General features: G+C 43.8%; 3 protein-coding genes across 4 annotated transcripts; 1 reads left to right on the top strand and 2 right to left on the bottom strand.

Annotated features, from left to right (window-relative positions):
* Positions 1-15,469: 15,469 nt before the first annotated feature.
* Positions 15,470-79,143, bottom strand: VPS36 (vacuolar protein sorting 36 homolog). The gene is made up of 14 exons (XM_085885104.1): positions 78,931-79,143; positions 67,745-67,813; positions 58,717-58,790; positions 55,040-55,157; positions 52,972-53,061; positions 44,513-44,596; positions 42,885-42,917; positions 31,197-31,274; positions 29,294-29,428; positions 28,964-29,029; positions 23,368-23,432; positions 23,027-23,111; positions 15,856-15,932; positions 15,470-15,756 (listed from the first exon to the last, which is right to left on the bottom strand). The coding sequence occupies exons 1-14, from the start codon at positions 79,024-79,026 to the stop codon at positions 15,663-15,665; spliced, it is 1,164 nt and encodes a 387-aa protein (XP_085741230.1). The 5' UTR covers positions 79,027-79,143; the 3' UTR covers positions 15,470-15,662.
* Positions 79,144-90,969: 11,826 nt separating this feature from the next.
* Positions 90,970-113,130, bottom strand: LOC147024808 (uncharacterized). Of its 2 annotated transcripts, XM_085885097.1 has the most exons (4): positions 112,992-113,130; positions 93,613-93,886; positions 93,305-93,517; positions 90,974-93,208 (listed from the first exon to the last, which is right to left on the bottom strand). In XM_085885097.1, exons 2-4 carry the CDS (start codon positions 93,703-93,705, stop codon positions 92,501-92,503), a joined length of 1,014 nt encoding a protein of 337 aa, XP_085741223.1. In that variant the 5' UTR covers positions 93,706-93,886; positions 112,992-113,130; the 3' UTR covers positions 90,974-92,500. The 2 variants fall into 2 exon arrangements, with proteins under 2 accessions (XP_085741222.1, XP_085741223.1); XM_085885096.1 differs by lacking the exon at positions 93,613-93,886 and having other exon boundaries at positions 90,970-93,208; positions 112,992-113,123.
* A 71-nt stretch (positions 113,131-113,201) lies between these two features.
* LOC147024807 (cytochrome c oxidase subunit 7B, mitochondrial-like) lies at positions 113,202-123,657 on the top strand. Its single transcript, XM_085885098.1, has 3 exons — positions 113,202-113,498; positions 120,537-120,658; positions 123,498-123,657. Exons 1-3 carry the CDS (start codon positions 113,462-113,464, stop codon positions 123,570-123,572), a joined length of 234 nt encoding a protein of 77 aa, XP_085741224.1. The 5' UTR covers positions 113,202-113,461; the 3' UTR covers positions 123,573-123,657.
* Positions 123,658-133,472: the final 9,815 nt, after the last annotated feature.

Below are 133,472 nucleotides of genomic sequence, written 5' to 3'. Positions count from 1 at the left end.
TTGTCGAATTGGTTTTCATGTTGTTCAAGGCCTACTCCTCGGACAGCCACCATAAAAATGCTGCGTCCCTCTTGTAGCCCTGTTCCTCGTTTTGCTTCTTTTCCCCCTAAATATTGCACTTACCATTTCCTCAATGTTATCCGATTTCCCCTCCTGCTTCAAAAAAAAAACCCCAAACTTTATTTTTCACTCAAACTATCCCATTCCACTTGAATTTCATTCTGCCTGTACTCTATTCTCTATTTCTCAAATTTCTCCAAATAGAATCTTCTTTTTCCTTCTTACTTTAACCCTTAGATGCATGAGTGCAAAAAGATATTGCAAGAAAACAGCCAAACTGGGTCATTTTTGACCCACTTATGCATCGAAGGGTTAAAAGCATTTTGAAATGGCTCACTTTCCTTATTTCTCCAGCAGGAGTACCACCACATTCTTCTTATTCTTCACAGAGATTATTTCCCAAAACTATCAGATCAGTACTTGGTCCACCAACTCTCCCACACAAACAACATCACCTTTTTCCATGCCTTCAACAAAAACTCTTACCACTGGGAATCGCAGAAGTTGTCTGCTTATGACAATAAAATCCCCTTCACGTCCTTTTACGGTGTCAGTACCCACTTCATCCCCCACATCTCCTACAGGCTCATGTCATTCAAACCACACCCCTTCTACGTGTCCCCTCTTCAGAATCCCTCTACTTCATGTCCCCCTCTTTATGCATCCCCATCACCCTACCCACTCAAAGCTTCATGTACCCCCTTTCTGCAACCCTCCTCACCCCATCAAACTCAACCAATGCTGTCTTCCTCATATGTCACTATGCAAATTGGCTGGGTGTTGGTTCCTCCATTACTAGCCATGGCACTTCAGCAAGGGACTTCGGTAACTCCATGGGACTGACGCAATTTGTGAACTTCCCGACACCTGAATTTCTCCCAATTGCAAATCCCTCCCTTCTAGTCTTGTGACAAACTTCCCCGCCAATGTCTCCTGCTCTAACTCTGCTCTAATGAGTTCATCTGATCATATACTTGTGAGAGTCAACATATCTTTGGCTATTCTCAGAGAGCTGCCTCAGTGCTGACGAGTCTGGCATTTCACTCAGGAAAATTGACAGGGACTGTAAGCAGCCATCTCATTTCAGAACTGGTCTCCTATATCGACTACCCCTGATGTTAACTCATCTTGGGAATTCTTCCATAGAAACATACTCTCTCTTGTACATAGATCTATCCCGTTTCATTTTCATTTATCCTACCCTTCTTCCTACCCATGGTACGCTGAATCCTGTGGTGAGGCAGTTGTCTTAAAACAACTTGCATTCTCCTCTTGGAAGGCAAATCCAAACGAAGGCAATCTCAGATCATTCCAAAAAGTCCGCAACAAGTGTGTGTCTACCCTCAGGAAAGTCAAAAAAACAATATCTCCAACATCTGTCCAACTTCAAGATTGAATTTTCAAACTCATTTTCCTCCACTAAAACATGGTGGCATCTTGTCAAGTCTGTCTCGAGAGTCTAGAGTATACCCCCCCCCCACCCTCTCAACCCTTCCCTCATTTCAAATGGCATCACAGACGACTCCGCTCATTGAATTCTGTGTTTGTTTCCAAATATTTTGTCCTCAACCCTTCACTCTGGAGTCTCAACCCACACTACCCAGTCATACCAAACTGCTCCTGGACTCTGTATTTTGCACCTGAGAAAGTGGAGAAGTTTCTGGCAACCCTCAACTCTGATTCTGCAACTGGACCAGACGGCATCAGCTCTCGTGTCCTAAAAGCTGCCCTGCTGCTCTTGCACATCCTCTTTCTGGTATTTTACCCGATACTATCATTTGCCCAATAGGTAATGTAACATCTGCTTGGAAATGAGCCAACATCACTGCATTAAATTAAAATGTGCAAAAACCAATCCCCTTAATTACAGAACGATTAGCTTCCAATCATCAGCCAGATCATGGAATCCATCATCACAGTTGACATAAAATCATTCCTTTTCTCCAAAGGCCTCATCTCAGATGATCAATTCGGATTCAGACAAGGCCACTCTCCATTAGGCATTCTGCTCCTATTCTCCCAACAATGGACGGAGGCCCTCAGTGTCAGACATGAGATCAGGGCCATCTCTCTCGACATTATCTTGAGCTTTCAATGCTGTCTGGCATCCCACCTTGCTCTCCAAATTCTTCCGAAGGCATCCAAGGCCGACTCCATTCTTGGCTTATTGACTTCTATTCTCATAGTCAACATGTGGCACTTAATGGAATCCTTTAATCTCCTCTCTCTGACAAGGCTGGAGTGCCCCAAGGCAGTGTTCTGCACCCAGTCCTATTCCTAATCTTCATCAATGATCTCTCTGACTCTCTAAAATCCCCTTTATCTATTTGCTGATGACAGCACAAGCCGGTGGTTCATGTTCGTTGTGCACATGAAGAAAAGGAGGGAAATTAAGAGCAGGGGTTAGAAGATAATTCGGTGGTGGAAGGACAGGGACAACATTGCCATGGAGTACAAGCAGAGGTTGAGGGCCAGGTATGAGGAACGTAGCGAAGAAGCCGAGGAGTGGAAGAAACACAGAGAGGCATTTAGGGGAATTGCAGAAGTTTTGTGTGCAAGGACATCAGCAAAGGGTGCATCATCTGGGAATAGAAACCAGGAGCTTTGGAAGAGGAGGAAAAGTGAAAAAGGAGGAGCTTTGGAAGAGGTTATAGAGAATCAAGAATAGTGGTGGACAACCAGATGCAGGGTTGCTGCACCTGTATTGGCAAAATAAGAATGCAGCAAGGATAGTTGTGGATAAGGTGAGGAATGATGTGGAAGTGGAGGTGCACACCAAGTTAGAAGATGGTGGGAAGAAGATTATTTATAAATAGGCTCATGACCGGGATGAGGATAGGACATGAAGGGGGTAAGGGTGAGCAAGGATGGTGGTGGGAGGCTCATGATAGAGAGGGGAGGGGGCAGTATTTAAGGTATGGGAAAGCTATTTCAAGGAGTGTTGACTTGGTAAGGAAGAAACGATGATCTGGAACTTCTGTTTTATGTGGAGGGGTAAGTGGAGATCATGGAGGAGGTGTGGCTAGCATAAAAAAGAATGAAGAAGGTAAGAGTGCCAGGCATTGCTGAGGTGTGTACAGAGATGCTAATTTCAGTGGAAGAAGTCAGAGTCATTTGGACGAAGAGGCTGTTGAATGTATGTATGAGTGAGGGTTCAATTCCAGAAGATTGAGGACAGGGCTAATTGTGCCGATATGGAAGAGGAAGGACGATGTTCAAGATCTGGGGAAGTACAGGACAATTACGCTCAAGTCATGTAATGAAGGTGCTAGAGAGGATTCTGGACGGGAGGATGAGGAAGAGTGTGGAGATGGAGATTGGTGAAGAGCAAAAGGGGTCAAGAAATGGTCGGGGGATGACGGATGGGATGTTCATGCTTAGATTGCTGGTGGAGAAAGGGTTGGAGATGTAAAATGAAATGCCATTGGGATTTGTGTACCTGGAGAAAACCTATGGCACTGTTCCAAATGATAGGGTGATAGAAACACTGAGATAGATGGGAGTGCCAGAATCAGAAGTTAGGTTGGTGGAAGGGATGCACAAGGGAACGAAGGGAAGACTTTTGGTTGGTCTTCGGATGCCAGAAAAGTTCAGCGTGAACATTGGTTTGAGGCAAGGAAGCTCTCTCTCTCAGCCCAGCCATGTTTATCATAGTGATGGAGCTGTTAAGCAGGAGGTAGAAATGAAAGGGATTTTGGGGAGGATGTTGTAAGCAGATGATCTGGCTGTTGTGGCGGAGAGTAAGCAGAAGATTCAGGAGGCACTGAGGGAGTTTAAGGAAGCATTCAGGAAGTATGGACTAAAAACGTGTATGGAGAAGATGGAGATGATATGGGTCGGGCAGCAGAGAAAACAAATGAATATCAGGTAAGAGGGGAAGAAGATCAGATGGAGAGAGGACTGATGGTGGTCGTATGGCAGCTTAGCTGCCGAGGTAGCTATCATTTCTTGAAGCGCGACTGTGTCGCTAATGCAGTGCCCCTCTACCAGTACACACACTGGAACTGGTACTCATTTCGCCGACCTCGGAAGGATGACAGGCTGAGTCAACCCCCTGGTGTATTAATTCAGCGGCCGACAGGGCTTGAACTCAGGACCCTAGGATCCCAAGCCGTCACCCCAACCACTGAGCCAACACCAGGCTTGAGAAAGGACCGAGTAGCTGGGGGGAACAGTGATGGGGGAAGGGAGGTCAGAGGCAGAGGTGCAGAGGAGGATCCAGGTGGATGCGAATATGTGGAGGAAATTATAGCAGATATAAAACTAGAATGGCACTTGGTGGAGCGCATACCTCCACCAAGCCGAACAGTTTAAATTTTGAATCCCACTGATAGGTCGAATCTGCATCTGGACTTTAACCAAAATCTAATAGGCTTGTTCTCGTCACCTTCTCAACTCATCCACCAAGTTTTGTCACAATCCATCCACAACTTTTTGAAATATCATGCTGTATATTGTTTTTGGCCCTATCACTCAATGGTGAAGAATCACTTAAAAAATTATCGGATCCAGATCTTCACCAAAACCGAATCAATTCGCCCTCGTCACACACCCAACCTGGACACCAAATTTCGTCGGAATCCATCCATAACTTTTTGATATATCCTGCTCACAGACAAAGAAAGACACGAGTGAAAATGTAACCTCCATCCACCTTTGGTGGTGGAGATAAATAACAAGGAAAGGACAGAGATAAATATCAAGAAAAATTGAAAGGGAAGTTTCTGGTGTCTTGTATGGTCTGGTGGATGGTTTATGGTCTGGAAATGGCAGCATTGACAGAGAGACAACAACAGAGGTTGCAGGTCTGCGAGAAAAACTGGGTCAGGGGGAATGCAGGAGTGAAGAGGGTCAATAGGAGGATGTATGAACTGAGGGAAGAGATTGATGGGGAGATTGGTAAAAAAGCTGACTGAAGTGTGTGTGGATATAGGAAAAGAGAAAGGCAAAGAGAGTGGATAGGTTGAGGTCGAAGGAAAAGAGGTAGACTGCCGTTGAGATGGGAAGATTGTGTGAGGAGGGATATTAATAAGGTGGGGGTAGATGGAGAGTGGAGAGAGTTGACTTCGGACAGGAGGAAGTGGAGGGATATTGTGGTCTCGGCAGGGCAGAATATTGGTACCATTGGACCTCATCCCTTATAAAAGAGAGAGAAGAAGATCTTCATAAACGATTAAACGAACCCCGGTTAAGGCTACACACAGCAGGCCGTGAAAAGTCCCAGGCTGTTCTTTGCAGAGCTCACTCTTGGCAGAAAGTCAAGGAGAGTGGGCTCCACAAGGGATCAGGCAGGCCCACCAGGGCAGATCATCCAAGCAGACAGATCGCACGAGTCGGCTAGTATATCTTAGTGTGCAGAACTGGAGAATGAATTAAGCACGAGCACAGGCTTTTGTGGCAGTTCCCCTCTCCCCACCATGCATACCAGAACCACCGCCACCCAACCAATCACAAACTTTGGGGGGGGGGGGGTTGCTTTGTGTCCAAAATCACAAGTTTGACAGGAAGAGAGGGTGAGGGGACCTTCCTATTTTCACAGGATCTAAGGCTTGCAGTGGAGCGACACACACACACACACACACACACACACACACACACACACACACACACACACACACACACACACACACACACACACACACACACACCCACTGAGCTTGGGGGAAGTGCTGTCAGTTCCCAGGGCACTCTGGGTACCAGCGGCATCACAACAATAATGCCACCTTTTTCAGCACACTCAGTGGGGCATTTCCTCATAAGGACTTTCCTCTTCCCCATGGATACCAACCAATGGCGATTGTCCATGCTCTTATCCTTTATATATTGTTACGAATTTGCAATCGGCCGCGCAACTCCAATCGCAACCGCGTGGCCCACCGGACGGACAATTCAGTGGTGACCCTCCTGGAATTACTGCCAGGAGCCAGTCACGGGTGGGGGTTTAACCTCACCACAACCCAGTCCGCATTCCATCCGCGTGAAATAGGGTGAATCGCCGAATGTTGATATACCTAAATACCCGTGCAGGTAACCTACCGAGGGGTTGCACCACGCCGCAGGTCGGCTTAGGACACGAACCGCTTAAGTGGTTCGTTCCGTGCTACAGGGATAACCGAGCGGTGTTATCGCCGACCCCGACGGTTCCGATTTTTCTTTACTCGGGTGTTCAAAACCCACTACTCATACCACGATGCAAGATGGCACTTTCAATGTGGTGAAAGGACGCGACGAACGGGATACGTTGCACACAAGGACATTTATTATAAAGCACATATTGCACACACAACACAAGCAAGGAATCATGCACGTATTTACAAGCAAGGCAAATAAAAAAGCAATACAACCGACTACAATAAGAATGTACATGCACTTAACAGTTGTTACTTAACAGGACACGGCACCACAGCATGCATACAAAAACAACAGGAAAACCTCCCCATAGGCAGGGAGGTAGACGGGGTTCGTAAACCTTTATGGTCATGGGTCGTGGATGACAAAGGCCCGCAAGACCGTGCTGGTTACCTGCCCCCTCGAGGTGTGACGGTGGGCAGGTCGCGACGCCTTGTTCCAATGGCAGCTAGCGTAGCCGCGCCTGCTCTCGGGCCTTTGCGATGATGTGGTCGGCGAGTTCTCTCCGGCGTCCCTCGCCAGACGCGCAGATTCGCACCACACAGCCGGCAGGGCTGCGCCTCCCGTCTGCGTCTGAGGCGTCGACCGGACTCGCCACCGGCCCGTGCCTTCAACGACAGGTCGCCCAACGCCAAGACGAGAGCCCGACCTCGACCACCAAGAGAGAGCTCGAAGATGAAGCGAGAGGATGATGTCCACCAAGAGAGCGAGTAGAATCCAACACGACCCCGACAGAGAGGATGACGTCGATAACCCAGACAAAAAAAGGACTTGACCTCAACCACCAAGAGAGAGAGAGAGCTTGACCCCGCCCACCAAGAGAAGAGAGCTCGACCCCGACCACCAAGAGAGCGAGTAGAATCCAACACGACCCCGACAGAGAGAGTGAGCCTCGCGCGTGGTCCGCCTTATATAGTGCGGGGCTCCGCCCTTCGCTCCTCCCCGTTTTCAGCTCCACCTTCCTTCGAGAAGGTTCCCGAAAAGGGGCGTTCCCTCACCCCGACCGCCTCACGCTGTGCATCCACCAATCAGCGGCGAGCTGCCCTCCCCCTTTCCTTCACACCAAGCGCGGGGAAAATAGGTGGGAAAAAACCCCACAGGCCTCACAAGAGCTTTTGTTCTGCCAATCCTTCTCGGACGGTTTCCGACGCGGAAACCGTCTTACCGTGGTCCGCACAGGATGGCATTCGTAAGGGGGCGTAGTGGCGAAGATGGTGGTGATTGTTGTAGGGGTGGTGTGAGCATGGTGGACGTCGTGGCGTGGTTGGTGGCGGTTGTTGTTTGCGTGGAGGTTTGTTGCAATGGTGTCTCAAAATAACGATAGATAAAGAAAAACGGCCATCTCAAAGAGTCGCAGCCTGGTGAACACGAATAATACCCTTTAAACAACAGTGGGGACCTATCTGCACATAAACTTAGCGTCATAACTGATCTAAGGACCCTTTACGGTGTATTGCGAATTTCCACAGCCGTAACACGACCCCCTCCCCTTTTTACAGACTCGTCCCGAGTCGTCGAATTTTCGTGTGCCATCATGTGTAAGTTCTCCCCTAGTACGATTTACCTTCGGATCCCTGAGTGCGACATTCAGTGTATTCATGTCCCCAAAATAAATAACCTACGGGCTGAGTAACTAAACAAACCCACTCATACAGACGACTTAAATAAATTGCCGGCACGAAGACTCACATGCCGGGGGCGCAAAACACATTTACAATTACATCTTATCCTTACAAATTTTACACTAAACCATGGCCCAGGATCTATGGACTCTGTGGAGAAAAGAGCAAAAGTCACAACCGGTGTACAGGCCGCCAGTGCAGTCCCTGCGGCTTGCGCGATGATCCTGGCGCACATGGTAATGAACAGGGGGGGAATGCAAAACAAAACGGGGGCTGGTGGGCATGGATCATGGCAAAGGTGGGCAGGCAAGGCATGGCATGACAAGGCCGCTGTAGCAAACACAGCCGGCAGATGAAGTGACCGGCACAGGCCTTGAAGCAAAAACAGCCGGCAGACGATCGACCGGCACAGGCCTCGTAGCAAACACAGCCTGCAGATGAAGTGGCCTGCCTCTTGCCTTGAAATGGAGGTTGGTGGACGGAGTGCGGTGGTGCTGGCCACTCGGAAGGCAGGCTCGGACCTACCCTACTGTCTCCCTCCCAACCTATCGCCTTTGCCTGTCTCGGTCCATACCCACCCCCTGAATTTGTCAAAAACCAATTTAGCCCCCACTTATTTTTTTGTTTTTATTTTTACTTCCCCCACTATAAATCGTCCCCTAACCCCCTTTATCGTCCTTGTTCGGCTAACCTATCCTGTCCTAGCCTACTCCCAACCCCTACGTTCCCTTCCCGGAGGGGAATAAAGGAGAGCTAACGTCCTGTGTCGAGGCCCAATCAAGCCTCAGAATGGCCTCCTCAGATTTTAGCGATCTTTTACCCAAAGTGAGTCCAGCGGCCCACAACGAGAGTGAAGGGATGGATGGTGCGGAGGGGTACACTTCCGATCTACCCTAATTCTTATTCCTTAAACTACCTCGGGGCTTTCAACAAGCGCCTCTCGCTTAAACTATCGGTTCTAACAACCCAGATTCCCGTCGCCTGTGTTGGTGTCCTCACAAATTTCGGGCCATACCTTCGAATTTTCCTCCCGTGCCCTCATAAGGTTTCGTGGCTGGGACGCGTGGCTCCCTTGGCAGGAAATACCCTCTGCCGATTCCCCAACAATGGCACCCCCGGGCACTACAATGCCTCTGTGCCAACCAGCTCCCTAAAACTGGGGAGTGCCCTCTCTGGCGACTCCCCCTCAATGCCCACGTGGCGTGTTGGCACCCCAGGTCCCTTTCCGAGGGTTGCCCGTGCCCAGCACACTGCCCCCGTGGCATATGGCGCACGGGCCCCTGCATCATGCGGGCGCACCCGTGCCCACTCCACTATCGCGGTCCCCCATGGGCCCTTGGCCAACCGCGGCCGACTAGCCCGGTGCCCGGGGTACCCACTCAGCGATACTCAACGTTCGCAGCCACGCTCCCAGCCTGTCAACAGGGCTCCTGCACCCCTCCAAACGGGTTTCGAGCCTACTTCCCCACCAACAGCAAAACGACCTCCATTTTGTCAATTTGACTAACCCCCTAACTCGCATTACTCTGACCCCGGGGTCCCTTGGGCGGGAGCCACTCCTCCCCCCAATCACTCATCGCACCATGCATTCCATATCACTCCCTACACACAGACCCGCTGGCCTCACTCACTCATCAAGTTCATTTCCGCTCTTCAACACTCCATCGCTGAACTCAGTCATCCTTCTGACTACATCCCCTAACTACCTCGTGCTCCCTCGTCGGCCCTTAAACTACAGCACGTTCCATTTAATTTACGTAGCTAAGCTACGTCCCCACTACACACTCAGTCTGTCTCTGTCTCCAAATCCTCAAAATAATTCCCCCTCCTAAATCTGAACTGAATCCCTCTACCTAATCCATTCCACGAGCTCCATGAGGACTTACCCCTGCCCCATGAAGCCGGTCTAACTATCGCTAACCCATCCCCCAAACTAGTACCATCCTGTGCCCGGGACAGGGGGGTCTTCCACCCCTTGCCCAGGGAATCCTGTTCACCCGAAGCAAGGCTTGCTTTATTTTTTTTTTTTCCTCTGCGCGCACCAGCGTGGCAACTTGCAACCTGTGCTCTTTCCCCGTGACGTCATGGCAGCTGTTCGCGCACCTCGTCCCTCCTCGGACGGTACCATCCGGCAGGGATCTCCCCTCCTGCCGGATTCCAACCATACCTGCAGCCATGACGTCACCCTGCGCATCAAAAAAACAAGCCTCACGTTTCGAGGGGTTCTCCACACGAACACATGTTTTCTACTCGTCGGAGCTTCACACACACGCCCGCGTGGAGAACCCATCCAGTCCGAATCCATTACCAGCCTACCTTTTGTCCGTCAAGGGACCGGCAACATCCACCGCGGGCGTTTCCGGACCGGGTTTCACTCCCGCAAGCGCGCACGTGGCGGTCTCGTGCGAAACACAGCACGGACCTCGCGCTCGCTGCTGGGTAAACCCGGCGCGGTCCCCATTAGAGCTACGGCCGCTACTCGGCCTTTGTCTTTTATCTGTCGCCGTCTCCGTCGCCATTCCACGCACACACTCCTGCGTGTTACGACGCTTACATACCTCACCATTACACTCACACTCAGACGCGGCTGCGTGGTCCCGCATGCCGACCGTCATCTCCCTTCAATACCGCCCTCTCTCACACACACGGTCTTTCTTGCACTCGGCTGTTCAAACACACACAACATTTCACTTGCAGAGGGGGGTGTCACTCACACCATGCGTGCTGGAAAGCACGCATCTCCGCACACTCGCAAACACGCACACCTGCACAACCACACTGGGGATTCGCGCCACCACTACGGGTCCCAGGGTCTCCATACCCCCCAAGCTGCACGTGCACCTGTCCACAGCACTCGCCCCCTCTAACCCGCTTGACACGACCAAACCCACCTGGTCGAGATCAGCTTCAAGGGAGCATAGCGTCTCCCTCCGTTCCTGAAGGAGGCTATCCGGCTGCTTGCACCGGGTCACGACACAGTCCGCCAGCTCGCCCCCATTAAGCCTCGCTACCTCTGTGTGTGTGTGTGCTCGTCTTTCACCCCGTCTTTATCATGTAATCTCTCCTCTATTTTTTCTATCTCCCGAGTCTCTATACATTTTATTTCTTTTATCTCTTCGTGTTTATTAGTTTCTTCCTGGATCTTCGTCTCTGTTTCCTCCTTCGTTCCATTTAATTCATTCTCAATTCGGTCTATCTCCCGTGTCTCTGGCAATACTTCTCCCTTCTCTAGTTTTATTTGTGTCTCCTTTATTAGGGTTGGTCCTAGTTGTTCTTTCATTCGATGAGTGGTGTCGATCAAGTCCTGCACCACTAATGTTCCTCTTTGTGGTGATGTCACACATCCCACACTATTGCGCTGTTCCATTTCCTGGCTCCTTTTGGGTCGTTCATCCTCTCGGAGCTTTTTGAGTTGTTCGTTCTCTTTCCGGAGTTTTTCGATCTCCGTGGACTCAATTTTTGCTCTCTCCTTGAGCTGGATAATTGCAAACTCATATAGTTTTTATTTTCTCTCCCACTGTTCCTCATGCTTTTCAGCCTCCAATCTCATCGTTTTTCAATTGGCTTAGTTCCTTTTCCTGTTTCGTTCGTTGTTCTTTCATTATTTCTGCGTACTTCAACCTTGCTTTCTTTTTTAATTGTTGTTGTCTTTCGTTTTCAATTTCTTTCACCCCCTGTCCCTCATTCTCCAATCTCATAGTTTCCTTCAATTGGTTAACCTCAAATTCATGTTCTTTTTGTTTTCTATCCCATTGTTCCTCTCGTTCTTCCCTCTCCAATCTCGTTGTTTCCTTCAATTGACTGATGTCTCCTTCCTGCTTCATTCCTTGCTCCTTCACTTTCTCCTCGTACTCCCACCTATTTTTTTCCTTTTGTCATTCAGTTTCAAATTCATACTCTTTCAGTTTTTTTTATTCCACCATCTCTCTTGTTCCTCATTCTGCAATCTCGTTATTTCCTTCAATTGGCTGATTTTCTCCTGTCTCATTCCTTGTTCTTTGTGTTTTTTATTCCACTGTCTCTCTTGTTCCTCATTCTGCAATCTCGTTGTTTCCTTCAATTGGCCGATTTCCTTCTCCTGTCTCATTCGTTCTTCTTTCATTACTCTTTCTTGCATCTCATTCTTTAATCTGGCCTTGGCTTCCAGCTGTTCGATCTGCACGGTGTGGTTCCTGAACGTTTCATTCTCTGTTCTTGTTCTTTCCTCTCTTAACATCCTCAGTTCTTTTTGTAGTTCCCTCTCTTTGTTTTGGTGTTCACGTAACTCAAATGTTTTTTTTTCCATTTTTCCTCTCTCTGTCTCTCTTCCTCCTCACTCATTTCATCCCTTTTCTTGCTCATCTCCTCATTCTTCAACCTTGCTTCTTCCCTTTGTTGTTTCTGATATTCCTGTTCTCTTTTTACCTTCATTTCTAGGCTTTCTCTTTCCTGATTGCCTGTTCTTACCTCTTCCTTCAGATGTTCCAATTCCAAATCGTGTTCACTTTTTTTTCTTTTCCCAGCTTTTTTTCCATTCATTCTCTCCTCTTTTTATCGTCTCTTCTCAGATTTCTATTATCTTTTTGCCTGCTTCTACCTCTCCCTTCAGTTTTTTTAATTCCAAATTGTGTTCGCATTTTTCCTTTTCTACCTTTGTTTGCCTTTGTTCTTCCTCCCTGTACATCGGCCCATCGTTGACTCCATTCGCACGTAATCCTCATGAACCCTGTCTATGTGCCGCCGTGCCTCATCCAATTCAAAGGAAAACGAATGCAATTCCCCTATACAGTTGTCACCATTCCTCCACCGCTGCAAGGACTTCGACACTTGTCTCCGAAGCCCGTCGATGCACAGCATGCTCCGGCATCCTGCCACGCCTGCCATGGTGCCTGCCGCGACCACGTGGTCTGAAGCGGTGGCTGAAAGCACTCGCCTCGTGTCGTGCCGTTCGTTGTGCAAATAATAGCAGCTCGCTCCGTGTTGCGCTGATATGCGATTGCGCCGCCATTGTGCGACTTCGAGTTCGTTTGTCGGCAAAGTTCGTACTCAGTGTATGAGGGTGAGCTCCCCCCGAAATAACCATCCTGGGCCATGGACTCTACATTAAAAGACATACCTATGCCACCCGGCACCCGTTCGCCTTGAAAAGCCATCTTATTTCGCGGAATAATTTAATTTTTAAAATCGCTCGTGTTTGGTGGGAATCGGGGGTCGCTCCTCTCACCCCTGAACCGATTCCCGTGAATTTAGTTGGAGGTGGGATGGATTTGAATCCCACTCCCGGACACCACTGTTACGAACTCGCGCCCGCCGGCGTGCGATCGGCCGCGTAACTCCAATCGCAACTGCGTCGCCCACCGGACGGACAATTCAGTCGTGACCCTCCTGGAACTACCGCCAGGAGCCAGTCACGGGTGAGGGTTTCACATCACCATAATCCAGTCCACATTCTACCCGCGCGAAATAGGGTGAATCGCCAAATGTCGATATACCTAAATACCGTTGCGGGTAACCTACCGAGGGGTTGCACCCCGCCGCAGGTCGGCTTAGGACACGAACCGCTGAAGCGGTTCGTTCCGTGCTACAGGGATAACCGAGCGGTGTTATCGCCGACCTGAACGGTTCCGATTCTTCTTTACTCGGGTGTTCAAAACCCACTACTCATTCCACAATGCAAGATGGCACTTTCAATGTGGTGAAAGGACGCGACGAACGGGATATGTTGCACACAAGGACATTCATTATAAAGCACATATTGCACACACAACACAAGCAAGGAATCATGCATGTATTTACAAGAAAGGTAAATAAAAAAAGCAATACAACCGACTACAATGAGAATGTACATGCACTTAACAGTTGTTACTTAACAGGACACGGCACCACAGTATGCATACAAAAACATGAAAACCCTCCCCAGGGGCAGGGAGGTAGACGGGGTTCGTAAGCCTTTATGGTCGTGGGCCGTGGATGACCGAAAAGGCCCGCGAGACCGTGCTGGTTACCTGGCCCCTCGAGGTGTGACGGTGGGCAGGTCGTGACGCCATGTTCCCATGGCAGCTAGCGTAGCCGCGCCTGCTCTCGGGCCTTTGCGATGATGTGGTCAGTGAGTTCTCTCCGGCATCCCTCGACAGACGCGCAGATTCGCACCACACAGCCGGCAGGGCTGCGCCTCCCGTCTGCGTCGCGCGGACTCGCCACCAGCCCGCGCCTTCACCAACAGGTCGCCCAACGCCAAGACGAGAGAGCCCGACCTCGACCACCAAGAGAGCTCAAAGATGAAGCGAGAGGATGACCTCGACCACCAAGAGAGAGAGAGAGCTCGACCCCGACCACCAAGAGAAGAGAGCTCCACCCCGACCACCAAGAGAGCGAGTAGAATCCAACACGACCCCGACATTGAGAGTGAGCCTCGCGCGCGGTCCGCCTTATATAGTGCGGGGCTCCGCCCTTCGCTCCTCCCCGTTTTTGGCTCCACCTTCCTTAGAGAAGGTTCCCAAAAAGGGGCGTTCCCTCACCCCGACCGCCTCACGCTGTGCATCCACAGATCGGCGACGAGCTGCCCTCCCCCTTTCCTTCACACCAAGTGCAGGGAAAATAGGCGGGAAAAAACCCCACAGGCCTCACAAGAGCTTTTGTTCTGCCAATCCTTCTCGGACGGTTTCCGACGCGGAAACCGTCTTACCGTGGTCCGCGGAGGATGGTGTTCGTAAGCGGGTGTAGTGGCGAAGATGGTGATGATTGTTGTGGGGGTGCTGTGAGCGTGGTGGACGTTGTGGCATAGTTGGTGGCGGTTGTTGTTTGCGTGGAGGTTTGTTGCAATGGTGGCTCAAAATAACTATAGATAAAGAAAAACTATCTGAAAGTCGCCCGGTAAACACGAATAATACCCTTTAAACAACGGTGGGGACCTATCTATACATAAACTTAGTGTCATAACTGATCTAAGGACCCTTTATGGTGTATTGCGAATTTCCACAGCCATAACAATATAAATGAGGTAGCAGTTTGACATGGCAAAGAGAGTGGATAGGTTGAGGTAGCGGCTCAGGATGCGAGGCTTCAGACAATAAGGAGGCCAAGAGAGGAACAATTATGCAGACTCCATGTGCTTGGGGAAACATTTTAAATGCTGAACATCAAGCAAGGAAGCAGCACGTACCATTTTATAAGTCTTTGGTATGACCAGGGTTTTAACGAGACCCGGAGCAGAAGCTCTCACCATAACATCAACAAGCCTTTAAAAGCAATCACAAAATAACTTTAAAACTCGCAAGCAATTGCGAAGAGACATTAGCCAACGGAAAGTTTCTTGTACAGATTATGTGGGGGTATTCGTGAGGTTTTCAGAATAATAGTCGAGGAAACGCTGTTTCTTCCAACGCATAATTATATAAAGTTATCAAGAAAAAAAAGATTTCCTCTTATGTGTACTAAAGTATTGAACAACAGAAAACCTCGGTGTGGCTTGGACTATTTTATGTTCTGATAATGTGCTGAACACTCCTCATAGTATGGTGCAAGATGCTGAGCTTACATCTGTGGGGAAAAAAACCACCGAGTAGTTTGGTTCAATTAAAATCCCGATATGAGGATAAAATATCCAACATGATTTTGTAATTCTGGGGGGAAAAAATACCTGTGACGTTTACTCAAAGTGAACTGAGTAAACAGCATCCTTTTCTGTTCTCAAACAAATTTATTGCCTTGTAATACAATCAACATATATTACAAGAAGTCTTATTTGTGTACAGTAACGAATAACTTGTCTAACGAGCAAAACACTTAAATGCAGACAGTCATCATGAATCCACCATTTAAAAAAAAACAACCCAGGCCACCAAAGCAGTCTTTCTGTGATGATCTGTGAGTTCAGTTTTGCTCGACAAAACGGTTCGGAAAGAAGCGAAGACCTTCAACAGAGTCATCCCGACACAAGCGACCAGCCTTTTCAGCCAACAACAGCCTGGGAATAGGTGAGGGTGAAGGGGATGGGGATTGGACATCAAGAATAATGACAGGCAGTGCAAAAATCCATGAGTTGTAGAACACATCAATTCATCACCTCTCCTTTGCCAGCAGAACTGAGAGTCCAACCACTTTGGAGAATTCCTCAGCCGTGACTGAGTCCGCATTTTCAACCTGAAAATACACGAATTTTAATGAGGGATCTAAAGCAATGTCTAAGCAAAAAATAGTGAAATGTAAGGTTAACTGGTCAGAGGTAAACACTTAAAAATGACATAGAATGTCATAGCTCCCATTGTTTTAGTAATTTTGCTGCATGAAGTTAAAGGGATAGCCCATATTTATGTACAACTAAAATGGCTGCCAGTGTACCAGTCGGCCATCTTTGATCAGATCACAAAATAAAGTGAGGGGCATGTGTATGCCATCATGTACTGTGCTTGTGCCAAGTTTGAACAAAATTGAGCCATGCATGTGTGTGTGAAATGGTTGAGGGCGTGTTCAACATCGAGGGGTTTTTTTTGTTTTTTTACAACTAAAATGGCCACCATTCAGCCATCTTGGCTATGATCTCGAAAAAAAATGGACTTGCTTATGTAAGCCATCATTCATTGTATATGTGCCAAGTTTAAACTACATTGATAAATGCACATCCAAGAAATGGGTTGAGAACGTGTTGGACACGGGGTTTTTTTTAACAATAAAATGGCTGCCAGTCAGCCATCTTGGATCTTATGTCAAAAAAAAATGATGCGCATATGTGTACCATCATGCGTTGTCTTTGTACCGAATACAAATAAAATCGGTCTATACATGTCCAAGATATGGTTGTGGGCGCACACACGCACGCACACGAAAAATCGAGATCAAATCCATAAGCCCCTGTTTTTGGACCAAGTCCAACGGGGGCTAATAAAACCAATGTAAAGTTAAAGTTAAGGAGAACATAGGACTTCGTCGAGTGGAATCCAATGGAGGGGCTGGCAGGATAGCTTAGAGGTTTGCACACTCACCTTTGAGTTGTCTCTCCTGGATTCAAATCTACACCCAGCTGTAAACAGTCACCCTGATTTTTTGCCTGAGGGAGATGCATCAATGTGTGCTGTCCATCGGAAAGACGTTGAATGCTGAACTCGAGGACTTGTCTGCTAACAATGGTGGATCCCAGGGTGTCTTTCACAAAGAGTAAGCAAGTTATCACTGGGCCCCTTGAACAAATTCCTGCCCTGATTGCAGGTAGTAAATTATGTGGTCTCGGTTTCCTTGACATCAGGTTACACTACGTGCTATTTCAAAATGTGGTTTTCTGTGCAGGAGCTCCTAAAGTAGTGCATAAACAAATTCCATGTACACAGGTTGTTTGCATGTCATATGTGTACAGCCATCCTCAGCTCTGAAGGGCAAACCATTACATATCATCGGAAATTTAAGGTTTTAAAAAATTGCTTGTAATTGTATACCAATAAGTTGTTTAAGAGATATATTTTTATGTGGAAGGGGATTTGGGGGGGGGGAGGTTGTCCATAGATAGATCGTGTTAAGGATAGTGTGGACTGTGTGACCACGCAAGTTACATTCTTTCTTGTATTTAGAACTTTGAGTAAATTGTCTTGTTAAATTTGTACCGAGGAGACGCAATGTTAACTTGACGAAAGCAGTAAGTTTGCTGTGTAAAACCTCCTCTTTTCATGCGAGGCCGGGTGAGGACTTGTGGCATTTAAGACGAAAGGCACAAGAGCACGATAAATGTGCCTTGCGGGACATAATGGATGCTTTGAAGGCTCCAATAGCAGGCATGGCAGTTATGATTATAGCTCACAAAGGACCATTAAATTGATGGCCTGGTGTGTTGCGTGGGGGGAAGGTCCTGGATAGGGGGGCTGGATGGACTCCTTGGGAAAACACTGCCCCATCAAGTGGAGGGGCCTATGGGGAGCAGCTGTTGGTGGTCCAACCTCTGTGGTAAGCACTTCGCCCATCCTGAGGAGTGACCAATGTGGACCAACCGTGGGTGGTTCCGGGGAACAAAAAAAACGCTGATGTGCATGTTCTCTCTCTGTTTCTTTTTGGACGAAGGAGGACTTCTTGAAAGAGACATGGAGCCTGCATAATCACTCCTCTCTTGTCCTCCTCATCATCTGCCATCTTGCTCGTCACGAACCACACTTCACTATCGACACGACCTGCACGCTACGAACTTCATGCCTGCCTCAAGCCATCGCCTGTCCATTGTTTCATATGTGAGCCTGGTAAATGGCGCCATCATAAGTTTGTGTGCCCCATCACCCCTATCAGTGTCTGTTCACCGCTTAGTTTGTTCCGGAATATTTTAGCGTCTTGTCTGCCCTTATCCCTGTATAATTTTAAGTAAACTACTTTATTTGTCAAGGAATGTCTTCCTGCCTTTTTTCATTTTGTGCGCGTTTTCCCGCCAGGTTCGGCTTCATTTGGGTGATCCTTTGGGAAAAATAATAGTTGATTGAACGCAGTATTTAATCACCGTTTCGGTCCTTTGCAGGGGTATTATACCCCCGGCAGAGACTGACAGTATTTTTTTTCTGTACACATTGTCGAGGCTCGTATGAGAGCTAACACATAACGCACAACAAGGGGGGCAGGAGACGAGGGGCGGGAGAGGGAAGGACAAAACAGAGGGAAGGACAAAACAGAGGGAAGGACAAAACAGAGGGAAGGACAAAACAGAGGGAAGGACATTAGGTGATCCGTGGAAGGGAGAGGGATAGGGCAGGGAACACGGGGTATACAAGATGGATACAACAAGGACTTTCAGGAAGAAAAGCAGGGAATTTGAAGGAGGTGGGTTTGGGGTGGCTTAACGGGGGTAGAATAGATTGTGGTTTTGGATTGGGGAAGATAAGAGGTTGGGGGGGGCGACAGCTGTTTTGAAGGCCTGGAGGGAAGAATGGGATGAAGAGAGTGTGGGAGTTTATTCCAAAGTCAGGAAAAAAAGAGGAATGCAAGAGCAAAGGTGAGCAGTGATTTGTGATTTTGGTAGTTTTACCAGAAGGGGGTTGCTGGCGGACCTTGAGCACCCTGCGGAAATATTGGGGGGGGGGGCATATCAGACAGAGCAGGGGGGCAAGACCGGAGAGGAGACGGTAGAAGACAGACCACCGACCTGCTTATGGTGAGAGAGTGAGAGGCCCAAAGACTCAGCCTCATCGTGGGAGATGCCAATGATCCTAAATGCCTTGGTTTTCACAGCGTGAAGCAGAGAAAGGTGAGAGGCAGGAGCACCAGCTCAGAGGGGAGAGCAGTACTCCATCAGGCTGTGGACGAAAGCTTTTTATGTGGTCAGGAGCTCAGGTGGGCTGAGGAAGGACTGCACGACGGAGGATTCCCAGTCGGCGACTGGCTTTGGAGGCGAGGTTTGAAATGTGGCTTTCCCAGGAAAGATCATGGCAGATAGTGAGACCCAGAAGCTTGAAAGAAAGGACTTCTTCCAGAGGATTGTTAAGAAAGTATATGGGGGTGTTTTCCAAACGGTGCTTTCGGAGAGACATTGTGAGAGTGTGAGATTGGTCAGGATTGAAAGACATGTTCCACGTGTTGGACCAGTTTGTGATTTTACCCAAATCTGCAGAGAGTGAAGAAACTGCTGCTTGCCGGTCTGATGGATGGCAGATGGTACGGCAGAGGGTGGAGTCATCAGCAAAGAGATAAAGAGGATTTTCGAGAGAGTTGGAGACTCCATCACTTGGCTAAAGACGAACAAGGCAAACATGAAGACCAAGGACCTTTGCAAAGAAGTCAGACATAAAGTGGTGGAGAAGCACCATTCAGGAGAGGTTTAAAAGATTTCAAAGTTTCTCATTATCCCTTTGAGGGATGCAGACTTGGAGTTAGGAGTGAGGGAAGGGTACGAACTTCGAGCTGGGAGGGGGAAAGGATGCGCACTTGCAGTTGGGAGGGATGCTCACTTGGAGTTGGGAGGGGGGGGGAGAGATGCACACTTGAAGTTGAGAGGGGGGAAGGGATGCACATTTGAAGTTGGAGGGGGTCGGAGGGAAGCGGACTTGGAATTGGGAGGGAGGAGGGATGTGCACTTGGAGTTGGAAGGGGGTACGGATGCACATTTGGAGTTGGAGGGGGGCGGAGGGAAGTGGACTTGGAATTGGGACGGGAGGACGGATGTGCACTTGGACTTGGGAGGAGGGAAGAGATGCACATTTGGAGTTGGAGGGGCGAGGGACTCAGCAGCCTTCAAGAAGAAAGGGGGAGCTGCAGACCTGGGATGTGGAGTGGGAGAGGGTTGAGGACTCCAAGAAGAAAGCGGGAGTGGAGGACAGAGAGTTGGAGTAGAGGGGAGGGTAGAGAAGGGGGATTGAGGCTTTGGGAGGGGGGAGGGAGGTGAGAACTTGGTGTTTGGAGGAAGGAGTTGAGGATGAGTGGAGGAGAGAGAGTTAGTGGGAGTGGGGGTTAGAGAAGGGACAAAGTTGGGAAAGTGGGGTCCAGGCTTTAAGGGGGGGTTGAGGATTTCGATAAGAAAAGGGGAGTTGCGAACCTAGGGTTGGCAGGGGTAGGGGGTTGAGGACTTGAAGAAATTGAATGGCATTCGGTAGACAGCATACCTCCACACAGGTTGAACACTTTACGTTTTGTATCCCACTGATAGGCCGGATATGCTGACCTGAACCAAAATCTAATTGGCTTGTTCTTGTCATCTAATGAACTTATCCACCAAGTTTTGCCAGAATCCATCCACAACATGTTGATATATCATGCTGTATCTTGTTTTTGGTCCCCTTTTCTAATGGTGAAGAATCACATAAAATTAAAAAGTTCTCGTATCCGAATCAGGACTCGGATCTTAACCAAAATCGAATCAATTTGTCCTTGTCAAACACCCAACCTGTCCACCAAGTTTCGTCTGAATCCGTCCATAAGTTTTTGAGAAATTCTGCTATACAGTACTGCATATACCGTATTTTCCGATGTATAATCTGCACTTTTTTAATCGGTAAAAAAGGTTAAAGTTGGGGTTGCGGTTCATACATGGGTATAGAAAAAAAAAATCAGTCTTAAAAGCCATCAATGCTGAATTTCAATTATATTCCAAATGAACACTTTTCTTTAGCAGTTAGAATTGCTGTTAAGATCAATTTTTCTGTTTAAATTTTGAAAATCGGTTCAGGTTAAGAGTTTAGACAGCATTTTGTGAACTGTGTGCGGAAATTAAATAAATAAATAAAACCAGAGACCCCAGAGTTTTGGGGGCATGGTGTATATAGAGCCTCGTGGCTCTAAAACCGGCATTAAACACAAAATAACACCTCGTCTCACATCAAAAGAAGAATTATTCTCAATAGCTAGAGTCTTTGATGAGGACACTTTCAGATCGAGTGTACAATCACTTTATTAACACTCCAAATATAGCAAACAAGAAAAATAACAACGAGAGCGTCCTTCACGTTAAGCCGTGCACCGAACCTCTCGTAACTCACTCTCAGCTCCACCCCTTTTGTCCCACCTCCATTAGAGGGTAAACACACCGGTTATGTCCGACGAGTGAATGGATGTTATCCGGTCTCTGGAGGGAAAGGACCGCTACAAGTATAATAATGGAGCACCCATCCCAAATATGTTTGCGCGCAATGTGACGATCAACACTACTGGTCACGAGAAGGACCGATTCACCATCGTGCTCTCCTGCACTGCAGACGGTGGCAAGCTTCCCCGCGTTTCCCGTGTTGAAGAGGAAGACAACGCCAAAAGAATACACGGCCGCGGTTTATACACCGGAAAATGCGACCGTTTTATCCCTGTCACTCAATGGTGAAGAATCACATAAAAACTTCTCAGATTCAGATCTTAACCAAAATCGAATAAATTCGTCCTTGTCACACACCCAACCTGTCAACAAAATCTCGTTTGAGTCCTTCCATAAGTTTTTGAGAAATCATGCTCTATAGTACTGCATATAGTTTTTAGCCCCGTCACTTCAATGGTTAAGAATCACTGTCCACCAATTTTTTTTCCGAATCCATCCACAACCTTTTGAGATATGCTGTTCACAGAGAGCCACACAAACAGACAGTGGTGAAAATACAGCCTCTGTCTTCGGTGGAGGAGGTAATAAAGGGGGAGTGGAGGACAGAGAGTTGGAGCGGGGGGTTGGGGGGGGGAGAAGGGACACAATCAGGAGGGGGGTTGGGGGGGTTAAGGACTTGTGGTTGGTAGGGGGCTTGCAGACTTGGGGTTTGGAGGGGGGTGAGTTGAGGTGTTGAAGAAGAAAGGAGGAGGGAGGACAGAGAGTTGGGTGGGTGGGGCAGAGAGGGGACAGAGAGATGGGAGACATTGTTTGAGGACATGGCGTGGGAAGTGGTTTGAAGACTTGGGGTTGAGCACTTGGCAGGGGTAGAGGAATTGAAGTCACATTTTACATTGTGCGGGATTTCCATAGGTCTCTGCTATTACGTTGTCGAGCACACTCCCGAGATATTCCACTCTCCATTGGGAACGAATTTCCCAACAACAGCTCAATGGAACTGGGTCATCTGCTGGTACATCTATGTTAATAAGAGGACAGTTCTGTCCCTTTGTCTGTTTGTGTCTTTTTAGTTTCCTTTCTTCTTTCACATAATAATCAAGCTTTGTTGGCATAATAGATAACTTTGCGTTGCAATTCTGCTCGCTGCATCTAAGGTTACTTCCAACATTTATTCCGTTCGGACCAGTCGAAAGCAGACGTTTTTTATCCAAAGCGTTCGTTATGCCGGATGATGTCACGACATTCCGGTGGGCAGCGCTTCAAGCCCGTTAAGGAATTGTTGTTGATTTTGCCTCTCCCAACATATTAAATCTTGTACCGTCCTATCACATCCTTTGATAGTTATATATGTTCATACAGAATAATAAGTCGCAAAACAAAACACAACTGAAATTGAGCGTTAAGCAAGGATGTAGTAGGTACCATTTTTAAACTTTAAAGTCTTTGCTGTGACTCAGCTGAGGTTTGAACCACTGACCTCCCAGACTTAGAGCGGATGCTCTATCCATTACTCCACTGAGTTTGGTGAAGAAAAAAAAAATAGGATAGAAAGAACAAGCAGGAGGAGGAAAGAAAGTAGAGAAGAAAGGTGGAACAGAGAAGAAAACAGAAATTCAATTGGACATCAATACATCTCGTCTTTGAGAAACAACTTAACCGACTTCACCATAACCACAGAAGTTGGTCAAATTGGAGTAACAAACAGACAAAAGAGTAGTATAATAAAGTGCGACAAGACAAACAGTGAAAGGCTCACCTGCTCTGTTGCCGATGAAATCATTTCCTCTTCATTGTGGGAATGCAGTTGCACAACAAACACTCCACTGTCAAACATCCTCAACCTAACAGGGAAACAAAAAAACAATAATGTGCACCAGTAATGTCATGAGAGCTTTCCTGTTGCTAATTTTTTTTATCCCTTGCACAGTTCCTTGGATGTTTTGACATGTTATGAAATGAAAATGCAAAAGACATTGGTGGACAGAGTACACTATTGGTGCTACAAAGGAAGATAATGAGAAATGCTTTTTGGGGGAAAAAGGTGGGCTGAATTAAAAAAAAAAACCCGTGGCCTTTGATTGCCAGGAAAATGCTTACCGCACTGGCAGATTTAGGGGCTCAAACTGCTTGCAGGCATTTAATAAATCTTCTGGAGAAAGCAACTGGAAAAGCAAAGTACATTTCAGAAATATATCAGTTCGCATGCGTAACAACCAAGTTTTTATTAATGCTTAAATCGGGAGAGAAACAATATCAAGTTGATATGTCTCAAAATGTTCATGGAAATGGCACTGACTATACTCGCCTTTGTTTCAGGATTCACAAATAGTCGGGTCAAAATACCACCTGACCCACAACAAATTGCAATAAGTTTTTCAGTGGTTTTCATTCCTACTGGATATACTGATCAACAGAAAAAAAAGTCTACCAAAATCTGACATCCGGAAATGGGTTAAAACAGTCATTTTCAAGATGGCCACCACCGGGCTTTGAAATAACTAAAACAGCTATAACTTCTTCAATAATTGTGATTAAAACATAATTGTTGGTTCTGGTCCATGGTTTTAATGGATCAGCAATCCACTGGTGTCAATAACATTTAGATCTGATCGGTATTTAACATGAAATCCAAGATGGCAGCAAAATTCAAGAGTGCAAAAATCAATAAATTTTCCATCTGAACCAAAATCACTGAATACTTGGTGCCACTGAAACATTTATTTGTGAACATTACATAATGGCAGTTTAGGTTACAATTTCAGTCCTCATCACTGTCCTCTAGTTCCACTTTGAACTTCCTGTCCAACATGGCCATCAGACATCATGACCCTCCTGTGATCACGTTTGATCAACCGCTGTGCTGAAAAGCTGCCGAGATAATCAGTGCTGCACCAGAGAATAGCCATTTGAAGGGGATCGTGCTTAGGCTGGGTACGTTTAACATGTTCATGAATCTGCTTGGAGCAATAGGCACGTTGATGGCGGGAACAGGACTCAAAAACATCCTGGAACTGGTGTACGGTGAAAACGCTGTAGTTCATATTATGTCCGGAAAATCTGTTCAGAGGGCATTCCGAGGCCATCTACTGGTGAGCAAGTGTCTACATCGAATTATTGTGGCATCTGTAGTGGAGGAAAATCCTGAGTTCATGCTCCAAGTAGAAGAGATTCAGAAAATGTATTTGTCCTTGCTATCGGGTGACATCTCTCTTGAAAGTCTTGAAGAATCAGCTGCAATTGTGAAGATCACTGATGAACTTGAAAAAAAGAAATCTGAACTTGCTGCACAATCCAAAACGAGTAAGCTGTAGCTTGGTCATCAGAAAATGCTCCATACTGCTTGGGCAATGATCAAGGCAGATCGCACTGGGTCTTGGAAGGATCACTTGCAAGCTGTTGCTGATGCCTTGCCAATATTTGCAGCAGCTGGACACTACAACTACCAGAAGTCCGCTTATCTCTACATACAAAAAATGAGTGAACTGGAGAGCAAACACCCAGATGTGTATGAGAAGTTTCAAAATGGCTTCCATGTGATCCGGCGAACAAACCAGTTTTGGGCAAGCCTCAGCTGTGATCGAGTCATCGAACAAACACTCGTGAGATCACTAAAGAGCACCGGGTGGCTTGACTCATGGCAGTAAGATGACAGAGGAACACCTGGCATTGTGGACAATGTCAGCCCCCATAACATCTGAGGTCAACATCGCCATGCAGGACTTCAATGATCTCACATACGCAACAAGCGTACAGCATAAAGAAACAACTGGTGACAAAATTGAAAGACATGCATTCGACCTCTCGAAGATAAGCACAAAGCTGAATGCATTTTCACCATTCTCCTCTGATCCTACATTGAGAAATATAAATGGTGTCGTGGCAAGCGAAGACATCAACGTGCATGAATATGAAGCTGTTAGGAACAAAATCATCGAGAGAATGATTGGACAACCTGTGTTTTCCTTCTCCATCAAGAGGACAGAGAAAGCAAAGACCCTGCGAAATTCTAATGCTCTTCAGGTTGCTCCTCACAGAACCATCGACTCCAGTGTGCTATTCCAGCAATTCCTGGTGGTATCCCAGATAGGTGATTTGTCACTTGAGGAGGTGATGAGTTTTGAGCTCAGTCCATACCCACCATCCCTCTGAGGACAACAAGATCTTGAGGAAGGCCGACAAACCAACTCGCTCAAGCCATCAATGACCACTGTACCTCGGCACTGGCATGTGAAGGAGTACCTGAAACCACACCTTCAGCACACCTTAAGACTGAAAGGTATGTTCTTGATGGTGGATCCTTGCTGCACAAACTCAAGTGGAAGAAGGGAGATACATATGGCAAAATAGCCAGAGCATATGCGGACTTCACAACAAAACACTATGGGACAGCAACTGTTGTCTTTGATGGCTATGGTGCAGGCCCCTTCGATAAAGGATAACACTCAGCAGAGACAGGGACAAGTCAACAGCTATCCGACTGTGAACTTCACCGGAGAAACTGAATTTGACGGAAAGAGAGATGAATTCCTATCTGTCGGCAGTAACAAGCAACAGCTGTTCACCTTAATAGGTGATCAGCTGAAGAAAGTGGGCTGCACAGTTATTCAGGCAGAAGGGGATGCTGATGTGGACATTGCCAAGACAGCCATAAACAGCACAATTCTGCATTCCACCACACTAATCGGAGAGGAAACAGATTTGTTGATGCTTTTGCTCATTACTGTATACCAGATGGAAAGCCACTATATTTCAGATCAGACAACCAGTCAAGAAGCAATCTGAAAGTATATGACATCAATCGGATGAAGCATCTTCTTGGGAATAAGTTGTGCACTCAACTATTATTCCTGCACGCCTTCACAGGATGTGATTCAACATCTCATGTGTATGGTATTGGGAAAAAAATCAGTCTTTCAGAAACTCGTGGAAGATGATCAAGGCCTCTAGTTGTTTGCAGATACACTCACTTCGAGAGGCATCAGCCACGCTGAAATAAAGAAACTTGGCAGCCAAGTGATGGCCGTTATATTTGGTGGGGAGAGCACAAGTTTTCTGGCAGCCATGCGTTACAAGATATTCACAAAGAAGGTCGCTGCTGCTAAGTCTTTCGTTACACCTGAACGTCTTCCCCCAACGGAATCTGCCACCAAGTTTCATTGTCTTCGAGTGTACTAGCTCACACTGGCATGTGTACTTTTATCCCCATTCCCTGATCTGTGCCTTTCCAGAATTTTATCCCAAGATCTTTGAAAGCTCCTTGGTTCTCATGGTTGAGTCTTTGCTGTGAAATACACTACCTAGCAGAGTAAACCTACAGGAACAGCTGATTTTATTCTGAATTAATCAGAATCACTACAATTTAACACAGGTGGAGGCCAATTAACTTGGTGTGTGATTTTGAAGGTGATTGGTTACACCTGAGCTAATTTACAATTGCTGTTATAAGGGGGGCGTTGGGGGGGGGGGTCATTACTTATCTGATGTCAACCAAAATTATCTAAAAGGTCATTACTTATCTGATCTCAACCAAAACTAACAGCACTTATCCAACCAAGATATTCTAGTTTTGTATTTTTAATTAATTTTCTGAAATTTGTTGAAAATTTTTTTCACTTGTAAGTTGTGGGTTACGATATGTAAATGAAGGTGGAAAAAGTCAAATTTAATGCAATTTAATTCCAGGTTATAAGGCAACAAAAGGTGAAAATTTTGAAAGGAGATGTAGACTTTATATAGGCACTGTACATTCACACAGATAATTGTCTTATTTAATACCAGCAGGGTATCTGTTGTTGCCCGGTGCTGTTCTAATCCTGCTGGCATTTTGAAGAAATCAAATTTTGTGTTTTTCCTAACTTTTGTGGGGGCCGAAAACACTTGCTGACAACGACTAAGGAATGTAGTGGATGATAATTTCATATTACCTTTCATGTAGCGAGAAAGGCTTTGGCAATATGGAGCGATTTTAAACGAAATCCCCCAAAATCCAAATTTTTCACCAAAATTTTCCAATTTGTTTTGCCTAATACACTTTCCAGCACTCACTGACGAACCACTGAAAGTTTGACGAATATTTGTTTGGCCATTTCTGAGAAAAATTGTGACAGACAGACAGACAGACAATCATCTCTTGTCGTATAAATAGTGGGATAACAAATACATTCCGAAGATGAAGTAACGTCGCACTGTACCATGCATGGCCGAAAAGACGTAACGAATTTGTGAGAAGGCCTAATCCCTCTCGTGATTTCTTTCCTTTTAATCCCTCCTCCAAATTTGATTTTATTCCTTGGACTTGTTTTTTTTTTTTGGGGGGGGGAGGTTTGCTTCCTCTGTAACCCTATAGCCTTGAAGTTAGTAATTATTGTAAGTGATTTATTATTGTGTTACATACTTGGTTTTGTCCATAATAGGTTATTCAAGATAACATGACTCGTTCATGATAATCATAAATGAAATCATTTTTAGGTTAATAGGTGCGTCTGTTCAATCTTTATGGGCATCCAAACTCACAATTATAAGAATTCCACCCTCAGGGCATTGCAAGCTGCCACCCAGAGGTGGCGGGTGGGAAGGGGAGGTAGGGTTGTGTGGGTGGTGCGTCAATGATTTGCAGTCCATTTGTCATACAAAACAAACAGAAAGTGATCATGTAATCTGATATGCAATATTTTAGTGGTAAATGTAGGAAAAACGAAAGCAACCCTTAATCGGGATTGGTTTGAATGGTGTAAGAGTATGAAATGTAAAAATATCCCCACAGACAGTGAAACATCAGGATGCCAATGAAGTCAATCATATATTTTAAAAACTAGAAACACCCACTTACTACAGGAGAAGCCTGGGGAGGGGGAGGGGGGATGTGGGGGGAGGGGAGTCATATTGTTATAACCTTACTATTGTTGCCAATTATTATTACTAATATTATTAATATTATTCTGCTGTTATTTCTTCTGCTATTATAAGTGGTCTTGGATAACGCCACTATAATGTGGAACATGCTCAAGCTGCTATCTATCCACCTTAATATGGTGTTTTAAAAAACATGGTGGAAAAGGCAAAAAAACCTGGTAATTTCTCAGGATTTTTTGCAGTAGAATTGAAAGCAACATAGACTAAATGGCTGCAAAATAAGGCAAACGCCTCTAACTCGTGATACAATTATGGCCTCTGAAGTGTCATTCGTAATACCCTCTCCCACCACCACCGGGAGCGGCGCTACACTGTACACATTTACACAGACTATTTGCATTGTCCCCACCTTTGGAATTCCTTGAGGGGGGAGAGTGGATAAGTAAAGTTACAACCTTTGTCTTATGACTCTTAGTCCCTCCAGCAATTTTGGTTGAGATCAGATAAGTAATGACCGAACACATCAGAAACAGACAGACGGACACACAGACACCAAATTGGGTATTTTAGTACGTTTATGATGTGGAGAACAATTGAAAAATAAGTACACCACAAATTTTTGATTAGTGCAATCCAATATCTTTAGAGTACTAATTTAAACATATTATTCGCCGATGAAAATGTTTTTTAAGAAAGTTGCATCACTCACGTAAACTAGAGGCAGTTTTACTTGCAAGTCAATGTTAAATGATAATAATCACAACATTGCCTTATGCTTATCTTTTTCTAAAACAGAACACTTTTTCCACTTCTTCCTACTCATCATCATCATTCATCTCACCTCCATTCCCCGTGCACGGTTCACCCTGCAGTAAACATCTGTGAGCGCCATGATGCCACCACACTCCTAAGAGGGATAGTATAATGGGGGAAAGAGGTGAGAATAGCATCCAAAGTTTAATTGTAGGACAGATATTTCTGGGTTATTGCAATATGAGATTTCTGCCAAGTGATATCTGAATCAAATTCTTTGTAACTCTATTTTGGAAATTTAGAAAAGAAAAAAAGGCAAAGATAAAACATAAAGCATTAATACAAACAGCTGGGTGACATTTATGAGGAGGGGAGTGGGGGGGGGGGGAGAAGACAAACATTGTTTAGCTTTTGTTACCTGAAGTAAGGATGCAAGAATGGTGGACAACTGTCTGGCCAATTCTTGGTGAAAAGCAGCGCCAGTACCGTGGCTTGCATGGGTCACAGGTTCAGCGACACCCAAGCTCAGCAGGTATGACTTGAACTGGACTGTCTGCTCTCTCCAAAAAGGCAGTGAGAAAGATACACATATATATATATATATATATATATATATATATATATATATATATATATATATATATATATATATATATATATATATATATATAATCTCGATAGAGATATCTGAGTGACAGATCACCCACATTGCCATGCATACTGGTAATGTCAATGTGCAGACTGTTTTCATTAACACCATTTAAAAAATAAAAAGAAACCGTTTCAAATTTATATCCACCATAATTAAGATGAAATATTTAATTCAAGCCAAATGTGGAGCACAGCCTTATCCCAAATGTAACCAAGGTAAGAAAATGCAAAAAGTCCCATTCTTTTCACAGCTAATCAAGGACCCAAGAAGACAAGAAATAGACTCCTCCACATAAATTACTGAGAAGTTCACCAAGTCTCAGCTGCTGCTTAACGGTCCATTATTATCTTGCCAAAACGAAGTATTTGCAAGATATGTTAGTCAGCTTGTATGTTTTTTTTTTTTGTTTTTTTTGTTTGTCTGTAATCACGGAGAAAAAATTCTGCAGAGCACAGTTATCATTGGAAATTTTTGTAACTTCGCATATCAGAGGCCTATAGAGGTCCCTTTCAGTGCACAAAATTTTGAAGGTCAAGGTCAAAGGTCAAGGTCACTTTGTCGCAAATCAGGGGAGTCGACGAAACCCTTATTTTTTGAGTAATTTTGATCGGATAGTCTTCAAACTTCATGGGAATATAGTTCATGGTCTGGCGCTCAGCTGATTAATTTTTGGTGGTGATTGGCCTTGACCTTCATATGTTTTTTGTTGTTGTTTTTTTTTTGTTTTTGGTCTGTAATCACGTATAAATCACTCTGCAGAGCACAGTTATCATTGGAAATTTTTGTAACTTCGCATATCAGAGGCCTATAGAGGTCCCTTTCAGCGCATAAAATTTTGAAGGTCAAGGTCAAAGGTCAAGGTCACTTTGTCGCAAATCAGGGGAGTCGACGAAACCCTTATTTTTTGAGTAATTTTGATCAGATCGTCTTCAAACTTCATGGGAATATAATTCATGGTCTGGTGCTCAGCCGATTAATTTTTGGTGGCGATTGGCCTTGACCTTCATGGTTAGCACCTCAGGTCAAACATATTTGACCCCAAGGTCAAATTTTCAAGTTTTAGGAACCATATCGTGTAGTACCTCAAATTGAACACCTAAATGAGTGCTTTCTAGATATGTCAAGCTTGAGACATTATGACGTCATTTGGTGACGTTATGAGGCAAACACATATTTTTCATGGTTACTCTGTAGAACGATTCTCATCGGAATCTCTCGTAGGCAGATATTCCTCAAGGAGTCGCTCCTGGTGGATAGCAGCTCTGTTCACCTCAGTGTGACCTTAAAGAAGTCACACGTGGTCACCTTTTGGCAAGATACGGGTCACCCTGCGGGTGACATTGGTTTATTTTTCCTTTTGATGATGTAAAAATGAAAAGCTACAGTATATTCTGATCAGATATATTAATTCTTCGTTTTTTTAAATTTAAACTTGGTTTCCCTTATTACTCGTATAATCATCAGTCAGTTCTGCCAAAGCAGTTTCTTGGCTAGGGTTACCATCCTGGATGAGTCATCACTCCGATGAGGGAGCATCCAAAAACTAGAGGGAGCATCCAAAATATTTAATAACAGTCATGTGACTCATCATGAAAAAGTAAAAATATTTATGCTTTATTATTGTGAGCAAAGTTCACGTAAGGAAAGAAGAGTTGTTAAAAGTTGTCACCTCATCATCTGTGATATCTCCTTGCTTCTCTCTTATCTTGCTGGCAATAGACTTTGATAAATCCACCATTTCCTTTGCCTGCATCAGAAATGTTTTTTTAAATTAATTTAAACTACATATATAACAAGAACGGCACTCGGTAGAGCACATAGTCTAGTCTCGCGCACTCATTCTGGACAAAAATACCATCATTAACTGAACACGCCATTATTATGGCCCACATATCTGTATCATTCATGCACCCTATTATGTCACATCCATTGCCATGTAGCTCCATAAATTATTGATTCATTATTAGGATATTTAACAACCACTTTTGAGCACATGAAGGCTAAATTGCATCAATAAAGGTGAATATGAAAAAAAAATTCTAACTATGTATATTCTCCATTGCAAGTCAATCATGTTTGAAATGCACATCAATCTGTTAAACGGTTCTGGAGAAGATTTTTTAAACGTTTTTATTTTCAATCCAATATAGCCATAAGACCACATGACCAATGACATCATAAATTTAATTCTCATAGATCACATCAGTTCATAGATCAGATACATGAAGTTTCAGATCATTCGGATTAGAATTTTAATTCAACCAATTATGGCTAGAATACTACTTCGCCAATGATGTCATCATTATCACACTATGTATCCCATGGGAAGTTTATGACATATTCCAAGTTTCAATTTTTTTAAATCAGTGGTTTCGGAGAAGAAGATTCCCAAAATCCAATATGGCTGCCATACCATGTGACCGATAAGTTAGAGTTATCAATAAAATATTATCCCTGGTGAGAACATCGATCGGCTAAGTGGTCACTGAGAATAAAAAAACCTAAAGCGAAAATATTTAGACGGACATGCGCGCGCACGCACGCACGCACGCATGCACACAGACAGCAAGAGTCTCGCAACCCCTTTGGGGTGAGACTAAAAATTAGTTTTAGAAAATATACTATAAAAACAGTGGTCTCGATTCCAAAAGCAAGTGATACAACTGAGACAGGCAGAGATAACATGTGCAGGTCGATTTTAGAATTAAAAACATCCAGACAAGAAAGTGGTGAACAGAATGGGGTATTAGTGATAGCAAGAGCAAGAAAAACATTGACATCAAGGGCAGAAAAGGAGCATACAGGTAGGTACAAGTGGACAGGAGGCCAGAAACAAGGAGCACAATGCTGTGTACTACATCAAAATTCACATTTAGTCGATGGGTCTGAAGAGATGTCGGAACCACCTGAGGTGGAAAAACATCATTGGTGCCAAATGATTTGTACCACCCCGACTACGAGGAAGAAAATACGTATATGATAACCTTTTCTGATCAGTAGCTTTATAGGCCAGTAAATAAGCACCAAAAAAGTGCCGAGGTTGGACAAAAAAAAAACAAAGCCATTTCACCTGAAATGGGTTCTTTGGAGGTATCGCTAACCACACAAAAAAGTCCACTCGAATCCATCCATGGCAAACACCCGTTTTCACTGAAAATCCAAGATGGCCACCTCCGCGGAGCGTAAAATATTGAAATAGGCATAACTTTGCTGATAATCAACATAGAAACAGAAATAGTGTCGAATCCAACTAATTTTGATGTGCTCTTTCACTTGGAAATATTTTCAAGGTCATATAAGGTGGCATTCATGTTCAAATGTCAAAATCAACGTCATTTTTGGTAAAATATTGAGGGAAAATGTGAAAATGGCATTCACATGATGGCTCAGATGGGAGCAATCACACCAGCTCGTTCACACCAATCCCCAGGAACCAGGTGTCATTAGATGACGTAAAAAATGTTGGCAAACATTCAATCGTATTTCAAAGAGACCCAAAGTCAGCATTGAAGAGTATCAAATATGAAACTATTTGCCCATATACCCAGGACATGCAGAACCTCAAGTTAGACATAATGTGGCAGGTATCGATGCATCTCTCTCAACCTCGGCCTTTGTGGTCTGGATACATGCAATCCCTTCATACGCAAATGGCCAACCTAGGGAAGAGTACACAACTCTTCTTACCAATGATTGATATATCACCAAGTAGCCCAACATGTGTTCGGTCAACGCGGGAGTACATGAGCGACTTAACTGAACAGCAGAATTGTACTCCCATCATCACCTTTGATCAGCAATTATACTGGATAGCTCTGATGGTTATCGAGGATCAACCCACATCAAGTCGTTTGCGAAAGATTGTCCTGTTACTTGGCGGATTCCACACAAGAGATGAGCATGCTTGGAGCAATTGGAGTTATCATGGCAGGTTCTGGTTTGAAGGAAATGCTGGCACAGGTCTATGCCGAGGGTTCAGTTGACAAGATGTTGAGTGGAAAGGCAGTGGCCCGCGCAGTGCGAGGTCATCTTCTCATTGACAGTGCCCTGAATATAATAACTACATCAGAAGCCCTTCACCTGCCTATTCCGGATTTGAAAGGTACGGACTCCTCTACGTCGACACCCATGCTCGAAACAAGCAGTGAAAACCAACCTTCAAACTCCAAACACCCCAGCAGCCCCAACGATATCTCTCAGCTTGTCAAATACGTACAAGACAGAAGCATGACTCTGGATGATGCACTACAGAGCGATGCATTGAGCAACATCCGCACTGCTTTTGAAGATTGGCGTGCATCAATGCAAAGCTATGGCACTGCAAGATTGTGGATACAATACCAAAAGATGGTATGCATTCTTAGTTCCTTCATTCGTTCTGCTCGTATAGGTTGCTGGCCTCTGTATTTGCAGTCACTGCGTGAAATGCACCCTTTTCTTGCTGCTGCCGGTCACAACAACTATACGAAGTCTTTGGCTCTGTTCATCCCAAGAATGATTGACCTGGAACAAACCCATCCAGATGTATATAGTGCATTTATGAATGGTCTCTTTCCAGTCAAAAGAAATGACGGTGCGTGGTCAGGAATTTTCACAGACCTCTTCATAGAGTAAGTTCTGATGGCCAGCATCAAATCAACTGGCAGCTTAACCCAAGGGCGTGGATTCAGTGACAGCACTCGACTTCTCTTCCTGCTCTCAAGACCTGTGTGTGCCAATATAAGCCAGTCCATTTTCGCAATAGCTGGTTTATCTATGGATACACCTGATGGACATCGTGAGTTAGCAGCAGCCCGGATACGTCGTGACATTAGTGATATACATAAGATTCTCCAAGTGTTCCTTGAGAGTGGCGTGTATTCAACAAACCATCATTGAAAATTGTAAGTCTATCAACTGGCTTGGTGGCAAATGATTCTGTGAATGCAGATGAGGCTCAAAGTGTTGGAAAAAAGATCCTTGATTCCATGGTCGGACAATCCGTCGCAGAATACAAGTTTTCTCAGAAGAATCAAGTTAAGACCCTGGCATCAGCTACTCATGTGAAAACATCTTCTGGTGAACAAATTGAGATGGATTCACAGCGTCTCTATCAGAGTCTTCTTCTTTCAGGTTTCAATGGTGACATACCACTTCCAGATCTCTTCCGATATGAGATGTGCTCTTTCCCACCATCTCTCTTTAACAACCATGTATGCATGAGGATTGGGGATAAATCAGAAATCATTCACCATCTCCTCAAGCTGGTTCCAGAGAGCAGTAGTGTAAAGTCCTGTGACATGAGTATGCAGTGCATCATTGATGGTGGTAGCCTGCTTCATAAATTCTTATAGCCTAAAAATGCCAGCTCTGGCATTTTTGGACTGGCAATGGACTCAGAGATCTGTGAAATGTACGTCCGACTCATCAAGCAATCATACCGTCATGCTTTGGTTGTGTTTGATGGGTATCATGGATCTAGCACAAAGGATGAAGCACATTGTCGTAGGATGGGGAATGATATAGGTGCTGCAGTTTTGGTTTCACCAGAAGTGCATGTAAACATGACCAAGAAGAGCTTTCTTGCCAATCCTTCCAACAAGCAAGCATTCATCAATCTACTTGCAGAGCAAATGACCAAAGCGGATATCGCCGTAGAACATGCAACAAGTGATGCTGACTAAAAGATATGTACTGTACGTCAGCATGTCTTCACGCCAAAGAGAAGCCAACAGCTGTCGTCGCCGAGGATTCTGATGTGTTCCAGCTGCTAACACATCATGCCAATATTGCTGACAAAGACTCATACATGGTGACGTCCAAACAAACAGTGCGTGTGACAACTTTGGCAAAGAAGCATGACCCATTACTCTCTGGCGCCCTGCTCTTTCTGCATGCTTTCAGTGGGTGTGACACTACGTCTAGACCTTATGGGATTGGCAAAGTTTCAGTACTCAAGAAATATGCAGAACTAGAGCGGTGTAGTTCAATATTCATGTCTCCATCTTCATCTAAAGCAGAAATAGAAAGAGCTGGAGAAGATGCTTTGTTGATCATCTATGGCTGCACAACATCTCTGACCCTTGACTCGGCAAGAGTGGACAAGTTTCAGCAGAAAGTGGCTACTGCCACACAGTATGTGTCGCCAGAGAAGCTTCTGCCAACATCTGATGCAGCCATTTTCCATAGTCATCGCGCATACCATCAGGTTCAGGCATGGTGTGGTAATGATCTTCCTGCAGAAGAATAGGGCTGGACGACTTCTCCTTCTGGCTTATATCCCGTCAAAATGTCTCAGCCGCCGGCACCTGATCGACTACTTAGCATAATGCGATGCAATTGTGCTGGAAATTGCAACACAAGAACGTGTACATGCCGCAAAAATGGGCTCCATTGCACTCCATCTTGTGGTCAATGCAAGGGCATTACCTGTTTGAACGGTCCACCTGTGGACATTCAAGAAAATGAGGTGGAAAACGATGATGACGAAACGGGACTATCCATAAATTAAGGTGTGTTTACTATATATGTATATAATGTCTATAAAATAATCAAATATGTGTATAAAATAAATTCGTGTTTGCATACATATGTCAAAGATTGTAGCCGGTTGTTCAGACAATTGATTTAGCTCATTTAGGGGATATTTTAGGCCAAAATTTGGATTTTTAGAGGATTTCAATGTGAACACATCTTTCAATCTCCTCCAAAGTAACATTAAATGGCAGAGCACCTCAAGAATAGTAGGATTAAACACTATTTTTGTTTCTATGTTGATTTCCAGCAAGGTTATGCCTATTTCAATATTTTACGCTCTGCAGCCATCTTGGATTTTCAATGAAAACGAGTATTTGCCATGGATGGATTCGAATGGACTTTTTTGTGTGGTTAGAGATACCTCCAAAGAACCCATTTCAGGTGAAATTACTTTGTTAACATTTTTGTCCAACCTCGGCACTTTATTGCCTGGCCTATTATCCTTTTTCCAGCGCATTACCCATTTTGTGCATAAAACGCCATAACATGTCCATGACCTATGGTACAGTTGGCTCTGGCATGGTCTTTTAAACAGAAGAAAAGACCATTAAGTAAATGTAGCATGCCCCAGAATATTTTTTTTTATGAAACGAGGGAAACTATATACACTACCGGTCAAAAGTTTTAGAACACCCCCATTTTTCAGTTTTTACTGAAATGTAAGCAGTTCAAGTCCGGTGAATAATCTGAAATGGTACAAATCTAAGCGGTACAACGTGTGGCCCTAAATGGAGTTCTTTCATCCCCTCTTCCTGTGCAGGCTGGAGTTCCTCAAGGTAGCGTTCTGGGCCCTGTTCTTTTTCTGGTTTTCATCAATGATCTCTCGGACTATCTGGAAAATCCTCTATTTCTCTTTGCCGACGACTCCACCCTCTGCCGTACCATCTGTCATCCCTCAGACCGGCAAGCAGCAGCTTCTTCACTCACTGCAGATCTGGATAAAATCACAAACTGGTCCAACACGTGGAACATGTCTTTCAATCCAGACAAATCTCACACTCTCACTATGTCTCTTCGAAAGGACCGTTTACAAAACCCCCCCATCCACTTTCTCAACAATCCTCTGGAAGAAGTCTTTTCTAAGCTTCTAGGTCTCACTATCTGCCATGACCTTTCCTGGGAAAGTCACATTTCCAACCTCGCCTCAAAAGCCAGTCGCCGACTGGGAATCCTCCGTCGTGCTAAGTCCTTCCTCGGCCCTCTTGAGCTCCTGACCACTTACAAAGCTTTTGTCCGTAGCCTGATGGAGTACTGCTCTCCCCTCTGGGCTGGTGCTCCTGCCTCCCACCTTTCTCAGCTTCACGCTGTCGAAACCAGGGCATTTAAGATCATCGGCATCTCCCGCAATGAAGCTGAGTCTTTGGGCCTCTCACTCAATCACCGCAGGTTGGTCGGTGGTCTTTCTGTCTTCTACCGACTCCTCTCCAGCCTTGCCCCCCCTGCTCTCTCTGCGATTTGTCCCCACCACATTTCCACATGGCACTCAAGGTCCGCCAACAACCCCCTTCTGGTAAAACTACCAAAATCACGAATCACTGCTCATCTTCACTCTTTCATTCCTCTTTTTTCCCGCCTTTGGAATAAACTTCCTCACTCTATTCTTTCCCATTCTTCCCTCCAGGCTTTCAAAACAGCTGTTCACCACCACCTCTTATCTTCCCCCATCCAAATCCTTGATCTTTTCTATCCCCGATAATCCACCCAAGCCCACTTCCTTCATTTCTCCTGCTTTCCTTCCTGAAAGTCCCTGAAATGTCCATCTTCTCTTCGCCATGTTCCCCGTCCCATCCCCATCCCTCTCCCTTCCACAGTTCACCTAATGTGTCTGTTCCCCACTGTTTTGTCCCTTCCACTCCCGCCCCTCTTGTCTCATGCCTCCTTGCTGTGAGTTGTGTGTGAGCTCTCATACGAGCCTCGACCAAGGTATACAAAAAAAAATAAAAAAAATAAAAAAAACTGCCAGAGGTTAAAAAAAAAATTTTAGGTTACCAAAAACTGAAAAATAATGTAAATTTCAGAGTTGTTAAAAAAAGGCCCTTTTCAGGGAACAAGTAATGGGTTAGCAACTGCAGCTGTTCTGCAGCAATGGAAGTAAATTAAGCCTTGAAAGTTGATGCAAACAATTCCTACAGGTGTCCCAACGTTTGTATATTAGTTACAAACCCTCTGTCTGTAAAAAAAAAAAACAGTGTTGGAACAGACTGTGTTGCTACACCCTCTGAAGCATTATTTGGACAATATTTCACTGCAGGAAGTAGTATATTGCTATCATAATGGCGAGAAAAAGACAATCAACAAAGAAAGACAGACAGACCATTATTACCCTTAAAAGTGTTGGTCTTTCCTTTAGAGAAATTGCAAAGTTAGCCAAGGTGTCAGTGAGCACAGTTTCCTACACCATCAAAAGGCACTTGGAAACTGGAGGAAACTCTGACAGGAAGAGGTCTGGCAGACCCAAAGCCACAACACAATCAGAAGACAAGTTTCTGAGAGTCAACAGTTTGTGTGATAGCCGGCTCACATGACAGCAGCTTCAAGCACAGCTGAACACTGGTCAAAGTAAGCAAGTCTCAGATTCAACTGTGAAGAGAAGACTTCGAGCTGCAGGTTTGACAGGTCGAGTGGCAGTAAGAAAGCCATTGCTAAGATGGCAAAATAAGAAAAAAGAGGCTTGCCTGGGCTATGAAGCACCGTCAGTGGACCACTGAAAACTGGATGAAGGTCTTATGGACCGATGAATCAAAATTTGAAATATTCGGTTCATCACGCAGGGTTTTTGTATGCCATCAAGTTGGCGAAAAGATGATTCCTCAGTGTGTCACACCAACTGTAAAACATGGAGGAAGAAGCGTGATGATCTGGGGCTCTTTTGCTGGATCCAGAGTCTGCGACTTGCACAGAGTGACTGGCACCCTGAACCAAAAGGGCTACCACAGCATTTTGCAGCACCATGCAATACCCTCTGGTCTACACCTAGTTGGTCAGGGGTTCATTCATCCTACAGCAAGACAATGACCCAAAACATACCTTCAGGCTGTGTCAGAACTACCTTATAAGAAAAGAACAAGATGGTAGGCTTCAAATAATGGAATGGCCAGCACAGTCTCCAGACTTAAACCCCATCAAACTGGTTTGGGATGAATAGGACAGAAGGGTGAAAGCAAAGCAACCTACAAGTGCAACACATTTGTGGGAACTTCTGCAACAGTGTTGGGAAGAACTTTAAGAAAAATATTTGATTTAAAAAGATGCTTGGTTCTATAAAACTTTAATATGGACGTAAACAGAGACATTTTGAAGGACATTATCATAAAAACAAAACCACAAAGCTTTTCGTTGTGCTCTCTTCAGGTGAAATTTGCACAAAGTGAGTGAGTAATGATGAAGAACAGTCTAATAGACACCTATCAACAACATGCAAAATATGTCATCCACATATCTGTAGTGTACAAATTTGAATCGTGAAGTCTGTATTCATTTCCTACAGATATGTGGATGACATATTTTGCCTGTTTGAATCTCATGAAGTCTGTGACCGCTTCTTGAATGAATTGAATTCTCTTCATCCTGCCCTCAAGTTCACGATGGAATTGGAATGTATAATTGCTTACCATTCCTGGACGTCCTCGTAGAGAGATCTGCATCTTCATTTACTACGTCCATCTATAGAAAGCCCACTTTCACCGGCCAGTATACTCGATGGGACTCTTTTAGTTCAACGAGATACAAGATTGGTTTGATCAATGTATTAATGAGTCGAGCGAAAAGGATATGTTCCAATTCCAAGCTTCATAGAGAGATGGACAAGATTGCCAGCATCCTCAGAATGGATATCCTGAGTATATCATCAGGAGGTTTATGCACAAATTCCTCACTGTTAAAGATGAACGGAAGATAGGTCCTGAAAAGTGCCCGATCTACATCGATTCCTTGGAAATGGAAAATGTCGCAAAGATATGAGGAACAAATCAAAGGATGTGTCTCAAACACGTATCTGGCTGTTCGTCTCAGAGTGATTTTCACCTCTCGACATCAGATTCCTGCAATTAAGGATGTTCTGCCTGCCTCAAAACTTAGCAATATTATTGATGAGTTCAAGTGCCGATGTGATGCTCGGTATGCAGACAGAACTACCCAGACTCTGACTGACAGAATCAAACAGCACGTCCCTTTGTCCATCAGGAAAAACACAATTGGTACACGAATACAGCCGGTACGTGCTTGTAGGAAGGTCCCAGCATCAATCCAAACATCGTGTGCATCCGCTATTTGGACAGCAATTTCACAAGTAACAGACAAACAGACAGGGATGAAAACATTACATCTGTCCATCGGAGATTGCGGAGGTAATAAACCTGCCTTCTATGATATACCACAGACCACCTCGGTGGATGACATTCACATCTGTTAATTACGCGAAAAGACATTTGAATGTGCTTTCCTACATCTGAGGAATTCATGTTACACGTGAACATAACTGTGGATCACATTGCAAACATCAGTGGAATACATGAAAGTTCCGATAACATCACAGTTCCGATAACATGAAGGTTGTGACAACCCACATCTGTGGATCAGATGAAATTTGCGATTGAGTGCATCAGTGGAATACAGTCTGTTATACGTTCTCATCTTCGTCACTGTCATTGTTGGTATCTGAATCATCCATCAGGTTAATGTCAGTATTGGAACAGTTGTCATCCAATGCTTCACAGGAGCACATTTCTGTACAGACAAGACCAGCTCAGTGACAGGAGCAGTTGGAACCTCTGCACGCTCCTCGACTGCATCTTCATGTGATCAATTTGATTATGGCGGATGGTGCTGCCTTAAGCTTAATAACAACTGGAATGTATACACCTCTTTCCTTCTTCCAGCCATGAGATTCTAGTGAGGGAAGCTGTGGGCATGCTACACCGTCACGGCACCAGACCACTGCCTGATAATGAGCACATCGTATTGCCTGCTTCAATACTTCATGTGTTGGAGGTAATCTCTCTGCCACTTCACCTCCTTTAAGGCCGTTTTTTGCAGATACAATTTGCAAACTAATTCCTACAGTCCATCCATCACATCCTTTGTGGGCTCTTCTGTCTTCCTAAGATGAATAAAGGCACTCGTCACTCAAGGAACTGCTTTCTTGAAAATCTTCCAGCATGAAGTTTTGCGCTTTCCCGCAAATCTCCCAGTGTTGTCACATTTGCTAAAGCAGTGAAACTCTGATCGAGCAGAAGATAGCTGTTTACCAAGGACTTTGTATATTTGCCTAAGGCAGTACTGTCCGCTGTTTGTCACCAGCTCCCAGAATGACATGGGTGTTTCCACCAAATTCGGGAAACCAGTGAAGTGCCAGAAGAAATACGTCTGTATCAGGAAACATAATATGCATGGCAACACCTGGACCTGCAGTGTCTAAAGATCATTATTTTATCAACCTCTTCTTGGGTACAACTCTTTTGTCCTTAAAATTGTCGAGAACTTTTCTTACCAGATATTTAGCCAGACTCCCCTTTGTCTTAGTATTACTGAGGATTACAAGATTTCCCCCAGGCCTGGCCACCACTTGTAGTGGAAGCAGAGGAGAGTGGACCCATCATTCCCAGAGTCTGTCTCCCTCTTTCTACAATACTTACTGACAGGTACCAAGGACAACGGCCATGCACCCCAAATAGTTCAACGGCTTGTAAGCTCTTTTGTTCACGACTTGATATATGCTATCACTCATGGCAAGACAAAGCCACCCAAACCCATCATTCTGCCATTTGCAGTCAAGTCTCTGACTGGGAATGTAGAGCTCATACAGACCCTCAACAGGCTTGTTCACAGTGTATCCTACTCCTACCACCCTCCTCCTAGTAGGAAGAGATTGACACAGCCCTGACTGACAGAATCTGTATCTGTATCTGCAGAAGTTCTCAGTGTCAAGAGATGATGTTGACCTTTCAGCAAACACCCATTCTGGAGTTTTCACACCACTAGCCTGGGACAACATTGACTGACTTGAGGAGACCAGCAGTGGTGAGGGGACATCCCACAGAGTCAAAGGAATTGTTATCCAAGCCAAGGCAGTTGACGTACAGCCAGCTAAAACCTTGCCACTTGTTGACAAGACAAAGAAGAGAAGCATCAGTTCTTCACGACTGATGCTGCCCACATACAATGTTGTGCAAAGAGAGGGGACATCCTAAACTGAAGCCATAGACGTTGACTCTGCCATTGTCCTGCCTGCGAGATCGAAGAACCTCATCTGGGTTACGGCCCACATATTAGAGGAAGAAGACAAATCAATCAGTAGCTGGACTGACCTCAATATCCTGACTCGAGGTGACGTCACAGTCCTTCAGGACAACATTGGCTATCTACCCACCATCAATGCTCCTGCAACACAAATGTCGACTGTAAACAAATTGCTGAATCACACCCTCACCAAAATGCAATGTTTATAGCTGTCCAAGATCGTATTTGTCCTTGACCAGGCACTGCACACAAAGTCTACTGAGATAACTTGGAAACATTCTGAGGACTAAATGTTTCCTTGGGGTGGGTACATTAAACAGCTGATTACCACTACTAAGCTACTTCTCAGCAATGGTATTCACACCAAAATATAAGCCATAGACATGGACTATTTTAAAAATATCAGTGAGACGTTACACCCCCCCCCCCCCCACCGCGAGATGGTACCAAGTTAAATTTCTGGTTCTGGCACATGGACTAATAGGAGAAATCAAAGATCAAAAATTGTGCACACCATCAACTGTAAAAAGCATGGGCAGAAAAACTTGGAATGCACCACAAAATTGGACCGAAACAACAACATACAACACAAAGTGCTGCTTACCTTTTCCATAAGCTTGCTCAGATCTTCAAAGGCCTGCCAGAAAATCACAATTATTACACCTTTTAGTTTTAACCAGCAGGCCCGTGGGCCCCAGGTCCACTTTTTGTTGTATTGTTGGTAATTCTCATATTTTTATTTTGAAATTATAAAAACGGGAAGCCTGTACAGTGAGAGTGCATTGATGTCACCTGGCACTTGTCGTCAAGCCCTGCGAAGCATAGCTAATGCTTGCTTTGTCTGGGCATTTATCGATTGTGATAATAAAAATGTTGTTGTCCAAATCAATGTGTTGGACCCTGCACCCAAGTCCTTGGTGATTAATTATGATACCATTTTCAACTTTGTGTGACTCGTGGTTTGGGGAGGAGATGTAAAACTGACATACAGATTTTGAATCTTCTGATGTAGACTAGCATTGAACCTGTAGCTTCATTTACTGCAGTTGAACAACATAACGTATATGGGTTACAGTGTAGTAATGCAGTTTAATGATAGTCAATACTGTATTTGCATTTTTTTATTCCAGGAAAAATTTGTTTTCGACTTAACACCTCAGTGTTAAGTCAAGACAAAGGAAGATAGTGTTACTACGATAATTGTCACTCAACAATTAAGAAACGTAGGCTAATTAGTCACGACTTGTTTGCAGTTATCGGAAGTGGTTTCTGAAATAATACACCGTTTATTATTGTGTCATGAATAATACACCGCTTTTCCTGTGTCATGAATAATAATTATTATAATACACTGCTTTAATACCAAACGGTGATGCTGTTGATACGATTATTATGAACGTCACGTTATTATCAGTATTATTCATTATTACGAAAACGATATCAGGAAGAGACATCGGCCAATTAGTTATGGTTTATTAGCAGTTTTCAGAAGTGGTTTCTGAAATAATACACCGCTTCTCATCAAGTCATTAATAAAACACCGATGTAAAGGCCTTGCCGAGCACTAGATGTAACTTAATGATTTCTCAGATGTAACACCGTGTTACAACACCACCATATTACTAAATCCTTCATCCTGACGCCAAGTGTCTGACATTCAGCCTGTCGTCTACGGACATCAGATAGTCAGATAAAATCAGATATATGAGTTATAGTGTTCAAATGCTGTCAGCGAAGCAATGGCGAGGGTTGAGTTCAAGCCTTGCACTAGACGTAACACCGTAATGACATTCCAGACGTAACGCCGTAATGACTTCCCCGCAGAAAGAGCATGATAGACAGAGGAATGGATAGAGAAATCCAGCCACTTTAATATTATAGATCGTCATTGTAATTGCTCTCTAAATCACGCTCACCACAGTATCTTCAATGAAAAAACACCACTTGGCAAGGGCACCAAGAAAGTGAGACATAGTATTTGGAAGATGATGAGGATGATGAATTAACAGAAAAATAAATCACGTGATTTTAGTGATTGGGATAGGAGGTATCACTTCCCTAAATGCCATTTGATTAAAAATGTTGTAGAGATGCAAAAAAAAAATCATAAAATTAACTTTTGTTTTCATAAAATGTTCACAAATTTATAGACACAAGATGAAATTCCTCTGGGCTTCTGTTCATTTAAAAACAAGGAACCACAAGGCAACAAAAAAGCAAAATATACCTCACCTCTGAGATATGTTTGTCTGTCTCTTTCCGTTTTTCCTCCAACTTCCTCTCAATGCCCACGATCCCCACTGCCTTCAAATGTCTCTGCCAAAGTTGTGCACATAACAGTAATTTATTGGTTGTTCCAAATCCTGAATGCCTTGAAGGATATTCTTCATCATACAGTGCCTTCAGAAAGTATTCACACCTCTTGACTTTTGTCACATTTTGTTGTGGTACAGCCTGAATTTAAAATGGGTTAAATTTTTAAAATGTTGTCACCGATCTACACAATGTACTCCATAGTGACAAAGTTTAAACACGTTTTTCGAAATTTTTACAAATTCATTAAAAATGAAAAGCTGAAATGTCTCAAGTCAATAAGTATTCAACCCCTTTGCTATGACACTCCAAATTGAACTCAGGTGCATCCAATTTCCTTCGATCATCCATGAGATGTCTCGAGAACTTGATTGGAGTCCACCTGTGGCCAATTCAAGTGATTGGACATGATTTAGAAAGAAACACACTTTTCTATAATAAGGTCCCACAGTTGACTGCATGTCAGAGCAGAAACTCTACCATGAAGTGCAAGGGACTGTAGAACTCAGAGATAGAATTGTAAGGAGGCATAGATCTGGGGAAGGTTATAAAACAATTTATCAAGTGTTGAAAGTTCCCAAAAGCACAGCGAGCTCCATCATTAAGAAAGAATATGGAACTACCCAGACTCTTCCTTGAGCTGGCTGTTCAACCAAACTGAGCAACCAGGTAAGAAGAACCTTGGTCAGGGAGGTGATCAAGAACCCAAAGACCACTCTGACAGAACTACGGAGTTTCTTGACTGAGATGGGAGAACCTGCCAGAAGGACAACAGTCTCTGCAGCACTTCACAAATCTAGGCCTTATGAGAGAGTGGCAGGACAGAAACTACTCCAAAGAGAAAAAGGCACGTGATAGCATGCCTGGAATTTGCAAAATGGCACGTGAAAATATTCTGTGGTCTAATGAGATGAAAATTGAACTCTTTGACCAGAATGCAAAGCGCTACATGTGGCAGACATTTTGGTCAAAATATCTGCACATAGTTTCACTACTAGTGGGGCAGATGACAGGAATTTTTGAGAGGAATCGTGCAAATGATGATACAAGAATCAAATTTGACACATTTGTTCACCAGGGGATTCTAATAAAATCTGCCTGATTGGCCATTTGAAAATCCAAATCTTGAAAAATTTGAAGAAAAAAAAATAACTTCAAAAAAGTCAAGATCACGAATCAATGTTGGATGCTGCCTGAGATTGGTGAATGTTTCAGAAACATCATCAAAGACGTTCCAAGTCTGCCATGCAGTTTTCTTCCCTTTACCGCGGAAGGCAGACACGACGTCACATCCAGTGAACGCATGGAAGTATGGGATCCCTCTTGCTTTCTCAGGCCCTATTGCAGAAACTACCTCATGGACTGGAATCCATCTCGCCTTGGCTCCTTGGCCAAAGGCAATCCACATGTTCTCAAGACCTAGTTCCTGTAAGGAGGGCAGTACAGATATTACTATGACTAGTACATCCGTGTCATTAGCCTTAATGATAATGGACTTGCTACCATCCGTCGTTGCATCCCTGGCGTGTACAAATATTCATGACAACATGGAGACAGCATCCAGTGACTTCCTTGTGTTGCTAATGGCGTCTTCTCCTTTTGTGACAATGACTGTGCTTGTCGTCTGTGCTTCACACATCTTTTCCGCAAGGAAGTGAAACAGCTCAGTCTTGTTGCTGTCATCTCAAAGAAAGCTTCTCCAGTTACTTGGGGTCTTACTGGTTCCTGTCACTCTTCTTCTGATTCCTTGCCCCCTTTTCGACCTTGCCTCAGACTTCAGACTTGACTTCTTGAAGACATCAAACACTACGTCCACCCTCTCGTACCTGGCACCATAGGATTCCACCTTTGGGATGATGTCTTCTTTAGCATAGTCATCAAATATCTTTGAAGTGCGTGGAGGTAGGGGCATTGATAAGTGCTGAGCCATCAATGATGACTGCATCTCCCCTTGGTTCTCTGTCTGGGATGTTCACTTGCGCTTCAAGAATTTCAGCCAGCTATGACTTAAAATTTATTTGAAGTTTTTTTTTTTCTTCAAATTTTTTAAAATTTGGATTTTCAAATGGCCAATCGGGCAGATTTGATAAGAAAGCCCTGCAGAACAGAAATGCCAAATTTGATGCTTGTATCATAATTTGGACTATTTTTCTACTATCTACTACACTATCAATACTCAGAAACCTCTCTCAATCCTCCTTCCAACCAACTTGCGATTCTCTTCCCAACCAACCCAACCACACGGAGGTCCATGCTTTTTAGAGCCCGGAGGTCGGGGAGAAGCCTTGCCAAAACCTGACGTCATTGTCCGAGCCGAGCATGCCGATTGGACCGGCCCTTCACGTGGTTCGCCTTTCTGGGCTGGGTTTCAGCCAGACTCCGGTATGGTCTGCCCATGCCACGCATGTCTGGCCTTGGCAGGTGGACGGTGGTGCAGCTTTAGCATTTGTCCAGCCGAACGTCGGGATTTTGCCTCTGAAAACGAGTCGCTGGGTAGACGGTGGTACGCTGTGGCCGGCGAAATGAGGGTAGCAAGCGACATGAAGGCACCGTGGATCATCATACTGTGGTAAGCGAGACGAGAGTAGCAAGCGAGGAAAATTTAACTCAGCAGTGAAAAGAGGAAGAGTGGGAAGTGGAACAGAGGGGAAAAATGATTTATTAATCCGAACTAATAGCCCATCGCAACGCACTCCCTGCTGTCCCGCTAGACAAAAGGTGGGGATCTATCTGCACGTATATTAATGAATAACTGACTCAGGTCAACTGTATGTTGTATGGCATGTATGCATACGGTTCCAAGAACCATAACAATATATATTGCGTGGGAAACCAAGCCCTCGGCATGTCTTGCTTGAACCGGGTCACTCTACCAACTGCGGTAGAGTTCCGACTACCAACTCCGGTTCGGGTGCAGCCGAGCGGAAACTGCCAAAGCCGTGCCGGCTGGAATGAACGCATTATCGGGGTTAAAACCCCGCCTAAACTCAGATCTGAATCATGCTGGACCAATTTAAGAAGGGACGGAAACGAACTGGGAACATTTCTAACAAGTTTTATTTACAGTAAATGAAGACACAAAGCAAGACTTAATGCGAATATGCAAGAAGTATTTACTGCATAGGATCTTTTATCATTGTGATTGTTGCTTTATTAATCTCGCGTCAAGTCTGCACTGTGTCTGCTTTGTAAGTTGCTTGAATAATTGTCGCACCCCACACCTCTCTCATCTTTCCATGCATTACACCCCAAATAAACCTTTTGTTGTGCCACATGCTTTTCCTCGCTTATTGTAAATAAATAATAATTGTAGAAATGTTCCCAGCTCGCCTTTGTCTTTTCTCTCTTTGGTCCAGCATGGTTCGGATCTAAGTCCATATATATATATATATATATATATATATATATATATATATATATATATATATATATATATATATATATATATATATATATATATATATATATATATATATATATATATATATATATATATACACACACACACGTTTGATGTGTAACTGATGTTGATCATGTAATCTTTGTCTGTTTGATATATACCTCCACTGTCCCAACAGCCCTGCTACAGAGTGGGGGATAACAATTTATGGGATGTCTACCATAAAAAGGTGTACTCACACTGGTTCGTTCAGTTAGGTATTAAAGTGTATGTCACTCAAGTTATGGAAAGAAACACATCAGGGAAACTTTAGAAATTTAACAAATGATGTTAAAATCCCCCACAATATATATTTTCATATTGAACTAAGAACAATTCTGCTGAGAGGACTTTTAATGCTCTTTCCTCAACAGAGGAGGCCAATAATCAGTCAACAACTGCCAATTGTCCCAAACATATCCAAGTTCAGCTTAGCTCAAAACTATCAATTTATGCAGACAAGGCAAAAACACCTTGAGATCAACTTTTTCTTAAATACTGTACAAGACAAGACATTTATTAGCTGTTCCGAACAGTCCAAGACATGACAACTTGTTTTTTTTTTAATTCATCCCACAAATTTAATGCACTCCTTACAATATTCATTCAAGCTGACACTGCCAGTGAAATGGGAGTGTTCAGATTGCTCCTTGGCCCCCATCAATGGCAAGGCAACAGCCGTGTATATGAGACTTTAAACGTCGAAATAGGTAATCATCACTAGGGGCTTGATCACGGCTCTACGGAGGGTGATCCAGCTGCTTGAAGGCACAGTTATAAATGGTGGTCTGTGCAGCATCGGCATGTTGTCGTGAAGGATGAGCAAACCTTTGTCAACATTCTCTAGTGCTTGTCCTTGACAGCCTGCTGCAATTTTTGCATGAGGATGGCATAATACAGGGTGTTTCAAAAGTCTGGAATCATAAGGATATTATTATACAATCTAATTATAATAATCGCTAAAATTGCGTGCCACTGACATACATACATACACATATCAGTTCTTGTATGTAGGTTTATTTATAGTGGGGGGGGGGGGGGAAAGTGGTCCTAGACAATGGGCCCGTAGGACTTTCATGATGAGAAGTTGCCACCTATTTAGATATGTTCTACATATGTCTAGGAACAGGAAAATTGATGTTGCCAATTTTGGAGCTGTGTCAAATGGTGGCCATTTTGAATTCCAAAATGGCTGCCATGATCATGGTTTGTTTTCTTCAATGAATACAATTATTGCTCATTTTTGAAATGATATCAACATTTTATCCAATAATATGAGTGAACATGAATAAAAGAGACGTTATATTATGATTTCTTGTATGCATATTTAAAATAATTATAAGGTCATTTCGAATTTCAAAATGGCCACCATTTGAAATGAGCTGTTTATTTATTTAAATATTCTTCTAAATCCATTGAAAGAGTATTTTTTTTTCTTATTTCTAAGAAACTTTTGGATGCTACTTCTAACAGACAATAATATATTAAATAAATTGGCCCTTTTGAGTATCCATAACAAATAATTAGCTATAGAGGGCAGCATCTGGGTTACCTGCTGCCTCTACTACATCCATAAGCACATGGCATTGGACAGAAGTTTCTGCTGTATTGTCATGCAAAGTGATCAAAGCATATATTGTTACTAAACAGACTCAACATCAATAAACATCAGTATGCGGAATCTCCTTGCACATGTGAGGACCAAGGATGAGTTGATGGCTTATTTAGCAGAGAAGATTCTGCAGCACGCTGCTTTGAACAGAAAGCATGTTGTAGTTGCATGGCGTGACAGAGCAGAAAGTTCACATAGGAGCGTTGACTTATTAAGTAGTTCCCAAGAAGAGGCAGATACTAAGCTTATGCTCCATGCTGTTGATGCCACCAACAACGGTGCTACCTCATTGAGAATCTATTCTCCTGATACGGATGTCTTGGTTCTGGCTATTCGGCACTATCCAAATCTTGCAGACACTATTATGGTAACTGGTGCATGAAACAACCAGAGAGTAATCAAACTTGGACCAATATATAAAACTTTGGGGCCATCAAAAGCAGCTGCACTTCCTGGATTCCATGCATTGTCTGGAGCGGATATTACCGGAAAGTTTGCAGGCAAAGGCAAGATAACATGCTGGAAGGTTTTAGATCATTTGGATGACAACCATGACATCGTTGTAGCATTGTCCCAACTTGGTGCGACAGGCACTGTCTCAGAAGCAACAAGTGCTGCTCTTGAAGCTTATGTATGTCAGCTCTATCTTCCTAGAACAACAAAAATAACAAACGTTGCAGATGCAAGATGGTGGCTCTTTAAGCGGAAACAAGCCCAAGCAGAGAATCTTCCCCCAACTAAAGCTGCACTCACACATGCCATTGCCAGAGGACATTATCAAGCCATGATATGGTATAATGACATTGTTGCATTCCCTGAAATACCATCCCCAGAAAACTATGGCTGGAACTTGGTAGATGGAATTTTCATACCAGTGATGACACATTTGCCTCCAGCTCCAGATGCCGTCACACAGTTAATGAAATGCGGATGTGGTCAGACCCGGTGTTCCAGTCACCAATGCAAGTGTAAAAAAGAATGGAGTGTTTTGCGCAGAATTTTGTACATGCTGTGAAGGGGAAGAACTATGCAACAATGCTGCTTCTAACCCCGAAGTTGACTCTGACAATGAAGAGAATAGTGATGATGATGATGTTTAATACGGCTATGAAAGTAGCAAACTTGCAACAAGTTCATGTAGTTCCATTCTACATGGTTAAGACTGCATTTGTTGGACATGCTGTTGCAAGATGTGTATTGTAGATGTGGGTGTGGCTATTGTGTCTGGGGTATGTGGGGTGTGTGCTGGTACTGCGAGTGCATGATACTGCACCTCATAAATTTGTTATCCTCTGAAATGGATATTTAAATATTGTAGCTTGTAGAGTTAAAGTCTACAAATTAAGTCCATAGAAGTGACTGTGTTTATCATTTTATATACGAGCTAAGGTGTGTATCTGAGTGCCAGTTGCTTAGGTGATTGTCTAACTGTGCAAAAAAAGTTTGAGAAAAATACCGTTAGATATCGTTTTTAGATAACACTTGTTACCACAATATTTAAAGGGGGATGGTCCGATTTCATCACATGCAGTTTTCACATTGATTGAATGGCTTTGACCCTCTACCCCACCTGTGAAGTTTCATGCTGGTATTTCAATCGTTTTGACAAGAGAGCTAAAAATGTGCATTTGCAAGCCCCGTAGAATACTGTGGTTCAACTAATTGGTTGACCAATAGTAAGCAAGTTTTGGCATACAAAATCCAAACTAAACATCTTGCAGCCCTACAATGTCACAGGGTCAATGAGAAGAATAGCAGCTTTCTTCTCATATCAAAATTTATACCACGCCCGGTTAAATCTGGGTGTCAATGTTAGGATGAAGCTGTTGATCGGACCATGGCCCATACATTTTAATGCAATTTGTAACTTTTTGGTGGCCATTTTGAATTTCAGGATGGGTGATATCGTATGCAATTTGAACAAAATATTACTTGCATTGATTTTGAAGTGTTAACAACAATGAAAACCTATCATTTTGCTTTCAAAATTGAGGTAAAATACTTTCATTGAAACTAACCAAGCGAAAAATAGTGGCAAAACATCGGCCATTTTGAAATCCAAGATGGCTGACATCTGCCACACTTCCAAAAATGGCAACATGCATTTTCATGTACCTTGGTACTTAGATAATGAATTAAAATAGGTGGCACCTTCTCATCATGAAAATCCTACAGGTGTCCACTTGCCCCCCCCCCCCCACTATTAAACGTTTATTGACATTGATTTTAGCACATTCGATTCTGATTTCATTCTTTATATCTTCAATAGTCGTGGTCTCGTAGTATAAACCACTGATTTCAGTTGTCATCAAAGGAAAAAGTCAAGTGGCATTAAATCTGGACACGTTGGAGCCATTCTATCGGTCCACGACGACTTATCCACCTCAAGGCATAGTCTCAAAAAAGAAGAAAAATTTAAAAATATTTCCCATGATGTCAGACTTTTGAAACACCACATATTCTACTGTGATTGTAGTTTTGTGAGACAAAGTCAATGAGCAGGATTTCCTTGGTAGCTCAGAAAATTGAGGCTATGTCCTTACTAGCTGAGGGGAGAGCAAGAAATGTATTGGATGAAGGAGATCCCTTGTGCTTCCATTGCATGGATTCCAATTTGCTTTCAGGATCCCAGTGGTGAAGGCACGTTTTGTGACCAGTTACCAGACGAGCGATAATTGGCCAATGTTAAACAGTTCAAAAAGCTCGCGATATAACGGCTGTTGATCAAGAGGGTGTCGTTTTCAGGTCCCATTTTGCTGAGAGCTTGGACATGCCCGGGCATTCGTTAAAGAAGGTGAATATGCTGCTTTAAGAAATTCCAAGCTCTGTGGATACTTCAGTGACCTTAACATGGCAATGCTCCATGATTGGTTTGACCTGGGAAAGAGTTTGTGGGTTGGTTGTTGCATCGACCAGACACCCAGAGCTGGATTTACCTTCAAAGGACTCTCATCTACCCTTATAGTTATCTACCCATGTGTCTACTGTAGAATATGAGGGTGCCACATCACCATGTGTGGCCACTGGTTTTGGGTTTCTTTGGAGCTACACCTCCTTTGCATAAAACATTGATGACACCTTGATGCTTGACTTTAGTAAGATCCATAATTGCATGATGCAACAAACATGTAGATTATACTCTAAAACAACGTCAGATTAATGAAACTAAAGGCATATAACAAGCATCCAAGAAAGTTTACAATGGGCAAAAAATGTCGCTCTAGGGTGCCAATAAATACTCCATCCCCAGAACTTTTTGACCACCCCTTGTTGACATGAAAATTACTACGTTACTAAAAAGTTAGATTCTATTTGCTGATTGCTTACTTGGCAACCCTTGAGGCTAGTGTTGGGACCGGGAGTTGAAACGGCCTCCCAACGACGATTCTCCAACTCTTCACTCAGATGTCGAAAGAACTGCAGTCGGGTTATCACACAGGGGTGGAATAGTGTTCAACTGTATCCCAACATTGATAAATGCAGCAACAATGCTTCACATGTTACTCTCCCCCACTGTGCAATGCAAACTTTACACTGATGCTCCAAGGTCATCATCACCACATTATGTTGCAGAATGCCCCATATGTCAAGCTGGGTAGCTCAAAGGGTGTGTTGGATTAGCACAACTTTTCACGAGCCTGCTGGTCAGGTCTGACATTCATGGAATGATTTGGGAAGGAAGTTGGAATGTGGCCAGGGTATTGACACACAATGGTGTACTCTTTTGGAAGGTGGTGAAAGATCTTTAATCTTCTTCTTCTTCTTCTTCTTCTTCCTTCGGCTGCTCCCGTTAGGGGTCGCCACAGCGGATCATCCGTATGATCCGCATAGTGATTTGGCACATGTTTTTTACGCCGGATGCCCTTCCTGACCCAACCCTGGTCGCCTCTTACGACACAGGGATATGGTACACCTATTTTAACCGGGGTAAACACCGGCCCAGTACACTGGTACTCACTTCGCCGACCTCGGAAGGATGACAGGCTGAGTCAACCCCCTGGTGTATTAATTCAGTGGCCCAACGGGGCTTGAACTCAGGACCTTTTGGATCCCAAGCCGCTGCCCTAACCACTGCGCCAACACCAGGCTTAGGTGAAAGATCTTTAATGTCCACCAAAAAATTATTGCAGTTGGGGAACCTGACTTAGCATCCTTCCGAAGAATTGTGCACTCGATGTAACACCCTGACTGAGGGCACCAGCATTACAGTTTATAGTCAGGCTGCGAATTGAACTGAGACCACACAGTTGAAAGTTGAGTCTGCTACCACTGGGCTATCATGTCAGCCCAATGATACTCAAACATACAATGTATAAAATCATAATCACATATCTGTAAGTCAAGTGCTTTTTGAAAGCAGGTTGCGAGCTGGAAATTAGCAGTAATTTGATCATCAGCCCAGCTGCATATTTGTTTGCTGAAGTTGCTCGACTAGAGGAGCCACGAGGAAACCCCCTGAAGGAATCCTGCAAAATTATACAGGCCTTCCAGAGCCACATTGCTATCATCATGTGATGTACAATTGCTCGACAAAGCCATACCCACTAAATCCATGTAAGCACAAACAAGACCCACTATCATTGGCTGAGTATACACAATCGTCTCAGTGGCTGAAAAACTACAATCTGAGGCTCATGTGCTTATCATCATAGCATGTTAATAGCACAGCAAATGCACCCGCTTTGAGCGACAATTGTCACGCTGACAAGACTATTGAAAGCGTGCTTCAAAATGATGCAATAATGGCATCAAACGAGCTATCTTGCTGCAATCTATACATGTTAATTTGTCATGAAAATGCCGTCTTGCACGTTTATATCTTGAAAAATGCTTCGGGCCATACATTCGAAGATGTTTATATTATTAGTCCCCTACCGGTTTCACAGGAGGGGACTACAGTTTTGCTGTCTGTGCGTCTGTCTGTTCCACCTGTGGTGTTTACGACTTTTTATTTTGGAATATCATCACCATCATCATCATCATGTACCATGCTCTATAAAGATCGTTGGTTCTGTGAGACAGTTTCGTGGCTCGGGTTAAAATACTGGATGGGTCGCCACTTCAACGCAGGATACTCAACTGAGTGTACAGGAATTTGCAATTTGTTCAGGGTACCGGCAATAGCTTGCCTACTCTTCATGATAGACACCGTGGGATCTTTAACACCCACCAAAAAATGCTGGCAGATGGGACGCCCAGTTTAACGTCAACCCGAGGGACAGCACACTCATTGATGAATCGCCCTGCCTACACAAACAACAGCATGACAGTTTATAGTCGGGGCGAGATTCAAACTCAGCCTAAACAGCTCAGAGGTATGTGCACCTCTAACTATCCTGCCAGCTTATGTGCAAAATGTGCTTGCATAATTATGCTTTTGATATGACAGACATACCGGAACATTCCCATACTCGCGGAAGGACAGGCGGATGTGATCATACTGGCTCATGCCAAGGGGGCCTGGAATCTGCTCTGGCAATGCTTTTTTCAGATGGAGGACAATCTTTGGACTACTGTAAGGGTACAAGAAGAGGGCATGATGTGGATGTTGGAAGGAGGAAGGTGGAAGAAAATTTAAGAGAGCTAGTTGTGGCATGTACTGTATATCTGGCTGTTTAGTTAGCACAATCCAAATATCAGAAATATGAATCCACTTTCAAGACTTTCCGATACAATCATTTATCAAGATAAATAACAATCAGTATCGACAAGTATGGTTTTAAACAATAAAATGAAGTCAATAACATAAGAAAAATAGAAGGGCACTCGGTGGAGCGCATACCTCCACCACGCAATGCCTGATCCACGAGAACATATAGGGCCCAATATATTTTTGAAATATGCCATATATCGTTTTTGATCCAATCTCTCAATGGTGAAGATCACTTTAAGAATTAAATAATTATTGCATCCAGATCCGGATTCGGATCTTCAACAAAATAGAATTTGATCAATTCGTCCTTGTCGCACACCAAACATGTCCACCAAGTTTCATCTGAATCCGTACACAACTTTTTGATAATTTGTGCCATACATCGGTTTAAGATAATTTGTGCCATATATCTTTTTTCTTCTTTTCTTTCTTTTCTACAGTACGTTTGGACATCGGGATTGCAGCACTCTCTGAGGTTCGGAGACCGGATTGCGGAGAGATCATGGTGGGTGGTTCCACCTACTATTGGTCTGGTCGCTCTGATGGTTACCATGCCCAAGGAGTTGCTGAAGCTGTGTCCAATAAGCTGACTCCAATGATAATTGAGGTAGCACAGGTCAACGAGCGTATTATGAGACTAAGGATTCATCACTTATTGGGTGTCATTTACCTGCTCTCTGTATGTGCTCCGACTGAGACGAGTGATGTCACCATGAAGGACAAATTCTATGCCACGCTCGAGTCTGTGGTTGATCAGTGCCCCAGGCGAGATACTCTTCCAGTCTTGAGGGATTTCAATGCATCAACTGTAACTGATAGGGATGGTTATGAGACATGTGTTGGTCCCCATGGGTCTGGAACTGTGAACCAGAATAGCACTAAGTTCCTTGACTATGCAAGAAGTCATGGGCTTAAGGTGGCTGGTTCATGGTTTCAGAGCCCACAGACTCATCGCTGGACTTGGTATTCCAACGCTGGTGGTGTGGCAAAGGAGATTGACCATGTGCTCATTGATGGTTGCTGGAGGATGATCCAGAACTGTAGGGTCTACCAGAGTGCTCAGGTCTTCAATACCGAGCACAGGCTTGTTGTAGCAACTCTTAAGTTGCAGCTGAAATCTGGGAGAATGGTGAAGAGCGTATTATGAGACGAGGCTGGATGTTGGCAAGCTCAAGGATGAGAGGGTAGCTGAGGGGTTTGCGAACAGGCTGAATGGGGATTTGGGGGGGAGGGTCTGGGTGCTTTGGGAATCCTGAAGAGTTGTGGGGTGCGTTCAAGACCATCATCCTTGATGTTGCCGGTGGATGTCTTGGAACTCATCATTGGATGAAGAATATTTTTTTCTCTCAAGGGACACTGGATACCATTGACCAGTCGCAGGGCTAGGCTTAATGGCAGAGATGAGCTGTTCAGGGAGCTGAAGTGTAAAACTGTACGTGTGCTCAGGGTGGCCAAGGAGGCCTATGTGGGAGGAATCTGTGAGGGGGTCGAGCATCACCTGTGATCACGTTAGAAGACCCTAGCACATATAGGTCTCAGCCTTTTTTCCTTCAGTCCTCGAGCGAGGTTCATGCTTATACACTGCCTGGGTTTTTTTTGTGTGGGAGCGACTTTTTTCCCCTTGACAAATTTCTCCTTCACCTCAAAACCTCCAAGTCTGTTGCGTGGAAACTCATTTTGCTGACCTCGGAAGGATGACCGGCAGAGTCAACCCCACCTGGTATTAATTCAACAGCCGAGTGGGATTTGAACTCAGGATTGTAAGATCCCAAGCCCACCACCCTCACCATTAAGCCAACACAAGGCATCCGGCAACCCCTGGTAGAGATTTAGATAGAGCTTTTACACACAATGAGCCTGAGATGACCCTCAAAAATTTTCATACTGATTGGATAGAGCATTTGACGTATGCGATTATGACAACATAATGAAGCCACCTATGACATCAAAAATATCACACTTGTTTCCCATGGGGAGTACTTTACATTTGCCAAGTTTCAATTTTTTCCATGGAACAATTTCAAAGATACAGAGGTCCAAATTTTTTCCTTTTTTTTTTCAACATGGCTGCCACACCATGTGACCGATGATATCATAATCATCATTAAAATATTCCACATGAGTAGTCGCACATATGGTGAAAATTGTGTCAATCAGATAAGCAATTGCAAAGAAAAAATAGAAAATTAGCATGGACGTATGTACGTACGAACAACCTAAAACCATCATGCCTCCGGCGACTTCGTCAGCAGAGGCATAAGAAAGAGTGAAAAAGGTGATTATATATGCCCAACCAAATAATTTTGTAAAAATTACTCTGAAAAGTACTGAATGTGGAAACCAAATGCCAAGTATGCAGAGAAATGACCAGCATTCTTTTTTAAAAACTGGATCTATGTCCAATCAATTTTTTTTGTATTCTCATTGCACCATATCGGAAGAGCTACATTTACAAATTTGCGAAAAACGAAATGTTGCAGTTAGGATCTCTGTATTAGCAAAAAGGTTTGGATTCCTTTACAGTCAATCAACTCAGCTCGACATGCTTCTCGGCCTCTCTGAACAATGGTTGGAGGCTCTAAATCCCAAACAAGACATTCGGATACATCTTGGGTTGCCAAGCTTGCTGCCTGTGGCATAGAAAGCTGCATTCATTCCTCAATTTCTGACTTCCTCCACTTGTGCTGTTAATGTGTTATCAGTGGAACACTCTCCTCCGATCTCCCAGAGAGGTGGAGAGTGGTAGTTTGATTTCCTCAAAGCAGTGTCTTTGGCCCAGTCTTATTCCTCATCCACATAAATGACCTTGCTGATGTTCTGGCAAAACCTATTTTCCTTTTATAAATGACTTCATATTGTGTTGTATAGTAACCCATACCACTGATATGCAGACAGTAGATGTATCTCTCTCTAGTGCGGTCTGGAATTTATGGGATGTTGGTCTGATAAATGGAACATGTCCTTCAATCCTGGAAAATCTCACAAACTCACTCTATCTTTCCAGAACAATTGTCAAATGCACCTATGTATCTGTTAATGGGAGCCACTGGAAGAGGTTCAGTCTCTTGAACGTCTAGGCCTCACCTTGTTATTTGACCTCATTGCAGAAGACACCTATAATGTTGAGAGCATTCGATTCCACACTATCCACGAGAGACAGATGTGATGTTGGGACACCAATGGGCACTGGCACTCAAGGGTATTTAACTACGGGAACGGAGAGGGTGCTCGCAACCCCTGGCAAACCCGACCACTACTTTGCAATACCCAGAACGACTGGGTAGCCCAACTCTCACCATGTGGAGGCAGTTTCAGATCTATCTAGTATAGATCATGAATGCAAGCAGCAAGGAAGTCCATCAGCAGCACAAACCAAATGGTAAGCAAAGAAAGCATTGACATAAAACATGTATAAATACCTGTTGCTGAATATTGAAGGTTGTTCTTCATCAATCAACTTTATTAAACACAGAGGTAGACTCAAAACACATTCCTGGAACAAAATACACATAAAAAGATAAACATAATAAATAAAGATACAAACACACCAAAAGTCAAGTGAAATACAAAACTTTAATCCTCCATCATCATCATCATCATCATCATCATCGTTTTTCAGCCGTTTCCATGCTTGCATGTGTAAGCTGTGGTTCACCTAATGGCTGATTTCCAGGCTGCACGATCCGTGGCTAGCCCTCTTGTTCGGCCTTTCACTCCAAGATAGTTTCTCAGCAACACATCCCATGTTTTCCTCGGATGGCATTTAGCTCTCCTTCCATTCACATTCATATTTATACACCTCTTCACACAGCTGCCCACCCCTATCATTTCCATATGTCTGAAGCATCTCAACCTACCACTACGCATCACCTCACTCATGCTTTCTATACCTAACCTATTTCTTAATTCCACATTTGGTTTCCTATCCTTCAGTATCATTTAATTCATCACTTCACTTCACTTCACTTTTTTTGCAAAAGAGCTGTTAAACCATTTGCAAATCCCAAAAAATAATTTTACCAATTGAAAAGGCATTTGTGTCAAGTTAACTTCAACCACAATAACAAATACAATTCACAATGAGGAAAGTAAACAAAGAAAGAAAAAATATGTACTGTAGCTTTCAAGCAATCTCACCAAAACCTGTACAAACAACAGAAAAATCCTGCAGAAATACAAGAATTGTTAAATGCCATGGTTGGAAGACCTCTCTCATGAGGTTTATGACTCAATTAGACCTGTCGGATCGCAAAGACCTAGGATGTCTGCCAAAGACTCACAAAGTTAGTGTTCCTCTATGGCTGATCCTTTCAATGAATGGCTCTGCACAGCATGAACTCGCCAGTTGGTATTGTGAACTATTGCAGCCAGCACGGAGCAGTGTCTCAGAACATGCAATTGTGGACTCCTTCACCTACTCAGAACATGTCATACACATAGGTCTGACACACACCAAAACGAGAATTCCACAATGTGCTCATATGATATAGCCAGTCTATTCATGAATGTCCTACTGACAGAAGTGATCAAAATCTGCACGCAACTTCTGTCTCATAGTGACTTCACACCTCCACTGATCTCTGGATCCGTCTTCGTTGAATTAATGAATATTGTGACCCGTTCTGTCGAGTTCAGTTTCAATGATTTAATGTATACTCAGATCGATGGTGTAGCGATGGGATCCCCTCAAGGCCCCGTCTTGGGAAACATCTTTGTCGGTTACTGGGAAAACGTGCCTTTTCAGATCCACATCTTGGAGTTCAACCCCCTTCCATCTATTATCGGGACGTGGATGACATCTTTGCTGTCTTTGAGTCAACCTCAGCATGTAAAGTCTTCTTGGCATACCTGAACTCTCTCCATCCATCCTGAGAGTTCACCTTTGAGATGGAACGCTCCGGCGTACTTCCCTTCTTGGACATCTTAGTTGAGAAATCGGCCAACGCTCATAAAACCACAGTCTACCGTAAGTCTACTTTTACCGGACATTGTACAAGGTGGGACTCTTACAGTTCCTCGAGATACAAGATTGGATTGATTGGTATCTTGATCAATAGAGCAAGAAAGATCTACGCAGATAAACTCCATGCTGATATTGAGACCATCAAGACTATTCTTCTCGATAATGGGTATCCTGAACAGGTCATCAATATATATATATATATATATATATATATATATATATATATATATATATATATATATATATATATATATATATATATATATATATATATATATATATATATATATACACACACACACATACACACAAATTCCTGAACCCACCAAAGAATTCTATAAATCGGACCTGGTAAATATCCTGCATACCTATGTCTACCTTGACAAGGCAAAGTGTCTCAACGGTTTGAAAACCAGATCAAACAGACAGGATCCCATTCTTATGATGCTGTTCAACCACGAGTGATTTTCACCACCCGCTGGTTGCTTCCGTTAGTCCAAAAGATGTTCTGCCCGCCTCTCATATAAGTAAGATTATTTACTAATTTCAGTGCCAGTGTGATACTAGATACGTGGGCCGCACATCTTTGAGATTGAAGGATCGTATTGAACAACACGTCCCTTTGGGGATCAGACGGGGTCAGTCATCCGAACAGAGATAACCAACTCGGGATTGTAAGAATGTATATCGTCTGACAACTATTCCCTGTGCCTCTGCAATTGGTTACCATTTACTGAATAATCCTCAGTGTGCAGAGCAAGATCGTATTGGCTGGTTTAAAATTCTGAGTGGAGGACGCAGTTTAGCTCACTTTCGTGCAATGGAGGCAATGGAGACACAAATAATTTGCCCAAACTTTATATCTATTTTGACTATGATGGCTTGACTGACAACTGTACCACAGTCAACGTTGAGTCATCATGAAAACCACCCCCCCCCCCCCCCGCTCCTAGCCCTCAGCTAATTAGAATTACGTTTCTGCTGGTACTTTGGCGATTCATCTCCACCTCATCATTATTCATGATGGTTCATTTCCGCCTACTCATTATTCATGATGTTACCAATCAGGTAATCCCGTCCTTTCTTTCTCTCAACCAATCAACATTGAGGACATTCCATTGTAACTTTATGAATGAGAGTTTGGTGCTTCTTCTTCATCTGCTGGTCGTTTTACGCTGATGAGTGCAAGTCAAAAAGCTTTGATAATGTCTATTTTATTGAAATGCATCTTTAAAAGGTAGTATATGAATAGATGAACATAAAAAGTAAAGGAGGCTCGGGGAGATGAGAGGAAAGGAAGGAGAGGAAAAAAGGATATCAGAAGGATAGTGTCTGTCTGGTGAAAATTTAACCACCACCACCTCTGAGAAAGAGGTGGTAGTGGTTAAATGACCAATGTAATGACTGAGACAGATGTGGTGGTTATAAATAAATAAATAAATAAATAAAGTCCAGCACTTTTGCATGCAGAAGAAACATGCTCCATATTTGTTTGAGAGCATGCACATTTGATAGCTTGAACTCACTACTTAACCCCGATGATAGATGCCTGGAGATGCTTTGTGGCAAAGAACCGCTATCCCTTTTGCGTTCCCATCTGAACCATAATTCATGATGCTGAGAACCCAGGTTCAAATCCCATATACCCCATGTACTTGACGATTATTTACTTTTGCTTGTAATTTTATTAAAGAACACTGATGTTTACTCACATCTTTTTCCTGTAGGTAGTAATATGTATAAGCCCAATTGTCTTAGTTCGGGATCTGCATGGGAATCTACCATGAACATAAAAAAGCAGATTGGCCTTGAGGCACTACTGCACCGCTGGACAGAATAACTTGAATGTTATTGCTAAAAAAATCTGAGTTGTACAGATCATTATAAAATGTGGCAATTCAATGTGTTTAGTACTGTACTGTATAATCTAAACGATAGTCATCATCAATATGGGGGGAATGTGGTGAAACATATATCCATCCATTTGGGACCATACTCTATCCAGAGCATCGGTGCTGCTGTAGTAGTCCCTTGGGCTTATTGGGCACAATCCTGGACGGGTTGCCACTCCGACACAGGATACTCAAATGGCTCAATCATCCCAGCAAGCTGGTACTCATTTTGCCAGCCTAGGAATGATGACAGGCTGAGTCAACCCCACCTGGTATTAATTAAATAGGTGAGCAGGATTTGAACTCAGGACCCGAGGATCCCAAGCCCACCACCCTAACCATTAAGCCAACACCAGGCATGTTGAAACATACGTGTCTGTTTGTTTATCAAAATAAACGCATTGAAACGTGGTGGTTGTATTTGGGGTCTGCACGGGAACATTCTATTAAGTTAGGATGGCAACTTCCAACTTAAAGCTACACCCACGTGCGGCTCCCCATGGTAGTGGGTGTTTCTAGTTTTCAGTAATGGAGGTAAAATGTTTCTCTCAGCTTTCTTTCTGCCACCTCACATCACCAGCCAATTTAGCTCATCACTGCTCCATCTATTATAGTTGAACCGTTAGCTTTGCAAACAGGGTGCATCATGACACACTGGGAATCCAGAACCACGGATCCTTCTTCTCACGAAATAAGAAGAAGAACATCAAGAACTATACACGGCCTTTAATGATCCGACCAAAGCCTTCATTCAACTTCATCAACCATGAGGCTTTATGGAAGGTACTGTTGAAGTTTGGCTGCCCAGGGAAATTCATCACCATCCTTCGTCTCCTTTATGACGAGATGACTGCTATCATCCAATGTAATGATTCTAAGACAGAACCCTTAGTCATCTGAACTGGCGTCAAAAGGGGTTGTGCAATTACTCCAATTCTCCTTTCCATCTTTCTTGCAGTTATTAAGATGCTCATCTGTGACCGACTGCCCAATGTCATCTGCATCAAGCATCAGATGGATGGGAACCTCTTCAACCTCCTCTGTGTCTGTGCCAAAAAAGTTACATCGACCTCGATTTATGGAACTTCAGTTTGCCGACGACTGTACCATTGTTATACACACCTAAAGAACAGCAACAAATGACCGTTAGTTGCTTCTTTCACGCATACCAGTGCCTGGGTCTGTCCCTCAATATTGAAAAAAATGAAGGTGCTTCACCAGCCAACTTCAGGCCAACCAACTACCCCACCAAACACCACCATTAAAGGCCCAGTCACACCTTGACGTTTTAGCCAGCTTATGCCGATTTTTGCAAAAATTTGTGTAAAACGCTGGTACACGTCGAATACGTTATGGGTACGTTTTGTATATGTTTAGACCATGCTGAAAAACACTGCCATAAGTGGTAGTACGCTGGCTTTAAACGTTGAACTTTTGGGTTTTCCTCAAATTTTTTCATGCTTGAAATTTTACGACGTATGCCGGCGTATGACTCACACGTTCCGCTACGCTGGCCATAAGTTGTAGGCACGTTATGCGATCGTTGACACACGTTGAAACACGTTACTTGTAAGTTACTCATAAGTCGAAACACGTGGAGGTAATGTTTAGCGTACCCGAAACTTATTTCTAACCTATGCGTAACATTTTGTAAGCACGCTACACGAATGTTGTTCACACTTTGCAACGCGTTACTTGAAAGTACTACGAGTACTACTACTACTACAAACATCGACATCACTAAATTCTTTCGAACTACTACTACTACTAATGACATCGACATCATTAAATTCTCTCGAACTACTACTACTGCTACTACTACTACTACCATCGACATCACTAAATTCTCTCGAATTACTACTACTACCAACATCGACATCACTAAATTCTCTCGAACTACTACTACTACTACTACCACTGCCAGTGACATTGACATCTACTCAACATGGAATCAGGAACACTGACAGGTTCCTCTTGTGAAGCCTATTTGTATATACCAATTCCCCTAAACGCTGTCAATATGCCATTATACGGTAGCTGTAAGTTAGAAACACGTTCAGTAAGTTCTATGGTCGTCCGGAAGACGTCAATCAAATTCGTATGCATACGCCAATGTGCGTTTGAGATACGTCACACATAGGTTCAAAGCACGCTAATCATAGGTTCAAAGCACGCTACTAATATGTTCAAAGCACGTTACTCGTAGGTTAAAAATGAAGTTTCAGGTATGCTAAACATTACCTCGACGTGTTTCGACTTATGAGTAACTTACAAATAACGTATGGCCGACGTGTGTAAACGATTGCGGAGCGTGCCGAGAACTTACGCCAGCGTATGCGGAACTTGTGAGCCATACGTCGAGTACATCGTAAATTTTTCAGCATGCTTGAAATTTCACGACGTACTAGATGCACCATGTAATATGCCAGCGTACTTCATTGTTTTTCATCATGCTGCTAACGTATACACAACTTACCCATACCGTATTCAACGTGTCCCAGCGTTTTAGACACATTTCTCATAGGTCGGCATACGCTGGCTAAATCGTCAAGGTGTGACTGCGGTGTTGACACTTCCAATTTTCAGGCGGTTATGATTTAAATCGGCGAGTGGCAGGTTTTTAACAGAGAACGCCACGAGTTCATCGGTGATACGTGCAGCGCACTATGACCAAGTTAAACTATCGTTGGGCATAGTTTGTGAACGCCAATAACAGGCTAAGCATTCGTTGGTATAAGTTATCTTTAACACAACGAAACGTTCTGTACCCGTTACTAATACGTTATGCATACGACCAACAGGTTATGAATACGACCAAAAGTTTAAAAAAAACTCAAAACTTCAGCGTACACCAACGTTTTACATACATTTTTATACGTTGCCATTCCTGGCTAAAACGTCAAGGTGTGACTGGGCCTTAACAGGCACAAACTAGAAAATGTTGAACACTTTGCATACATTGGCAGCCATCTTTCACAGGAAGCCAACATCGACTATGATATCCAGCATAGGATCTGAATGATGTGTTAGTTCCACTTTTGCAAGACTGAAATATGTGGGTTCAACAACAGTGACATCAAGATCCAATCAAAACGCCGCATAAACAAGGCCATTGCAATTCCTATTTTATTGTGTAGCTGTGAAGCCTAGGTGACCGATTGGAACCACCTGAAAAGCCAAGAACATCACCACTGCTACCTTCAGAAAATCCTTGGAGTGAAATGGGAGGATCACCAAAAAAAATGCCAATATCCTCGCTGATGCACACACCAACCGTGTTGAAGCATTGATCATTCAACATCAGCTGCTGCAAATGAATGTCATCCGAGACAAATCCTATATTCCCAACTAAGCCAAGGACAAAGACCATGTGGGGGCCAGAGGAAATGATTCAAAAATACTCTGTAAGCAAGCTTTAAGAAGTGTGACATTGACATCATGAACAGGAGCAAAACCAACATAGGTCCACATGGCTATATCTTGTGAGAGAAGGCATACACCACTTCGAGGAAAACTACCTTGCCGTGGGAGCTGAAAAAATGGCAGAAACAAAAGGAGAGGGAATGAGACCAAGAAAACCACGGTCCGTCCCTTCCCTTAACCGTCTGCTGCGGCATCTGTCAAAGTCTGCGGCTCAACGATCCGCCTTCACAGCCATCAACGGATTCATCAATAACTCCAAAGCATAAGCCGTGGAAGAGATCATCGTCAACCCTAAGGGATTGCCGATGATGACGTATCAAGGCAGTGGGGATAAAAGGGGAACATTGAACAGGTGCTCCAGGAAAACCTACGAGAGTGAAGTTGCTACGAAGTTGAAAAGCACCATTTTCTACACATGATCTATTACGTTGTATAGGATGTGGAGTGTATGTAGTTAAGAAATTTGGTCAAAGTATTAGCTCGATTACAACTTCATTTCACAACAAATAAGAGGTAGTGCGAGATATTTTTCATTTCCTGCTCAAACTTTTCAGAAATTTGTGGTAAAAGTATCTGCAGTCACTTTATAAAGGAAAAAAAAGTCTGTAATACAAAGAACAATCATCTGTATAATATAAGCTGGAGGACTTGCTAATTATCATGTACTAAACCCAACTACTCTTGATCACATCCTTGGGTAACCCAACTACAGTATTCTTGAAAACGGCATTCGGTAGAGCGCATACCTCCACCAGACTGAACAGTTTATGTTTTATATCCCACTGATAGGTCAGATCTGCTGACGTGAACCAAAATCTAACAGCTTGTTTTTTCCATCTCACCAACTCATCCACCAAGTTTTGTCATCTCAAGATGTCATCAACAACATCTTGAGATATCATGATGTATATATATATATATATATATATATATATATATATATATATATATATATATATATATATATATATATATATATATATATATATATATATATATATCGCTTTCTTGGCACCATTTCTCAATTTGGTGAAGAATCACTTCAATAAAAATTTTAAAATTCTGGAATCCGGATCGGGATTCAGATAGTCACAAAAATAGAATTAATTCGTCCTTGTCACACACCTAACCTGTCCACCAAGTTTCATCCATATCCATCAATAACTTTTTGAGATATCATGCTATCTGAAAAAAGTTATGGACAAATCTACAATGGACAAATCAATGCAGTGTGTGGGTTTTACAGTATAGTCAAAGAGCATTAGGTCAAAAATAGGCCCAAACTGGAATGAAATTGTGCGAAGTTGTTGACCCTTGCCCTATGTTGAACTTTTGGTATATGTTGACCTCAAAAATAATTTGTGGTTGAATTCAATGACCAAATATGCAAACTCTTCAAATTTCAAGTCAATCAGATGAAAATTGTTGATTTTAGAAAAATTTGACAAAGCTGTTGACCTTTTGACCTCAAAATCAATAGACTTCTTGCTTATGACCAACTCAACCCTTTTGTTAAGTTTCGTGAAGATTTGTTTTAAAATCTGACCTGTAGGTGATTGACAAACAAATCGACAAACAAGAAAGATGCCGTGCATGGCATGATACTTGCAAAATCCAGAAAACAAATTTGACCTTAAAAATAATTGGTGGTTGAATTCAATGACCACATATGCAACAACTCTTCAACTTCCAAGTCAATAGGTTGAAAATTGATGATTTTGGAAATGTCACCTAAATAGTTGACGTTTGGCCTGTGTTGACCTCAAAAATAATTGGTTGGTTGAACTCGGTGACCAGAAATATAAATTATCTTCAAATTTCAAGTCAATCGGATGAAAATTGATGATTTTAGAAATCTGACAAAGCTGTTGACCCTTGGCCTATGTTTACCTTTTGACCTCAAAATCAATAGGCTCCTTGCGTATGAACAACACTACCATTTTGTGAAGTTTTGTGAAGATCGGTTTAAAATTGTGACCGGTAGGCGATTGACATACAAACAGACAAACAGACAGAATAACACACGCGGTCAACCAATATACTTGAAAAATCTTCGATTTTCGCAAGTAACAAGCACACAGACAGACAGGAGTGAAAACATAACCTCCTTCAACCCTGGTGGCTGAGGTAATTAAATACATGAACGTTAAATGCACTGAATCACTTTACCATGTTTTTGTGATCTCTCCAAATCAGACGATGGGTGGTAAGGATAAGGTTGCCAGAATCAAATCCAGACTGTAACAAAGAGAAGCAAATTAGATCAGATCTGAGCACTATACATCAAGCAATATACAGTATTTACACATCAAAGACTAATTCCACATTCCCAGAAAATAAAGCAAACTCATTGCATTTGTGAAAACATCAAAGCACTGTATTGTAAATTGAAGTGCTTTCCTCCACTTCACCTTTAAAATAATGTTTTTACAATACAGCAGACTTTTCGTGGGACTTCAAAATTTTCACATGCAAGACAAAGGCATGAATAAACATCAGAGTACATTTAAATGAATTGCAAGGACATGCTAGGCAATGGACAAATCAAAGCAGTGTGTGGGTTTTACATGCCCAAGAGCAAATTAGGTCAAAAATAGGCCCAACCCGGAAAAAAAAAATAGTACGAAGCTGAAATTTTCAGGAACACTCCACATTATCATGAGAAACAGCATCCCAAAAGTCCCCAAGTTCCTTGTGGAATGTGCATGCTTTTATCACAGCAGAGATAAATGCATTCACTCGACAGTAGTTTTTAAGCATATCATTTTGCACTGATCTGAATGGGCAGCCATTTTTTTTCCACGTGCCATCCCTCCATATGGAGTATTAGGAGCACCAGCCCAGTGGGGAGAGCAGTACTCCAATAAGCTGTGGATGAAAGCTTTGTATGTGATCAGGAGCTCAGATGAGCCGAGGAAGGACTGCGCGACGGAGGATGCCCAGTCGGCAACTGGCTTTGAGGCCAGCTTGGAAATGTGGCTTTCCCGGGAAAGATCATGGTAGATAGAAAGATCCAACAGCTTGAATGAAAGGACTTCTTCCAGAGGATTGTTGAGAAAGTAGATGGGGGGGGGTTCCTGACGGTCTTTTCAGAGAGACATAATGAGAGTGTGATTTTTCTTGGGATTGAAAGACATGTTCCAAGTGTTGGACCAGCATGAGATTTTATCCAGATCTGCAGACAGCGAAGAAGCTGCTGCTTGTTGATCTGAGGGATGACGGAGGGTATGGCAGAGGGTGGAAGCATCAGCAAAGAGATAAAGAGGATTTTCCAGAGAGTCGAAGAGATCATTGATGAAAACCAGAAAAAGAACAGGGCCCAGAAGGCTCCCTGAGGAACTCCAGCCTGAACAGGAAGCGGGGATGAGAGAACTCCATTTAGGGCCACATGTTGACTGCAACAGGAGAAAAAGTTTGTGAGCCATGAGTGGAGATGGCCTTAGATACTATAGCAAGAGAGTTTGGTGAGCAGGGCAGGGTGCCAGAGCATGTCAACAGCACACAATATGTCTAGGGATATGGCTCTGATTTCATGTCTGGCATTGAGGACTTCCATCCATTGTTGGGAAAGCAGAAGCAGCATGTCCAGGGTCGAGTGACCTGGTCTGAATCCAAATTGATGATCAGAAATCAAGCCATTGGAGAAGAGGAAGGATTTAATGTCAGAAGTGATGATGGATCCATAACCTTGCTGATGATTGGGAGAAGGCTGATTGGTCTGTAGTTGCAGGGATCTGTTTTTGCACTTTTTTGTGCGGAGCGGTAATGTTTGCTGACTTCCATGTAGAAAGCAGATGACCTTGAGCAAATGAGAGGGTGAATAGAACAGAGAGAAGGTGAGCAAGAGCAGCAGAGCAGGTTTTTAGGACACGTGGGTTGATGTCGTCTGGACCAGATGCAGAATCAGTTTATGTTTGACAGAAAGCTCTCCTCCTTATCAGGAGAAAAGGACACAGAGTCCAGGGACAGTTGGGTGCGACTCGGTAAGGTGGCTACAGAAAGCGATGGGTTTGGGACACAAGATTGAGAAGTAAACACAGAGTTTAGGCATTCAGCCTTTTCAGGTGCAGTGTCAGCTGTGCAGCGATTTGAGGTGAGGAAGGGGATGGTTGGGGAACACACATCAGAAACAAATTTAACCAGATGCCACCAGGATTTGGAGGAGGGAGACAAGTTTGAGAGTTCAGATTTGAGATGAGAAAGATCTTGTTTTCTGACTCTCCTGAGGTAAGACACAGACTTGTTCCTAGCTTTGTAGAAGGAACTGAGATTGCCTTCAGTTGGAATTCCCTTCCATGAGGCAAAGGCAGTTTGTTTCGGGACAACTGCCTCACCACAAGCTTCAGTGTACCATGGGCGGAAGGAAGGGTATGACAACTGAAGACAAGATGGGATAAATCTGTGTATGAGAGCGAGCAATTTCTTTTTTTTGAATAATGTTTTTGGGGGTGATAAAAAGTGCTGAAACAGGAACGCTTCATTTTTAACCATTGGGTTCCCCATGAAACCCAGCAGGAGCATTTCACCACAAAGCTGGATAACCTGCAAGTACCTGCACATATGCATGCTCCCACATGCGGCACCCCTTGTTCACCCCCAGTCGGACTCGGACTCACTCCACCTTGGAGAAGCCATTCTAAATCTATCACTAAACCGTCAGTCTCTGGCAGCTTCCCAGTTACCACTCCTCCTTCCTCCTTCCTCCTCAAGGTGCATTCTAAGGTGCTCACACAAGGGTGCTACATTCACCACGCCGCTCACACACATACAGGATCCACGCTTGCACACTCGCCATGCCACACACTCGTGCTGGACTGCACGGTCACCAGTCACATAACCTCGACCACATCGGCCCGCACTGCAGCCTTGGGTGTGGATTCAGACAGCTTGCTCACAGAACACACACACACACACACACACACACACACACACACACACACACACACACACACACACACACACACACACACACACACACACACACACACACACACACACACACACACACACACACACACACACACACACACCTTCCTGTGAAGAGCTCCTGACACCCTCTTTTACCTGGCCCCCAATCTCCCCATTTGCATCATCATCATGTGTGTCGTCCAAGTACCTGCTGTTGGCTGCTATGACTGCTGGCTCCACTTCACCATCACATTTCTCTGCTGACTCCCATGGCACAGATTCACTCACCGTTAACTCTGAAGTCACACACCCCCTGCACGTCTTCTCCCCCGTGCATCCATTAACCTCCTCTCTTCCTGAGCTCTCTGTTCTCACCTTTATTGCTCCAATTTCCACTTTAATTTCCATACACTCTCAGGCACTACATATTTTATTATCCCCTGTCTCCCTTACATTTTCTCTCTCAATTTCATCCACCCCAGCCATCGGTCACTCCCACTGGCTATTCTTACTGCTGGGTTGTAATAATAGACCTACCCATATCTACAGCTTACTCACTCATCCTAACTCTGGGGTAGCACTGCTTTCAGCTAAGCTGCACTCCAACCAAGTCTGTTGGCTTAATTCCTCTGAAACCTTGGCATCACTGGTTGCCATTTTCCTGTGTCCCGCATGTCGGCATGTCCAATGCTGCTTGTACCATATGGCGCACCCATAACCTGCATCAACCTGACTGAATTGTTGAAACATGCCCATTATCTATTTTGTCTGTTCTACGTTACCGTAACCATGTTGATGCTGCTGCTTCCCACTTCTGGAAGCCTGGTCCACAGAGCTACCAGGCAGTAAGGGTGACTCTACTGCGTCCCCCATTCCCCTGATCATGCTCGTCTTGACCTGACATCGTGGCTGGCTCCTCATTAAAAAAAATTTTGCGAAAGAACACGTACTCCGCAATTTTTCTTTGAGGCATGGTTTTCCATGCCCGAGGTCCAAGTCCCACTCAAATGATACCAATGTAATGGTCCACAAGGTCCAACCCAGTTGCCCACGTTCAAATTTTGTGAGTCTGTGAGTGATCAGGTCAGTCCCCTACCACAGAGACTTCACCTTAGATCCTGTGTCCAATGTCGCATTACTGTGCGGTTGGAAGTCTTGCGACAGATGATGAGTGATGTGACGATTCGATCACGGGTCGATCTTATATTTGGCCAGCGAACCAATGATCCACATGATGCCAGGAACTCTGACAGTACTAGACCGTGACCAATTGCACAGATGGTCATCAATCATCTGAGTAACATAAGCTCGTGAAACCACCAGGGCCAATGGTGAGGTGTCACGAGGGGTCGGAGCAGCAGGGCTTCAATCAGGAGGGGAGAGAGGATCCCTTCGGTTGGCGAGCTCCTCCCATGGACCAAAAGAGGTGGATGTGAGCTGGGTGAGAAAAGCACTAGATGCAAGTGGGAACTGAGCCGATATTGGGGCTCTCCCTCCACTTGCTCAGAGTGCTTGCTGGCTTATTCACCCATTTGTTCATTCACTCGCTCACGCTTGGGTTGCTTCACTTATTCATCCGATCGACTTTCATCCTTGCTTCTCTTTCTTCTCCATTCTTTATTCCTCTTTCCTTTTCATTCTCCTTCTGCATTACATCTCATCTAATTTCTTTCTTCACACTTTCTTTCTTTCTTTCTTCTTATTCCTCTTTACATTTTCAATCCCTCTCATTCTTTCGCACCATCACGTCAAGCGCTACTCCATAAATTGCACCACCTGACCAGACCAACGATCCCCGCTTCACCTTGTCTACCTCCTGTGCTGTTCCCACCGATAACTCTATCGAGTTCACACCACGGATGGCTCCACCAGACGCACGGAGAAGGCAGTGCGGAGGCTACAAAGAGGAGAGCACGAGGAGTCACGAGAGGAACACGAGGGGTCTGTGTTTAAGACCATTAGCAGCACCAGCTCTGCTCACCTGCGAAGGTGCATGGTACACGATCCGAGCTTTATCTTTCTCACCCACTCTCTCTACCTTCTCCCAATCTTTCTTTTCTGATATATGCCTGCGGCGCCAACTACTGTTGGGTGTTGTCAATGATTAAGATCCGAGGTGGGTATGTCGTGTAGGGGATAATTTGGGGAATGTATAGGTTCCTGTAACATTTTGATATAACTGTTGATGTTGCCTTTGCTCGCTTTGCTGCAATTTTTTGTATGAATATAATTGCTTGCATTTTCCCTCCATTTTTCGCTTTGCTCGCTGCGATTAAACCGAGGAGGTATAAATAACTGTCTCGACTTATCCTGTTCGGGTTTGGTCGGATATAGCTCTCATTGGGGTAATTATCCAAAAAGGTTGATTGGTATTTGATAGTTGCTAGGGTGCGGTGCGTAACATTGCTTAACTCGGCCAATTGACATCCCTTGCGCAGCCACCGGCATGGTTCCCCATCTGCTTCAATCATCTCACAGATCCGGTAAAGCGACAACAGGCGCGACGATCCAGCCACAGGTGAGTGTTGTATACGGCATCCGTGGTCTTCTTATAGATGCGTCGGCCTTTCGGAATTATCCGAGGCGAGGTCCCTCACAATGGATATAGATATCTAATATATAAATCTTTTTCGAACCACTGACTGACTCATTCACTGACTGATATTACACATTGTGTAAGTTCGTATGCTTACACAATGTATAAGTACACCCCGCTAGTAATAAATAAAGCTCATTCTCACCACTGATTCACTAACTGACTGATATTAAAGTTTGGTACCTTCTGGGTGATATAGAAAACTGAAATTTTGCGTGCCGATTGACATCGAAGCCGAGACACTGAGAAAAAAAATCACAGAACCATCGGAAAGTGTCCGCAAATGAAAATATAAATAAATGAAAAAAAAACAAATGCAGGTGAGCGACCCGAGCAAGGTTCATTATTGCTTACAATGTGTAAGCATACCCTGTAAGTGTGTATATACATATACATAATTATTATTTTTTTTATTTATTTATATAATTTTGCATAAAGCTCATTTTAACCACTGCTTCACTGACCGACTGATATTAAAGTTCAGTACCTTCCGGGTAACATTGAAAGCTCAAATTTTGCATGCCAATGGACATCAAAGCCGATACACTGGGGAAGATGACAGAACCATCGGAAAGCGTCCATAAATGAAAATATAAATAAATGAATAAAACATCCGCCATTTTGTGCAGCAGCTTTTTCCCCACACACGACAAGGAAATTCAAAAAAAAATTTTTTTTTTTTTCAGCGTGGTCCCCTGCGCTCTCCCAAAACTAATTTACAATAAAATTTGTACCTCAGTCACTACAACCCCCTCCCACTCGATGATAGGTGATCGTTTAAAAATTAAGATTCCCAATTTTCTAAGCTCAAGTCGCTCAGACACGAATTGTCATGGTCCCGTGTGGAGGGTTCGAAAAATCCCACTCCTGATCAACAAATGTCGTGTTCAGGCCGATTAACACCAACCTGGATGGATAGCCAAACTGTTTTAACATGGAGGCAAACAGCTGAAATTTTTGGCGGTTACGACGTGCATGGGATGGAAGCAGGGAAGGCACTTTACCAGAGCGGAAGCACACGGGTTTATCCTCGAACCCACAACGAATAAACAAATACAAATAAATTTGACGATAATGATTTAATAAACACAAATCAAAAGGGTGATAATGAAAATAATTCAAAGTGGGAGGTCATGAAAAGTGAGGTAAACTAAATTCTAATTTGAGACGTCTCCACTCAGTCAGAAAAACATCCAAGGGGAAAGATAAAAATAAAAGAAACCCCCCTCCCCCCACCCCTTTATCTCAGCACTCAGCTTTGTGTCCAGAGATGTCCTTTTGGAGCCTGGTGTTTGTCAAACCACGTAGCCACCGCATGGGTAAACGTACCAAAATGGTGCCAAGTCGCTCTCTGCAGCCACGTACATCATGTAATTCGTGCAGGTCTTCAACACCAGGAGCACACAAACCACTCATCAGTTTCTGGTCCTTTACACACACCAAATGGTGCCACCTTTCTCCTTGATCATACAACAAGGCCACTGCTGAGGCTTCTGAGATAACGAGAATTGGGCAGCTTTCCCATCGTGCTGAGAGGAGCCAACGATTCTCTTCCAACTGTCCTCCTTCTCTCTAGAACCTTCTCCTCTGTGACATCACCTCGACCAATCATCAACCTCCTGGGGCGTGGCCTGTCTGGTATGTTTCCTGGGAGGCGGGATTTAATCTGCCTGTTACATTTCCTGGGAGGTGGGACTTAGCCTGCCAGTTATTGTTGTTGTTGTGAAAATGTGGTTCTTTATGGCTGGCCTTGTCAATGTAAAAACATAGGAGAAGGTCACAAGGAGCAATCACATACTGGGAGAAATTAGCCATAGAAGCAAGTAAACACAACACCACCCCCCATGTGGTGACATGTAACAAACTTAAGCTCACAGTTTTCCCTACTTAAATTACATCGAGATGTCTCCTACTCATCCACGGACCATGCTATACTATACAATCCTATCTTCAGTATGGAATTCCTTCATCTACCCCCACAAACGTAAGAAATATATATATATATATATATATATATATATATATGCTTTTATAATTTTAGCACCCTGGCATTCATGGTGTCATTCAATTCTAAGAGCCTTTAAAGCTTTGGAAGTTGTTTTTTTTTGGAAAATACGAGAAAAAAAAACTGAGATCAGTACTTTTTACTTGAAATTAAAGGACATAACTAAGATAAATAATAAACGACTTAAGAGTGATTTGAACCTGCCAAGCATCATGAACAACATACTCAACTTGGGCAATACCAGACAGGTTTCTTCTCACAAGTTTTATTACGTTAACAGTATATTTTAATCTTTCTGATAAAGCTTCAATGCAAACAACCCTGCTCAAAGCAGGTGTTGCTGTCAACGTATGCAAATATATGTCTGTTGTGTCCTTTCTAACTGTTTTGGGTAAGGACATAGTGTGAAGTCTTATATAGATCTCTCCATTCCTGCTACCCTGCCCACCTCTTAAGATTATGTTTATGCAGTTTTCTGCCCTCTAAGATACTGCATGACCCTTGCTAGGGGCTCTCTATTTAATACGCAAACAACATGGCAAAATATTTGATCCATCTCCTTCTCTCCCATATGCGGACAAGTGAATGCCCCATCTTTTGCCTTCTCTCCCTTTACTCTTATACACTACCAAATTCCTTTCTCCATTATTCCTTCACTCTCACTTTTTCCAATCCTCCTCTTTCCCTTCCTACGCACTATTAAGCCTCCCCAAATAGCATACACCATAGAGGAAGGCTTGTTGCTATTGTAGGAAGGATTTCTTTCTGCAGTTAGCGACCCCAAATTTTTCATGGTGCAGTGAAAACTCCCAAATCCGAATTCCTTGGGACCAAACAGTATTCGGATTGCAGAATTTTTCGTATTTTACAATATGATACATTCTATATTTATTCGTTTATTTTTTTTAAATTGTGTGTGAAGTCAAGACTCATGGAAGAGTGATAACACTGAATGGATCAGGATGCAACAGACCAAAAGGAACAGTAGAGAGGAGGGGAAAGGGTGGGGGGGGGGGAGGAGAACAGAACAACAGGATTGAAGGACAAAATAGAGGGAGAGTTGGACAAATAAGGGATGTGGGGAGGATTAAGGGGTAGGGGAGGACACTGAGGCTTTGTGAAGAGGTTAAACTACCACTTCGAGTTTGTTTACAATGCTTTGTTGCCCTCTTAAACATTTCCTGAAGAGTCATTTGTTTCATGAAGTTCAGTTTCTCTTTCATTCGTTTTTTTGGGGAAAGGTAAATATTCATTATTTCTTGTTGAGAAATAAAATTCATCCCCTGCAAGAAGCTTATATACTGTTCTTCAAGTTATAGTCCCTGATCAATGGTTATCTGCGTTTATTTGAGGTGTGCAAAAAAATTACTTTGGAGATTCTGAAGCAATGTGGCAAAAAGTTTTGTGATGTGATGAAACCAACATGGAACATTTTGGCTAAAACGGAAAACGTTACGTTTGGTGCAAACCCAACACAGCACATCACCCAAAGAACACCATCCCGACTATGATGGTGGTTATGGTGGTGGTTGCATCATGTTCTGGGGATGTCTCTCATCAGCAGGGACTGGGGCACTGTCAGGATAGAAGAGAAAATGGATGGAGCAAAATACAGAAAAATCCAAGAGAAGACCTGCTGTCTTCTGCAATAAAGCTGAAATTGGGATGGAAGGTCACCTTTCAGCAGGACAATGACCCAAAGTACACGGCCAAAGCTACACTGAAGTGGCTAAGGAATAAAAAGATAAATGGCCTTGAGCGACCCAGTCAGAGCTCCAACCTAAATTCAATCAAAAATCTGTGGCATAACTTGAAGATTGCTGTTCAGTGTCCATCAACACTGCCCACACAACTTCACTGAGCTTGAACAGTTTCATACAGAAGAATGGGAAAATATTACTCAATCAAGGTGTGCAAAGTTGGTAGAGACCAAACCCAACAGACTCGCAGGTGTAATTGCTGTCAAAGGTGATTCCACCAAGTATTAATTCAGTGGGTGTGGACACTATTATCCAACCAAGATATTGGAGTTACATATTGGTTCACGAAAAAAATATTTTCATGAAAAATATGTGACCACTATATTCGTTGTTGTCTGTCTGTCTGTCTGTCTGTCTGTCTGTCTGTCTGTCTGTCTGTCTGTCTGTCTGTCTGTCTGTCTGTCTGTCTGTCTGTCTGTCTGTCTGTCTGTCTGTCTGTCTGTCCCGAGCATAGCTCTGTGGGTTTTGATCCGATCCTGATGAAATTTTGGTGGGAGGTTTACATCATGATCTAGTTGTGTTTTCCTGAAAATGGGCGGAGTGCACCCATTATGGGTGGAGCCACGCCCAAAAAGCATGCGTTTTTAGGGGGTAGTCGATTTCAATTTGCATCTTCGCCTAGGGGTTTTGTCAAATCTGACAGGGGTTTCGGTATTTGGTTAGCCCAATGGCACCTGCATAGCCCCACAGAGCTCAATTTTTAATTTTCGTCCCAAGGTCAAGGTCACAAGGTCACGAACTTAGAAAATTGCGATTTTGACATAAAAAAAATTATTCTCCGAGGGGTTTGTCGAATCTGGCAGGGGTTTGGGTATTTCGTTAGCCCAATGGCACTTGCATAGCCCCACAGAGCTTGATTTTTCATTTTCATCCCAAGGTCAAGGCCACAAGGTCACGAACTTAGAAAATTGCGAATTGTGTTTTTAGGGGGTGGCCGATTTCAATTTGCATCTTCTCCTAGAGGGTTTATCGAATCTGGCAGGGGTTTCGGTATTTGGTTAGCCAAATGGCACCTGCATAGCCCCACGGAGCTCAATTTTTCATTTTCGTCCCAAGGTCAAGGTCACGAACTTAGAAAATTGCGATTTTGACAGAAAAATCCATCTTCTCCAAGGGGTTTGTCGAATCTGGCAGGGTTTCAGTATTTAGTTAGCCCAATGGCACCTTCATAGCCCCACGGAGCTCAATTTTTCATTTTCGTCCCAAGGTCAAGGTCACAAGGTCACGAACTTAGAAAATTTCGAATTTTGACATTAAAAAAATCATACGACCGCCCAAACTTTGAGAGCGAGGATAACAATATTCTTTATGCATAATCTTGAGGTCATTCCCCACCTAAAGTCTTGAAACCATTTTGCTCTATCTCGAACACCTTGCCCGTAGCGCCCCCTACAAGTTTGTTTTTACGCTGATTTCATCAAAGTATGGATAATCCGAGGAGTGCGAAATGCCATATAGCCTATATGACGTTATATTGTTCCTGGAATGTTCCAGAGGAAGTTTTGCACCAAAGGTCATAATCCTTGTCCTTTGACCTTTGAAGGTCACAAAGGTCAAATTTTCAAAGTTGTGGGAATCGAACCGGGTTTTCGATCTTCTTCGACGAACTAACTCCATTAAGCTATAGCACGTATCCTGTTTCCTTATTTTAATGTCCACAACATTGTTTTGTGACCTTTAAAGGTTATGCAAAGGTCAAATTTTTAAAGTTGTTGAACGAAACCGGGTTTTTGACATTTTGCAGCTAATAACCTGTCACTCGTACCACATCATGTTGATCATTTTTATAACTTGGTCAAACATTATCACATTGTCTCATCCTTGACTTCTGAAACAATCTACATCGTCAAATACCGCTCGTGGACCATCGTCGTCTTCAGACTTTATTTTTAATTAATTTTCTGAAATTTGTAGAATTTGGTTTTTCACTTGAAAGTTGTGGGTTACCATGTGTAAATAAAGGTGGAAAAAAAAAGTCTGATTTGTTCCGGTAAAGCTTCATTCATTGCATCATCATTTGTAAGCCATGCTGGGTGAGAAAAAGCACGGTGAATGTTTTTACATGTATATAGATTCAAACGACAACCTTATCATTTCCGTCGTACAATCTGACGCCTCTCTGTTGAATCACCAACGTTTCGTCAATTTCCAGGAGACCGTTCGACCAGCTGAAGCGATCCATGGCACTTGGACTTCAAACACGCACTTTACCGCACATCGCATGAAACCGCCGGTCAGCAGCAGCTCACATTAATAATACACAATGGCAACAACAAACTCTTCCGGTACGGTTGTGGCGATAATTGTCTTTAATCTTGTACTGTTGTGTATCGTACTATCAATTAAAACACTTATCGATTCTCATAACTAAACGTAACATGTACAATAGTAATTATATTTACTTATTCCCGTGTTTTAAAATAACATAACCGGATACGGTGAGAGCGGGAATAAGTGTGATCCACAGCCAAGCTTGGCAAAATGTGCAATATATACCGAAGTGTTGAAGCTACACACAGGGATCCATGTGTGCTGACGGGAGAAAACAGGAACGGAGGAGAGAAAAAAAAAACAGAAGATTTTGTGATGGAATATCACAATTTTATTTATTTGTTTTTTACTTTTTTTGGTGTACAGAGTCGAGGCTCATTCAAGATATGGTGCATCAGGAATAGGCAGCGAAATCAGGCGAGTGAAGATGAGCGCAGTGATTGTGACATCAGACCGGATAGTGAGGACGGGTTTGAGGGTCGAGGGTGCTCCGGCTTGTATTGCGTATCCTGTCTTGCCTGTATAACGGTCGATCCTCCGCTCAATTGGCCAAAGGAAATCCTTCGGGGATGTCGGAAGGAGGTGATCAAAGATGAACGTGTCTGGAGAAGATGACGAGGGTTCTTCCTGGTTTGGTAACCGAGCGAGGAAGAGGGGCAGACGAGTCGGGCCCACCCAAAGCGGTCACAGCCCCATCCCAGAAGAGCACCATGTCATAGATTTGGCTTTAGATGACTCCAAACCCTTGAACACTGATAACCCAATTAAAATGGCAACACTTATTAAAAAAGAATTCGGAGATTCCTATGTCTCTGAGGGAGAGCCGAGGAGTCATCTACGGGATTGATCCCTCCATTGAAATCGATGACATTAAGAGCCATTTAGTTGAGGTGGGAGTTGCTGATGCCCACCATATTACTTCGGTCAGAGATGGGGTCAGAGTTGATACCTCCTCAGTGGTTTTGTCCTTCAGCAACCCAGTCCTTCCCCCAAAAGCTTTCCTGGGGTATCAAGCCTTCACTGTATGCGAATATATCCCTGTCCCACCAAGATTTTATAAGTGCGAAAAGTTTGGTCATACCGCTCCAGCATGTTGGGGCAAACAACGCTGCAGTCAATGTAACGGAGAGCATGAATATGGAAGCTGCACCAACGGTAAAATGTCTTGCGCCAATTGTGGTGGGGACCACAGCACAGCCTTCGGAGGATGCCCTGAATGTCAACGAGCTGCTGAGATCCAACAGTTGAAAACTCAAGGGAAATTATCCGATGCTGAGGCTGTCCGGAAGGTCCCCAAAATCAAGACCCTAATAAACAAGGCCAAACAAACAAAATGTTCAGCCAATCAGGCCATAATAGCAGAGGGTCAGACTCCAAACAGTCACAGGGCTCCCCCACTGAGTAATGAAAATCATCCAATGGAATGCAAAAAGTTTAGCCATGCATGGGTCAGACTTTACTAAATACATTAGCAATGTCACTTCCAAACCAGATATAATCTGTATACAAGAAACCTGGTTAAAATGTCAAAGCCATTTTAGGATTCCTGGTTACACCTTATACACAGGGACAGAGCAAATGGGAACAGAGGTGGATGTGCGGTGTTCATCAAGATTGGTGCTCCCTTCATAGAAACTGACCTCCAAATACAAATGGTGAATGCATCAAAACCATCATCGATGAATTTGACTTGGTGCTTTTAAATGATGGTACTGGGACTTTTGTCACTACTTCTTCTTTTGAGTCTTCACTTCTTGACCTCACCTTTGTGTCCATATCTGAAGCAGCAAGGTGCGAATGGTCCGTCTACTCTGATAACATGGGCACTGGCCACTAACTGGTGATCACCTGCCTTAAATTGGACAGGGACGCAGATGATTTAGATTTTAGACAGATCCCCCTCGTGGAACTTTTCCAAGGCCAACTGGGACCGCTTTTTGACTTGGTGTTCTGAGGAAATGACGATTGAGCTTTCCAATGAGGACATTGACAATTTCAGCAGTAATTTAGTCAGCACTAATAAGACCATCACCCAGGATTCAATCCCCATCTGCAAAAGTTCAGCTGGTTGGAAAATCAAAGTCCCATGGCAGAATGACAAATGCAAGCAGGCTATCTGGGCTCGGAGGGCTGCTCTTAAAAGGGTAAGAAAATCCCTGTTGATTCAAGATGCTGTGGAGTTCAAAAGGAGAAGAGCTCAAGCCCTGCGAGCTATCAAGTGTGCCAAGACTGCCTCGTGTTGCTCCTATTGTGCTTCCATTAAGCCAGACGTCTCCCTCCAAACCATCTGGAGAAGAATGAAACACAAGTAGGGTGAATATACTGATTCTGGCTCACTTTTCCCCATGTAAATGAATGGGGGATTTTCAGCGATTCATATTTTTTTTCCCTAAAAATAAACCCCCTTTTTATCCCAAGGTATATTTATTTGTCTCCCCTTTTAACCTGGGGATACTTTTTTTCAAATAACCCATGCAATAAGATAAAGATTTGTTCAAGTAGTAAAGTGGTAATGTGATTTGTTAAAGGTGATTCTAAAGAAATATCTGAAACGTCTAAGCCTCAGGACACTCTTTTTCAAATAACCGATGCATATTGTTTAGCTCACTCATTGAACCTATAAAGATTTGTTCATTCTCAAATTCCTTCAATAGTTTAATTTTCTTTGCACAATAATCCCCATCTAAAATATTGAAAAACAAAACATTTGAATCTTTATATTTTTTAAGATACCCCTTTTGTGCCATTACAAAATGATAAACTTCTCTTAATGCTCTTGTTTGACCACCTCCTGAGCCACATATCATTTTAAGATTATAGTAAATTGTTTTTTCATTGTTCAATTGATAACCATCAAAGTTTTCAGTCCATTCAAGGATATTCATTTTTTTCTTTACATCCTCTAACTTACTACTTTTTAAATTGATTCGGTTATTTGTTTTATTTACCTTTGTTTTAGTTATTTTTTCAATAAGACTTATTTGATATTTTTCACATTCATTATGTTTTCCATTTATATACCAAGACTGAGATTTTCTCCACTCTTTAGTTTGATTAATACTTGGTTTGACCATTTATATATTGCGAAAAAATGCGGCGGTAGCCCTTAAAAAAACCCTAACCCATCTTCCCATCGTTAAAACACAATCTATTTTATACATTTTATCATACAATATCCATATGGAACACAATCTATTCCATTATCTAAAATAAATCTCTTATCATCAAAGGCTCCTAATGCCTATTTATTTACTTCTTCACTATATATGTGATGTTTATAACTTCTTATTGTATTCATTTTCCTATATTCTTCTTTCTTATTCATCAAACAATTATAATAATTTCTAAAAGTTATTGATTTCTTTATTATATATTTCTTTATTCCCTTTAACCTCTTATCAATCTGATCACCATACTTATAAGCATATGCCTTTGCTCTCAATCCAATAAACTCACTCATTACTTTTCCACCCAACTCATCCTTAAACTTACCAATAACCTTTTCATTCTTTTTGGAAAATAATTCACTCTTCTTGCTGAAATTACTTGTATCATATACTCCAATATTTTTCTTCATATCTTCATAAACATCATCAGTTTTTATATCTAGGATAAAACTATCAGTGTCCATATACAACAATGAAACATTTTCACCATACTCTTTCTTTAAGTCATTATACAAATAATCATACATCAATATCTTTGATAAATCAAGAACTGCTGTTCCAATATAAATTGGTTTATCCATTACAATACTTTCCTTTTTCATATGAATTGCAGAAAAGTTCTCTGAAAAAACCTCTTCTCTTTCAAAACTTGGTTTATTTATCAATCTCAAAGCTTCTTTCCAAGATGTTGCGAATCTAATGTTTTGCCTGTTTCTAACATTTTCCATAGTCTTTCCAAATACAGCATTATTCATTAATTTATAAAAGTCCCCTTCAAATTTTACTTTTGTATTTGCTCTCATATCTGTATTGAATTGAATATACTTTTTCACCCAAGGACTTTGTTTAAATTTTAAAACTATGAATTTTAGCTACTCTCAATCCTTCTCTCAAAAACTGTTTTAAGCTTCTCTGATGCAAAACATATCCCTCCTTATCATAGAATGTTGTTAATAATTTTTCTGTTGATTTGCCTTTAATATTAAAACTTTTATGATAATCACTGAACCATTCTTTCTTTGGGGTTTCTTTCTCACATGCAAAAGGAAGGTCTTTATGCTTATTATGAAGATCACTTGGGTCCCTCAAATCAACATCAAAATAATAACCTTCTTCTTCGTCATTCAATTCCTCTTGAGAAGAAATAACAATATTCATCAAAGCCTTTTCATAATCCTTTTCTTCCACCCACTCTAATTTACCATAAGGCAGAGATTGAGACATTGCCCATCCATACAAATTATTAGCATCAAAATACATCAAATAATTACTATCTTTTTCACTATCATAATTTGGAAGATATTTATTATTTGCTTTAGGATATCTTTTTGAACATACTTGTGATATTCCACCTCTCTTGGACTTCTCAATCATCAAAAGCATATCAACATCACTGATTAAATCTCTATCTTGTTTTGTCATTTTCAACATTGCACTCCAAGCTAAACCAGGAGCTGTGAAATAGTGGGCAGGATCTAATCCATAACAATTTTTATTATGACAGAGTGATCTAAAAGCTTCAAACACATCAGCTAACAATAAAACATCTGTTTTTAGATATAAATCATGATATTCTCCAAGGTTCTTTATCTTAAATATTTTCCATATTTCTTGTGCGTGTTTTTTTTTTTTTTTTTTTTTTTTTTTGTATACCTTGGTCGAGGCTCGTATGAGAGCTAACACACAACTCACAGCAAGGAGGCATGAGACAAGAGGGGTGGGAGTGGAAGGGACAAAACATTGGGGAACAGACACAGGTGAACTGTGGAAGGGAGAGGGATGGGGATGGGACGGGGAACATGGCGAGGAGAAGATGGACATTACAGGGACTTTCAGGAAGGAAAGCAGGAGAATTGAAGGAAGTGGGCATGGGTGGATTATCGGGGGTAGAAAAGATCGAGGATTTGGATGGGGGAAGATAAGAGGTGGTGGTGAACAGCTGTTTTGAAAGCCTGGAGGGAAGAATGGGAAAGAATAGAGTGAGGAAGTTTATTCCAAAGGCGGGAAAAAAGAGGAATGAAAGAGTGAAGATGAGCAGTGATTCGTGATTTTGGTAGTTTTACCAGAAGGGGGTTGTTGGCGGACCTTGAGCGCCCTGTGGAAATGTGGTTGGGACAAATCGCAGAGAGAGCAGGGGGGCAAGGCTGGAGAGGAGTCGGTAGAAGACAGAAAGACCACCGACCAACCTGCGGTGATTGAGTGAGAGGCCCAAAGACTCAGCTTCATTGCGGGAGATGCCAATGATCTTAAAAGCCCTGGTTTCGACAGCGTGAAGTCGAGAAAGGTGGGAGGCAGGAGCACCAGCCCAGAGGGGAGAGCAGTACTCCATCAGGCTACGGACAAAAGCTTTGTAAGTAGTCAGGAGCTCAAGAGGGCCGAGGAAGGACTTTGCACGACGGAGGATTCCCAGTCGGCGACTGGCTTTTGAGGCAAGGTTGGAAATGTGACTTTCCCAGGAAAGGTCATGGCAGATAGTGAGACCCAGAAGCTTGAAAGAAAAGACTTCTTCCAGAGGATTGTTGAGAAAGTGGATGGGGGGTTTTGTAAACGGTCCTTTCGAAGAGACATAGTGAGAGTGTGAGATTTGTGTGGATTGAAAGACATGTTCCACGTGTTGGACCAGTTTGTGATTTTATCCAGATCTGCAGTGAGCGAAGAAGCTGCTGCTTGCCGGTCTGAGGGATGACAGATGGTACGGCAGAGGGTGGAGTCGTCGGCAAAGAGAAATAGAGGATTTTCCAGAGAGTCCGAGAGATCATTGATGAAAACCAGAAAAAGAACAGGGCCCAGAACGCTACCTTGAGGAACTCCAGCCTGCACAGGAAGAGGGGATGAAAGAACTCCATTTAGGGCCACACGTTGACTGCGACAGGAGAGGAAGTCTGCGAGCCATGAGTGGAGATGGCCTTGAATACCATGGGAAGAGAGTTTGGTGAGTAGGGCAGGGTGCCAGACTGTGTCAAAAGCACGTGATATGTCCAGGGATACGGCTCGGATTTCCTGTCTGGCATTGAGGACCTCCATCCATTGATGGGAGAGCAGTAGCAGCATATCCAGGGTAGAGTGACCTGGTCTGAAACCAAATTGATGATTGGAAATCAAGCCATTGGAGAAGAGGAAGGATTTCATGTCTGAAGCAATGATGGATTCCATAACCTTGCTGATGATTGGGAGAAGGCTGATTGGTCTGTAGTTACAGGGATCTGTTTTTGCACCTTTTTTATGCAGGGCAGTGATGTTAGCAGATTTCCAAGCAGATGGCAGATGACCTTGGGAAAATGAGAGGGTGAATAGAACAGAGAGAGGGTGAGCAAGAGCAGAAGAGCAGGCTTTGAGGACACGTGGGCTGATGCCGTCTGGACCGGTTGCAGAATCTGACTCGAGGTTTGAAAGCAAGCTCTCCACCTTGTCAGGAGAAAAGGATACAGAGTCCAGGGACAGTTGGGTGCGACTGGGTAAAGTGGGTAGAGATAGTGATGGGTTTGGGACACAAGATTTAGCTGCAAACACCGAGTTTAGACATTCAGCTTTATCACGTGTGGAATCAGCAGTGCGGCCATTTGAGGTAAGGGAGGGGATGGAGGGGGAACATACACCAGAAACAGATTTGATTAAACGCCACCAGGATTTTGAGGAGGGAGAGAGGTCTGAGAGTTCAGACTTGAGATGAGAAAGATGTTGTTTTCTGGCTCTCCTGAGGGTAGATACACACTTGTTCCGAGCTTTGTGGAAAGAACTGAGATTGCCCTCAGTTGGGTTTGCTTTCCATGAGGCAAAGGCAAGTTGTTTCAGGACAACTGCCTCGCCACAAGCTTCAGTAAACCAAGGGCGGGAGGAAGGGTAAGACAACTGAACACGAGAGGGGATAAATCTGTGCATGAGGGAGAGCAAGTTTCTTTGAAAGAATTCCCAGGATGAGTTGATGTTTGAGAAAGTAGTGATAGGAGACCAGTCTGTAAGTTTGATGGCTGCTCGGAGACCCTGCCAGTCGGCTTGAGTGAAATGCCAGACTCTACGGCGGTGAGGTGGTTCTCTGATAACAGCCAGAGAGATGTCCACTTTAACAAGGACGTGGTCAGAAGAACCAATTGGAGCGAAGGAAGAGCAGCAGATATTGTCAGGGAAATTTGTCAAAATCAGATCCAGAAGAGATGGAGTACCATTGGTTGAGATCCGGGTCGGGAAGTTGACCGATTGAGTCAGTCCCAATGAGTCACAGAAAGCTTTTGCTGACGTCCCATGGCAGGTGAGAGAGGTACCCACACCTAGCCAACTGGCGTGATGACAATTGAAGTCGCCACATAAGAGGAAGAGAGAATTTGGATGAGAAGATAGAAGATGGTCCATGTTTTCGGAGAGTGAGGTGTAGATGGAGTCATCACTGTTCGGTGGACGGTACAGTACACATATAAACATGAGGTGGGAGTGGAGGGGAAGCCGAAGCCAGAGGTATTCCTGGGGGTGTGGGGGAGTGAGAGCAGTGCAGGGAGAGTGAGGAATAGAGTCTTTGATGAAGAGAGCAACACCTCCACCAGGACGAGGCTCAGGTCTGTCATACCGTAAGAGGGAGTAACCAGGGAGAGATACTTGGGAGTCAGACACGTCTTGGGAGAGGAAAGTTTCTGTTAGGCAGATAATGTCTGGTTTGTCAGTGGTTATATTACTTATCACTTATCTCTTCTTCATAAAGGTTATTATAGAAACTTTCTTTTGAAGGAAGTTGTGTTTCTTTAAATCTCATAAATGAATCCATATAATCATAAGGATAAATTCCCTTACTTGTAAGAATTTTCTCTTTACTTTGAATTTCATTCCTTGTTTGAATTTCCTCTCTCGTGAGAATTCCTTCTTTAATCAGAATTTCATCTTTAATCAGAATTTCCTCTTTTGTTAGAATTTCATTCATTGTTCGAATTTTCTTTATAATTAGAATTTCATCTTCAGTTAGAATTTCTTCATTAATTTCCTCATTAATTAGAGTTTCCTCTTTACTTTGAATTCTCTCTTTAATCTGAATTTCCTCTTTAGTGAGAATTTCCTCTTTTGGAAAGAATGAATTAAGATTTGGAATAGAGTCCGTGGAGCTTAGATTTGATGCGAGGTAGGCTAGTGGTGTTCCCATAAACTTGTAAGAATCTAGAAACCTAATACGAGTTAAAGGTTTTGTGAATATCATTTTTGTAAATGAAATATACTTTTGACTTGTGTTTGTTATGGCAGAAATATTCCCTGGTGTTTTTGAAAGTTCATTTATAAATAGATGTGTATCATAGTTGGCGCTGTTGTGAAGAAAGACTGGAATAAAAGAAGGTAATTTATAATTAAGATTACAACAGGAATGAGCGGGACCTCTATATTTACCAGTAAGATGACAATGATCCCTAACTTTAGACTCCTTAATTTCCCCCTCACAAATATGACAGATATTGTTCTTTCTAAATTCTAATTTTTCTTCTTTGGTTAATTTCATCGGTTCATTTGTTTCTTTCATTAATTTAGTGAGTCTTATACAATCCTTTTCCAATCGTTTTACAAACTCTTGTGAAGCTTTTTTTCCACTATAATGTTCAAGTTTGTTATACTTTTCTCCAACAGATGATTTGATATAATAACAGAAACCACAAGGAATATGTTTTTGATATTTATTTGTATATGATTCTTTTGGATTAGGAGAAGCAGTATTTATCTTTTTAAGGATACACTCAAAATCAGTGTATATCACAAATGGGTGCATGATAGATTTATTATAATCTTCAAAAGAAATCTTTTCACCAGGTTTAGGCATTGTAATTACAGCTGATTTATGATTACTACAATATTTTGAATGTTGTTCTAATCGTTCTTTTGTTGAAATTCTTTAATTGAAATGAATTAAGACATCGCTTACAAGGATATATTTTGTTTGCTGTTCTGAATACCTGAGAAGAGATTAATCTTGATAAATTATTGATGTATGTGTAATCTGAATTATTTCCAACACTAAAATATAAAAGATCAATGTGTGTTTCTTCATTTTTATAGTTGTTTGAAATTTTTAATATTTGAACTTTGTTTGTATCCGTTAATCCATATACATTAATAGAAAGATTATTCTTTTTCTCAAATTTAGGAATATCTGTTAGTGGCATTGGGAATTTAAAATCTTTAATGTCCAAGGTATTCTCATATTTGATATATTGTTTTACTCTTTCTGAATTACATTTTGGTGGATGAAAGTGAGCAAGAACAGACCAGAGAAAACATTTATTATCATTGTTCTTAATATTAACAACTGCCTTCTTTAGTTTTATTTCTTTTGGTAATTCAATATAAGAAGAAGCTTTAAGAGGGTTTGATTTTAGAATGTGTATATCTAAAAAGATGATTTTTTTAATATTGAATCCACTTCCTACCACTGTATTATCAACATCCTCCTCTTGTTTTGATAGTTCTTCATAAACCCCACTATTCAAAAAATCTTGAAATGATGTTATAAAATGAAGATCTGTTCTCATATAAGGAGTTTGTTCTTCATCTTGTCTTTTCATATTCATTTTTACTCCCATATAAAACTTTAAAGTTTTCATTTCTTTTAATGTCTTTTTAATAACTTTTTCAACATCAGGTTTCACTATTTCAATTGATTCAGCTATTGATGATGGACCGGGTTCTCCAAATTGAAAAATCCTTATTTTTATATGCCCTTTAAATGCCCCATCAGTATTTTCAATATAATAGTCTCCCTTTACTTTGAACTCATTTTTCTTGTGTTTTTGTGATTGAAGATGTCTATTATAACTTCTCTTCAAAACATCCTTTGAACAGATATCACAATGTTTTCTTTCCAACTCAAGAGGAGATATTTTATGAAATAGATTAAATGTGTGTTTGTTGGTTCGGAGGTGTTTTCTATTATGTTTATATTTGTGATTACAAACATCGCAGTATGTTGTATTTACCATATTTATATAATAAATCTTTGCTTAAACTAAAATTTTCTTGATGAAAATTTCGTTAATTTTACAGGTGAATCTGTGCTTAAAACCATTTTATCCTCCAACTTTTTCACTTAATAAATACAATGTTTCAAGACACAAAAGACAAGTTTCAATCAATCTCTTCATTTGTTAAAGATACTGAGAAATATGTCAAGGATGTAAAATTTAACAAAGATAAATATAACAACTATTGGATAAAAACAATTATGGTAAATAATATGAGTTCTTCAATTTCCTTCAGTGGAAGGGCTTTTAGTATACCTGGTAGAACATCAATTAAAGTATCTCTAACAAAAGTTTCTCCTCTCCTTCTGGTAATATATTCAAAACTAGAAAAAGCAATGAAACAAGAAAAAGTATCAAAAAACAAAAACCTTATGGATGAAGCTTTAGAAAGAAAAGATAAGACCATCTGTAATATGCAAGGAGAAATTTGTATTTTTTTCAACAACCCTAAAGATGTAAATCCTGATGAAATAAAGGATGTTAATATATCAGGTGAAATGACATTTCGTTCAATAGTAGTTAACGATCATTTTAAAATTACCTTTAATATAAAAAAATGTTGTCGTTGAATCTGGTAATGCAAAAAAGTATATCGATATCGATTGTAATATTATTAAATATGAGTCAATATACAACTGAAAGTATAGACGAATTTCAGTTTAAGTAAAGTTTTACTTTATAAATATGCTAGACTTTCCTGATTCTCCATATGACAAATTTGAGAATTGTCCTGCGTGTGAAAGACGGGGATTAAACACAGAGTCAAAAGCCTATAAACAATGTATATTCTGTGATTATCTTCTAATTAATGATAATAAAAAATATAAAAAGGAAAATAATTCTTTTAGATTTACACCAAAAATGAATTACTTTACAAGATTGATTAGAGAAATGAATTTAAGGTATGAGGGTGATAACACACCTTTCCTTACAAGGGAAGAAACTGAACGTATAAGAGAAATGTTCAAAGGATTGTTGTTATATATTATTCATGGATGTAATTTTCAGGGAAAAATCAACACAAGATATTGTATAAATAAAATAATGGATTATCTTGAAATTAAACCTGAACTTAGGATAAAATATAGAGTTTCTAAAAAAGCTAATAATAAATTAAATAACCTGTTTTCCAAATATATAAATGAATGATTTTTTACCCATTTGGGAAAATAAGATAAAATTTAACAACCATAAAAATCTCCCAAATTCATTAAGATGTCTCATAGTTGGTTCAAGTGGATGTGGAAAAACCTGCTTACTTTTAAAGATGCTCCTCACTCCCAACTTTTTAGATTATGATAATTTAATAATTTTCACAAAGTCGAGTTTTCAACCAGAGTATCAACTACTCTCACAAGGTTTTAATGCTGGTCTTCAAAAAGAAGATATAATCGGTTTATTTAAACGTCAAAAAAACCTAAATGATTATAACATTGAAGATATAATTCAACTATTTTGTGATACACAGAGATGTAAAAAGAAATCAAATCCGATAACTTGTATTCTTAGTGATAATACGGATGATATACCGTCTCCCCAAGATTTGGATAAATCAAAAAAGAACCTCGTTATCTTTGATGATTGTGTTAATGAGAGAAACCAAACGGTAATGGACAGCTACTACACAAGAGGGAGACATTCTTCTTGTAATTGTATTTATCTTGTTGTAGTCATTTGTAGTCAATCGTACTTTCAACTTCCTCGTCGTTCCATCAGAAACAATGCTAATACTTTTATTTTATTCAAGTTAAATTCAATAGATATCAATAATTTTTGGAGAGATAATTGTTCTACATTATGTAGTAAAAAGAAATTTGAGGATTACATGAAGCACACGACTGAAAAATATAAATATATTGTTGTGAAACAAGATGAGATATTAAGGGATATATTTTTTGTTTTATAAACAATTACATATATAAATGACAACTATTATTGTAAATCTTGTGGGTAAATCTGCTTCTGGAAAAAACTTTCATAAATCAAGGTTCTTGTGTAGTACAAATGAGAATATTGTAAATTTACTTAAAAAACACCCCGTGATACGCATTGTATCAACAACAACTAGAGCAATAAGACCTGGAGAAGTAAAAGGTGAAGATTATCACTACATTTCAGTGGAGGAACATATGCGATTGAGGAATGAAGGTCAAATATTTGAGGAGGTTTCTCTTGGTACAACAAAATATTCACATTGTAAGAGTGAGTTAAGGAAACTAAAATCTGGTGGTCTTGGGATATTAGAAACTAATCCAGAAGGAACGAGACAAATTATTAAACATCTGAGCGGAGTGAAGATTTTATCATTCGGTTTTGATGTTGATGAAGAAACTCAATGCAAATGTATGAAAAGCAGAGATGCAAGTATTAGTGAAGAAGAAATTACAACTCGCATTAATGTTAATAAAGAATTTGATGAAATATTTAAAGAAAAGGATTTATTTGAACGCATCTACTTGAATGATGAAGAAAAGGAAAATTTCCCTGTTGATCTTTACAATTCATTAAATGACATTTTACAATAAATAAATGGATGCAAAAGAAAGAGCAAGAAGATTTAAGGAACATCAAGAGTTGGTTTCAAAAGTTGTAAAACAACAGGAAGACATAAAGGAGAAACGCAGACAGAAACTAATGGGCGAAGAAGCATTTGAAAGAAAACAAGAGAAATTTTTTAAACCACTTTTAAAAACTTCCCAAGAAAAAATGAAAGATATTTCCACAGTTCCCACAGTAGAATATACTCCTAAAAAACTTCAATTGTTAAAAGATTTTGATCAAATGACGGAGGAAGAATTAGAGCATTTAGGAGAATTAGAATATGATGATGAAGGTTTATTTCAACAACTGGAAGAGATTAATCGACCCCCTGATTATATTGTGAATGCTCTTCAAAACAATGAATATTCAGCGGATTCAAAAACCAAAGCAGGACTTATTCCAACAGAACAACCAGCAATATTTCATCTTGTTCAAGAAAAGGTATTGATATTTAATGATGAATTAAGGTTCTTGGGTTCTGCTCAACCCCCTGTTAAACTAACTCTGAGATTAATGTTTCTTCTCACAAAAGATGGAAGACAAGGTTCAACTGTGAGGGATGAATCAAAGTATATTGATAAACCATTGGATATGAAAAATAATGATGATAGAGTATATATTGATCTGCTAAACACTCTAAATTATAGGGTTAGTATTTCTAGTAAAAGTAGGAAAAATGAGAAGGAGAAACACATTATTCAGGCTTTAAGTATAGGTTTAGATCCCAAAGAGTGATAGCAACTCCAAAAGTCTCGAAAATATAAATAAATAAAATAATAATAAATAAATAAATAAATAAATAAATAAATAAAAGTCTCCAAAAAAGTTTCAAGTCTCCAACATAAACCCAACTTTCCAAGTCTTCAAGGTATAACCACATTCCCGTTGAGTTTCCAAGATATGTATCACATTGTGAGTTATCAAGCCAGAACCCACATTTCAAATATTCAAAATAAAACCAACTTACAAAGTCTCTTAAGGATAACTCATTTCCTGATTTTTTCAAAATTTGTGAGTCTCCAAGGTAGGCCCCATATTTAGAACCATCTTGGCAGAACCCCTTTCCTGAGTCTCCAAGGTAGTTATTTAAACCATCAAGGCAGAACTCATTTACTGATTTTTTCAAAATTTGTGAGTCTCCAAGGTAAAACTTGTATTCTGGCTCATCAAGGTATAACTTGTTCAGTGGGTATTGTCTTGATAACTCACAATGAGTACTATTGCTGTAAAACTCTTTTTCAGGATTTTGCTGGTCTCCAAGGTATAACTCTTTGGTTGGGTCATCAAGGACGAACTCGTTCTGTGGGTCTTGGTCGCTCACAAGGTCTTCAACCAAGCCAACAATTTCACCCCAAGTTGTAGCAAAAGCAGTATTTTCATTTCGTATTTCAGATACAATTTCCTGTGAGAGAAAATAATAATGTATTAATCAAGTGATTTAATTATTAAATGAGTATGCTTCAATCAAAGTTTGAAAATAGGAAAATAAAAATCTTACCTCAACAGATAAGAGGTTTGAATCCAGTTCATCAACTTGAAGGTTTAGTTCCATGCAAGTCGGAGAGTTCCAAGGAACCCCAAAGTCATCCCACTCAAGGTCTTGCTCGTTCTGTGGGTCTTGGTCGCTCACAAGGTCTTCAACCAAGCCAATAATTTCGCCCCAAGTTGTGGCAAAATCGGTATTTTCATATTGCATTTCAGATACAATTTCCTGTGAGAGGAAATAATAATGTATTAATTAAGTTATTTAATTATTAAACGAGTCGATGTTTCAAAGGAACTAAAAATAGGAAAATAAAATCTTACCTCAATGGATAAGAGGTTTGAATCCAGTTCATCAACTTGAAGGTTTAGTTCCATACAAGTCAGAGAGTTCCAGGCAAGCACACAGCACACCATGGCCAGCAAAAAATATGTTTAAAATGGAGCCTGGGCTTGAGGCTTTTATAGGGAAAGACTGGTGGGTGTGGTTTCCTTTGGAAATTCCCTGGGCAAGCCCAGGCAGGCCTTCGTTGGGAAATTTTTCAAAACCATAACATGCTGGAATTTTCTTGTGATTTCTTTGTGAGTCAGAGATGAACTGGAAATGATGTAAGAGTAGGTGGGGCTTAGCAAAAGTAGGCGGGGCTTAGGAAAAGTGGGCGTGGCTTATAAAAATACATCATGAAAAGTGGACGGGGCTTAGCAAAAGTGGGCTGGGCTTAAAGAAAAGTGGGCGGAGTTTATTAAAAATCCACAGGAAAATGGGCGGGGCTTAGAGGAAAGTGGGCGTGGCTTATGGAATACCTCGTGAAAAGTGGGCGGGGCTTAAAGAAAAGTGGGCAGGGCTTTAGAAAATTCCATTTGAAAGTGGGCGGGGCTTATGAAAAGTGGGCATGGCTTAACAAAAAATAACCTGTGGCTCAGGAGGTGGTCAAACAAGAGCATTAAGAGAAGTTTATCATTTTGTAATGGCACAAAAGGGGTATCTTAAAAAATATAAAGATTCAAATGTTTTGTTTTTCAATATTTTAGATGGGGATTATTGTGCAAAGAAAATTAAACTATTGAAGGAATTTGAGAATGAACAAATCTTTATAGGTTCAATGAGTGAGCTTAACAATATGCATCGGTTATTTGAAAAAGAGTGTCCCGAGGCTTAGACGTTTCAGATATTTCTTTAGAATCACCTTTAACAAATCACATTACCACTTTACTACTTGAACAAATATTTATCTTATTGCATGGGTTATTTGAAAAAAAGTATCCCCAGGTTAAAAGGGGAGACAAATAAATATACCTTGGGATAAAAAGGGGGTTTATTTTTAGGGAAAAAAATATGAATCGCTGAAAATCCCCCATTCATTTACATGGGGAAAAGTGAGCCAGAATCAGTATATTCACCCTACTAACACATGAACGAAAGCAAAGATGGAGGGAGAACTATCCCTGTGCTTGTCTACAATAACGAAAACCTCTGATTGAACAGTGTCGAGGCCTCTACGTTGGGAGCTCACTTCTCCAACCCAACTAGAGACGCCAACATTGACCCAGAGGTCAAAGCCCATAGGTGTCAATTTGCCAATCTACACTAAGCCATCATCTATGACACCAGCCTGGAAAAGGCCCTGTCACACCTTGACGATTTAGCCAGCGTATGCCTGACGTATGAAAAATTTGGCTAAAACGCTGGCACACGTCGAATACGTTATGGGTCAGTTTGTATACGTTAAGAGCATGCTGGCATACGTCGTAGTACGCTGGCATATGTTGTAGTACGCTGGCATTCGTCATAGTACGCCGTGCTGTTAGACAAATTTTCCATGCTTGAAATTTTTCGACGTATGCCAGCGTATGACTCGCACGTTCCGCATAATGCTGGCCATAAGTTGTAGGCACGTTACGCGATCGTTGACACACGTCGACACACGTTACTTGTAAGTTACTCATAAGTCGAAACACGTCGAGGTAATGTTTAGCGTACCCGAAACTTATTTCTAACCTATGAGTAACGTGTTGTAGGCACGTTACGCGATCGTTGACACACGTCGACACGTTACTTGTATGTTACTCATAAGTCGAAACACGTCAAGGTAATGGTTAGCATCAGTGTTCCAGACTCCCTGTTTTTTTTTCTTTCTTTGGTATGACGGTGATGTTGACACTTCGATTTCTAGTGCGGTTATAATATAATTAATAGGCTGCCGCTGAACGATTAAATCATAACCGCACAAGAAATCGAAGTGTCAACATCACCGTCATAACGAAGAAAAAAAATAACAAAAAACCAGGGAGTCTGGAACACTGACACTAACCATTACCTCGACGTGTTTCGACTTATGAGTAACGTACAAGTAACGTGTGTCGACGTGTGTCAACGATTGCGTAACGTGCCTACAACTTCTGGTCAGCGTATGCGGAATGTACGTCAAGAAATTTTCAACATGCTGAAAATTTCTCGACGTACTCGGCGTATGACGACGTATGCCAGCGTACTACGATGTATGCCAGCATACTACAACGTATGCCAGCGTGCTCTTAACATATACAAAAACTTACCCATAACGTATTCGACGTGTGCCAGCTTGGTTCGGCAAATTTTTCATATGTCGGCATACAATGGCTAAAACATCAAGGTGTGACAGCGGCTTCACACTTCAATGTCTAGTGCGGTTATGATTTGAATCGTCGAGCCGTAGCCTATTAATAGCCTACGCCACGTGATCGTCGGCGATACGCTGCCGCGCGCTATGCATAAGTTAGACTATCGTTGGGCATAGGTTGTGAACACCGACAACACGCTCAGCATTCGTTGGTATAAGTTATTTATATGTGATTGAAACGTTCTGTGTACGTTACTAATACGTTATGCATATGTCCAACACGTTATTATATGCCCAAAACTTAAAAAAAAACATCAATAGGTCAGCGTACGCCAGCGTTTTACATACATTTTGAGACCTTGCCATACGCTGGCTAAAACGTCAAGGTGTGACAGCCCCTTAAGCTTTATGCTCAACCTCGAAGTCTCACTTCGGGAACTCAAGGAAGCCATTTCAAAATCCAAGAATAGGGCACCTGGCCTTGACCAGTTAACCTACGGCATGTTCAAGCACATGGACAGGGATTATATGGAAATTTTGCACAGGAGGAGGCCATTTGGCCCATCATGCCTGCGCCATACCAATACCAGATTTAACAAATCCGTCAATACCCCTTCCCTTCGTGTGCAGCCTTTTGGCTGCTCCACTGGTACTCATTTCATCGACCTCAGAGGATGACAGGCTGAGTCAACCCCCTGGTGTTAATTCAGAGGTAAATGGGGCTTGAACTCAGGACCCTTGGATCCCAAGCCACCACCCTAACCGCTAAGCCAACGTCAGGTTTTTAAATGGGGTGGACGATGGGGGTGCTGGGAGTGTTTCTTGAACTCTTCAACAAGGCCTGATCTTCAGGAAAGCTTCCCCATGACTGGAAACACTCCGTTGTCATTCCCATCCACAAAGTCAGGAAAGATCCCTCTAACCAATTGCTCTCATTTCCTTGGTCAGTGAATTCATGGAGAAGATGGTCAATGAATGCCTGGTCTTCTTTTTGGAGAAGAAGAATGACCCACCCAAAGTGGGTTCAGGTTAGGTTGTTCCACCACTGACCACATTGCTTCTCTCGCCAATGACATCAGGAAGGTGTTAAGCAGTCATGAGTCCCTATTAGAAGTTTTCCTCGACATTCACAAGGCCACCGACTCAGTCTGGATAGAAGGCCTCCTTTTTAAGACATTACAGACTGGGAATCAATGGCAGGATGTTCTGGTGGATCCGTGACTTCTTATACAACAGATCCTTTCAAGTAAGAGTAGGCCAAGTCTTGTCCTCTGTGTTTCCCATGGTGAATGGTATTCTCCAAGGCTGCTGCCTCAGTCCCACCCTTTTTAACATCATGATCGATGATGCACAGGTATGGAGTGCAATGCCCTTGGTATGGAGAACCCAAATCGTCCCTTCTCCATACGGCCCGAGAAATGGGGATCATCTCGTTAGGTGTGCCGGATCCCCTTTAGAGTTCCACAGCAGGATAGCTCGATTTGCAGACGACATTGCCTTGTGGACCCGGAGCAGAAACCCTCACTTTACGGCCAAAAAACTCCAAGCATACATCTGCAGGATCGAGCAATGGGCCCAAAAATGAGATTTCACAATTTCCGGACCCAAGTCCAAATTCATAATTTTCACCCTCAAATAGAAGGTCAACTGGTCAAGGACATATCAAGAACAATCGATAGTACTTCCATCAAAGATTCCCCGGAGTTGTCCTATCTCGGAATTACCTTCGACAGGGGCCTAACCTGGACCCCTCATATTAAAAAAATAACTTACTGCCAAATGTACAAAAGGGCTTAACCTCACACTCTGTCTCGTTTCCTCGACTCTCCCGAAGAGACCAGGCAATCCTTTATAGGCTCATACTTGGACATTGTGCTCTTAATTCCAATTTACATCGGATAAGGTTTCACCCGACGGGACTCTGAGAGCGGTGTTGGGTCCCCAAAGATCTGGAGCACATTTTCACTCAATGCCCTTGGTATGGAGAACCCAAATCGTCCCTTCTCCACACTGCCCGAGAAATGGGGATCATCTAGTTAGGTGTGCCAGATACACTTTGCCATCTGATGCAAAAGCTCCCTCGATTCTGCAAAGTTTGATTAAAATTTATAAAAGAAACGGTGTCTAACAATATAAATTCCCCAGTATTATTTTGCTTCAGCCAAGGTGTTTTAGGTGTGTGGTGTATATAGAGCCAAGCATCTCTGAAAACGGCATTAAAAATTCAGAAGAAGTATACAAAGAAGACGAAGAAGAATAAGAAAGTGTGTTTCAGGATGTAACAGGACAAAAGACACAGGCGAGAGCAAGTGAGTGAGCTCACAGGAGGGAAAAACTGGAAGTTTGGAAGTGGAAGGCCTTGGGATGGCATTGTGTGTGGGGGTTAACGAGGGTAGAAAAGATCACTGTTTTGGATTGGGGACAATCTGAGATGGTGGTGAAGAGCTGTCTTGAAGACCTGCAGGGAAGAATGAGATTGAAGAGGATGTGGAAGTTGGTTCCACAGGTGGGAAAAAGAGGAGCAAATGAGTGGAAGTGAGCAGTGATCCTGAATTTATATAGTTTAACAAGAAGGGGGTTGATAGTGGAATGTGTGTCCCCTGCAGAACTTGGGGGTGGGGGGTGGGGAGAGACAAATCTGAACGGAAAGAGCAGATGTTGCAAGACCAGAAAGGAGGAGGTAGAAGACAGAACAGAGAGACCAACGACCTGTCTGTGATAGCAAAGTGATAGGCCCATAAATTCAGCTTCATCGTGGGAGATTCCAATGATCTTGAAGGCCTTAGCTTCTACGACAACAAGCTGAACAATATGTGAGGCAGGGGAGCCAGTCCAGAGTGGAGAGCAATACTCCATCAAGCTGTAGATGAAAACCTTGTAGGTGTATCGGAGTTCAGGTTTCCCAATAAAGGACTTTGTGTGATGGAGGATGTCCAGTCGGCAACTGGTTTTGGAGGCCAACTTTGAAATATGGTTTGCCCAAGGAAAATTGTGGCTGATGGTGATACCCAGGCATTTGACTGACTGATAACTTCCTCAAAAGGATTCTTTATAATGTTGATTGGCCAAGGGGGGTGGGGGGGGGAGTGCCAGACAGTCCTTTTGGAGAGTGTTTGACCAGCTTGTGACTTTTTTTTCAAGGTCTGAAGAGAGGGAAGAAGCTGCATCATGCCTGTCTGACGAATGAGGGATGTCATATGTCATGGCAGAGGTTGGATTCATCAGCAAATAGATAAAGGGGATTTTCCAGAAAGTCAGAGAGATCATCGATGAGGATCAGGAAAAGGACTGGGTCCTGAATGCTGTCTCGGGGCACTCCAGCCTTGACAGGGAGAGGAGATGAAAGGACTACATTGAGTGACACATGTTGGCTTACGAGAGTAGAGGAAGTCAGAAAGCCACGTGTGTAGTTGCCTTGGTTGCCATCGGCAGACAGTTTGGAGAGCAAGGAAGGATGCCAGACTGTATCAAAAGCATGAGATATGTCCAGAGAGACTACCCTGATCTCATGTCTGACATTGAGGGCCTCCATCCATTGTTGGGTGAGTAGAAGCTGCATGTCCAAGGTGGTGTGACCTGGTCTGAATCCAAATTGGTGATCTGAGATGAGGCTGTTGGAGAAAAGGAATGATTTTATGTCAACTGTGATGACTTATTTCCTGATCTTGCTGATGATTGGAAGTAAGATGATAGGTCCGAAGTGAAGATCAGTTTTTGCACCTTTTCTGGAACGCAGTGATGTTGGCAGATTTCCAAGCAGATGGAAGATGACCTCGGGCAAATTATTGAGAGAGAAAAGGGCAGAGATTGGATGTGCAAGAGCAGTAGAGCAGGTTTTTCGGACACGTGAACTGATGCCATCTGGTCCAGTGGCACAGAGCCGAGGGTCAAAAAAACCATTGCCACCTTCTCAGGTGCAAAATATAAAGTCCAGGAGCAGTTGCGTACGACAGGGAACAGCGAAGGTTTGGGGACACAATATTTGGAAACAAACATACAATTGAAGCATTCAGCTTTCTCATGAGCGGAATCAGCTGTGCTGCCATTTGAAGAGAGGGAATGGATGAAAGAGAAGTATACATCAGAGACAGACTAAGAAGGCACCACTAGGTTTTAGAGGAGGGTGACAAATTTTAAAGTTCCTTCTTGAGGTTGGACAGATGTTGTTTTCTGGATCTCCTGAGAATGGACACACACTTGTTATGGACTATTTGGAATGAAATGAGATTGCCTTCATTTGAATTTGCCTTCCAGGAAGAGAAGGCAAGTTGTTTCAGAGCAACTGCTTCACCAGAGGATTCAGTGTTCCATGGGTGGGAAGAGAGGTAGGATAATTTAAGATGAGATGGGATTAAGCTGATTGCAGTCCTTGCCAATCTGATTGACTGAAATGCCAGGCTCGCAGACATTGAGGCAGCTCTCTGAGAAGTTTGTCATCACCAAGTCTAGAAGGGAGGAGTTGCTATTCGGAGAAATCTAGGTTGGAAAGTTCACAAATTTGATCTGTAAACTATAAGCTTGTACCTGTTGCTGTGTTTGAGCCTGAGGAGTAACTGCTGAAATCTATCTATAAAGGTTCTTCCTGACATCTATGTTCTTTTCACATTTCTTTCTATTTTTTCACATTACTTTCTACTTTTTCGCATTTATCTTTATTCACTTCTTGCTTTTTCTTTCCTTTTATTCTTTATTTCTTTTTCATCGTCTATCTGTCTAGAAGTGAATTATTGCAGAAATTTTTCTGTAAGGCTTACTTGGCTGTGCCTGGGTGGGTTTGAGGGTTGTGGAGGAGCAGCCGAAACCCGATTCCTCTCCAGGTTCCTCCTGATGACTCCATCTTTGCTCTTTACTTCTCCGGGTTCCTTCTGATGACTCCAATTAAATGCAGTATTTGGTTTTCCGTTTGACTATAAAGGCTCATGATCACGAAGGAGTTAAAACCATGAGTAGACATTGATGTACTTTTAAATTTATAATACAAGAACACTAGTAAATGTTATATCTCGCTGCCATATGGGACTTGAATGTGGATTTCTTACATCACGAAGCAAGCTTCTAGATGGGAACACAAACGTATGCACCACAACAGCAGAGGTGGGTAGAAAAGTTCAAAGGTTAATTGGACAGGTACCCTGTACCTGAATGTATTTGGGGATAGAGGGGTAGGGGGATATTCTTATATGGCAACTGACCCGTACTTTGTGGGTTTGACCCATTTCCTTTCTTTAAACCATTTTGGGATCGTTAAAACCCGCATTGGATGGAAAGTACGAACAACTTGAAAAATGCAATGCCTATAGCTTCCTTTCCAATCACATGGATTCACACACAGTGACAGATATGTGCCGATCTCTATCAGATATGCAAGACACTGCTCTAGTCTGACTATTGACTGGGTGACATCATGAGCTTTTCCCAACCGACCAATTCCTTGAATCCTCATCTGTACGCATTGTCACTTCCTCTCGTCCACCATTTGTTCTCACCCCGAATCAATCGGTCGGCCGAGGGCCAGATTTAAACATGTGGTGGCCCCTAGGCAGCCTTCAGTAATGGAGGCCCACCCTACCTTCGAATACTAAAAAGGTGACAAGACATATTTACAGTCATCCATAAAGCATGTTTTTCAAGAACAAAGAATCTGAACTTCTATATAAAATAGAGAATGAGATAAGATGAATATCTTATATCTGTTATAGATGAATATCTTAAATCTGTTCCACTAACTACCAACTACCATTGAGGCACTCACAAATACATTTTTCCTTACAATTTTTTTTCATGAAATATGTGGAAGCCCCCTGGTTGTGGAGGCCCCTGGGCAACTGCCCAACTTTCCCATGCCTAAATCCGGCCCTGGGTCAGCCTATTTGCTTTCCAATTCACTCTTCAACTTCCTACTGTGATATTTATCAGTACTTTCGAGTATTTTGAATGGTAGGATTAGATTTGGATTTTTTTTCATTTGTATACAAGGTGTCCACAAATTACCGTTCCCAATTCAAACTATAACAAAAAAATGAGTGAAATGGGATAAAATGACGTGGTTTGATGTTTGTGAATGAACGAACATTTCTCAAAGTTCTATTGTCAAGATTTGTCAAGATCATCATATCGCATTCATCACCATTTATCATCACATGGTCTCTGTAAACCAGGCAACACTGCTCTTTATTGTTAGGACGCTATTTCCAGTAAATATGACGTCACATATCCCAGGCCACAACTGGAAACGAAAAAAGTAAATAAAACTTTTATGTATGTATGTATGTATGTATGTATGTATGTATGTATGTATGTATGTTGTCTTACTTGGAACCTCCTTATCATTACTGATGAGTTAACATATGGAATAGCGTTTTTACCAGTTTGTTTAACCCTTTGCGTGCTGCATTGTTTACGGCCGCACGGTTTCCTGTTGCTTCATTTATTTATTTTTTCATAGGGTTGTGAATTTCAAGTGGTATTTGCAAAAAAACACAACTTGAGTGTCAAGTTGGATGGATAACCAAGATTAAAACAAAAAAAATTGTTTCAATTTTTTGTATCTCGTCGCAAATCTGCAACTGCAGCACACAAAGGGTTAAAAAAAAAACCCACTTTCATTTCCTACCAACCCGTTTTTTTGTCACCTTCACCTTGCAATGTATGCTCAAAAGCACCAAATCAACTAGAGGGGGAGCACTCGGTAGAGTGCAAAACCTCTGCCGCCAATACTGCTGGGTCACTTAAGTGAACCTGATATCCTATTCATTGTAGGTCAAAACGGATCAGACTCTACTGAACCACGATTGAATAAACTAAACGAGATCGACGTGCATGTAGAAATGCCCAAAAAATAAAATCGAAATTTTTTTGAAAAAAAAAGTTGCAAAATTTCTTTTTTTTTTCTCTAACAATTTTTTGGGGGAGTTGGAAATCACTTAAAACATGTAGAAATGCAAAAAAAAAATTCAAATATTTTTCAAATAAAATCGAAATTTTTCTGAAAAAAAGTTGCAAAATTTTCTAAGTTTTTTTTTTGGGACAAAGTCCAAAATCTAATGGCATGATCCTTGGACCATACCTAATCCCCCCACCAAGTTTCGTCGAAATCTGTCCAGGAGTTTTTCCGTAATACTGTTCACAAACAAACAAACAAACAAACAGACAGGGGTGAAAACAGTAACCTCCATCCATTTCGATGGCGGAGGTTAATAAACGACTATCTCGGTATTCTGGTGTATTTTGTGTCACTGACATCTTGAATAATGTTTTTACCACGTTTGGTAAAAAATCGATACCAATAAAAGGCAGTGTGTGTCATTGTGCATGCGTGCGTCTCCTCCATAACTATAAATCCATAAAACCTCGCAGCCGGAAACTTTGCATGCATACTAAGAAAACTCCAAGTGTAATGATATTGTGAATTATATGTTTGCATGAATGGCTGTATTCCTCTGGCCTGTACGTGTGTGCACATGCGCCAATAAATCCGGCAGTTGGTCCATGCAAGGTGATCCTATTCGTGTCCATCGTCATTACATGGTGTCAGAAGTGGGATTTTCTTCATCAACCGTGATGGAATTTAAACCGCCTGGTTATCTCTGTATGGCTAAATGGGGATGCAGCTGAGAACTGGTGACGGAGTAAGGACTTTGACTGGTATCTTGAGGCTGCCGGCCTCAAGTGTACAAGCAACAGTCCAAAGGTCCCCATCTTGCTGAACTATGGGCCAGAGAGAGAGAGAGATAGTGGGCCAGATGATGTGGATGTATCCGAGAACCTCCTGTTTGAGTCAGCGGTTGCTTCTAAGATATTTGAAAATGTCAGAGGCATTCGACACATACTGCAACCAGTGGAAGAATCTTGTCCATGAGTGATTCAAGTTCTGGGAATTTGCTGAGTCTGAAGGTCAGTCATTCAAAGCATACTTGAATAAGCTGCGCATCATGGCAAAGGCAAGCAAATTAGCCGAGACTGATACCATGATCAGAGATAAAATCATTTTTGCCATGCGCAACCTTGCCTTAAAAGAGCGTCTCTTATGTGAACCGAGACCGACTTTAGAAAAAACAAAAACTCTGGCTGCTGAGTCGAGGAGATCGCATGCAAGGGCTATGACGTCCACTCCCACATTGGCCGCTTCCACCGGGCTCTCCCAAGACATTGAGTTGATTCGCCGCCAAGGGTGCCACAGTCTCAAGTCTGCTGGCAAGGATCGCTTTGCACCTAAGCCTGAGTCGACCAAGAACAATAAGCACACCCAAAATTGTTGCAACTGCGGGCGTATTCATCAACCTCACCAATGCCCTGCCTTTGGGAAATACTGCAGGAAGTGTAATAAGCAGAACCATTTTGCAGAGGTCTGCCGACAATCCAAGCATGTTCATGCATTGGCGACAAGCACGGCATCGACCAAAAAGCCATCTCTTAGTGACTTGGACATTGATGGCATGTCTACACTGCTGGTAGGAGACATGCAGGTCATGAAGCCAGATGTCTCTTGGTTTGCGAACATCAACATCAATGGCCATAGGGTAAAGGTGAAGGTTGACTCTGGAGCACAGGTATTGATACTCCCTCACAGAATATTAAATTCCATGGAAAAGCCAGTCAAGACTGTTAACTCAATGATCTTACTGAAAAGCTACAGTGGGGGCACCGTCCCTCATCATGGAGTGGCCAAGCTACAATGCTCTGCTGGATCGTCAATGGGGCGCTTTGACTTCTATGTGGTCGAAACCAAAGCGCCTCGTATTCTCAGTCTTCACGCATCAACATGCCTGGGTCTTGTCCAGAAGGACCCCAACAGTCACTTGCTGTCTGTCGCGGCTGTGACATCAGTGGCTGCACCACAGCTTGACCTTACACTGGACAAAGACAAGGCTGATTATGCAGATTTGTTCACTGGCCTGGAGAGACAGTGAGAGAGTGACAGACAGAGAAAGAGAGAGAGAGAGTGAGAGACAGAGAGCGACAGTGAGAGAGCGACAGTGAGAGAGTGACAGTGAGAGAGTGACAGTGAGAGAGCGATAGACAGAAGGAGAGAGTGAGAGACAGACAGAGAGAGAGAGAGAGAGAGAGAGAGAGAGAGAGAGAGAGAGAGAGAGAGAGAGAGAGAGAGAGAGAGAGAGACAGAGAGAGAGAGAGAGACAGAGAGACAGAGAGAACGACAGTGAGAGAGCGACAGACAGAGACAGCGAGAGAGAGCGACAGACAGAGAGAGAGACAGTGAGAGAGCGACAGACATAGAGAGACAGTGAGAGTGACAGACAGAGAGAGACAGCGAGAGAGCAACAGACAGAGAGATAGCGACAGACAGAGAGAGAGAGAGACAGCGAGAGAGTGACAGACAGAGAGGGACAGCTAGAGAGCAACAGACAGAGAGATAGTGACAGACAGAGAGAGACAACGAGAGAGCGACAGACATAGAGAGACAGTGAGAGAGTGACAGACAGAGAGAGACAGCGAGAGAGCAAGAGACAGAGAGATAGCAACAGACAGAGAGAGACAGCGAGAGAGACAGCGAGAGAGTGCCAGACAAAGAGGGACAGCGTGAGAGTGACAGATAGAGAGTGACAGATAGAGAAAGACAGCGAGAGAGTGCCAGACAGAGAGAGACAGTGAGAGAGTGACAGACAGAGAGGGACAGCTAGAGAGCAACAGACAGAGAGATAGTGACAGACAGAGAGAGACAACGAGAGAGCGACAGACATAGAGAGACAGTGAGAGAGTGACAGACAGAGAGAGACAGCGAGAGAGCAAGAGACAGAGAGATAGCAACAGACAGAGAGAGACAGCGAGAGAGACAGCGAGAGAGTGCCAGACAAAGAGGGACAGCATGAGAGTGACAGATAGAGAAAGACAGCGAGAGAGTGCCAGACAGAGAGAGACAGTGAGAGAGTGACAGACAGACAGAGACAGCGAGAGAGTGACAGAGAGACAGCGAGATAGCGACAGACAGAGAGAGAGAGACAGCAAGAGTGACAGACAGAGAGGGACAGCGAGAGAGTGACAGACAGAGAGAGACAGCAAGAGAGCAACAGACAGAGAGATAGTGACAGACAGAGAGAGACAGCGAGAGAGTGACAGACAGAGAGGGACAGCAGGAGTGATAGACAGAGAGAGACAGCAAGAGAGAAACAGACAGAGAGATAGCGACAGACAGAGAGAGACAGCGATAGAGTGACAGACAGAGAGAGAGAGAGGGCGACAGGCAGAGAGACAGAGAAAGAGCGACAGACAGACAGCGAGAACGACAGACACAGAGAGACAGCGAGAGAGTGAAAGACAGAGAGAGACAGTGAGAGACAGTGAGAGAGAGAGAGAGAGAGAGAGAGAGAGAGAGAGAGAGAGAGAGAGAGAGAGAGAGAGAGAGAGAGAGAGAGAGAGAGAGAGAGAGAGAGAGAGAGAGAGAGAGAGAGAGAGAGAGACAGCGAGATAGCGACAGACAGAGAGAGACAGCGAGAGAGTGACAGACAGAGAGGGACAGCGAGAGTGATAGACAGAGAGACAGCAAGAGAGAAACAGACAGAGAGGTAGCGACAGACAGAGAGAGACAGCGATAGAGTGACAGAGAGAGAAACAGCGAGATAGCGACAGACAGAGAGAGAGACAGCAAGAGTGACAGACAAAGAGGGACAGAGAGGGACAGCGAGAGAGTGACAGACAGAGAGAGACAGCAAGGGAGCAACAGACAGAGAGACAGCAAGAGAGAAACAGACGGAGAGATAGCGACAGACAGAGAGATAGCAACAGACAGAGAGATAGCGACAGACAGAGAGATAGCGACAGACAGAGAGACAGCGATAGAGTGACAGACAGAGAGAGACAGCGAGATAGCGACAGACAGAGAGAGAGAGACAGCAAGAGAGTGACAGACAGAGAGAGACAGCGAGAGAGTGACAGACAGAGAGGGACAGCGAGAGTGATAGACAGAGAGACAGCAAGAGAGAAACAGACGGAGAGATAGCGACAGACAGAGATAGCGACGGACAGAGAGAGACAGCGATAGTGACAGACAGAGAGAGACAGCGAGATAGCGACAGACAGAGAGAGACAGCAAGAGAGTGACAGGCAGAGAGAGACAGCGAGAGAGTGACAGAGAGAGACAGCGAGATAGCGACAGACAGAGAGAGACAGCAAGAGAGTGACAGACAGAGAGAGAGGGCGACAGGCAGAGAGACAGAGAAAGAGCGACAGACAGACAGCGAGAGCGACAGACACAGAGAGACAGCGAGAGAGTGACAGACAGAGAGAGACAGCGAGAGAGAGAGACAGCGAGAGAGTGACAGACATAGAGAGACAGCAAGAGAGCGACAGACAGAGAGATAGTGACAGACAGAGAGAGACAGCGAGAGAGTGACAGACAGAGAGGGACAGCGAGAGAGTGACAGACAGAGAGAGACAGCGAGAGAGTGACAGACAGAGAGGGACAGCGAGAGTGATAGACAGAGAGAGAGACAGCAAGAGAGAAACAGACAGAGAGATAGCGACAGACAGAGAGATAGCGACAGACAGAGAGAGACAGCGAGAGAGTGACAGACAGAGAGGGACAGCAGGAGTGATGGACAGAGAGAGAGACAGCAAGAGAGAAACAGACAGAGAGATAGCGACAGACAGAGAGATAGCGACAGACAGAGAGAGACAGCGAGAGAGTGACAGACAGAGAGGGACAGCAGGAGTGATGGACAGAGAGAGAGACAGCAAGAGAGAAACAGACAGAGAGATAGCGACAGACAGAGAGGTAGCGACAGACAGAGAGAGACAGCGATAGAGTGACAGACAGAGAGAGACAGCAAGAGAGCAACAGACAGAGAGATAGTGACAGACAGAGAGAGACAGCGAGAGAGTGACAGACACAGACGGACAGCAGGAGTGATAGACAGAGAGAGACAGCAAGAGAGAAACAGACAGAGAGATAGCGACAGACAGAGAGAGACAGCGATAGAGTGACAGACAGAGAAGGACAGCGCGAGAGTGACAGACAGAGAGAGAGGGCGACAGGCAGAGAGACAGAGAAAGAGCGACAGACAGACAGCGAGAACGACAGACACAGAGAGACAGCGAGAGAGTGACAGACAGAGAGAGAGACAGTGAGAGACAGTGTGAGAGAGAGAGAGAGAGAGAGAGAGAGAGAGAGAGAGAGAGAGAGAGAGAGAGAGAGAGAGAGAGAGAGAGAGAGAGAGAGAGAGACAGAGAGAGACAGCGAGATAGCGACAGACAGCGAGAGATAGTGACAGACAGAGAGAGACAGCGAGAGTGATAGACAGAGAGACAGCAAGGGAGAAACAGACAGAGAGGTAGCGACAGACAGAGAGAGACAGCGATAGAGTGACAGAGAGAGAAACAGCGAGATAGCGACAGACAGAGAGAGAGACAGCAAGAGTGACAGACAAAGAGGGACAGAGAGGGACAGCGAGAGAGTGACAGACAGAGAGAGACAGCAAGAGAGCAACAGACAGAGAGACAGCAAGAGAGAAACAGACGGAGAGATAGCGACAGACAGAGAGATCGCGACAGACAGAGAGATAGTGACAGACAGAGAGAGACAGCGATAGAGTGACAGACAGAGAGAGACAGCGAGATAGCGACAGACAGAGAGAGACAGCAAGAGAGTGACAGACAGAGAGAGACAGCGAGAGAGTGACAGACAGAGAGGGACAGCGAGAGTGATAGACAGAGAGACAGCAAGAGAGAAACAGACGGAGAGATAGCGACAGACAGAGATAGCGACGGACAGAGAGAGACAGCGATAGTGACAGACAGAGAGAGACAGCGAGATAGCGACAGACAGAGAGAGACAGCAAGAGAGTGACAGGCAGAGAGAGACAGCGAGAGAGTGACAGAGAGAGACAGCGAGATAGCGACAGACAGAGAGAGACAGCAAGAGAGTGACAGACAGAGAGAGACAGCGAGAGAGTGACAGAGAGAGACAACGAGATAGCGACAGACAGAGAGAGACAGCAAGAGAGTGACAGACAGAGAAGGACAGCGAGAGAGTGACAGACAGAGAGAGACAGCGAGAGAGAGAGACAGCGAGAGAGTGACAGACAGAGAGGGACAGCGAGAGTGATAGACAGAGAGAGAGACAGCAAGAGAGAAACAGACAGAGAGATAGCGACAGACAGACAGCGAGAGCGACAGACACAGAGAGACAGCGAGAGAGCGACAGACAGACAGCGAGAGCGACAGACACAGAGAGACAGCAAGAGAGCGACAGACAGAGAGATAGTGACAGACAGAGAGAGACAGCGAGAGAGTGACAGACAGAGAGGGACAGCGAGAGAGTGACAGACAGAGAGAGAGACAGCGAGAGAGTGACAGACAGAGAGGGACAGCGAGAGTGATAGACAGAGAGAGAGAGACAGCAAGAGAGAAACAGACAGAGAGATAGCGACAGACAGACAGCGAGAGCGACAGACACAGAGAGACAGCGAGAGAGCGACAGACAGACAGCGAGAGCGACAGACACAGAGAGACAGCGAGAGAGTGACAGACAGACAGCGAGAGCGACAGACACAGAGAGACAGCGAGAGAACGACAGACAGTCGACAGATACAGTCTCTCTGTCTGTTTCTTAGTGATTCATAGCTACGATGAACAGCTTATTCAGAGTTGTGGCCTCTTCCAACTCAAGATAAGTTTGAGCAAGTCAAAAAACATTGCGGTTTCAGACCTCAGGGAGGTTACTGAGGTAACGACAAGACCACAGACAGCAAGGTGGCTGAGGATCGCCTGATGAAGGATATCATTAAATAAGGCCGTTAATTATCATCAATCAGGGTGTTGTAATCAACCCAAACACCCAATTTTCACTTGCAATTCCTGGAAGTTTTCTTAATATGCATGCAAAGTTTCAGGCTGCTAGGTTTATAATTTTGGAGTTATGGAGGAAACACACACACACACACACACACACACACACACACACACACACACACACACACACACACACACACACACACACACACACACACACACACATATACACACAAATACACGTATACACACATATACACATATGAATACACACACGATACATATACACACAAATTCGAATGCACACACATACACACGAATACACACACACACACATACACACATACATACGAATGCACACACACGTACGAATACACACACGTACGAATACACACACACACACACACACACACACACACACACACACACACAAATCCACACACACGAATTCACACACACACAAATACACAGACACACATACACTAATACACACGCACACACACACACGAATACACACACGAATACACACACATACACGAATACACACACATACACTAATACACACACATATACACTAATACACACACACAAATACACACACACACACACATACACACACTAATACACACACACACACACACGAATACACACACACACACACACACACATACACACACTAATACACACACACACGAATACACACACACACACACACACACACACACACACACACACACACACAAATACACACATTAGGATAGACTAGCCGAAACCCCGTCACAGACGGGGCACAAAATTGGTCCTTCAGTATTAATTTTGATTATCTGTCGAATGGCGTTGGTCCTGTCTCGAGCGGATGAAATTGAAGTTACCCGGTGACCTTGACCGCTTGACCCCGTGACCTTTGACCTTGAACTTCACTCCCCCCCCCCCCATGTCCGTTCTCATGTCCCAAGGATCACTCATGCCAAGTTTCATCTCATTCCATCCAACGGTTCGGCCACCTATAAAGGACGAACAAACACAGACACATACATACAAACAAACATGTTCTATTTTTTTAGTATAGTAGATATGTTTATGTGTTTATCTATAATACTCTCTTTCTCTATTTTGCAGGAGTGAGAAGGACAAGAATCCCCAATAAGTATATCGCTCCATGTAAACTGAAAGATCCACTGGGAATAGATTACACAGTTTGGGGACACGACAATGTGCAGTAACACAGCGAAAGGTAATAAAATCCATCTGTGGCCGATAAGGAGGTCAACACCGTCGTAGAATCAACAAATGAAAGTGATCTTACACACTTTAATTAATTAAGGCTAATATTACTAATGAATAAATGGTGAGCCTGGTGTGGCTGAGCGGTTAAGGTGGTGGCTTGGGATCCTGAGTTACCATGCAAACCAAGTCCGAGTACGAGTACGAGTACGAGACCGAGTCCTCGCCCGACTCCGAGTACGAGTCCGACCTCGAGCCCGAACCTGGCCGCTGAGTTAGCATCAGGGGGTTGACTCAGCCTGTCACCTTTCCGAAGGTCGGTGAAATGAGCACCAGTGTACTGGTGATTATCCCTGCAGGGTCGAAGGCGACTTCAGGGTAAATCGAAGGAATTCCAACAAATCCTTAAAAGTGATTAATTTGAGAGCGATTCCAGAGAGAGAGAGAGATTCCAGAGAGAGAGAGATTCCAGAGAGAGAGAGAGAGAGAGAGAGAGAGAGAGAGAGAGAGAGAGAGAGAGAGAGAGAGAGAGAGAGAGAGAGAGAGAGAGAGAGAGAGAGAGAGATCACAGAGAGAGAGAGAGAGAGAGAGAGAGAGAGAGAGAGAGAGAGAGAGAGAGAGAGAGAGAGAGAGAGAGAGAGAGATACCAGAGAGAGAGAGAGAGAGAGAGAGAGAGTCCAGAGAGAGAGAGAGAGAGAGAGAGATTCCAGAGAGAGAGAGAGAGAGAGAGAGAGAGAGAGAGAGAGAGAGAGAGAGAGAGAGAGAGAGAGAGAGCGAGAGAGAGAGAGAGAGAGAGAGAGAGAGAGAGAGAGATTCCAGAGAGAGAGATTCCAGAGAGAGAGAGAGAGAGAGAGAGAGAGAGAGAGAGAGAGAGAGAGAGAGATACCAGAGAGAGAGAGAGAGAGAGAGTCCAGAGAGAGAGAGAGAGAGATTCCAGAGAGAGAGAGAGAGAGAGAGAGATTCCAGAGAGAGAGAGAGAGAGAGAGAGAGATTCCAGAGAGAGAGAGAGAGATTCCAGAGAGAGAGAGAGAGAGAGAGAGAGAGAGAGAGAGAGAGATTCCAGAGAGAGAGAGAGAGAGATTCCAGAGAGAGAGAGAGAGAGATTCCAGAGAGAGAGAGAGAGAGATTCCAGAGAGAGAGAGAGAGAGAGATTCCAGAGAGAGATTCCAGAGAGAGAGAGATTCCAGAGAGAGAGAGATTCCAGAGAGAGAGAGAGAGATTCCAGAGAGAGAGAGAGAGAGAGACACCACAGAGAGAGAGAGAGAGAGAGAGAGAGAGAGAGAGAGAGAGAGAGAGAGAGAGAGAGAGAGAGAGAGATTCCAGAGAGAGAGAGAGAGAGAGAGAGAGAGATTCCAGAGAGAGAGAGAGAGAGATTGATTCCAGAGAGAGAGAGAGATTCCAGAGAGAGAGAGATTGATTCCAGAGAGAGAGAGATTGATTCCAGAGAGAGAGAGATTGATTCCAGAGAGAGAGAGATTCCAGAGAGAGAGAGAGAGATTCCAGAGAGAGAGAGAGAGAGATTCCAGAGAGAGAGAGAGAGAGATTCCAGAGAGAGAGAGAGAGAGATTCCAGAGAGAGAGAGAGAGAGATTCCAGAGAGAGAGAGAGAGAGAGAGAGATTCCAGAGAGAGAGAGAGAGATTCCAGAGAGAGAGAGAGAGAGAGAGAGAGAGAGATTCCAGAGAGAGAGAGAGAGAGAGAGAGAGAGAGAGAGAGAGAGAGAGAGAGAGAGAGAGAGAGAGAGATAGATAGAGCGATTCCAGAGGAGAGAGGAGAGAGGAGAGAGGAGAGAGGAGAGAGGAGAGAGGAGAGAGGAGAGATCAAAAAAGTACGAAATTTTGTCGTGGTAGACCCATAAAATATTTGTCGTGACCAGATCTTGCAACATGCCCGAAATCTATTTCGAGTGGTCACAAGGGCTACGACACATTAAAGATGGTTTGGCGATGGGGACGCGACAGAAAAAAAAGATATGTCGTGGGTGTGTCGCAAGTCAGTCGTGCGGCAGTCGTAAGATTGTTTGACTAAAAAAATTTCTTCTGGTACCCACAACAAGATATTTATCGCACGACAGTCGCGAGACTTAGATACCACAAAAAAAAAATCGTCGAGCAAAAAAGGTGCATGTCCAATTTTACCTCACGACGGCAAGTCGATGCCACAATGCTCAAAATTTCGTAAGACTGTCTTGCGACGACCCCCGATTTGCCCAAGGTTTCTGTCGTGTCGTGGCACAAATGCGTCGTGGGTTCGTTGTGACCAAAAACCATTACATGACATTAAGTTTATTGGTTTCGTTGGGAGTTCGAGTGGAAACACTGCACGTGGTACATAAACCCCGCCCCTGCCAGGAATGGGCGGGGCGCATTGCGTGCGTCACGGTCACGTGCGCCTCCCAGTTTACTTAAAGCTAAAATGTAATATATTTCCTCATGGCCGATTCACAATAAGTACGACTTGGAAAAACAATAGATTTTGACGGAGTTTAAGTAATCATTTATAAAAACACATTTGGGCGGGCGGGCTCGTGATCCAGCGTTTGGCTTCGCGGAAGTGAGGCCTGGTGACCTTGGTGTGACCGGCGGGTTTGTTCGTGATCGCTTTTACCATGTTTCCTTTTGCAAGATCTACAATTTGCATCGCAGGTCGGTTTGTCCTTTATTATATGTGGAAACGGGTTTCACGTTCGTCCGATATGAGTTTGTTAATCGATCTTGTGATCAAAATGAGTTCTCTCGCTCGACGAGTTAAATTAATCGGATGTGAAGTGTATATTCACTGTACATTGATGTTTGTGCGTAAATCGCTTGCAGGACGTGAACATGAGTAACTTGAACATCAAGATGAAGTGTGTGTGTGTGTGTGTGTGTGTGTGTGTGTGTGTGTGTGTGTGTGTGTGTGTGTGTGTGTGTGTGTGTGTGTGTGTGTGTGTGTGTGTGTGTGTGTGTGTGTGTGTGTGTGTGTGTGTGTGTGTGTGTGTGTGTGTGTATTCACTGTACATTGATGTTTGTGCGTAAATCGCTTGCAGGACGTGAACATGAGTAACTTGAACATCAAGATGAATTGCGTGCGTGTGTGTGTGTGTGTGTGTGTGTGTGTGTGTGTGTGTGTGTGTGTGTGTGTGTGTGTGTGTGTGTGTGTGTGTGTGTGTGTGTGTGTGTGTGTGTGTGTGTGTGTGTGTGTTCTATCGTCTTGGTTTTGAACCTTTTGTTTGTTGCGTCATGAACTGTAGATTCAACCCCGGTGTTTTTGTTTTGTGGTTAATTTAAGCCGCAACACCCGCTTGATGGCTTGAACTGCCTTTTTGTCACGTGACTCTTGTTGAGTCGAACATTGTTCACCTGTCTCCCAACGGCACTCTGTGGAGCGCATACCTCTACCAGGCAGAAGTGTTTACATTTTGTATCCCATTGACGGGTCTGATCTGGACCCGAATCTCAACCAAAATGCAATTGCCTTGTTATTGTCATCGAACCAACTCGTCCACCTAGTTTTCTCATCCATCCGTAAGTTTTTGAGATATCGTTTTAAAAAAAATTTTTTCGCCCTATCTCTCTCGATGTTTAACAAGGACAAATGTGTCCAAGAGCAGCATCCTAAAGGTTTTGTCGGCTAAAAAAACAAAACAACTTCCGATATTTCGTCACGTGCCTTGATTAAGCCAATAGCGAGACCCGTCATAGTGTATTTACAAAATATCGTATATTTATGAAATTGCAATATATTAAATGGAATAATCTTTAAATAGTAACGTGAACTTTTCGAAACTTTAAAGCAAATGTCCGAATATCTATCTATAATTCCGTGTGTGTGTGTGTGTGTGTGTGTGTGTGTGTGTGTGTGTGTGTGTGTGTGTGTGTGTGTGTGTGTGTGTGTGTGTGTGTGTGTGTGTGTGTGTGTGTGTGTGTGTGTGTGTGTGTGTGAGACCGCTGGTTCTCGACAACCGCTGGTCCGATCTAATTGAAACTTGCCAGGTGTATTGCTGGGGACCTGAGGATGTGCCTTTTCAAGGTTTGATATTAATCAGACAAGTGCTTCCCAAGTTATGGCCATTTATTTACCAACAAATGACAGGAACCGTTGCTGCGGCCATTTTATATCAACCAATGACAGGAAGCGTTGCTGCGTAGCCGTGGTCGATGGTGAAGAGAAACTCAGCTGCGTTCGCCATTACGAGTTTTTTTCTCTCCTCTCTCCTCTCCTCTCCTCTCCTCTCCATGTTTTTCCTTGCGAAAAGGCAAAATACGTTTGCGCTAATTGAATAATTGGCCATTAAAACTAAATTGCGAATAATCATAACTGCGATATGCGAACTTCCAGATAGTGACGAGTACAGTATTCTCTCTGGTTTTTTTATTTCTTATTTTTTATTTTTATTTTTTAAATCGACTTGCTGTATTCTTTCTCGATTTTCTTAAATACTGTTACGGTTGTGGAAATTCGCAAACTACCATTCAGGACCCGTAGGTGAGATATCTCAAGTACATGTGTAGTTAGACCAAACCCGTTGTATAGAGGGAATTTATGTGATTCATCCGGGCTGCGATCCTTTGAGTTAGGCGTTTTTCTGTTCTATCTTTATTTTGAACCAACCACGTCTCAACCGCTATCACACAACAACCACGCCACCACCACCATCTACGCTCCCACATCATCGCACCACCGCCATTCCCAAACGGCACCATAACCATCAAACCACCACCTAAAACCCTCCACCACCTTCACCTCCCTCCTTCTACGACCAACAACCGCACCACCTGTGAACACTGAACGTCGGGCTGTCTCGGGCCCGTTCGGCGTTTGGTGCCGAGCGCACCGAGCCGCGAGCGCAAATAGCGGCCTTTCCGAGGGAAAATTCGGATCAAAAACTCTACACGCCCACTTTTCCTCCGTCCAATTAGCGAGCGCGGGGCGGCTTGGCCCCGCCTCCAGGCGCGTGCGTGCGTGCGTGCGTGCGTGTGAAGTCGATATATGCAAATTCTAGGATCAGGGGAGATTCACGCCCCCGTTTCCTCCAACCATTGGGCGAGCGTGGCTCCGCCCCCGAGGTCATTCTGATCCGAATATTTGCATATTAGCTGCTCCTGCTAGCCTATAAGAAGGCGAGCGCAAGGCGAATGAAGTGAATTGGGTTCTGGAGTCGCCGAGAGGGTTTTTGGCAAAGTCATCGGGGGAGTCTGGTGAGGAGAGTGGGAGAGTAGAGTCGGTCGGGTGAGGAGAGCGCGCGGTGGAACTCCAGGCAAAGGAGCTCGGGTCCGAGGCGAGAAGGACTGCGGTCGGCGACGAGGTTACTGTGTGGTGAATCGCTCGTCTCGTCGTGGGACCCAAGCCAGCCAGCCATTCTCCTCCCCCAGGGCATCAACAATTCCCCCTTTCCCCCCGTGCTGAGAGTGCAAAAGGGGGCCCCGTTCCCACCCCACTCCAAACGTCGTGCCAAGGAGCACGGAGTCGGGGCACAGCCGCGCGGCCACATTTGCGGCTCGCCCGCCAACGCGTCACGAGGACGCGGGTAGGACCCCCCCCCCCCCCCCAGTCTCGCGGACCTGGCTGCTCCTCCAGGTCATGCGCACATTTGGCCTTACAGGCCTGTCTGCCCCCTTGTCTATGAGGGTGGCTTCTTTCCTTTGCTTTGGTGTAAATGTGTGTTGGCGCCGTCTGTAAAGTAAAGCTGTATAAGTGTTGCCGTGTGTGCGCGTAGTCGGTATTAACTCTGCGTTGTTGCTTTTATTGTTCTGGTTACTATTTGTGCATTTTGACTGTATCGCTGTATATACGTGCTTTTCGTGTGCCGGGAAATAAATGTGCATTGTGTGAACTGTTTTCCCATTTTGCTTCGTCTTTTCTCCATTGACTCTCCATCCTGCTTCACGTAAAGGGTTCGTAGCGGGTGCAAGATCCCGGTAATTAATCTGAACCATCGATGTCGACAATAACACCGCTCGGTTATCTCGATAGTACGGAACGGGCTGCCCAAGCGGCTCGTGTCCGGAGTTGACCTGCGGCGAGGTACGATCGCCCGGTTTACCATCCGCGTGGGTACTTAGGTAGGGCGAGTTTGGTGAACAACCCTATCCTACGCGGGTGGCCGATTGGCACGATTGTGGTGAGGTCGAAAGGCCTACCCGTGACTGGCTCCGGGCGATAGTTCCCAGAGGGTCACGACTGAATTGTCCGTCCGGTGGGCGACGTGCCGCGATCCGAGTTACGTGGCCGTCCGCACGCCGGCGAGCGCGAATTTGCAACAATACAATGCCCCAATCCAGTCAGTGACGATTACTGTATTCTTTCTCGATTTTTTTTTTTTCTTGATTTATCGACTGACTATTCTTTCTTTCTCGATTTTCTTAAACACAATGCCCCAATCCAGTCGTCATTTACGACGGCGAAGGAACGGCCTGTCTGGTTGTTTTAAAAAAAAAAAAAAATTTGCACGTACGGGCACGCGAGAGCGAAGGAACGGCCTGTGTGGTTGTTTCTGGCACGCGGTTTGAAAGTTTTTTTTTTTTGTTGTTTTGTTTGCACGTACGGGCACGCACCTACGGGCATGCACTGGTATTTAAAAGTTCATGATAGACGCTCTCAAAAGGCACTCTTAATGCGAGGATGTGTACATGTGCTTAGTATTTTAGGAGATCCGGATCGTGTATATAAAGGAGCAGAGTCCTAATATAATGGTTTTGTCTTCACAAGAACAATAACAACGCCGAGCTCTCTATGAGCAGCGTTCGCTATGCGAGACGCTGCTAAAAATCACTTTCATAAAAATTATCGTATTCGGATCTTTACCAAAATCAAATCTTCTTTGTCACACACCCGACCTGTCCAAGTTTCGTCCGATTCAGTCTGCAACATTTGTGAGATCTTGCTGATTGACAAACAGCGATGAAAACCGAATCTTCATCCACCATTGGTGGTAGAAGTGATTAAATAAAACAAGATGACATCACAATGAGGAAGATTCAATACATTGCACAGGAATTACAAAGAAGTACTAAATAAATTTCATTTGTGAACTCTGATATAAATAAATATGTTTTAATTTGAATTGTTTTTACTTGACACGACCTTTGACCTCTTAATGCCAAAATCTAATTTGTTCATCTTTGCATCATCTATACCCAAAGTGTGTGCGTGCACGCATGTTCATAAAGCATAACGTCTGTCTCTCTCTACCATCCTTGTTCTACCCCCTCCTCCCACATCTCGTCTGTCTGTCTCTTTGGCTCTGCCTCTGGACATATCTGTACGGTGGTTATGTCCGAGTGGTGTTTGTTTGGCGTATAACCGGTAGAAAATTGATTTGAGACGTTGTTTCCATCTTCACTATTATTCTGTGCAGAATCATTTTGATGAAACGGAATGAATTGTAATTAAGGCTCCACTGCACGTCTGCCTTCCCTTCCTCTCACCTCACACTGTCTTCCATTCCCCCACCCCTCCTCACACTTTTACCTTCCACCTCTTCATTCTCCCTGCTCTCTCTCCCCCATCCCTCTCTCCCTCTTACCCCCTGCCCTCTTTTCTTTTTTTTTTTCCCCCTCCCCTTTTGTATTGCTGTCAGCAAAGCAATGGGTGGTATTTGGTCGTAATATATACTTGTACCAAGTTTGGTCAAAATGCCATCACTGGTTCACAAGTTTGCATGATAATTTTTTTTTTTAAACTAATGCTAGAATTATTATTTCATCCACCATTGGTGGACTTCCATTTGCATGGATTCCAAATAGATTTTAGGATCCAAGTGATGAAGCCACGTTTCATCACTGTTACACAAAATATATAATGTGGTAGGGTCTACATTGAACAGTTGAAGCTTGCAACATAACAGCCAGTGTTATCACTCAGGAGGGGAGGTTGCAGGGGACCAATCTTGCAATAACCTGTGATATACCTACCGTTTTGCTCGACGAAATGTTTTTGGGTTAGCAATGAAAGTTATGTCAAATTTATGTTCAATAGATTGGGGGGGGGGGGGTTGAAGGGAAGATTCTTTAAAAGAGTATCCAAGAACATTTTAACCCATAAGATATGTATATACTAGCGATACCCGTGCACATGCACAGGATAGCAGTACAACATAGATAGTAGTAGACGACAGACCGTACACGGGGAATGACAAAAATACGCATTGTGCAAAATGCTAGTGTTACTATGGAACGCCAAGACTTCCTAAACATTGTCGGCATGTCCACTAAGTGCCACAGCAATTTCATAGGGATCGTGTGACGGCGAGCCAAGTTTTTTTTAGTGTGCAAGCTTGGTATTATAAGAGATTATATATATATATATATATATATATATATATATATATATATATATATATATATATATATGTATTCTTTTTCTATTCTATTCTTTTTCTTCAAAACTGGTAAGGATATTCTAATGAAATGAAGCACGTGTTTGCACATTAGTTCCCCAAGTGCCATTTTGTGATTCTGACGCTTGATGTATCAGTGCTGCGTTAGTCAAGCTGGCATGGGTCAGCATGACGTCTGTGGTTAAAGCAGCGTGCAGTTGAGTTTCCAACAGAATGGGCCTATCGACATTCCTTGGTGAAAGAAGGTTGTTTGTCGATGATTGCATCGATGCGAGTACTGTCCGTCGATGGGTTTGGTGTACTAAAGACAATGACCCTGGATAAACCCATCTGCAAGACGAGCAGCATTGCGAGAAACCAATAACTGCAACAGATACGGGGACAAAAACGTGCTGATCAGCTTGTTAATGAAAACCGACGCATATCTCGGCAGACTCCCACTCCTTAGCTTGGCATTTCACACGAGCAAGTGCAGACTATTCTGACCATTCAGATAGAGGAAGTTGTGTGCACGGTGGGTTTCCTGAATGCTGGCTGACTGCCATGCAGAAGCGTGTGCAGAGCTGTTGCGTTGTGAACGTGAAGGTGACCAGTTTATGCTCGATATTGCAACGAGATGAGAGTTTGATGCACCATTATGATTCTGCAAGTACCCCGAAGAGACTGTCGGTGGACTGCCACCACAAAGGATAAGCACCAAAAAAATTTTTCCCCTAGATTTGAGCATTTTCGAAAAGTCTTGTTTATGGCATTTGGGGGATGTGAAGGGGATAGTTCATTTGGAATTCATGCCAAAGGATACTGCCGTTAAATCTGAGCACTACATTGAAGCTCAAAAGAAACTGCACAGATTTGGAGGGTTCGTCTTGCTATGTAGATGGTTGGTCTCCAGCATGACTGTACACAAACGACTTGAGCAATTGGTCACCTTTGCTCCACCGCCTTGCAGCCCTGATTTGGGTTCGTCAGATTTTTCATCTCTTCCCTTTTTCACTTTTGTTAGTTTTAAAATTTGTTTTCTTGGCAATCGCTTGAGCAATATGAGACAAAGCTTTCAACATATGATCGCCTACCCATGGATGGTTTGTAACAAAGTTCCATGATCATTGTATGGAAAATGTGGCTGGCATTCCAGAAAATACTGCAGGCATGTGTTGTAGGGGATTTCACCTCACAGGAATTAAATGATGTTGGCTGACTTGTCAGTATGTCTGAGATAGTTTTATAAATAAAATTAGGTTAATTCACTCTGCAGTTGTACATCCCTTTGGATATACATGATATATATGATATATATATATATATATATATAAAATATATTTTCTTCTCTCGTAGTAACACTAACATCTGATTGTACGTGTAGGGCGAGGACTACGCCAAGTTGCAGCCCGACGTCATGGAAGCACTTCATCCATGTTCCATGAAAAATACGGAAATGCAATCATGGCATCTGGAATTTTGTTTTGTGTATCGGTTTGGACCTATGTAAGTGATTTATTATTATTATTATTATTTTTCTGGTTGACGTGAATCGATATGTGACAAGCTGAACATGCTGAAGAGTTTTGTATGTTTTGATGGTAATGTCTTGCTTTGAATGAATGGATGGAGAATGACGTACATATTGTACACCATCATGTGGTCTTTTTGCCAAGTACAAATAAAATCGGTCCATCCATATCAGCAAAATGGTTGCGGACGTACGGACATGCAAATCGAGACCAAATCCATCAGCCCCCCGTTTCGGAAAAGTGCAACGGGGACCATTTAAAAAAAAATGCAATGTGCTTGCTTCCTTGTTTTGATTAGGGCATGGATAAACCTTGTTAGCTGATGTCCCTTGGGAATGGAGATTTCTTCCTAAAATACCTTGTAGCATGCAAAGCACCATTTAAGGTGGCCTTGTAGGTGTTCCAGGAACTAAAAACCCTCTCCACCCCAGTTTTGTAAATTGCATTTTAAAATTGTGAACTTAACCTAATTATTGATCTCATTTGGCTTTAAATCCAACCCCCACCCCTCCAAGTTTTAAGCAGATGATTTTGTTTTTTTTGATAAAGCCATGAAGGTAGAAAGTGTTGGCCAGAACTGATGCAAGTGTGAACTTCTTTAAAAAAAAATAAACAAAAAATAAATCCCTGTGGAGATATTGATGTGCTGCCAGTGGGGTATCTCTTCAAGGTGGTGGCCAGTTAGGTCAATGGCAGCATGCTGTACTCGAAGTACCATCAAAGTGCAAACTTGTCTTGATGTTTTGTACAATAAAGGTAGACCATTGGGCGTGTGGTGTGGTGTGTTACACATGCTGCTAAAGCAGTCTTGTAACATGGATTGCAATGTATGGTTTAGTTGCTGTACCTGTGGCCAGGGCAGGCATTTGGAACTTGTTCAGATTTCTGTGGAAGATACCATGGGATCTTTCAATGCGAGCATGCCATTCCCCATTGGCTTCACACCCCCATCTGAGAGATGGTGTGCTCACCGATGTAACAACTTGCCTGTGGAATACCAGGGTGTAACAGAGGTAGCACACGTACCTTTTGAGCTGTCGCGGATTTTCGATTCCCAACCTGACTATAAACTGTCGGATTGTTGCTTCACCGGCAAAGCAGGGCATCTGTCCGTTGGGACATGTCATCACAAAGTGTGATATGTCCCAACGTGTTGCATCAAGAAGTGTGTGCCGTTCCTTGGATGGACATTAAGCTGGGTGTTCTGTACGTTAGCATTGGTTGAATATAATGAGAGCAACCAAGTTTATAAATTCAAGCTCATCTTTTAGACTGTCAACACATCCTTGTTTGTTGATTGGAAGAACCAAATGACCTATATGACTCTAATTGTGATGGAAACCAAACAGATTCTCGCACCCCTCATACTTTACAGCACTATGGATGAGAGAAATTATGTATTTCTCCTCCCCTCCTCTCCCATTTTAGATGACTTGGATAATTCCAGACATTGGTACCAAGTGTTTCGTTCCTTTGTCAATCTATATTTTTGGTCTGGCAAACCAAGTGTGCACCTGAGTTTTATCTCTGCAACAGCATTAATGCAAGTCATAATGGCAAACTGGCATAAATGTCCACCATGTGATAATTTCAATCATTGAATGGGTAGGCTGCAGATTGAGCATTGGTCTTGGGGATCTTTGGGGTGTTGAGGGGTCTAAATGTACAGAGATCTGGAACACATGTGCATGACCCCTTTTAGAGTATAAATAGTACCTTGTACTCACTTGACCTGATTTATTCGTACGGCTAATCTTGGTCTCGGCATGCAACATGTTCTGATTTGTACTTTTATTTGGTTGGTGTATAGGCAACTGACAGCTCGGTGTTTGCAAGAATTAATAAATAATAATCCGGATTACGTGCACGAAGCAAACTTATGTCTGCTTATAATTCAAAACACCTCACTACTAGAAAATGTGGAGACAAGAATCCTGTTTTGTAAGTGGTGGAGACTTTTAATGCCCTCCTCCACCAAGAGGCGGCGCTACACGATCCACGTTTACATCGAGAATTTGCAAAACCAATGGCGAAGATTTAAAACGCCCCAATACATCAAATGGGGTCATGCTGATCCTATGTAACAAGTCTTGGATGTAACTGGACTAGAATTGCAAGAGTTGTAGCATGACAAACACTGGCCTCTGAATTGTAAGGATGTAGCCTCTGGCTGCTTGACTGCATCATCTTTCTGGGGGCATGGCTGTGCCATGATGTAGTCCCCCCCCCCCCCCCCATTACCAGTAATCTGGTACTCATTTTACTGACCTCGGAAGGATGACAGGCTGAGTCAACCCACTTGGTGTTGGTGCCACTAAACGATGGGCTTGGATATGAGACCCCAAGGTGTTAAACCAGCCACCTTAACCATGAAGTCGACACCAAGCTTTGAACATGGTGATGAGATTGTCATGAAAATCTGCTTTTATTTTGAAATAACAAATTCCCTGTTAATACTCTGTGGCTTTTTTTATTTTATTTTTATTTTTTGGTCATATTTATCCTCCAGCTTGTTGGTTTATCTGTGGGATGGTAAGGTCTGTAATTTGGTGCTATAATGTAGGCATAAAATGCATGCAACGATGGTGGGGGTCAACCAATATCAATTTAAATGTTTTATTTTTGCTGGAGTAACCTTGGGAGTGAGCCACAGGATTTGTAGACTTTTTTTTCAGTATATTCCACATCGTAAGGTGTTTCAGTTTGACAATCTATTGAGCATGCACGTAGTTTCATTTGTGTTGCCACTGGGATTTTGTGTGTGGTTTGTTTGTGTTTTATTTATTTTGACCTGATTTATTTTCTGTCCACAGGTCTGCACCCAAGCTGACATCCCCTGGGGCTGGTCACCAGTCGGTAGAGTGACCCCCAAGCCATATAACAATTGATACCTGAACTGCAGTGCATGATTTGGTGCCACACCTAATTCATCTGTGCAAATATTTGTTGGATATTAAAGACTTGTCAAATGTGTCTTTGGACTTTACTTGACTTTTATTTAATACTGCATACCAAACTTGTACCACTTGGTCAGTTTCTATATGACTGGGTACCCTATTGTTTTTCTTGTTTATTTCTTATTTTTCTTTTTTTGCTTTAAAAATCGTTTTCTCGAACGAGTTTTCACCGTAGTATGTATCTTTTTTTGATAGCATACTTGATTGATGATAATTATGACATAGATCACGTGGTATGGGTGCCATCTTGAAAAAAACGAAAAACTTTGGACCTCTATCTCAAACCATGCAATGGAAATTTTTTTCGCTTCATACATTTTAATGAACTCTCCATGGGGAACGTGAGTGATTTTTCGTGGCGGTATCCTGGTGAAAATGTCAAGTACAATGCTGCATGGGAAAAATCTGAAATTTCTTGAGCATCATCTGCACAACAATTCACCGTAGGAAAAAAATTGACAATCGGTGACTTGTTTCAGCAGCCATCTTGTTTTGGAAAAAAACATCTTTCACCTTTCAGGAGATTAGCGTGTGCAGACAAACAAACAAACAGACAAACAAAAACTTAATGATATGTTAGATATATTGTATATGGCGTTGACCCCATGTCAATCGGCTGAACTTGAAAAATTAACGTTACGAAATCAAGTGATGACGTCATAATTCAGAAACCGGAAGTACAATTCTTTAACATCGCGACACTCCCGGGTACATGTTCTGTCAGCATGTGAAGTTTGGTGAGGATCAGTCCAGTACTTTTCGCGTGCATAGGTCACAGAGAAACACACAATCAGGTGATGACGTCATAATTCGGAAACCGGAAGTCGGAAGTACAATTCTTTTACATCGCGACACTCCCGGGTACATGTTCTGTCAGCATGTGAAGTTTGGTGAGGATCAGTCCAGTACTTTTCGCGTGCATAGGTCACAGAGAAACACAGACACACAGACACACTTTCAACTATATATATATATATATATATATATATATATATATATATATATATATATATATATATATATATATATATATATATATATATATTGTCCGTCCGGTGGGCGACCTGCCGCGATTCGGGTTGCGTGGCCGCCAGCGCGCCGGCGGGCTCGAAACCGCGACAATATATATATATATATATATTGTTGCGGTATTCGCGCCCGCCGGCGTGCTGACGGCCACGTAACTCGAATCGCGGCACGTCGCCCACCGGACGGACAATCCAGTCGTGACCCTCTCGGACTAACGCCGGGAACCAGTCACGGGTGGACCTTTCGGTCTCACCGCGATCGAGCCAATCAGCCCCCGCGTGGGATAGGGTTGCTCGCCAAATTCGACCTACCAAAGTACCCACGCGGAGGGTAGACCGGGCGATCGCACCTCGCCGCAGGTCGACTTCGGACACGGGCCACTTAAGCGACCCGTTCCGTACTATCAGAATAACCGAGCGGTGTTATCGTCGACCTCGACGGTTCGATTAATTATCGGGCGTATTCAGCCCACTACCAACCCTTTACGTGAAGCAAGATGAGGATTCAATGAAGGAAATGACGAAGCGAAGCGGGAAACAGTTCAACACAAAGCACATTTATTCGCGGCACACGGGAAGCACACATATACAATTCCACCAAATGCACACAGAAAAGAAAAACACAATGCAATTTACACAAAAAGCAAATGTAAAAGCGAAGACACAATGCAGAGCTAATACCGACTACCGAGCACACGGCAACACTTATACAATTTTACTTCACAGACGGCGCCGACAACACATACCCAAAACCAAGGAAAAGAATACCCTCAAGGATGAGGCGGGCCTGAGGCCGAGACCGGGTCGGGCCTTCCCGTCTGGTGATGAGACGCGGAGCGGCGATGGTGCCTCAACTCCGCGGGCCTCGCGGACAGTGTCTGGTAGGGGGTGGGAAAGGGGCCCCCTTGGTCGCACTATCTCAGCGCGGGGGGAAACAGGAGGGGGTTGCTGATGCTCGGGGTATAGAGGATTTTTATTGTCCCGCGACGAGCGTCTCCACCTCGGCCAGGTCGCGCTGTCGGCCTCCCTGGGGTGCAGCTCCCTGCACGACGCGAGCACCCCCTCGTCTGCCCTCGCCGCCTCTCCACAGCTCCGTCCCCTCCGCTCCGACTCCAACGCACACGACGACCAGCTCCTTCTTGCCAACTCCACCGCCCGCGAAGTCTTAACTCTCTGTACTCTTCTCTTTCTCTCCTACTCTCTGGACTGACGAACACGGTCGCTTATATCAGCCCCATGGCTTCGCCCTCTCATCTTTGACCCCCTCCCTTCGACCTTTCACCTCGCTCCCCATTGGCCCGAGAAAAAGTGGGCGTGAATGCTTTTTGATCCATAAATTTGCATATATCGATCGCCCTCCAACGCCCTGGAGGCGGGGCCAAATCGCCCCTCGCTCACCGATTGGATGACAAAAAGTGGGCGTGTCGTTTTTGATCCGTTTTTGAAGCACAAAATCCGTGATTTTGTACACGCTGTTCGGCGCGCGCCCTGCACGAGTCCAACACCGGTACCCACAAGCGGCGCAAGAACGGTGGCGATGCGACTGTTGCGGGGTGTGACGTGAAGGTCGTGGCGGTTGTGGTGAAGCGGCGTTGTGATTGGTGGTTGATGTTGTGGTTGTGGTGGTAATCATGGTGGTTGGTCCAAATTAAAGATAGTAAAAGAAAAACGGCTATCCTGAAGAGTCGCAGCACGCATAAATGACATGTATTCCCACTAGACAACGGGTTTGGGCCTAACTACACATGTACTTACCGAGATACCTCACCTAAGGGACCTGAATGGTGGTTTGCGAATTTGGTAACCACAACACTACCCCCTCCCCTTTTTACAGACTCGTCCCGAGTCGTCAAATTCTCGTGTGCCATCATGTGTAGTTTTCCCCTAGTACATTTTACCTACGGATCCCTGAGTGCGACATTCATGGTATTCGTGTCCCCAAAATAAATAACCTGAGGGCTGCGTAACTATCTAAACAAACTCACTCACACGGACGACTTAAATAAAATTGCCGGCGCTAAGACATACATGCCGGGGGCGCACTCATATTTACAGTACATCTTAACCTTAACTTACAAATTTTACACTAAACCATGGCCCAGGATCACTGAACTCTGCAAAAGAAAAGCAGTTAGCAGGGAGCCAGGCTGCCCACATGCAGTCTCTGGCTCAAAACAATGCAGGTGACAGGGAACGTGGCTGGCTGCTCACACGCAGTCCAAGGCCTTCCCTTTTGAACTGAACGCAGTGAACCACAACGGTGCATGGGCTGCACAAACGCAGTCTCCGTGCCAGCTCAAGTGGCACAAGCAATGAGCACAACGAATGGATGGATGGATGGTTTGAATCGAACTCAGTGAACCACAACGGTGCATGGGCTGCACAAACGCAGTCTCCGTGCCAGCTCAAGTGGCACACGCAATGAGCACAACGAATGGATGCATGAACACAAACACGGTGCACGGGCCGCCACTGCAGGCCCGTGTTGTAGCTGCCAACAGGGCAGTTCTTGCAGCTTGCAAACTGTTGCCTTGCGGATCCTGGCACACATGGAAATGAACAGGGGGGGGGGGGGCAAAGCAAAAATTGAACGGGCCTGGTGAACGTGGGCAGTGGGCATGGCATGGCAAAGGCAGCAGGCAAACACAGCCGGCAGATGAACTGGCCGGCACAGGCCTTGAAGAAAAAAACAGCCAGCCGGCAGATGAAGTGGGCCGGCACAGGCCTTGCAGCACAGCAGCTGCAGACGATCCAGCTGGCACAGGCCTCGCAGCAAAACAACAGCTGCCGATGAAGTTGGCCGGCACAGGCCTTGAAGCAAAACACGGCCAGCCGATGGCACAGGCCTTGCAGCAAAACAACAGCTGCCGATGAAGTTGGCCGGCCTCTGCCTTGAAGCAAAACACGGCCAGCCGATGAAGTTGGCCAGCCTTTGCCGTTCCGTGGAGGTTGGTGGAGGGAGTGCGGTGGTGCTGGCCACTTGGAAGGCGGGCTCGGACCTACCTACCTGTCTCCCTCCCAACCTATCGCCTTTGCCTGTCACTGTACATACCCACTCCCTTAATTTGTCAAACCCCAATTTAGCCCCAACTTAATTTTTTTTTGTTGTTTTTATTTTTACTCCCCCATTATAAATCGTCCCCTAACCCCCTTTATCGTCTTTGTTCGGCTAACCTATCCTGTCACCTAGCCTACTCCCAACCCCTATGTTCCCTTCCCGGAGGGGAATAGGGAGAGCTAACGTCCTGTGTCGAGGCCCAACGAAGCCTCAGAATGCCCTCCCCAGACTTCAGCGATCTATAACCAAAGTGGGTCCAGCGGCCCACAACGAGAGCGAGGGGATGGATGGTGCGGAGGGGTACACTTCCTAATCTACCCTATCCATTTAACAGTTAAACTACCCCGGGGCTTTCAACAAGCGCCTCTCGCTTAAACTATTGGTTCGAACAACCCAGATTCCCGTCGCCTGTGTTGGTGTCCTCACAATTTCGGGCCTCGCCCCCCAATTTTCTCTCCGTGCCCTCACACGGTCTCCTGGCTGGGACACGTGGCTCCCTTTGGCAGGCACGACCCTCTGCCGATTCTCCCGCTATGGCACCCCCGGGCACTACACTGCCTCCGAGCCTACCAGCTCCCTAACACCGGGGAGTGCCCCCCATGGCACCTCCCCTGAAACGCACACGTGGCAGGCCGGCCTCCCGGGCCCCTTTCCGAGGGTCACCCGTGCCCACAACACTGCCCACGCGGCTAATGGCGCCCCGGGCCCCCGCACCAAGCAGGCGCACCCGTGCCCACTACGCTATCCCGGCCCCCCATGGGCCCTTGGCCTACCGCGGCCGACTAGCCTGGTGCCCGGGGTACCCACTCAGCGATACTCACCTTTCGCAGCCACGCTCCCAAGCCCGTCAACAGGGCTCCTGCACCCCTCCAAATGGGTTTCGAGCCTACATTCACTCCAACAACAAAACGACCTCCATTTTTCAATTTGACTAACCCCCTAACTCAGTCTACACTGACCCCGGGGTCCCTTGGGCGGGAGTCACTCCTCCCCCCAATCACTCATCGCACCATGCATTCCCCATTCGCTCCATCCACACAGACCCGCTGGCCTCACTCACTCACCAAGCACATGCCTCACAACTCACCAACTCTTCAACACACACACACACCGCTGAACTCTGCCATCCTTCTAACTACATCCCCTAACTAACTCGTGCTCCCACGTCGTCCCTTAAACTACAGCACGTTCCTTTTAACACTACGTAGCTAAACTACGTCCCCTCTACACATTCACAAGTCTGTCACTGTCTCCAAATAAATCATTTTATTTCCCAACCTAAATCTCGCTACAATCCCTCTAACTAATCCATTCCACGGACTCCACGAGGACTTACCCCTGCCCCATGAAGTCGGTCTAACTAAGCTAACCCTTCCCCCTAACTAGTTTTCATCCTGTGCCCAGGGTAAGGGGGTCTTCCACCTCTTGACCAGGAATCCTGTGCACCCGAAAGTGAGGCTTGCTTTTTTTTTTTTTTTTTTCCATGCGCAGCACCCGCGCGGCAACTCGCGCATTTCGCACCTGCCCGTGACGTCATGCAGCTGCACGTGTACCTCGTCCCTCCTTGGACGGTACCATTCGGCAGAGATACCCCTCCTGCCGGATTCCAACCCCACGTGCAGCCATGACGTCACCGTGCGCATAAAAAAAAACACAAGCCCCACGTCTCGAGGGGTTCCCCACGCGAACACGTGTGCTTTGCCCGTTGGAGCTTAACACACACGATCGCGTGGAGAACCCGTCCGGTCCAAATCCATTTACCTGCCTAAACTTTGTCCGTCCGCGGGATCGGAAAATCCACCGCGTGCGTTTCCGGACCGGGACTTCACTCTCGCAAGCGAGCACGTGGTGGTCTCGTGCGTTGCACAGCACGGACCGCGTGCTCACTGCTGGGTGAACCCGGCACGGTCCCCGAAACAGCTACAGCCGCTACTCTGCTTTCTTTCATCACATGTCGCCGTCTCCGTCTCCATTCGACCCACGCACACCTGCGTGTTACGACGCACACAGTCCACTCCATCACATTCACACTGGGAGACGCGGCTGCGTGCTCCCGCATGCCAACCGACATTTCCCTCACATACCGCTCTCTCACACACACTCTCCCTTGCATTCAGCGACCTAGCACACGGCCGTTCACTCATGCATGCGGGGGCACTCACCCGCGGTGCCTCATCCACACACTGTGCCCCACTCATACACGCGGGGGCACTCAACCGCGGTGCCTCACTCACACACCGTGCCTCACTCACACACGCGAGGGCACTCACCCGCGGTGCCTCACACACCGTGCCTCACTCACACACGCGAGGGCACTCACCCGCGGTGCCTCATCCACACACGGCGTGCTGGGAAGCACGTACTCCGGCACCATCGCCACCACACCACTCACACACGGGGTCGCTTCCACACACGGGGACGCACTCACACCTTGCACCACACACACAGGGACAACCACACTGGGGATTTGTGTCCCCACAAGGGTCTCCGGGGCCTCTACACCCCCCAAGCTCTCCAAGCACCTGTCCACAGCACTCGTCCCCTCAACCTCGCAAAGCACGACCGAACTCACCTGGTCGTGACTCGCCTCAAGGGGGCATACTCCCTCCCCTCGTTCCTGGAGGAGGCCATCCAGGTGCTCGCACTGGGTCTCTACACGCTCCGCGAGCTCAACCTCACTATCCTCCACTACCTCCGTGTGTGTGTGCGCGTCACTTACCCCGTCTTCATCGTGTTGTCTCTCCTCTATTTTTTCTGTCTCCCGTGTCTCCATACATTTATAAGTTTCTGTCGTCGTCACCTCGTGTCTCGTCTCACACGTTTTGGTCTCCCCATTTAATTTTTCCCTCTTGGTCACCGTCGATTCCTCTGTCACGACCCTTGCCCAACACGCCCCCCGAATTATTTTTTCACCCGCCTCCACCGCGGGCCTGTCATCCGTTGCACCCCCTTCCAGCTCGTTTGCTCCCACACGTGGAGTCGCCATTCCCAGCTCCCTGGTCACGGCCTTCATGCCCGCCTGCAGGCATCGGCCCATGTTCTGCGTCTCACCCCGCAGCTTTTTCGTTTCTTCCTTCATTTGCTGTGTACTCGCATCGATCTTTTCGTTCATGCTTTTCATTTCGTTTATAATTTCATTTGCGTTTGCATCCATTTTCGCTGTCATTTCCGCCAGCATGGTGCATAGCTGGGCTATGTCGGATGCACTCAGCTGAGCCGTTTCGGCAAGGGTTGGGGAAGGGTTTTGGTGGAGAGGGGGGGGAGGTGTCATACACCGCGGCCGCTGCCGCACCTATTTCGGGCTCTGGGTTCAGTTGGGCGAGTCCGTGTTCCTGCACGGGCATTCCATCCTGGGCCATGGATCCTACACATTCTACATCCATTTCTAATACCCCCGGCTCCCGCTCGCCTTGAGACGCCATCTTGCTTCTCTTAAAGGGTTAATTTCGCTCGCTCGTAATTTGGAGGGAATCGGGGGTCGCTTCTCTCACCCCTGGACCGATTCCCGTGAATTTAGCTTGAGACAGGAGAGCCCGTTTTCCTGTTCTCCGATACCAGTGCCGCGAGGAGGGCGATTAATTTGTATCGCACGACCTGACACCAGTGTTGCGGTATTCGCGCCCGCCGGCGTGCTGACGGCCACGTAACTCGAATCGCGGCACGTCGCCCACCGGACGGACAATCCAGTCGTGACCCTCTCGGACTAACGCCGGGAACCAGTCACGGGTGGACCTTTCGGTCTCACCGCGATCGAGCCAATCAGCCCCCGCGTGGGATAGGGTTGCTCGCCAAATTCGACCTACCAAAGTACCCACGCGGAGGGTAGACCGGGCGATCGCACCTCGCCGCAGGTCGACTTCGGACACGGGCCACTTAAGCGACCCGTTCCGTACTATCAGAATAACCGAGCGGTGTTATCGTCGACCTCGACGGTTCGATTAATTATCGGGCGTATTCAGCCCACTACCAACCCTTTACGTGAAGCAAGATGAGGATTCAATGAAGGAAATGACGAAGCGAAGCGGGAAACAGTTCAACACAAAGCACATTTATTCGCGGCACATGGGAAGCACACATATACAATTCCACCAAATGCACACAGAAAAGAAAAACACAATGCAATTTACACAAAAAGCAAATGTAAAAGCGAAGACACAATGCAGAGCTAATACCGACTACCGAGCACACGGCAACACTTATACAATTTTACTTCACAGACGGCGCCAACAACACATACCCAAAACCAAGGAAAAGAATACCCTCAAGGATGAGGCGGGCCTGAGGCCGAGACCGGGTCGGGCCTACCCGTCTGGTGATGAGACACGGAGCGGCGATGGTGCCTCAACTCCGCGGGCCTCGCGGACAGTGTCTGGTAGGGGGTGGGAAAGGGGCCCCCTTGGTCGCACTATCTCAGCGCGGGGGGAAACAGGAGGGGGTTGCTGATGCTCGGGGTATAGAGGATTTTTATTGTCCCGCGACGAGCGTCTCCACCTCGGCCAGGTCGCGCTGTCGGCCTCCCTGGGGTGCAGCTCCCTGCACGACGCGAGCACCCCCTCGTCTGCCCTCGCCGCCTCTCCACAGCTCCGTCCCCTCCGCTCCGACTCCAACGCACACGACGACCAGCTCCTTCTTGCCAACTCCACCGCCCGCGAAGTCTTAACTCTCTGTACTCTTCTCTTTCTCTCCTACTCTCTGGACTGACGAACACGGTCGCTTATATCAGCCCCGTGGCTTCGCCCTCTCATCTTTGACCCCCTCCCTTCGACCTTTCACCTCGCTCCCCATTGGCCCGAGAAAAAGTGGGCGTGAATGCTTTTTGATCCATAAATTTGCATATATCGATCGCCCTCCAACGCCCTGGAGGCGGGGCCAAATCGCCCCTCGCTCACCGATTGGACGGCAAAAAGTGGGCGTGTGTCGTTTTTGATCCGTTTTTGAAGCACAAAATCCGTGATTTTGTACACGCTGTTCGGCGCGCGCCCTGCACGAGTCCAACACCGGTACCCACAAGCGGCGCAAGAACGGTGGCGATGCCACGGTTGCGGGGTGTGACGTGAAGGTCGTGGCGGTTGTGGTGAAGCGGCGTTGTGGTTGGTGGTTGATGTTGTGGTTGTGGTGGTAATCATGGCGGTTGGTCCAAATTAAAGATAGTAAAAGAAAAACGGCTATCCTGAAGAGTCGCAGCACGCATAAATGACATGTATTCCCACTAGACAACGGGTTTGGGCCTAACTACACATGTACTTACCGAGATACCTCACCTAAGGGACCTGAATGGTGGTTTGCGAATTTGGTAACCACAACAATATATATATATATATATATATATATATATATATATATATATATATATATATATATATATATATATATATATATATATATATATATATATATATATATATATATATATATATATATATATATATATATATATATATATATATATATATATATATATATATATATATCTATATATATATATATATATCCTGGTGTTGGCGTAGTGGTTAGCGCAGCGGCTTGGGATCCAAAAGGTCCTGAGTTCAAGCCCCGTTGGGCCACTGAATTAATACACCAGGGGGTTGACTCAGCCTGTCATCCTTCCGAGGTCGGTGAAGTGAGTACCAGTGTACTGGGCCGGTGTATACCCCGGTTAAAATAGGTGTACCATATCCCTGTGTCGTAAGAGGTGACCAGGGTTGCGTCAGGAAGGGCATCCGGCGTAAAACATGTGCCAAATCA

Source organism: Eptatretus burgeri, chromosome 6 (genome assembly GCF_056783735.1).
Source record: "Eptatretus burgeri isolate ZD-2024b chromosome 6, Ebu_testis_v1, whole genome shotgun sequence".
Taxonomy (NCBI): domain Eukaryota; kingdom Metazoa; phylum Chordata; class Myxini; order Myxiniformes; family Myxinidae; genus Eptatretus; species Eptatretus burgeri.
Note: the sequence above shows the minus strand (reverse complement) of the source record. Positions and strands in the feature narration are given on the sequence as shown.

Coding starts and splice junctions, on each gene's coding strand:
- LOC147024808 (XM_085885096.1), bottom strand. CDS start 113,123: ATGGTTTTTGGTCACAACGAACCCACGACGCATTTGTGCCACGACACG. Junction 93,518..112,991: donor CATCGACTTGCCGTCGTGAG/GTAAAATTGGAC, acceptor TTCCTCTCACAG/GAAATTGTATCTGAAATGCA. Junction 93,209..93,304: donor CAAACCTCTTATCTGTTGAG/GTAAGATTTTTA, acceptor TTTCTCTCACAG/GAAATTGTATCTGAAATACG.
- LOC147024807 (XM_085885098.1), top strand. CDS start 113,462: ATGTTTCCTTTTGCAAGATCTACAATTTGCATCGCAG. Junction 113,499..120,536: donor ATCTACAATTTGCATCGCAG/GTCGGTTTGTCC, acceptor TTGTACGTGTAG/GGCGAGGACTACGCCAAGTT. Junction 120,659..123,497: donor GTGTATCGGTTTGGACCTAT/GTAAGTGATTTA, acceptor TTCTGTCCACAG/GTCTGCACCCAAGCTGACAT.
- VPS36 (XM_085885104.1), bottom strand. CDS start 79,026: ATGGATCGCTTCAGCTGGTCGAACGGTCTCCTGGAAATTGACGAAACG. Junction 31,275..42,884: donor TGAGCAAGCTTATGGAAAAG/GTAAGCAGCACT, acceptor TTTCTGATGCAG/GCAAAGGAAATGGTGGATTT. Junction 15,757..15,855: donor GTTCTGCTGGCAAAGGAGAG/GTGATGAATTGA, acceptor ACCTATTCCCAG/GCTGTTGTTGGCTGAAAAGG.